This window comes from Aricia agestis, chromosome 5 (genome assembly GCF_905147365.1).
Source record: "Aricia agestis chromosome 5, ilAriAges1.1, whole genome shotgun sequence".
Classification (NCBI taxonomy): domain Eukaryota; kingdom Metazoa; phylum Arthropoda; class Insecta; order Lepidoptera; family Lycaenidae; genus Aricia; species Aricia agestis.
Window position 1 is genome coordinate 8,356,062 of NC_056410.1, and position 144,179 is coordinate 8,500,240.

The window sequence follows — 144,179 nt, forward strand, 5'->3', positions numbered from 1 at the left end:
TTTCGCATGGGGATAGTCCGCGATGTCCCCGTCGAGTGGGCCATGGAGGAATTAGTGGAAAATATAGAAGTCCCTAATAGTTTTGGTAAGGTTGTGAGGGCACGAAGATTGAGCCGGAAATCAGTTGTCAATAATTCTCCGACTTGGATTCCCACACAATCAGTTGTGCTAACTTTTTCTGGACAAAAACTGCCTAATCGAGTATTTTGTTTTTACAATTCGCTGCCGGTTCAAATTTATAGTTTACTAACTATTCAATGCAACAAATGTTGTAGATTCGGGCATATAAAGGCGTTGTGTAGATCCCAGCCCAGATGTTTTAAGTGCTCTGGAACTCATGAAGGTGAAACTTGTTCAGTGCTGTCTGTATCTTGTATTTTTTGTTCTGGTCCCCACCAGGCTAACTCTATATCCTGCACCGAATATTCTAGGCAAAAATCTATAAAATTGTTAATGTCTCAGGAAAGCATTTTTTACATGGAGGCTTCTGCAAGGCTCCCCAAGGTAAGTCGTTCTTTCGCTGATGCCTCGAAAACTTATCAGTCTCCGCCCCCCTCGCTACTTTTGCATCACGCCGATCTGAGTTCCCAAGCATCTACGGTTCTGCGCTCATATCGCAAAACCGTTCTTTCTCCTCGCCGTTCTCCTCCTCCAGCGGCTCCAGGCTATGACCATCTCGCTCATCAGGATTTAATAAGCCCAAATTTTTCCTCACAAAATGGAAGTGCTTTTCCTAGTCAGGGACAGGCATCCCAAGTCTCCACTGAAGGTGTTGTACCTACACAATTGTCACCCAATGACAATATGATCGAGTTTATGTTTGCGTTTATCATCAATTTTGTTTCTCGGTTTAGTGACGGCTTACCGGACAATATCCTAAATCATTTATCTAAGCTTTCATCTTTCATACCTCAAAATGGCACTCAAAATCATCCAGTGGAACTGTCGCAGTTTGAAAAACAAAAACCAGGAGATTAGGACTCTACTTCAAAATTTTGATCCCATAGTCATGGCTGTTCAGGAAACATGGTTGAGTCCTGGCGTTCGTTTTAGAATTCCAGGTTTTTCATGTTTCCGGGACGATCGAAGTGATGCAAAGGCTGGATCGGCTATTTTAGTTCGTAATACTTGTAAATATTCCCTCATTCCATTACCTCCCCCATAGTGATGGGATAAATATTGTTTCTGTTCCAGTCATGGATGTCACATATGTTTCTGTATATATTCCGAATCCTAACGCTTCTTTACTAACTGAGTTTTTTTCAATTATATCCCCTTTACCACCTCCTGTTGTATTTTTGGGAAATTTTAATATTCACAACATGGTGTGGGGTTCCCATTTCAATGATAACCTGTCTAGTTCTTTATTAGATTTTATTGATGACCGTAACTATGTCATTCTTAATGATGGCTCCCCAACTCGAAGGGTTGCACCATCACAGAATCCTAATAGCGCTGTCGATTTGTCATTTGTTTCTTCTGATCTTTCTTTGCAGTGCTCTTGGTCTATTCTTCCTAACTCTTATGGTGTGATCATTTTCCAATTGTTATACATTTTCAAAACTCCAGTGGACCTTGTTCCGTTGACATCCCCCCAAGACAGAAATTTAACCTGGCAAATGCTGATTGGGATCTGTATTCTGTTGCAACGGATGAGGAGTTTCAATCTATTCCTCAGATTACAACGGATAACATTTATGATGTTTACCCGTCCATTAAGTTGGCTTTATTACGAAGCGCTGAAAAATCTTTCCCCGTCAAAAAGCTTGGTCCATTTAGAATTCCGTCTCCTCCTTGATGGGATGCGGAGTGTACCTACAGAGATCTGTAAAAAAAGAAAAGAGGCAGAACGAGCCTACTCATTATCAATGACTATGTCAAACTTTCTTACGTATAAAAAAATTGCTGCTCAGGCTAAGAGACTTTTCTCTAAGAAAAAAAGACTTGGGTGGCAACTTTTTTGTGAAAGTTTATCCCCCCAATCTCACCCTTCTCTGGTATGGCAAAAAGTAAAAAGATATCGAGGGTAATTTTCTTGTGAGATCCGGGATTCTAATAGTGACCCTTCGTGTTGGATTGATTCCTTTGAAAGAAAGAAAGAAAGAAAATGTTTATTTGTGCAGGAAAACATACATAGTTTAGTTACAATAAATAATACATACATCATAAAATGTTTTCGAGCACAAGCCGACGCAGCTCAGCATATGCTGACTGTAAGCAATCAGCGCTGATCTTCCGCTGGGCCGACAGGTGACGTCACGGACATCAATCCGGGTTCACAGATGCAAGTTTATATAACTTATGACACAACAATATAGAAAGCAGCAAGTTACAAAAGTTTATTTTTAAGATGAAAAGAGTAAAGACACAAATATCAGGAATGTACCTAAAAATATTATATCTTCAATATTAATCATAGCATTTTATAATTAGAAATTTAAAACCAGTGTAAATAAAAAGTATAGTTAAAACCATATATTATGTCTATGGTTAAAACAGTAAAAAGGGGAAAAACGACATCTAAATCAATAAACCAACAACTAATCTAAAATAATAATAATAAAATAAAAACTAAAAACAAGAATTTCATTGAATAACGTAACTTCAAAAAATTATTACGTAGTAGGTAAAAATAAATAAATAATGTTAAAAAATAAATAAATAAAAAATATAAAATAAAAAATATAAAATTGGTGTAATATAATAATAATATGTATAATATCATGCAACATTAAACTGTACCTACTAATAAATATTGTGAATAGGTGAACATAATAAATATATAATAAAATAAAAGAAACACATTCTTATTATATTGCACTAGTGTCTATTTTCAAGGACGCTTCAGCCATTTGGTGATCAAGAATAAATCTCCTGAGTTTCTTTTTAAAAGTATTAAAACTCTGCGAGTTCCTTATTGGGGGTGGAATATTATTCCAACATTTGGTCGCGGCATAGCGGAAGCTGCCTTTGAAGGCGGCTGTTCTGTGTCGCTCCAAAGTCAGCTGGGGCACACATTGTCTTGACACATATTGTCGCGTTTTCCATGTAAGTTTCTCAAAAAGATAACTTGGCTCCTTATATTTCATAACGCCAAAAAGAAGACACGCCAAGTGAAGCTTGCGTCTATGTCGCATTTTTAAAATAAAGTTTTCATTGAGATAAGGAGTCACGTGAGCCCTTTTGGGAATATCAAAGCAAAACCTCGCGCAAGCATTTTGCACACGTTGCACTAGCTTCTTAGTTTTAGCGAACAATCGCGGACCGAAGACTGCATCCATATAATTAAATTTAGACAGAACAATCGATTCTACCAACTGGACGCGTAATGGCACACAAAGATAAGGCCTCATCTTGTACAAAATTTTAAGTCTATAAAAACAGTCACGTACACAGTTTGCTACATGACTTTCAAATCTCAGCCCACAGTCCATGTGAAGACCGAGATTTTTGGCCTCGTACACTCTTTCAATTGGTACTCCCATGAGCTCAACATCCGTCTTCATACAAATATTAGACAATTGGAATGTGTTACCCAAAATTAAGTACTTTGTTTTGATTGGGTTCAGTACAAGACAGTTTTTAGATGACCATCCTGCGATGCTGGACAGATCCAGGTTAAGTTTAACGATAGTATCATTTATTTCATTAGGCTTACACGAGATATATATTTGCATATCGTCAGCGTATATATGAAATTTACAATATTTAATAATATTTACTATATCAGCTAGGTATAAAATAAATAGAACTGGTCCTAATATAGAACCTTGTGGCACTCCTCTGTCAATAGTAATAAAATCTGAAAGCACCTCTGTACCATCGTCTCTAGTAATTTTGATGCATTGACAGCGATCACTCAAATAACTCCTAAACCATTTTACAGCTTCTTCGTCGAATCCATAATTTGTTCCTTTGCAGAAAGTTTGGCTCCTCCTTCAGCCCCTCTACAGGAGGAGTTAATGGTATATGAAAATTCTGGTACTATCACTAGTGACCTAGATGCTCCATTTTCATGGGAGGAATTTCAGTTGGTATTGGAAGCCCTGAGGGACTCTGCCCCCGATGTTGATGGGATACCGTACTCATTTATTGTTAATAGCGGAACTACAACGCAAAAAATTCTTCTTGAGGCTCTCAATGTAATATTTCAGACAGGTATTCCTCCACAAGAGTGGAAGTCTCAGGTTATTATCCCAATTCTGAAACCCGGTAAACCTGACGGTATCCCATCGTCATACCGTCCTATTGCCTTGAGAATGTGTAAAGCTACGAGCACGAGCTCGAGACCGAGAGGGTCCGAGACAGGCGAGACGAGGCGAGCGCACCCATTTACACTCTCGCACTCGGGCCGCCTCGCTGTGTCTCGGCGAGAGTGTACAGCCGACATTAGCTTAATGTACACAACACACGAACACAAAAAAAATATGAGTGAATGATACAATTCTCTGGCTCTGGCGTGTGCGTTGCCATGATTGGATACGCGACGCGCATGTGCAGTGAAATTCCTCATAAATTCCTCTTAAATTTTGAGGAAGCGATAGCGGAAGAGGATTTTTTTATTTTTATTTATGAGGGTGCGGTAACGGTTGAGGAACCCGAAATATTGCGGAACTTCCTCATTATGAGGAAACGGAAGGGGAATCCTCAGCAACTCTAGAGTCGAGTAGGAATAAAGGACGTTTTTACGCTGAAATTCAGGATTCAGTACCTAGTCGACCGTGGTTTTTTAAATATTTGAAATCTAATAAGCCTGTTTGCTCTACTATCTGTCGGCTACGTCTGGGTCACTCGTGTAACCCGGTATTTCTAGCTAAAATAAGCGTGAGGGATAGCTCATTGTGTGAATGTGGCTTGGATGAAGGCTCTCCAGACCATATATTTTTTGCTTGCGAAAACAACCTTTCATTGTACGATTATCTTCCTCCTAATATTCCTCGTCCCACTAATCTTAAATCTATTTTATCGTTAGTATATTCTCCATTTATAGACATCTTATGCTCGTTCATTGCTCGTAATCACATTAGGCTCTAGTTGTAATAATATTATGAATTCTCTTCCTTTTATATTTAATATATTTATATTGTATTTATGTTTATGTACTCTGTGTATCTTTAAAGGCTAAGAAACAATATTTTGCTGTACATATTTGCTTGTTCTGGTTTTTTCTGTTTCATTATTATTATATCTTGTATTTGCATGGTCGCATGAAGTCATCACCCGTGCCCACTGCATGCCAAACAGTTTTTGTTATAAGTTATAACTGTTCACATTTTTCGCCTCAACTCTGACGCTGGCAACTCCTAAATGGGGAGGCTTACACCAAAAGAAGAAGAAGGAGTTTTTGGGAGAATGTGAAAGAGTGATGTTGTGTTTTTATATTATTTTCCTAAAATTGTGTTATCTGGATTTTTAATGTGTAATATTGGTAGGATATTAAGCATTAAGTATTCGTTATCGTGCACAAGTGTGGGAAAGTGATGTAGTAACCAGAAACGTGCTCTTTTGTGTTCCCTCCAAAACTCCATCAAAAGTTTCAGTAAAGCGTCCTACCACTTTACTGAATCGACCGACTTGACTTCTTGACTGTATTGACTTTATACTTAGACTTTTACTAGACTTTGGACCTGACTGACCTGACGATAATATAAAAAAAATTGTAATAAAGAATATTGTTTTCCCGCCATAATATTGTACTCGACACTGGCCATGGTTATAGCCGAAGTGCCATTATATGAAAAAAAAAAAAAAAAAGAAGAAGAAGAATGTACTCTGTGGTTGCAATCATAGACATAATATATACTGTCGTAAAGACCACCTGACAACTCGAAAATGCGTGACCATTTTTGATCTGTCAATGTGTGCGTGTGCTAGTGATGTATATTTTACTATCGATAGTATAGTATTTTGCTATCGATAGTTTAGTCCGTTCGAGTTATTTTACCTGAGTTTCTATAAGAAATAAATAATATGCAACTTTGATAGATTTGTATTTCAAATTAGGTATCATAAATTTTAATTGGCAAAAAAAGGTGACGATTGAAAAGTAGATACACATTTTCTTTTGGAATGATTTTTCAATCGTCGGATATGTTATGACATGAGGTTCTTATAGGGGTAAATAATTTACACTAAGTGTAAGTCTTAACACATTATAAAGTTACTTATTTACAGCTAAAATTAGTAAAATTATTATTTTTAAACAAAAAATTAAAACCGACTTCCAAGGCAATGGCAATAGTAATATTATACTTAAATGAACTAAAAAGTATTAAATAATTCTTATTCTGTACTCAGTATTAATTCTGTTCTCAATCTTCATTATTTTGCAATCGGTACCAGCTAACCTAATCGGCAGTTCTCTGACAGAATAGGTATAACAGCAACTTATATACTTAGGACTGGTACCGACTTTAAAATTATGAAGATTGAGTACAGAATAAGGATTATTTAATACTTTTTAGTTCATATAAGTATAATCTTAAAAGAACTAAAAAGCATTAATTGCTTATAATTGCTTATATTTAATAATTGCTTCAGTAACAAGTGCAACAGTATGTCAAACTTACTGGCACAAATAAAAATGGGATAGCTCCTTTAACCAAAATAGTATTTATTCTAATTTTTTTTTTAAATTTTCAATGAAATGTTTGCCTACATATTGTTGAATTTTTCTTGGGATTGCAACCAACACGCTCAATTAATTTCAGCCATTTTCCTCTTATTAGAGGATCTTGAGGGAATCTGTAAAACAAATGATTATGATATATAAATATAAACCTTCCTCTAGTTTTAGAGTCACTCTATATTATAGTAATTATATTATATTAGCTATATTATACTATACTATATTATATTAGTTAAAATAAGATAATATGTCCTTTTTAGTCCGGCCGCACATTTTCCGAATTTCTGATCACAAAAATTCGGAGGCCCCGCCCCGCTCATACATTTGACACGTCAGAAATTCTTTTTGTATGATGGGTCTACAACAAAATGTATGAACAGAGTGCGTTCCGCCAGGCGTCCGAATTTCCTGATCAGAAATTTCGGATAATGTGCGGCCGGGCTTAAGGTGATAAATTTAAAGGTAAATGATTATTATTTTAGATTTATGTTATTGTAAAATATCGATAAGCATATCGATAAATTTGATTCAAGCACTAGCGTATGTGTAAGAAATTTTGATGAAAAATTTTTCTTCAAAATTTGTGTAATATAGGAACAATAGTACCTTTAGTTACGCAAAATATGAAAGTAAAAGGGAGGAGTCACAATATTTTATTTGAAATAGAGAACTAAAGACCAGAATATAGCAAAAATAAACACATCGTAGCAATTAGGACATGAAGATTAATTACGGGTGAAATGTATATTTTTCAGGATTATTCCTATGATTTACACTGCAATCACTCACAGCACAAGTTATTATTGTTATATATAATAGTATTTGTTGAAAATAACATACGATTTAAATAATAAATTGCAAATACCGAAAGGGCATAAAAACGATTGACGACTTTTGACGACCTGTCAAATAAAAGTTGTTACAATTTTCATTAGACTGCCTCTCTCTTTTCATCTTGTTATAATTCCATAAAGGATTTTCTTCTCTCTCGCACTCTTTGTTGGTCTTTATGGTATATATTAAGTCTATGGTTGCAATGGTTTGTTGTGATCTCGCTCAGTGTTGCCAACTTAGTGGAATTTCCACTAGATCTGGTGGTTTAGACGTACCTTTCGGCGGGAAAAATTTGGTTTTAGTGGCTAGTGGATTTCTTAGTGGATTAGATTATTTAAGTTAGTGGTAGCTTCGACGTTAAACCACTAGTTTTTTTATTATGTTCTAACTCTTGAAGACGCACACTGGAAACAATTTAATTATATTATTATTATATTTATTCGTTTTGTCGCATTCTAACGTTGATATAGAGCGATTATTTGGCATGATGAATGTTGTCAAGACTTAACAGAGAAACCGGATGAAGTTTGATCGCCTTTTTTTCGTGCAAGGTTAGCAGGCGAAGGCAAATGCTGTAATAACAACATAATACCAAATACCGTATTACAAAAATCAGAACTAAAGAAATTTATTCTTCACAAACTGAACAAGGAAATGACAATGATTCCTCTAAAGACGTTCATCTTTACTCTTTAGTTAAGTACCTACTTATACATAGGTACATAGGTAAATAAAGTTTTATTTTTTCTAGTAACAAAAATAATTATTTCATAATAATAATAATGATGTTATTATTGTATTATTTTCAAATTATATTCAGATAGGCTGTTGTTGTCTTTACGTTATTTAGTGGAATTCTGGTGGTTTGAGAGGCCATTTAGGTTTTGGCGGTTTCTGGTGGTTTACGCTGCTGAATTTGGTGGGTTAGTACTTAGTAATAAAAAAGTTGGCAACACTGATTCTCGCTATCTCGATCTGTATGTGATCTGTCATCTGTAAATATTTTCAAATTTCTAATAATATTTAAATTATTTAGATGGTTATCAAGATATATTAAACTTTTCAATAATGAAGAAAGTTACAAAATAAGTGATGTCTGCCAGAAATTATATGTTTTCGGCACGTGAAAAAAGTAACAAAGTTATTGACTGCTTGCCTCAGATTTATGAGCAGAAACATTTTCAACGCACATCGAGAAACTTACCAACTCATTCAGCTAACTCCAGGAACTATGTCAATAGAAATATAAACTGTTCATATACGTTAAATAATCTAGTATCGGACAATCTAGATCGAGTAGGGAGTCCATATTCCGACTTCTTTTCAGAAAGCGAAACAGGTACGTGATATTTATAAAGTCTTCCCCCGTTGCTGCTCTTGCTTTATGTATTTTGAAATAACAAAAGAATAATAGTTTCAAATTTCAAGCATATTATTTAAACTATCCATCAGTCTAATCTAATTGTATGCATATACTGAAAAAATCGAGATTCATACAGTACTATGGTCAATAAAATTCGACTATTGTATAATTTCAGGGACTCCAGACTTCCGCAGCGAAGAAAGTGACAGCAGTGCAGGATCAGCTTTGAATCGAAGCACTGCCGAGGCAACTAAAACTTTGGAAGATGAGTGGGAGAGAATAGAAAGGACAATATATGACGAAGATGGTGAAAAGTCCCATCGTCCACAGATTGTTGAGGAGTGTGAGCAATGGAAACAGATTCACCCACAACTCAGGTGAGTTGATAACATTTTTGGTTATCATATAGGGCACTTGGACATACCAATTTATTTTTATAGTAAACAAATGTTTATTTCTTTCTCAAAAAAAAATTTTTGTGACTTATTTAATTCCCGGTTACCTACTTATTACACAGCATGTTCTGAAATAAGATATTGTGTTAGTAGTCATAACTCATAAATATTTACCAACTCAGTTAGTACATCTTCTGTAGTTAATCTAGTAAGGAATCAAATTCACTTCCTATGATTTTAAATATTAGTTTGCCAAAATTATTTCTTTTTTGCCAAATTTTGTGTGTAAACACCCTAAATGTTTGTTAAAACAAAGATAGAATGGACTACCTCATAAATGCTACTGTTAAATTTAAAAAAAGGCAATTAATGTCAGCAACATGGACTAGTTAGTCCTGTCTTAATTTTAAAGAAATTATACAACTAGGATTAATTTATTATAACATAATTGGCCTTATTAAAATTCAAATTTCTATTTTAGAGTTATTGGAAAATCTATACCCATCCCAGATCGAAAAACATTTTACAGATACAATGACCGAGAACATGAGGAAGTTATAGCAATGCACTACAGTGACTATGAACAGTTCAGTGAGAGTGAGGAGAGGCTCTCACAGAGTAGTACTGATGTCACTCCACAAAACTCACCGAGACCTTACATTGCTGATGATTTTTGGGAGTCTCCTGGCATATCTAGATTTCCAAGGGAAAGAAGATGTTACAGAGATGATGAGTCTGATCTGTCTGATACATTTTGCTCACTTCTCCACATCACACCTGTACAAATGCACAGCCCATTTAAAAAACGACAAAACCCATCAATATTGCGATCAGATCTTGCTTCCTCAAAATGGATGAGGAACAGGAGGCCTGATTCCTCTATCAATTATGGGAGAAGCAGTGCTAAATCTTTTATTTCTTTGGATGTGAAAAATTATAAAACCATAAGTGCATCTGATAATAGTAAAATAATAAATGGCAGAGTGCTAACTGCCAGACAGAGAGAGATGGCTAAGCTCGAACCTCTTTATACTCCAGAAGCAATAAATGAATTATCAGGATATAGCAATGAACACCAATCTCACACACGAAAGGTATCACTTCCTCCTTTATTTGTAGAAGATGACAGGAGAAAGATAAACACCAGCTCAGCAAGAAAATCTTCAAAAAGAAAAATTGCTCCAAAAGTAGAAAGACTTCATAGATAGCCTTATGGAATAATTGAGATAAAAGGAAGACTGTAGTGATTTATTAATAGGAGTTTCATCCAAAAAATATGAATTAGCTAGTCAATTTGACAACTTGAATAATACATGCACGGAAGTTGAGTCACATTTAAAATAATTAAAAACTTTTGACAAACATCAGCACACGAAAACACCTAGTTTTCAGGCTTTGAAGCCGTTGGTGGGTTATTTCATGTTTTAATACTTTTAGAACCTTTCTTTACATATCCTCAAGAAGGAAATCCCTCTTACTTATGAAAAATGTTACACAATATTTATTTTCTAACGGTAAGTTAACCATTATTTTTATTAGTATGTATGATTTTTTTATGGAACATTTTCTGACTCAAAAAAATAAAATATTGATTACCTAGTTGCTATAACTAAAGGAATTAATTATTACTTAACACTGTTTCTTAAATTTTAACTAATAGTCCTAAATTAATACTGAATAGGTACTTATTAAGTTCATGTACTTGTGCTCTTAAACATTTTGATTTTTTGGTCACTTACAACTCAGTGTATAGTGTGTTTAAATATTTTTAATGTTTTATTTATACAGTTGTCATTGATAATTATTATTACTAGTCACTAGATATTATTATTTTAAATTTAGTATACAACATAGTTATTTGAGTAATAAAATTGAAGACTTATGGGCACTCTTTTGGTATTTTTTACACAATTTAATATTTCTGATCCATGAAACTTGGCAGGCAAACAATAAGGATAAAGAAGAGGTCACAGTATTTACCCTTTGGAGGCTTTCCTATACTTTCTTTTGGTTAATTTTTCAATGCTTCGCTACTCCTAAAATGTGAGTAAAACTTACTTGAGTATTAATTTTGGCTTCTATTGTGTTCACAAAATAATCGTAAAATCTAATATCAGGCGTATCTAGTATTTTTAAGCGGTATTTTATTTGATATCTCAAAATTCAGCTAAAGTAGTAACATTTTTCCAATCATTAGTAGCTGGTATAATATGTTTTCAGTCCACATGTGATACTTATAAAATATTATTTTGAAAGGCGACGGGATGGCAGGTGATAGGGGATGGAAAATTATTTTTCAAATACAAATACAGAATTTATTTTGATATTTACATTATTTGCATTTTATTAACAATCAACATCAACAATATTAAATAATTTTTGTGGTGTGACATAATATTATATCGAACAGTCGGGGTAACGTTACATTCCCGTGTTGCGCAGTCGATCGCTGACGTGCTGCTAGCAACACTTTCCCTTCTCTAAAACATTCCAAACGTTCGATAGTTGGCAGTATAGAAAGTGTTGCCATAGTACTAAGGCTCGTGTAACGTGAATACAGCAACACATTTCGATTTTAAATATACGATCTTCCATCTAAAGTCGATTAGTCGGCAGCCGATGGTCGACTCTAGTCGTGATTATGTCTAAGCTAGGGCCGGGCGAGCTTCCATTCGAGTACATTTGGCATCCTAGTTCATTCGTCCAGCACTCGACGCGATCGAATGGAACCTCGATTACCCTGCTAAAGCGTAACGATTTTTATCGATTCGTGACGGGTGATTCTTACTTTAAAATGGGTAACTAGAAAGCGGTGACATATTATGGACTATGAAAAATATTGAGCAACTGCGAAGAAAGCTGTGAGCTTATATTTAGGGCTGCCGTCGGCGACGGCTCGCTAGTCACTTCTCTAGTTAAATAAAATTAAATCTAAGACGCCGAAGCGCAATTCGGTAGGAAATCAAACGCCGGAAGGAGCGGCCCTAGGCGAAGTGTAGTGGCCATGTGTCGGATCGTCGTCGGCGTCAACACTGTCGGGCGACAGTTAATAGTAAACGTATTATAGCGAAGATAAATATCTTACTCACTAGAATTTATAAGAAACTATGTATAGGCTTATGTTTATTTAATATAACGACGATTCTAGGCAGTCTAGGCTCTATGTGGACGCCTAAGTGTTCGGCCGCGACAGTGGCGGGCGCCGACGCGTCGAGGGTACACCGTCGGAACTGTGACTCGCGTCGCTAATATCATTACGTAATATAAATTTAAATGTTACAATTATTACCTCACAGCCATCATTATATATTGATACTACGTTAATTAGAAGGGACTATGCGTATAACACACGATAAGATGGCGTCAGCTTACAAAAGGTTCTAGCGTACGTTCGTGTAAGAGAGCGACCGAGATTAGAGTACGTACATAATATATTACATAAAAATTCATTCTGTTCTAAAAACGTTAACAACCTCAAGCTATAGCAATAGTCAACAATGTTGTTAATTCTATAATTTATGCACACAGAGTATGAAACTATCTACATTCGGCGATCAATGTAGCCTGTAGGAGTGAGTTGGAAGTGGATAGAAGATCATGTCTCTTTTGACTCTATCGTACTGATAGCACTCGCGCTAGTTCAACATTTGACGTTGCTCACAAAATTAAGAATGGTAGTATAACAATAATTCTAAAAAATCGCGGATAAAATCTTCGTTTTTTTTATTAGGCTTACCAGCTATCGATTTTCTTCTAAAATGTTACGTTTGTAAAAACTCATCAAAATTTTGTGGTGACCACACTTTTACTTACTTTAGATATTATTGCGATTGTTAAAAGGAACATGATTAATATCCACATCTTTACAAGATGTACCTAAGAGTCGTTCTTAACGAAAAATTAAAATTGTAATATTTATAAATTTAATAATAAAAAACCTATGGATTAGAGATTTTTATATAGAAAAAGTATTAGATATTTAAATAAAAGTTTAAAAAAATTAAAAGAGATGTCCTTTTATTTAAAATCAAATTAATTTGTTTTGATATTAACTTTTTTATTTCTCTCGGGTAACGGATTTTTGTCGGCCTAATGTCATCAGGTGCACATTACAACGCATTCATAAAATACATACAGATAACAATTCACATTTATATTAGATTTCCAGCGAACACGCAAAGTGACTCTATATTTCTCTCGTTAAGGCGATTATAGAATTTAAACACTATTAAATTGCACACCGACTCACCTCTATAAACTTTTAATTGCGTTAAATATTTGTAATGCTGTATAAAAATATTAAAGGAAAAAACGTCATATTACCAATAGATAATAACATTCATAATTAATTCGAAATACCTATGAGTTTGTATTTTACATTTTTACAATAAGACATCCGAACATTACCGAACATTACCGACTAGCATACAGTGACACCGAAGCCTACCACGAACTACACACCTCAGCTTAGAATATAACTTTAAAGCGCTGCAGTTAGAGCTATTTGATCGTAAAGGAAGTGTACTTGAAAATTTTCGTAATACAAAATTTCGTTTAATATTTACAACATTATAATATTAAAAATCGAATTTGTATTAGCTGATCTCGATATACTAAACGCTAGGGTACCTACCCTATGATACATCTATCCCAGCATGCATATCTAATTACTTAATAATTTAAATCAAAATAAATTTATACTACCCCTAACGGCCTAGGACTTGGCAGAGATCTGTCATTTTAAATGTTTTTAAATAAATATTTAATTTATTAACATAATTATAGTAGTATCTTTGGACAGACTGTTTATCTTCTAATATATTTCTATCGTGCACAACCTTCTCGTTTTTAAATTCTCATTTAATGTTTATAAAGGTGTTCCTTTTTCGTAACGTCATGGTTACATCTTAATACAAATAATTTTATTGCATTAAACTAAGTCCAATCCGTTGAATAATATGTTATTTATTTGTAGCGATATGGTTTATTATGTTGCGTCCTAGCAGGTACTTTATTTTCGTTTTTTTTTTCATTTTTTAGTTAAATTTTAAGAAGGTCTAAACGTCAAAAAAGTATGTTCTTATATCACAAAGTCTTTCGTGGAATCAAAATCGTTAAAAAATTAATAAACGTGTGGTTTATTAATTAATTAATGACACCCAGGGTCACCAGGTTAGTAATAGGCGAAACAAATAACAAAAACTGAACGAGAAATAAAGTACAATCAATGATTATAAGTTATACCTTTTATTTTATCAAAAAATAAAAATTTATTTTTATTTTTTGTTTTTAAGCAACTCATGAAATTTTTGTCTTGCAATATTATGATGCCTGGTAACCCTAGCGAAGTTTTATAGGAGCAATGTGATATAAGTAAGAATTTCTATTTTTATAATCTGGTCAATAGGGAGAAAAAAAAAGTTTTTACTTTAAAAAATATGTTAACAGCGGCAAATAGACAAGCACGCAGAGAAGTTAATTCACTTATCTTTTGCCGTTTCCTTTCACCTACTACGTTCAACGTTTATATTGACCGGACTATATTTTTTTATAAGTTTCAGACACTACTCGTTATAGGCGATTGTAAGTCAACAATTATACTATAAATTTTGCGCGGAAGTTTTATTTTTACGGTTACAAAAATATGGCAGTATGTTCGTTCTCAATTCCATACGGAAATAGTTGATGTGTTGTCTTGGACCGAGTTTACATAACATTTCAATTAAACGGTTAACTTTAATCTATCTGTTTTAAGGCCGGTTCGTCTATCCTACTAAATTATATCTAGCTACTGCCCGACTGCGAGGCACCGCACGTCGGGGTCCAAAGAGATATAAGATTATGTAACATCTAGGAGCTCCACGACGGTTCGCTCGAACACATTTTGGAACGTAAGCATGCGTCACACGCGAGATTAATTTAGAGAGATGCGCTCGTTTTCTATTTGAACCCCGTATTCGACTACCTATGTACAGTATGTTCGATAAACGTCGCTATCGCGTGAATGTTCGTTAGGTCAGAGCATAAATTGACGTAGGATCAGTAGTCGCGCGAGATTTTTATCGAACATACTGCAGCAACTGCAATACATGTTGTCACTACGTAGTTCTACGGTGGAATGATTTGCAAATATCTGTGTGGCAATCACGAACTAAACTATGGTCTAGAGAACTACGACCGACTCCTCGTCGTAAATTCTGGAGCCGACCGCAGTTCGGACTTATCTATGTTAAACTATGGAGTCCACAATCGTCAAAGCACCCGAAGTTTACAATACGGGCGTCGAAAGCCCAAAACAACGACGAAAATAATATCACACTTAGCGAATTACACTTTACACTCAGATTCTATCGTGTCTCCAAACTGTGTAGCATCCAGTGTTGCTCAGTTCGTGTGCAGCGCCGTACGTCCACTTCGACAATCCCCGCGCAAGGAACGAACGAAACAAAATAAAAATAAAATAACGTTTCCAAAAATTTATTAAAAAAAATAAATGAAAAATAAAACTATAATGATGTACTAATAAAAAATAATTTATGTGCAGAATTAGCAAGAAGCACGTATTAAACCTAAATAGTATATTAAGCCTAAATAACATACAAATTAAAAAAAATATTACGTGAGCGTTGCGATTATACTGACTACACACATTCCGTGCTAAGAGTATAGAGGAAGAAACTAATAGATAGAGAAAGCGAAGAAAGACAATCGTTTAGAACAATAGTACCAATACAGAAAAAGAAACGAGTAAAAGTGTGTAAGTCGATCAGTCGATGAGATTAAATGCTATAATATCTACTAAATCATTCAAGAGTATAATAACCTACCGAATCCCATAAGGCTACAAGGAATGGACATACTAAAATAAAGATGCACAATTTATAAATAATATTTAACCCTCAAGTGCAATTAAAAGTTTAAAAGGTTCCTTTGTTGAGCATTCAGTTAGTCCATGTTGAAAGGGATCACCCTAAAACTGCCCAATAGCTTTTATCAGTGCCAAATCAAATTTCGTAACTGACAGTAAGCAACAGAAATATTTTTGTCCAGAAAGGAGAATCGACTCGTCGTTCCCATCAACGGATTTAAATCTTGAACGTTCTAACAGTCGTGTAGAAGTGAGTGATAATTTGCAGTGCAGTGTAAAACTAAACAGCTTTAAAAAAATTCGGAATCACTGTTTGGGGATTTGACGGAGGCGGACCGAGGGGTCAATCTTACAAAATTTTGCCCTCCCGTGTTGGTATCTCTTTGGATCTGGCAACTATCAAACCATAATAAACGACAGGTTAAAAACAGGTAAGCGACAATAAAAAAGCCCAAAACGCTGTCCTCAGAATAACGTCAAAATTGATTTGGATTAAATAGACTCAAAACTTTCTTCCCTTTCATAAAAATACTTGCTCGTCTCTTACACTAATCCATGTAGCTGCCATGCAGCAACATGGATAAGCGTAAAGGAGGAGCAGAGAGAGTAAGATATTTATTAATATGGGAAGTTTTTTAGCAGGCACATAATCCGGTGACGCAGTAACAGCAACAATCACAGTAATAGCTGTTACTGGTCACGTAATTATTTTGATTGCTTCTGCCAATTGACAAGTTATGAGGCCATGAAACCGTATGTTCTTGGATATTTTAACGTATAAAAAGTACACGGAACGGATACTATTACTCGTTTTCTTAGCATAATATCCAAAGTTAAACGCTGACAAAAATAGAGGAGCACCCAAGGATAACCAACAACGGATCAACGGAAAGAACTATCGCAAATTTCTAGTTCGATCTAATCAGAACCTTGAAAGTTGTTTGAACCAGTATAAAGTCCAAAACAGCTTATCTAAGTTTAATCAATACTCTGTACAATCAAATGTAAAAGCTCGATATATCGTTGTTTGAGGCAGTATAGATTACATTCAAGTATTACAGACATAAAGAAAGTTTTACACTCAACTGTAAGTTAACATAATATAAGAGGGTACTTAGAAAAAAAACTGTCACAGTGACAATCGAAAGAATGTAAGAGAGTCTGTTAGATCGAATCAGAGTTGCGATATCGGAATTACGATGTTAAAAGTTACCCCTCGGCACGCACTCTTCGTAGGGGGGCGGAGCGGGGCGGGGTATTGTCAGGGGGCGAAGGCCGGGCCCCTAGATGTAGGAGTAGGGCCCGTCCGTGAGGGCGCTGCACAGCAATAGTCAGGAGGCGTCGTCCTTCGGCGTGGCGCCGGCGCGACGGCTCGCGCGGTACTCAACGCCCGGGTCGAACTGCATCAGCACGAACACCTAGGGACGATAACGCATTGTAGCCTAAGAGCCAGTCCACTCGGCGCGTTGTGAACGCCTTGGCTATTTGTATGTAAAACAACGCAACGGCAGCGCCGCGTTGACGCAATACTGACGCAACGCCCCGTGTGGACTGGCTTTAGGGGTCAATTCAAACACGACGCGTAGATGCATTTCTTTTGTATGGATTTGACAGATTTGCAAGACGTCTCACGCTCACGAAATCTATCAATTTATAGTTTGTGCGTTTTATGATGATATGCGTGACACATTATAATTGACAATAGTAGGTAAGTTACCTAACAAAACTTAATCGATAGTTTAAAAATATCGAATCACTTCGTAAAGGAATTGCAATCGAAATTATCGATTTCGTACTGACATTTCAGTGGTGCCGGCGATTTAAGATGGCCGCCCTTTTTTATTGATTTGACAGCGATTCAACAGAGTCGATCTCTATTGACATAAGTTCCGTTTCATGCATATGACATTTTTCAAATGTTTTCGTAACAATAATTTTATACTCTTACTAGCGGCCCGCCCCGGCTTCGCACGGGTGGACATTGATTTTTAAATAATTTATCTTTTCATTTTTATTCATTTACAATTATAGGAAACATTTGTTTTTGTAGATGGAATATAATTTATTACATTTTGATTTTTTATGTTTTCTTGTAAAAAAAATCCCGTAGCAAGGAACATGAAAACTGTCACCCATATCATCTTAGAACGCACAAACTAAAGTACAATTTTGGAAATGCATGAACGTGGTGTTTTGCGGTCTGAATGGACCTTACTCTTTCATATAAATTATAAAGCAATTCTACTGGAGTATGGAATTTGGAAATGTTGTACTCATGTTGTACTACTAAGACTGGAGCTAATGGCCTTAAAAATACTGGCAAATAAGTTTATATAACAATCTTGTTATTAATGTACGGTGTTTCATGGTAAAACTGGTGAATTTCGCATCACTGCATGTCTATGAACGTAGATCAACATTAGCAACCGATCACAAAAACTGCACGAAAAAAGATAAGTAGTCATAATTAGGTGAGTATCTCCACAAGTACAGTTTAATGTGGTAGTAAGTAAGTAGAATGTGGTTTTATATATATATATATATATATATATATATATATATATATATATATATATATATATATATATATATATATATATATATATATATATATATATATATATATATATATATATATATATAGTTTGTCGCTTCTCACCTGATCAGTAGGCAGCAGACAGAAGTCATCTGGCGGGTTGGTGATGACGTATCGCTTGCTGCTGGCGTCACACGAGCTGGAGGTGTCTCGGAAGCGGTACAGGCCGATACACAGCATGCCGTACGTGCGCAGCGCCGCCACGAACAGATCGCCGTACTTGCCCGCCTCGCCGAATTGCGCTAGCGGCCCGTCGTACAGTGATATCTGACCGACGCGACACCGATCCCTGAGAAGGTTGTAAGTGCTTATAAAATAGTAGTAACTCAATGCTTATTATTATCAAAGAGTAATTAGTGCTAACATGCTTCTCATCACGTGATAAGTCACTAAACTTCTTAGTGTTTAGTCTCGTGTTTTGGACCTTGACCACTTTATTGGAAAAAAGATCATACAATACTATTGTTAAATTAATTGTCAAAACTTCTTTAACATTTTTGAACTTAATAAACCTTACCAATTATATTCCAAAAATTTACTAAATTTTGATACGGTAATTCTTCATTATTTTAACAATGATGGACTATCGTGTCAATTGTCGTGTCAAACAACTGTCATAATATGTCACGAAATAGCTTCCTCAAGTCACGATATAATGTCTGTCTGACACGAAAGACCCTGGCCTTCTGCTGCCAAATGATGTATCGAAAACCCTCATTACCTGTTAGCCAAACTTTCAGGTGTGGAGTACCCGCCCCTCAGTCCGGCGCCCTCCGCCAGTATGAGCTCCAACTCCGGCGTCGCGCCGCCCGTGATCAGAGACCGGATTAGCGTCAACGCGTTCTGGTTGAAGTACGTCTGAAATAATTTGAGATAAATTATAGTTTGTGCGTTTTATAAAGATATGCGTGACACATTATAATTGATAATAGTAGGGAAGTTACCTAACAAAAATTAATCGATAATTTAAAAATATCGAATCACTTCGTAAAGGAATTGCAATCGAAATTATCGATTTCGTACTGACATTTCAGTGGTGCCGGCGATTTAAGATAGCCGCCCTTTTTTATCGAATTGATTTCGATTCAACAATCAAAAAGTCAATCTCTATTGACATAAGTTCCCTTTCATGCATCTGACATTTTTCAAACGTTTTCGTAACAATAATTTTATACTCCTATTTCACAGGTAATATTTATCCTACTAATATTACGAGTATAAAGGCGAAAGTTTGTTTGGATGTATGGATGTATAGATGTGTGGATGTATGGATGTTTGTTACTCTTTCACGCAAAAACTACTGAACGGATTTTAATGAAACTTTACAATAATATAGCTTATACATCAGAATAACACATAGGCTACAATTTTAACCGACTTTCAAAATGGAGGAGGTGTTATGTTCGTTTTCTTATGTTCAACGATTACTCCGCCGTTTGTTAATCGATTTTCAAAATTTTTCTTTTGATATGTAGGGTATCATCCCAATTTGGTATTATATTCACAAAAGTGGTGATCTGATGAAGGATCCATACGTAATCTAGGGAAGTCCTCAAAATTTATGGGGAAACATGTGGTGACTTCGGTTTCGTGAGAAGTATTCTAAGCATATGCTACAAACAAGTAAGATTTTGCACCGAGGTATACCTGGTATACCGTGGTTCGGAAGGTGCTGAGAGAACTCCTGATTCTTTATAGATACAAGTTTGGCAGTTTCGGCGTTGTTTTAAGAACGGAAAGCATATGCTACTATGCAAATTACATTCATCATCATCATCATCACTACCATAATATTATACCATGCATCATCCCATGATTATGAGCCTTTTCATAGTCTTTTAGATCGAGGCTCGAGTTTGTCAAGCGATAATTTAAAAAAATCTATACCTAATATTATAAACCTGAAGAGTATGTTTGCTTGAATGCGCTAATCTCAGGAACTACAGGTTCGATTTTAAAACCTATTTCAGTGTTAGATATCTCATTTACCGAGTAAGGCTATAGGCTATTAGTCTTAGCGTGATAATATTATATATATATATATATATGTATATATGTGTGTGTGTGTGTGTGTGTGTGTATATATATATACTTAGTAGAATAGACTATAATATATTATACATATAATAAATAAATATATATTTATTGTTTTATAAATTACATTACATAGAGTAACTGTGTTAAAAATTTTGTCCGCGAGTCTACAAAATGTGACCCCAATACATGCATGTATTCGGTACACAATTTTGTGTGTTTTTATCATAAAGTTAATATACCTAGCGGAATAGAGAAACAAAGGCCTGAGCAAGTAAGATGTCACTATCAGTAACACTGCGTGGTAAAAAGAGACGTGTGATAAATGACAGCAGTACTCTTTTTTTGATGTCCAGTCGGCACGTGCCGCACGTTGACAATTTAATCTCATAGAAATCATGTTCAATCATGCTTGTGTAAGTGTATACGTACACATATTTGGTGAAAACCAATTTTGGTTACGTTTGACAGTTATTTCTATATTATATATATTTTTACTTACAGTGGACATGAGCGAGTCGAGCACGCTGACGGCGAAGGCGGTGCCGCACGCGAACGGCTGCGTGAGATACAGCTCCGTGTCGGGGTCGTCGTCGTCGTCCTGGTCGAGGAACTGGACGTTGCTGTCGTTCACGAGCTCTGAACACACAAGTAAAATAACATTATATTATACTAGCTGTCCCGGCAAATGCCGTATTATAATAGTATTTCGATTTGCGCCCATATTATTTTATTGAAGTGACTAAATGAGGTTTGCGCCAAACCGGAATGGCAGCGGCGAAGCGAGCACTTTCAGTATCATATTATGATTTTAAACTTTATCTTCATTATTGTAATACATAGTATCGCTTGATAAGTCTACGGCCGTTCGTGGCCGCTCGCGCTGCCATTCCGGTGTGGCGCGGCCCTAAGTATCTCGTCGCACAAACAATGGTCGCCGTCAGTCTCGAGTTGTAATAATTTACTATTATTTATACGTGGTTTTATACGTGGGAGAGCCATGCTTCGGCACGAATGGGCCGGCTCGACCAGATAAATACCACGTTCTCACAGAAAACCGGCGTGAAACAGCGCTTGCACTGTGTTTCGCCGAGTGAGTGAGTTTACCGGAGGCCCAATCCCCTAACCCCTACCCTATTCCCTTCCATACCCTCAACTATTCCCTTCCCTTCCCTACCCTCCCCTATTATCCTATTCCCTCTTAAAAGGCCGGCAACGCACTTGCAGCTCTTCTGATGCTGCGAGTGTCCATGGGCGACGGAAGTTGCTTTCCATCAGGTGACCCGTTTGCTCGTTTGCCCCCTTATTTCATAAAAAAAAAAAAAACAAATGCACTTATCAATATGTATAAAAAGTAGATGTTGTCCGATTCTCAACCCTAGCCGATATCGCTAAGATTCACGAAAATCGGTCGAGCCGTTTCAGAGGAGTTCAACCACGCACCCCGCGTGACATGAGAATTTTATATATTAGATAATATAGAGACACACTCTTTCCTTCCCTATTTGAAATGAGACGTCACATCATGCTGTTCCAGGAAGTTGAATAGGCGGTGATAAATTTAAAATAGTGGGACATTTGATTTTCCGCAATTTTGCATTGGATTTATTGATAAAAGCATTGCGTCTCCAATCGATGAGTTTTGACGAACCCACGGATAAGAGGTTAAAATGACCAGTTGCTTTCATCTTCTTTTGTAATAACGTGTGATAGTTGATACGGCAACGCAGCTATCTGCCAATATGTTTACCATTTTTTAGAATGAGGCTGCACTACTTATAGTCTGACACTGACTTAGTCACCACTCATTCTAATCTGAACTTACCGGTTATCATAGGCACGTTGGCGCCATACACCGAGCCGCGCCGCTGCAGCAGCACGGGCGCGGTGGCGGTCGGCGCGGTACCGTTAGCGGCCAGCACTCCGATCGTGTCGTCGAACGTCATAGCCTAGTACAAAGAAATATTAAGTTTGGTAAGTTGGTGTATGTCAAATTGTAAAGGCGTAGTACTTTGAGGTCAATAGGGTTGGTAAGTAATATTAACAATATTATCATAGCCAAGTGGCATAATTGCTCCAAAGTATTAAGTTCGGTAAGAAGGTATGTCAAATTGTATAAATTGGGCGTAGTGCCTCGTTCATCAAACAATTGAAAACTATTGGTTAATTTCGCGATGTCAATTGATTGGCCAACTTAAATTAATAATAAAATTGTAATTAATTTTTCGGCAAGTCTATCTAGACAGCATGGTGATTCAAAATATATTTTCAATGGTAGGCGTGGTACGCTTTTATTGACTCTTTAAAAGTTGTCGAATCTGAGCCGAGTTATACAGGGTGTCAAAAGACCGCTTCCGATAACTTCGTGGGGTTATTATAGGGCATGAGATATATCCATTGGTGCAAGAAATTTTCATGTAATCGCCAGTTTTTTAAATAGTCAAAATTTTCAACACGCAATGTATAATGCGTGCAGTTAATGCGCGATAATATCGCCCGCCGCCGATGAATGAAACCCCGGGCCGAGCCGGCCCCCCCGCGCCGCCCGCGCCGAATACCGCGCGCGCGGCTCTGCGCTAGTCATGAGTTAAAACAAAACAGCTGATCGTGGTGTGCCCTATACCCTAGCCCGTAGGTAGTGAATAAACCACCAATATTGTAATGATTATTAAATTACAATAGTTTTCACGATTTAACAAAATGTTACAATTTATTAATTACCGTTTCTCAGGTTTTTACTCAAAAATACTCAGTTTTTACTTCCGGCCAAAAAGGAAAAGAAATCATAATTCACATCCGATCATCATCCGATTTACACATCTGTAAAAATACATACACAGTTACCTACTGTACCTATCAATACCTATCAATGGAAAACATACGTGATAACATGTTCACTGACCTGTGATCAGCTGTCTGCTTTTATGAAATGCAGTTCGAACTGTGCTCCATGATCCATCTAACTCGATGTAGATTGCAGAGTTATTCAACACTTAACAAAAGTAATTACAGGAGACATTCCAATTCTTTAAACACTTTTTATTGCACTGTTTAAACCACACTATCGTCTATCGACGACGATGTTCACCTGTTCCTTAAAGCATCGCACATTCATCGGACGTATCTTGTCACGGCCCGTTATTAATTACAAACATAAAAAAAATAGTTAACAATACACAAAACAAACAATAATATGACAACATTTAAACGTAAAATTACAAAACTTAAACAAAAACGTCACAGTACCTACACCAGCACGGCGCGTGTTAGACAGCCGACTGAACAAAATTGAAGAAAAAACTTTGTAAAATAATAGAGATGTATCCCTGTGCAATGTGAATATTTTGAGTAATCGATAATTTTTTTATCGATAAATCGTATTAATTGTTTTACATACGAGTACGTATTGATTACTGTCAAACTAAAAATAAACAAATACCTACTCAATATTAAGAAAAGCGACAATAATTAAAAGTTATTTAATTAATTAGGTAAGTATTATTAAAGTATTTTCATTGGTACGTAGACGCTTATACGCGCATACGTAGACGCGCATAACGCGTACCACGGTATAACAATCACTTTATCACGGTAATGTAGGTATCGAATTTAAAAAATGAGATGAGATCTACTAAATAATAGTTATAATTTTTATTATTTAATGGTAATTTAAATATCGACTAAATAGTATTGAATTTATAGGGTACAACACTTAGATTGTCCTTGAAATGGATTAGCGACACGTGCGTCGTGCACCTGCAGAGCGGCTCGCTTTGTCGGCGCCGCGATCAAAGCAAGCCGCCGTTCGGTGTCTTTTGACTACTTCCGAAAGTCGATACACGACGAACATTATTTCAAAAATTAAAATAGATTTTTGAATTTAGTAGCCATTTGAGCATTGAGGTAATAGGTTGTTAGAGTTGTTAGGAGATAAGTTTGATTTTTTAACAATTACTTCAAGTATCAAAACGTGGTAGTATTGTGTAAAGTGTTAATAATTGATTATTATTTCAGTTGTAATAAAATACTTGTGGTGTGATACATTTCGTTAACGAGAAGTGTTTTTGACGTTCTTGGTGGTGACTGGTCTTATTGCTTGGTGTTAAGGACTATTTTCAAAATGCATAAAGAAGTAAGAACACTTGAACTCAACATTTTTCACGTAAGTTAATTGCCAGTTTTATGTATGAGGTTTTTTCGTGTATCATCTGTTATTTCGATTGATAAGTGACGATTGCGGATAAACAGTTCATCCGCATAGGTTTCGTTACTTACGATGAACTTTTTAACTAGTCTAATAATCTTAGAAGTTTGCCATACTGTCGTAAGTTGTTACACATGCACAGACAGTTACTTACAGTTTTCTACATGAGCTACCATTAAACTCTTAACACTGCAAGTAGCTTAGATGAGAGGTCAGAGGTCAGAGTTCTAAGTTCCACGTCATGGTGACCTTCATGGGTTTGAAATTGAAAAGACACCACATAGGTACATTAGGGTTTCTGTGTGTTCTGTCGTAACTCGTAGTGTATCGTCATTCGTCGCATACGACCTTTCGACTTAGCGTGCGTAGGCCGGAGCTAACAGCTGATTAACGCGGTCAACGTTCTCGGGTTTGTACTCGGAACACGAGAACGTTGACCGCGCGCTTGCAAATGCTTATTGGGGTAAAAATAATAAAATTAAAAAAAAAAATTAAAATATTTTTCTTTGTGGTTTATTATCATGTTTAAAGGGTTTTAATTATAAAAAAATAAATAATAAAAAATTAAAAAAAAATTAAAAAAAAATACATATTCGTAATCAGAAAATGTAGTATAATCATACCCCAAAGTTATCGGAAGTGGTCTTATTACACCCTGTATATATTTTGTTAACATGTCTTTAGTTTTTCTATATCCTCCTTACCTTGATGTTCAACGAAGCCAAGATGGCCTCCTTGTCGGCCAGCGTGGGGTCGTCGTTGGACGGCACCTTCGCTGACAGTATACAGCACATATCGCACAGGTTGACGTTCACTGCGCGCAAGTCGGCCCGGCTTAGCGGTGAACCCTAAAAACATTACCACTTTTATTATAAAAAAACTTAATTTATTTAATCCAATGATTATTTATAGTGCCTCCACGTTAATCCTGCACGATGGAACAATAGAAATGATTAAGAACGTGTACGTGAAGTATATTTGTCTACGATTGCTCATGATCAACGCATGCTGTAGATATCTTTACAATCGTGGTTACCATTGTGGCTCATGGGAGCATCGATATACATCGTTTAATAATTGTTGTATGTGTGTTATAGGTAGTGCAAAGGATAGTCGAGTGATTGCTGTTCTGCAGATAAACGTCAAGCCAGATTTTAGATTCTGATCTTTCGTGTGAGTATATTTCAAGGTCAATATGATTCCTTTTTTTGCTTATTTTTAACAATGTAATTTAACAAACCTATATGACTATATAGTAGCTTACTTACATTCAGAACAGATATCTTGGGTAGATTCTGCAACATCTTCCATTCTCTCCTAATATACTCGACGCTGCCGACTATGACGACGTGTTTCAGCTCGTGGTAATGGAAGTTGGAGGCACGTAGTGGCATTACCAGGTTCCTTAATCCTATCAGCGGTGAGTCTGGGTCAGCGAATAGACACACCACCACATGACCGTTCAGAACTGTCATGGCGGCTTGGTTTCTATCCTGCAATGAAAGATAGTTTTTAATGCGATTTTTGCTAAATTTTAACCCCGTACATCTTATCTACACCTCCGAGTTATTTAGTTCTACTTCTTCACTTGGACCACATTTATTCATGGATATTATCCGATTTTAGCGTTAAATAATTCTTACTCAATACTTACTAGTATACAATCTTCAAGGTTTCTAGCGGGACTCCAATGGAACATTCCAGTGGAATCGTATTTCATTTCAGTCTTTTCAAAGTCGAAATCCTTCGACTGATCGTCGGCCAGACCGGCTGGCAGACTTACGCCGTTGCTGTTCTGATTGCCTCCGCTACTCCTACTAGTCGGCCTATACAAAAAGAAACATCATTTTTGCTTACGTCACGAGACTCCAAAGCGTGCTTGTCGTAGCGAGAATCAAAAGGTGCTTTAAAATGTTTCAACTATCATAAGAAATTTACTATTTGCCTAGTATCTACAGTATTCAAAAATTGATTTTTTAATTGTGACTCAGCAAATTTCAAGTAAAATTATGGTAAATTTGAACCAAATGTTCAAATACGAGTGCATTTCATGAAGTATTAGTTGTTAAGATGAACAAGATTCTACAGTAGCATGCTACAAAAGTACAAAACAGTGTCGTGCTGATCAAGTGCATAGAAAAACATAAAACATCGCTAAAACAACTGAACACGCTCTCAATATCTACACTCGTGGGTACTACTCGAACTTTACAACGAACTACTTATCATCTATGTGAATTATTATATGTGGGAATTACATGAGTTTTTTCACTTCGTAGGCAAGATGATAGGCCTGGTAATTCGCGTCTTGATCTTGCGTATTCCTGCGAACAGGTCCAAACAATCGTCTCCAATATATTTTGGAGTAACAGTGCAGTCAACGAAATACATTTAGTGTGCTGTGCTCGTGAACTGTGACACCAATGATGAGGATAGGAGCGACGGTTTCAATTAATATAATATTATCTCGCGCTCTGATGAAAATGTATTTTCGTTTTTATAATTATTTCTTAATAAAATATAATAAAAAAGCTCTAAAATAAAGTCACACAACATCATAATACCACAATATTTAATTTCAATATTTGATGCTCGAAGGACCAACACTTGACACATCACACAGTGTTACTTCTTTCAAGATATATTCCTCAAAAACTATGAAAATCTTAGCAAATAATGTTGTATTCAATAAATATTCAATTTTGGGATTTTAGCTGGTCTTCTAGGTGACAAATGACGACCGTGCATTTAAATATGCATCTTGCAAGTTGCCCAGGATAGATAGATAGATAGATAGATTCTTTATTGCTCACATTAACTAAATAATACAATAATGTTACCAAAACTAAACATAACAAAAAACATAAATGTGGGCTAGGATATCAATGAGTAGACGTATTAATTTGGATGATGACATATTATTATTAAATATTGCTTTATTATCATTAAATGAATAGAGGCATAAGGCAAAAATGCAATTATTATTCCTTTTCTAAACTTCATACCCCATGTTTTAGTGTCATGCGATAAATTAGTTTGCTTAAACATTTATAATTACATTATTGATGTTAGAAATTAAAAACCCAATTAATGTTAGGAGAACTCTTTCAACTTCAAAAACATCGTCAGGTGATATGTTAGTGTTCCGAGTAATGAACATTTATCATCCTACAGTTCATGGATGACTTACGTGTCAGGCGGGGCTCTGTTCACGTTGGGCTTGACTTTGTTCACTTGCCTCGTGGTGGTTGTGTTCATGAGCTGGTTGGCCATGGGCGAGAGCAGGGTCGTCGGCGCGGCGTTCCGATGATTCCGGTTTATCACTGCCCGAGTTTTCATTACTTAGTTTTTGGGTGATTCTCAATAATGGCAAAAACTTTATGGAACTATACAAGCAAAATTTTTTATCAAAACTATAATGTGAAATAAAAAACTTTAGGACAGGAACGTTACACATAAAACTGCAAATACAACATCGTCCATAGTCTCATGTCGAGCTAATTAAAAATATACTTACGGCTTATATCTTCTCCTCGTTCTCTTGCGACTTCACCTGGATAACAATTGACAAAAATAAATTATCATACAGCTTTCAAAGCATGAAATTTAAATAGTAAAACTGTAAGTAACCAGTTTCCTGCATTCGAAAATTATTTATCAAAGATTTATTATATCGGCTCTGTAGATACGACCCACAAATATGTAACATTTGATTAGTATAATTTTAAGTTGCAGTTAAACACTCTCAATACCTACAGTCATACCTAATCATGTAAAGTTCAAGAAACAAGAGAAGACTATTTCTAGTTGCATTTCTCAGTTCGGTTCAAGTGACTTTGCCACTCTAAAATGTAAAAGGGACTACATATCTGCGAGATACAATAGGATTTTATCACAGACTTTATTATTACTGCTGTTAAAGTAAACAATAGTCAACATTTTCCGAGAGCTATCTTTAGATAGGTACTTTAGAGTGGTACCATCATTTGAATCAATAAAAAGTTAAATCCGGTCATGACAGATAATAGCAAGTTTTATCAAATATCATTTCGTTTATCCAATGTAATTTTAACATTTATTTAAATTTTATCTACGACAATAGGAATATCAAAAGTGCATTCAATCACATATAAAATAGATGCAAAGCCATGATATAGGTTTACGCAAGCCTGGCGTCAGGGGTACAAACCACTCATGATGATAGTCCGCGAAGAGTTAACCAAGAAGCAGAGATCGTTGAAACTCTTCATCGATTTAAAAAAAGTATTGATTGCATTTGAACATTATCTTTAAGGGATGTCGGATACCCAAAGAGGGGGTCTTCTAGAAGTTCGCTCAAGCGATAGGCAAGAGATCTACGCCGGGGGCATGCTCGATAGAAGCGACAATTTTTATTCCATTGGCTTTATTCGAATCGCCAATACATCGAGTGCTGGCTATGAAATGCGTGGTGAAGCATCTAAGTGCACATTTTACACCTATAGGTAAGCTTTTGGCTTAATGTGTGGGCCGATGACAAAAATGATAAAAATAAAATACGCAGTCTTTAGCCTGAGATGTACCTCGAACATGGACCTTCTTGGGCAACTCTGGCGGCGTGAAGGTAGGGGGAGGATGGTGGTCATCTGCAAAACATCAGCACAATTTCGCATTCCGATACACCACTCAGTACTAACATCACATCGCCTTGCACAGCGTGTGATCAGCTTCACAATATATATCTTTGTACAATATCAAGAAAACGAATCGATTCCGCCTTGAATTAACAGCAGTCCCATTTTAAAACCTAGTGAAAGTAGTTATAGAGTTCCATAAAAAAATAACTTAAACTTTAATTTAAAATTATCTAAGTAAATGATTAATTACATTTTTAAGACTCTTCATATTATAAGCTACACTTATAAAACGAATGCAACAAAAATGTTGTAAATATTTCAGTCTTGATTTTAAAATAGGACTGAATGAGTTATTTACCATCAATAAAACAACTTAAAAACGAAATACAAATGATGTTATCAAGACGAAATAGATTCCAAAAAATATTAAAAATCAATTAATGAACACTTATTTAAAACTTTAAAATTATTTCATAATTAAACATTTAATTACACATACACACACACATGCAACACACACACTACAACTAAAAAGATAAAGTGTTAGACAAGCTCTGTGTAATTCTAAACTACTTCACCTAAGCTACCAAATATTTAGTTTGTGAGGGTTCATATTATTTAAGATGAATATGACTGATGTTAAGGGAGTTTTATGAATAATCTCTAATTTATGGTTCAAAAGGATAAGGGGCTGAATAATAAAATCTATGTCAACGAAAATAAAGTCGGCTAATAATGATCTGAGGTCTTACGAATGCAGAGTAGAGCATATTCCACGAATCGTTAGACATTGACCAATCACTTGAGTATCCTTACGGTTCTATTGAGGCTGGTACATCTAATTAATATACGTTCCCTATTTAAGATAGTAAATTTAGAAAAAAATCCAATCCTAAACAAATACCAATAAAATTTAAATCTATAACGTTACAATTACAACACCAACAATATAGGGACTATCGATGCAGAGAAACGGGGACAAAATTATATTCCTAGAAATTTTGAAAAATACATTTAATATTAACATCAAGACCAAAACAAAATTACATCACATGTTCGTCTATAATACATCGGCTATCAGAGAGATCGTAAAACTAACTTTATGCACATATATAACGTATGCAAGACAATTACAGGACATAATTTGCTAGAACGTAGTGCGTGTGCACGCACAACATCGGCGCATCGTAACACCACATTACATTGACACAGATGTATGCTGAAATGTGTACGTACTTGCCCTGCCAACCATCTGGACGGCCCGTACACCTTTCCTGAACGTGGCCACTAAATCGAGAAATAATAGGTTTAAATTTAGTACGTTAACATCATATACCTCATAACGGACATAAGGTTAGGTAAACAATATATGCAGACAGAGATGCAAAGCATTCTTTAATGCCTTGTCATTGTTATGTCGTAATATAATTTTCCCCAGTTCCGTTGCCAATCTACTAGTAGCTCATTGCGGTTAAATAAAATTGTTACCAATATATTTTATGAAGCGATGGTGCTCAAAGCGAAACTTAAAGTTTTCTACGATTACACCGCGTCCTAAACGTTATATATTTCACTGTTATTCGTGAGATAGCCTTGCAACTTTGCGTGTATTTGCATTTCGGTGAATTAGCGTACTCTAGCCCAATCTTTCAAATTAGGAGCGAGGGTTAGTTAATGCAAAGAAATTATTTAAGTACGGTAAATGTCATTGGCCCCACGCTCCGTATCTCCGAGGCAACCACGGTAATTAAGACTTTGTTTCACCATCCCCGTCTGCATCATCATCATTCCGACATCTGGAAAAATTTAAACACTGACTCGTATACGAAGGAACGCTCCTGGACGGCTGATCGGGATAATCGATGTGAAATTTAATAGAATCAATCGTGTTCATTAACTTCTACTGATTCAAATGGATCTTCAATTTACTTGATTCTATTAAACTTTATAATGATCATGAGTAGCGAACGGTTTATTGACTCTCCGTTAGTCACAGTCATTAGTAAGGATAAGCCTGGACTGTTCTCAAAAGTCGTTGCGTCGTTCCCAAGCTCCAGAGTAATCGGAGTACCCTCCATCTTGATTTTTCTGAGACATGCTTTCATGGATTCGATCTTTTGCAATTTCAATGCTAAGTGTCAGGGGATTAATGAAAGTGCTGCTTTGCTTTTATCAATCTACTCATTTATATCATGCAATACCAGGATGGGCCTTGAAGTGCATCATATTGCAACAGACTAGATAGTGTAAATATATCCAATCGTGTTTTAGTTCGCTCTATCTTTGTGATCTCATATGATGCACTAAACGCTCTAAAACTCATACAAATCAGACCAGAGCGAGGTATTAGGCATAGAAATGGTGTCAGAGTGCTTTATATCGTGGCGGTTCATTCACGAGCGAGCAGACAAACACAATGATGGCTACTATAGGTGAGATCGAGCACGGAGCCAGCGCTTTTGCACCCGATCCAGTCTGTAAGGTACGGACGCAACACCACTAAAGCAACTCAAAATTATAGTCACGAAAATAAACTTGGAAAACGTATACGAATCTGTATGTTGTGTAGTGCGAGTTACCTATATCGGCTCCGACCTTCCGCTGGTGCGCGGTCACTAAAAGCGTAGCCGAATATAACATTAATGTTTCATTTTATTAACAAAGTGGCATATATTGCTTTCGCCTAAGTTATAAGTGTAATACATTGTGACATTTATATATAAAGTCAAAAGTGTTACGTGAATACCAAGCGTTAAGGGGGTTCCCAGAAAGAATGTCACAGAAGTTTCGTTATTGACTATTTGACTGGAATAGTAATGTCGATTAAAAGTTGTTATTCATTGTCAAAAGAACTGGTTTCTACTTTAGTGATAAATAAAGATCTTACAGTTTTTGCACTTGCACTTCTTGATAAGTGTCTCATCCTTGATGTCTTCGTGGCACGCTTTGCAATAGTACCACGCCCTGAAAATATTTTCCGTGTCTCAATCACCTTTTCAATGTTGTGTCAGTATTTCCTCAGAATTTATTTAGGTTTATGTGACATTTAGTGAGTGTTCAAAAGAATTGGGCAGGAAAAAACCAGAAAGGCTCACATACCTTTTTACTTCATCAGCAGACTGTGCGATAAAAAACCCTTGTGTGTTAGCGTGGATCTTCGCGTTCCTTGGATTAATTGATATCTTGCTGTCGGCTCCTTCCTCGCCCTTGATCTCGATTGCCAGTAGAAGCAGTTTTAATTTAGTGAAACATAATCTGTAACACATGGGGTATTATTCTTCGTAATATATTTTGAAAAGAACAAAACTCAAAGATAGAAAACGCAAAGACTGTAAGAAATGAAATACAAAGACAAATTTGAAAATGAACAACTTTACAATTTACCAATCACGAAATAATGAAAAAGAATAGTTTACAATGACAGAAATGATAGGAAAGAAAACAAAATTAAAAATCAAGGAGAAGAGAATTTCGGTCCCTAAGTAAATCTTACTCGCTCGCTTGTGAAAAACTCATTCCAGTGAAGGATGTCGATAGTGTTTCGGTGTACATCTCGCAGCCAGTACCCTGGAGGTAATCATTCTGCCAAGCTTGTGTGTCGGGGGACTGCAATCAATAAACTATGCTGAAGCCGTGCCGCGTTAGGTACAGCCAAGGTCAAGGGATCTCTAACCTGACATTAGTATCTATCACATTCTATATTAGGATCGGATAATGTCTTTGCGGCGATTCCAGTCGATGTGTTATTTGAAACCAATTCGATTGTATTACGTTCATATTTAGCTTTTAGCAGCACCCACAACATATTGTGGCTAAGATCAACTGTGGTTTCTAAGAAAGGTTGGTATATTAATACCAAACTTGCTTTGGGCCTGTTTCAACACTTCCTGATAAAGTGCCGTATCCGGGACTTTATCAGGAATCCACAACTTACTTGACAGATTTTTCATACTCTATCTGTCAAGTTAAGTGGTGGATAATCCATCCGACATTTATCAGGAAGTGGTGAAACAGGCCCTTAGTAGTGTAAGATGTACTATCAGAGAAGTTGATTTCTATGCAAATCGGGGACCTAAGTAGTTTGGTCGCGTTACGTCAAACCCAGCTGACAGATCACAATTAACATTGAATTGACGTATTCGACCAAATAACGTTGGTCTGTCAATTGCATAGGAATCAACTTCCTCGATGGTACCTAAACTTTCGGGACAATCGTTCTGGTTTCTAATGGTCAGTTAAATGCGCCTTCCGCAGGAGGTCGTGACAGGCCACAGCCGCAAGCCTCTAGCTCACTTACTGCGCCGCGTGGTTGAAGAGAACCCCAACAAAGGAACTACTCAGTGTCTCTGTGTACATCTCCATGCCTGAGCCTTGTTTGTACTCATACGTCCATTTCGCTTTGCGAGTAGACTGTGAAAATGTTCCATGCATATTCTTTTATTACCCAATACTTGATTACTTTAGTTGCTTAAATTCTATATAAGACAGTCCTTTTACTTTGGTCAAACGCACCGTCTAACCAAAGCCAAAGTCTGTTAAAAATACATATTATGGTGATCCTGTCAAAAGGTATATTAAAATTTTATTAACTTTTTATAATATAGTCACTAGGTACTATTTGGAGTTCTAACATCCTTATTGACTTAATATTAAAGTATTCTTGGAAACATTTTTGGACGGTTAAAATAACATTTTTTTAAATATTGCAGAGCAAAAATCTGACCGTTTTGAAGCTTCTCATGGCGAACAGGTTGGCCATCATGGTGGAGAATCCCGGCGCCAGGCAGCTCTGCGCTATGAAGCCCAGCTTTAGCTCGGCCAAGCAAATCACGTCGTCACCCTGTTTCCAGTCCCAGGAGGGAATGTTGAGGAGGTAAGCCTAAAATTTTTAAGAACTTTACAATTTTCTTAAATTTATTGGCCGAATAAAATAAAAATATATAGGAAAAAACTACATTTGAACTGTACTTAATCGTTTTAGAGGAACGCAACTTAGTTTAACTAAGGTGTGTTCATCTAGTTTAACTGCGTAACGTTTATGGTTGGGTTGCACCAACTTACTTTAACTATAACTGTAACTTTAACTATAACTACAATGCAAAATGTCAAATCTTTGGTTAAAGTCAAAAATGGACGCCATGTTTAACCATAACCTTGAGCTCGACAAGGCTTTAGATGCACGTGGCTAAAAAAGGAACCAACGCTGTCATCGTACAAAAACGCCATTCTTGACAGTTCTCCTTTACCAGCAGCGCCCCCGCCCTCGTTACATTTCAAGCCTTGTCGGACCAGCTGTCATTTGTCAAATTCTGTGGTCAAAGTTAGGGTTAAAGTTAGCCTTAACTATTACCATAACTTTAATTTTAACCACGCCTCTGGTGCAACCCACCCTAAGTTAAAAGTCTATTTTCTAACTTGGATGACTCAACATTATAAATGTGTTGAATCGCGCACGTGCTCCCAAGGAATATTTGCAGCGGAAAGTGCGGGACAACTTTTCGTAACGCAAAGCTCCGCATCGCTCCTTAGCCCTTGATTTCTCGGATCTCACGCGCGAAATAAAGGTATGTTGTTACAACAAAAATATTCAGTATGCTGTGGCCTGTGACCCACCTTATTATGATACTGCATCAGCTGTATAATAACTCTAATATCGTCGGAGTAGTTTTTAATGGAGATCACTCTCATGATATTAGCGGCGTCCTCCGCGTCAGGGTCCTGACAGTATTTGTTGGCGAGCACCAAGCACGCGTCAGCCTCGTGTACCTAAACGTTTGGGTTTACTTTAGCATTGTATAGCTTGTTGAATTATTACGCATAGAACTTCTTACACAAATTCCTGAAAGGTTGCGGTCCATACGAGTCGTTGGCTGGTTACTAGATGCTTCTGGCTTTTCAAGTCAAAACGTTCTATGTGTAATAATTCTCTAACTCGATATTCTGTTACATTTTACTTTCTGAGGTCACTCAAGTAGATTCGTACATCTGAGACCTCACACAAAAAAACTAGCGTACAATTGCTATTAAAATTTGGAATGAATAGTGACTTTAATGGAGTCCAAGTCATAGTTGATATGAGCTTCATTCGTCATTGTTATCTAAATAAGATTAAAAACTTGCTAACAATATTAGCAACTTTCACTATAGTAATCTAAGGTAAATCTCAATGCAAATATTATTATCAGTACAGCAATTCATTATTGGAGCTGGGAAGATAATGTATATTTTTCTATTACCATATTATTCAAATTTATATTCCATAATTGGTAAAATTACTTTATTAAAATTCAAAATTGTAAAGAATAAAATAAGTGTTACTTACTCAAATACCTACATAGAATTAGTAGCAAAGACCTTAGTAGGTTGTAAAGATCATGCGAAAATTTAAAGGGAAACTACTGTTCTAAATATAATCCACAATCTACGTACCACAGAAGCGCACAGTGAAAGGATCATTCGTCTCGCAGTCTACAGTGGTAGTAACTACAAGCCGATGAGTACACAGATCTACCAAGCCATGCATCTACACTCACCGTAAACACTCGACAATATCGACAATCGACATCTGTACTTCAATCTACTAAGCCAATTGAAACTCTTTCGTCGGCAGCCATTAATGCCAATTAGTCAGCATTTTCGCTAGTACAAGTGAATATCGATTGTTTAGAGTTGACGCGGGCCGCACGGCGCGGCGGCGCGCGGCGCACACAACACTCAGTCGGTAGACACATACGTCGGGCAAGCGGCGACGTCAGACGTGCGGGACGCCACACACATCTCAACAACAGAGGCACACAAACAGCCTTAAGTCACAGAAGGGTACCCCCCCCCCCCACTCCCACCCGCTCCGCCCGGCAATGACGGGCTCGGCCCTACCGCTATAAGGACAGCTGGCAAACCGACATCACGCCCATTTTACCACATCGTAGTGCTACTTACTTTTACCCTCTGAAGATCGATTGGATTCATAATGGTGCCTTGAAAGAATTCCACAGTAGTAAAGTGTCTCTTGAACAGGCCTTCGAGCTCCAGGTCGGGCGGTTTCCTGTCATCAACGCTCAGTTAGCTCCGGACCGAAATAGTCCGCCGCCTGTCGCAGGCCGACGTAACATGCACTCTAGTCAGTACCAAAATACGCGTACGCGGCGGGACCGCGGCGGCGCGGGGCCACCGCTGTCCCGCCGAAGCGATGATTGCATCAAAATAACCATAATATAAAAATTACCAAAGTGATAAAACCTAGGTGTCTAGATCAGCTTTACAGAAGAAAAAGGTCCGCATTATGCAATAACTAATAAAACGCGTTTGACGCGTCGATGATATGGGGCCGTGCGATAGCTAGTGGTCAGCTCTAATCGCTTTACTCTAACCTTGACGCGCTCAAGGTCGACGGCATTCATCATTGTACCCTGAAAAAACTCGACGGTGGTGTAGTGACGCTTCAGGAGACCTTCCAGCTCTAGGTCGGGCTCTTTTCTGAAAGCGTCGTTCGAGCACATATGTCACCACCACATATTTATTCTCTTATATTATAATATAATATACCTCTAGGCTCTAAACACAAGATAGTAACTAGGTGGTAGCCAGTAGGTGGGTTAAATTTTTTTATAGCAAACGATCATTAGCTGACTGTTAAGAATTTAAAATAGTCTTAAAAAAAATTTAACCACTTCATTTTAAAAGATAAAATTATGAAGATGTTATGGTAAGTTATTGTTAGCAGTTATATTAATTAATTTAGGGCCTGTTTCACCACTTCCTGATAAGGCTATCCACCAATTAACTTGACAGATCAAGTATGGAGAATCTGTCAAAAAAGTTGTGAATAGCCTATTAGGCACTTTATCAGAAAGTGGTGAAACAGGCCCTTAATCTTATAAGTTATGTTAATCGAAACAGGCATTCACTTTATAAACTACATTTTAATGTAGGTTATAAAAATATGTTCATTATTAACCAGGCAATAAGTATAATTGCTGATAATGTTATAATATCTTTGAATATTGCTGTCCACAAAAGCGCTAGATTTTTATATAATTGGCTTCTGTCGGATGATTTTAGGAAAGGAATAAAAATCATGTATGACGTTTGGTAAATAATATGATTACTTATTGAATCTTTAGGCACATTATTTACTGCATTTTTTATGTGGAGAAATGTATTTAGAAAACAAGTAAATTTGAGCTTTTCGAGAAATTTGAAATTAAATTGTGTCTTATTGAATAACTTCACAAACCGTCTTTTTATATAAGTAACAGCTAATAATATCTTTCAAAACATATCAAAAGTCAACAATAATATAAAAACCATCTTTACCTGTGTAAAAAAACAACCTCGACGTCTACATCCTCTCTGTCTTCATGTAGGAAGTCTTTTAAGAAATGGCTTACAGATTCGTATGTTATATGTCCACATACTACTATATGCCTGAAATCATAAAATATATTATAACATACGCACAAAAACACACATAAAAATACTAAAAAGTGACTTTATAAAAAAATCTAACAAGCACTGAAAGCGAGAAGTTTTTTAAACTTTATGCATCTTTAAATTTGCAATTTACTTCTCAAAGCGTGATAGTCTTTATGCTCGAATTTTAAAAATCACTTTAAAAGCGAATCAATTTTGCTTTACTTAGCTTTATAAGGAAAACAGCAGGACCATGTTTCATTTAACATCTGTGTTTCTACGAGGTAGTATGTCAAGTGTCAACTCTAGCGCATTTTCTTACTCGGGCGTTAGCTTTATAACAAGCATTCGGGACAAGATACAGTTCGAAGAAAGACTTCAATTATTCTAACGCTTGTCCTCAAATATTTGTTATAAACCCTATTTATTTTAAAAACACTAGCTGGAAGTGCTGTGCTCGGAATTTCAACAAATATAAATCAATATAGCGAATATCTGACGTACAAACTCGTAGTTTTGTAAATGTTAAAGTAGATATAGTCTATACATAATTTACAAACGATAAAGATGTTAAATAAAACACAAAGAAAAGCGCAATGCAAATCCACACAAAACAAAACCTTTATTGATTAATTACAAGTGGACAGACCGAACATTTAATTGGAAAATAATCAAATAAAGGTGTTGTGATATTGTCGTAACGTGATATTGATTCGTGATTGAAATTATCACTTGACCGGTCTGACGTCAGCTGTTTATGGATTCTGAACTAAAGCTAACTTCTGAGAGGTCGAACATGTAGAATGATCGGTGCAAAACATAAAATAATGATTTCATTCACGAACGATTGAACTCTCTCAGATTCGCTCAGGTATGCGTATCTACTGCTACGTAAGACGGTAACAATATTGTTCCGAATAACTAGCTCAGTCAAAAAGTTCATCGCAATCTATCGAAGGAAACCCTATAGTACTACTCGAAGTGAATGATCGGTATCTAAAGACAGTGGGTAGGCTTTTAGAGGTTTCTTAATTCAACAAAACTATGCACTATTCGAATCGTCCTGTCTTTAGATAAATGAAGTTTTCATGGTATCGAATTTAAAAGCTTGCTTCGTAGTGTGTTTTAAAATAATATAATGTTTGTCTTAATTTTCTCGTTAAAAATCGTCTAGTAATATAATATGCTCAGATAGTAAAGCGCTGCATGATGTTGTGTGGGTAGGTAGAGTCGTGACACATGATGGATGTCGGCGGTCGAACGATGCAATGCACGAAAGACAAGAACACTCATTCACATTAAACTGAAAGGTCGACAGACAGAATAGAAACAGATAAAACGCAAATTGCAGAAAAACATGCATACTATTTATTCATCTAAGGTGTGGCAAAGGAACTGAACGATCTTTTAAAACTTTACGATTTGTTCTACATTAATCAATATTAATCGATAAAATTGCAAATAATCTGTCAAATTAACAAATACAACTTTCGCATGAATGATCTGTGTACGAACGCTGCTAAGATGATGTTTAGTCATGACGAATATCATGTCGAGAACTAAACTAATATTGCATTTAAAATGTCCTCAATGCACACAGCCTTGCCACGCTCTATGAATCATTTATAATAATTAATACATTACACTAAGTATCCGAGGGGTCAATTCAAAAGTACAAATACATATAAAAATATTAAAGAGGATATACATTACGAGTACATTTACATATGACGTGCAGGGAGGGATTCAGAGAAGGAAGCGAGCGATAGCACTCACTAGGTCGGCGGGGCTCGACCGACAGCACGCGGCTGACGCGTGACGCGGCGGCGCGCGGCGGCCGGCGCGCTGTCGGCGCATACACGACAACTCCAACAACACACTACGTTACCACTCAACATTTAGTTCACCGTAACTAAGCTTTACGATTACCATTAACATTCCTTACACGTACGTACAGTACACAGTACACTAACAGAACATAATATTGATACCTATACGATACGAGCGATAACTAGCCACTATCTGCTGGTTCACTATTCAACTGAATTCATACCAATCAAAGATATAATAATTTACAATCAATACCGACTCAAAAACAAAGACAACACGCGGGACTCGCGTCCCACCAAAGATAAAGTGAGAACACAGAAGCGTGCTAAGAGAGGAAAAGGAAGATATAGATATCACAACACGGAACACATTCAACGGAACGGAGTGAAGACAGCGGCTCACCTGCGTCCCCGCTCATTCTTGTGGGTGCCGCCATACTTTGGTCTAGTGCCGATTAAGTCAATTATCTCTGGGATACAACTGGCAAATATCGCCTAAACGCCGACAGACAAAACAAGACATTCACATTCAAGTCGGTTGTATAGCGAGGCGGGCGCCGAAGCGAGCCGCGGCGGGCGGCTCGCTTCCCCGCACGTCTCGCAGCATCGGAGTTGTCGCGCGAAGTCGCGCGGCTGGGGTGTGTCGCGCGGTGGGGCGGGGCGCGACGTCGGATAGCGCGGGTGGCGCGGGTAACGCGGCGGACAGTCGTCGAGCGCGGGAGACGGGCGCGCGGGCGCGGGCACTGGCTGTGTGTGATCGCGGGACTCGTGGCGAGGTGCCGGAGCTAGCGCTACAGCGTGGCGACAGGCATCGTGTGCAAGCGAACAAACCAAACACTACTTCATCGACAGCATTACAAAACTTTACATCGGCTCTCTCCAGATCTAGTCTCGTTAGAAGGATTAAAAAGCTCAATGGTATCTCGAGTGTAATTTACGAAAAAAGGCATGTAGTAGTGCGTCGGTCGACCGCGCGCCTGTCTCTCGTGTACGGGGAGAGGGGCGCGGCCGCCGGGAGCTAACTCTTCGAGCATGCGCCACGGCACCGAGAGACCGATTCTAGTGAAGGATTAATAAATTTCATTAGCAAACTCCGCATTCAATCAACCAAATCAGATCGAAACCGTGAGAGGAAGCCGTGTGGAGCGGGGGCGTGAGAGCAGGGTACCTGCGGCGGACGTCCTTGTTGTACCGGCCGCCGTATTTGTTCCGCTGCGCCGCCAGCTCCGTGATCTCGGGGATCCAGCTGGCGAACACAGCCTACGATACACAGCAAACACCGTGAGGTGAGCGACAGCCCCCCCGCGCGCCCGCCCCCCCGGCCGTGAACCCTCGCGCTCGCACAAGGCTGTGTGGCTTGAGTGTCGTCTGTCTGCGTGTGGCTGTGGCGTGGTGTGGACGGGTGCGGGACTTGGGTGCCGTGCCGAGCTACGCTAGCGGGAGCTACGTGACCGCAAGCCGTGACGGGACTCGTGACCGGGTGCATGCAAAGCCTGGATACATACGCTAACTAATCGATGAACAGAACTTAAAAAAATCGGTTTCGCCGGTAACTAAACTAAAATAATGGGCATTCGATATAGACGCATGGTAGAGCGCGCACACGGGGCTACCGTCGCGGGGGACACCGCGCGCCGCTCGCCCGCGCCGCACGGCGCAGCGCGCGGCGTGCGGCGGGGCGCGGCGGCGCGCGCGGCCCGCCCGGGGACAGCCGGGTGTGAGCGAGTAGATAACACAATACATCTGACGGCACTGAGCAAGCTTTCGTATTGGTGATGATTTTACATCGTCTGCGGGAGATCGAGCGACTCAGCCGACGGTAGCGCGAGGAAAAGGTACCGGGTATACCGCGGAGTGAGTCGCTCCCACTCCCCTTTCAATTATACATCAAACTTATACCTTTTTCCGTGTTCGCGCTTCAGCTCGCCACTGTACTTGGACCTACTTCCTACCAGCTCTATAATTTCAGGAATGCTACTAGCGAACATTGCCTGCAACAGACCATGGTGTCGTTCGTAACGAGTCTGCGCGCGGACACCATCGTGTGGTGCACGACAATGTCCACTTCGAGTCTCGGTAAAACTATGGTGACGTAAAGATGTAGCCGATAGCGGAGCGAAAAAAAAAAAAAAGGAGGGTGTGTGTCTACCGGTGATGTGAGCAACTGAACACAGCCAGGCACAGGTGCGCATGCAGAGATCGCGAGGTGGGAGGGGAGGGACGCGGCAGGGCGGGGCCGAACGCCTCCACTCCGGCGTACGAGGCTCGTACGAGGCTCGTCTCGTACCACTGTCCCCAGTACACATCTCCAATATTTAAGCTCGAGAGAACTTCTGGCAGCAAATTCGTGATCACATAACAAAGCAAAAGAAAAAACAAAACACTCATGCAATTAGATCTGATCGAGGTGAAGCTCGCCGTCGCCGCAGAACTCCCGAAGCGTTAGAGGAAGGCACATCGAGGCCGGGCCCGCCGGCCGGTATCGCTCATGCTCTAGAAGGTGCACTAACAGGCTTACGGTCATTCCACGAGCTGTGCGTTAAACCAGTACATATCTACCAAGTCCCTTGTAAACGTTTAAGACAATTACGGCACGAATCCGTTTTATTTTCCTTTTGCTTTGTTATTTAGTCCGGTATTATGCAAGGAATCGCAAGCGTAGCGCGATCGGTTCGTATGAAACACAGTTAAGACCTTGCATCTCCTTGCGTATTGTGAAACAATCGGGGTTAAGTAGTAATTTAATTAATTTTACATTATATCAGAGTATGGGAATGAAACTTACCAAGCCGACAAGGAGAAAAAAAACCAAAAAGGTCCTGCCAAGTACAGTGTGACAGAAGACGTCTCCGTAACCTACGGTGGACATGGTCACGATGAGGAAATACACGCACGTCCAGTACGACAGCGACTGCGCGTTGTTGAACTCCAGCGGGTCGCCGGAGTTCTCCAACTGGAACGTGACGGCACACATTTATTCCAATTTCAAATTTGACGTTAGATATTTCTTTTATTTTGAAAGTACTGATCGTGGTGCTAAGCCTTAATTTTTAAGTAGTTTTGAGTAGAAAAAAGGTTGAACGGTCTAAGGACTAACGTATTTTTGTTTCAAGATGCCAAATGTCATAATATAATTAGGGATTAGATTTCATAACTTAATATTTAGACTATTATTGGAATATAAATGAAAATCTTACCAAATGAATGATACCGGCTGCCGTAAGCCATACCGAAATAAATATCGACACTAATTGCGCCAAACGAATCGAACTCGATGTCTTTAATATATTGAGGTACTGCAAAATATCAGGCACGGTCATTAAGCGTAGAGCTCTGAGGAACCTTAGCCCTGAAAACAATTTCAAAAATATATTAGAGGACAGAATTTTATATCTCTAACAGACGCATAGTCTAATTCTTTAATTAGTTTCGAAAAATCCCAGTGAACACGGGTAGCCGTTACAAATAAATTTAACTATCCTGGGTTAATCACTGTTCAAAGTTTTTTTTTTAATGAAATAAGGGGGCAAACGAGCAAACGGGTCACCTGATGGAAAGCAACTTCCGTCGCCCATGGACACTCGCAGCATCAGAAGAGCTGCAAGTGCGTTGCCGGCCTTTTAAGAGGGAATAGGGTAATAGGGGAGGGTAGAGAAGGGAAGGGAATAGTTGAGGGTAGGGAAGGGAATAGGGTAGGGGTCAGGGGATTGGGCCTCCGGTAAACTCACTCACTCGGCGAAACACAGCGCAAGCGCTGTTTCACGCCGGTTTTCTGTGAGAACGTGGTATTTATCCGGTCGAGCCGGCCCATTCGTGCTGAAGCATGGCTCTCCCACGTATAAAACGTCTCCCACGTCAGTTTAGTCGAAAATATACTCCTCGTAACCACATTCCTTACATTTTCTATTTAGTCTAATAGCCAGTATTCCGCAGACTTACAGAAAAGTAGCAAACTCCATATTAATGCCAAGTATCCTATTTCATCTGCCGTTGAAGCAATTTATCTGTTGAGTCTGCTATTTTAAGTCAGCGGAACACTCGCTTTCAGCCTAATTTTGGTCAACCAGAAATTTTACTACGTTACTATAATATTGTTGTAATTTAAACATTTGTTCGTTATGCATTACAAAACACAGTCGGATAATAACTAGAGCTCAAACACAATGTCTATTTAGCAGCATATTACATGTTGCCCAAGTAATTTTTTCACCTGGATAACTTTGAATTAACATGTCAGAACTCAGAACCAATGCATTGGAGCGTTGAAGGATAAAAACCGCTGCATTTACAGATAAACGTTGTTATGTAACTTTACTGTGGTTTAATACAGTTTATAATAGCCAAAAGCTTAAGAGCTTAGTTCACAAAACCCTCGTGATTTACTCGACAAAGATGCGGCTCAGGAAACTTCATAATTACTAGCTGTCCCGGCAAACGTTTCTTTGCCATATAAAGTATTTCGGCCGTATTATTTTATTGAAGTGACTAAATAAGCATGTCACCATGGCAACGTCCATCGCTATCCCGTCGCACAAACAATGGTCGCCGTCAGTCTCGAGTTGTAATAGTTTACTATTATTTATTCAACAAATGCACTTATCAATATAATAAGTACCCAGTAGCCGATTCTCAGACCCACTGAATATGCATATAAAATTTGGTTAAAATCAGTAAAGCCGTTTCGGAGGAGTACGCGGCCTAACATTGTGACATTAGAAGATTCAGTAGGTCTGAGAATCGGCTACTGGCTACTTTTTATATTGATAAGTGCATCTGTTGAATAAATAATAGTAAATTATTACAACTCGAGACTGACGGTGACCATTGTTTGTGTGACGGGATAGCGATAGACGTTGCCATACTTATTTAGTCACTTCCATAAAATAATAATATAGGCGAAATACTTTTAATATGGCAAAACAACGTTTGCCGGGACAGCTAGTAAGCTAGGAACCCGGGTTCATATAGGAATTAGATAAAAAAACTCATTGACAAGAATTTCATCATAACCGCTGATCCTACGTTTAATACGAGTTTTAAACATATTTTTGTTTGTTTTTATGGTTTATAGGTAACTTAATGTAAATAAATTATAAAACAACTTACCTATCCACGTTCTATCCAGGTATATTGATACAAAGGATGGGGGTATCGTGAAATAATCTACAAATGAATACATCTCGAGCATGAACCATAGTTTGTCACTAGCTGCTATAAACTGAAAACAAGAGAAAACATTACATTAGTAACAAACACTAATTTCGCATTTAAAATAAAGAGAAATTACATTTTTTATTTTTCTCGTAAGATATACTGGCAAATTAAATAAGGATTATTTTTAGACACACGAATTTAACTATCTTAACTTCTAATTTTATACAGAACCAATATAACACTCCACAAATAAGTACATTGATCAAGAACCAAATAAAAAACAATCATATTAACTTCCGCACTCAGAGTGGAACATTATTTACTTAAATGTAATTAATTCAAAATGTTGACATAAGCCCCATACATTATCTGTCAAACTCTTCATTAAGAGGGCGACTAACCTAAAAATTCAAACATCGTCCTTCTCTCTCCACACTCACGCCCGTCTTTCATATACCAGGTGAAAAAGAACGACGCGGATTCATCGCCAAATTAGTTTTTTCTCAATAACTCGATAAATATACAACACTTTAAAAATCCGCTAGGTTGATCTCTCAATAATAGAATTTTATACACTGTGTATGTATTAACTTAGTTCAATGCACGGTTATGGCAATAAATGAAAAATTCGTGAAAATTAAATGCATCTTTGTGATTTTTTTCTATCGAGAAAATTTTAAGATATCGTGTTTTTGCTCAGATCGAATTCTCGAAAATATAATGTAGTATCTAATTTTAGAAAATGAAACAATTCGGGGCTTATTTTCAAGTATAAAAATGAATTATAAAATCGACACTTTAGGATTAGTCGCCACCTTAAATTAAAGGTTAATCAATAATCATAATTAAAATGTTTTTGAGTACGGCGCGGCGCGGCGGTAAGTTAACTGCTCACATAACATTTCATATAGTCTACCCTTCGTAGGCCGTAGCCTCGCTACGGCGCTCGTAGCACGTAGCGCCGTTGCGATGCGTAGCGCCGCCGTAGAGGCGCCTTCACTTACGCACTAACATCAATCAACCTAGTTTCTAACCGTCTTAAATTACTTCGAACGGGAACTTTACAAAGATTTATAGTACCTGCTCTATACAACATTCATATACTTTTATACAATTAGTAAATAGTAAATAAAATAGTTCCTACTTGCTGTTTTTGTCTCATATTTTGGTATAGCCTTTAGACAATAGTCATTTGACACGTTATGCTACATCACTTACGTGAATTGATTAATCCTTACTTATTCTTTGTTTTCTGATAAGGCATTTAGACATTATATCTAACCGAATAAATAAAATAAAAAAATAACTTACTCGTATAAAAAAGTAGACCATAAAAAATATGTTAAAGGCAAGGTCGATCTGCTGTGTAATATTGTCGCTCCATTTCTGGCACCGCTCGACCTCCTCACTGGAACGAGAGACCCACTGTTACAGCTCACCCACACACTGGGGCACACACCAACGACACGAAGCCTCTAATAGCTCACAAAAGTCTCGGCCGTCTGAGACAAAACAGCCGAAAACAGTCGGTAATATTATAGACATATGTATCAATGTGTCATAAACAATACAAGCAATGCAATACAGACACATAAAAAGCGTATGAACATTGATTCAATAAACGATCACAATGTTCCAAATTAAGACATCATTGTACAGCTCTACAAGGCTCTTTTGAACGCCGTCATCTTATAAAATGCCATTTAAGAGAAGCCGTTTTACACTCAATAGCTTTGTCCACACTATGCCGTTTTCTGTTCGTCAAGGGCACGCGTTATAGCGCAGTCAACAGCGAACGTGAGGCATGCCCGCGACGCATGCCCTCTGACCGTGACCAAAACTTTCGCTTTGTTATTAAAAATGACAGTTGGCGTTGCGTTCGTTGACGCATTCAATTATTGAATGCGCCAAAACGAAAGTTGAATTAAAGAAGATGACGAAAATTGAAGACGAAAGCGCATAGTGTGGACATAGCTAATGTCAACCATGCATCTTTTTGCATGTGACCAAAATGAAAATTCAGCGTGCGTATAATTTTAGTGACATCTGCTTTGACGCCCGCATAACAATGTCATCCAAGTGTCACAAGTCACAACTATTGGCCCACACTATACTTGTAGGTCTGTACATAGTCAAGATAATGTCGCATTTGAACAGAACCCAAACTGTTAACAAAGCTATAGCCTGATCTGTTTTGTCCCAGTGTGTTACAATACCAAGACAAGCTAACATTTATAGTACTAATATATGCAGCAACATTGTCACATTTATTTTTTAACTCACGTATTCCTTATGAAATCAGCATTATAAGATATTCAAAATATTAATAAACAAGCTATGCATTACAATACAATAGCCGATGTAGCGAGCTGTATCTGATGTACGGGTATAAGTTTTTAAATCTTTTTAATTTCTTAGAAAACAGTAGAAGTATAAAATTTGCAACGTGTCAATGAAGTGTAGGTGGGCATCATTTTAATATAGGCTTCAGAAGTATCTTTTGTTTTGTTCCGATCAGTTGAATGACTAAGTACCTACAAGTGCATCGAAATTGAAATAGTCAAAACTTATGATTAAGACTCAAAACTTCACTGTATGCGTCTATACCCTACATTAAATTGTAACGTGAAGTTATTTTGTAGTCTAAAAATTTATTAATAATATGTAGTGCATGCCTTAAGCAGTTACCATCTTATATCTAGTCTAAATCAGGAGAGGTGTCTCAAAACTATATTATAATAAATGTCAAAATGGTTACGAAGTTCTGTGTCGTATCATTTTTCCGACTATATTTGCAGTCACAGCTCGCTACTCAGTATCCGGCTTAGAGAGATGGAATGTGGGTTACCTTGACGCGTCAATAAAGTAGATGATGAGCGATGCTATACTCAGGATGAACACCAACACTACCTGAAATGATCAATAGAACAGTTGAATTGGCAAATCTATGCAACATAATGCGACCACTCTACGTAGGCTCACGATAGAGTATAGACCAATACCATCGATTAATTATGAACGGGTAGAGGGTCATATCTGTTCATGACTGCCCATGATCGAGTCAATTGTGCATGCTCTAGACTTTTTCGCAATCATAGTGATCCATCATGGTCCAACGCGGAAAGGGCACCTAAGCTAATTCATAAATACATACGCATATGTATAAATTTTTTATGCCCGAATCATTACATTTTTAAGGATATTTTACTTGACCATTTATTTATTCAAAATACCAACCCTTCTGTTATTTCTAAACTAATGACCGTTATAAATTATATCATTGCGTTCTAAATCGTTTTCGGTTTGTCATGCGCACAATCAAATGTAATTAATATTCAGTGGTGGTACAAATGCAGATGCGTCAACTGGTGCTTACTAATCAGGTGACATCACCCAATGAAGGTGGTCACGACGAGCGCTTTTAGATCTCTGCACCTCATATTTTATAAACTCCTCGTATCAAATGAATAAATTTTCCGCTAACTGGTTTTAATTAGAGTATTCAAGTATTATTTACACTGACAATTGCGCAGTGCACTTTGCAAAGTTTATACCTAGAAGTTGTGGGTAAATAAACCGTTTTGCTGTTTTGTTTCTGCTTAAGCAGTAGTATAACCTTAAGTATTATAACTACTGTTTCTTTATCGTATTCAGGCCTAATCGTAGACCAAATTAGAAAAATTAATGTCGAAATAAGTCCAAGGACTGGCTGGTAATTATAACTCAGAATCCGAATACTAATGAAAGATAGGCGCTTAACGGAACAATAACAATTAAACTTAAAACAACAGCACTATTAACCGTGATTTTATTGGTATTTTTTCATAGTTAAAAACGAATTTGGCGTAAGATCTAGCTTCACAAACGGGGTCAGCCCACTAACGACGATAAAATCAATTCATCAATGTCAAACGCTTTTGACCGGACGTCGACACATCTTAATTAAAAATTCCGCTAAGAAATTTCCATTATACTCTCTGTTATGTGAAACGTCTGGCGCAGTCTGGACTCTGGCCTGAAGAACTTGCGACAGATAGGATCACAGAGCACGGCCGTAGCTAGAAGAGGGGCAATGGGGGGCAATGCCCTACCTTAAAATCATAATGCCCTACCTTAAAAACACCAAAACCCAAGAAAATCAATCTATTAAGATTTTTTTTACTTCTGCCTTACCTGTAACCAACGCTGCCCTACCTCAAATCTGACTCTAGCTACAGCCCTGTCGCAGAGACGCTATGGTACAAACGCAAGGCACAAAACTTAATACAAATATTATATTACATATGAAGTTTTTTGCCTCACCTCGCTGTTTGGATCAGCAGCATGCAAGTGGTGAGGCTTACTTTAATACCTCGATCGTGGGAATTGCAGACACAATAGATTTTCAATTGTTATGCGACAGCCAGGTGCCGCTTGGGGATTGATGGTTTAATATTGTACTATCAGAGAAGTTGATTCCTAGGCAGATGGGGGACCTACGTAGTTTGGTCGCGTTATGTCAAATCCAGCCATTAACATTGAAAATTGACATGATCCGACCAAATGACTTTGGTCTGTCAACTGCCTAGGCGCAGTATAGCAATATTAGTTCCTACAGTAACGAAACGCCTTTGACGTCGCACGATGCCGCCACCGATGACAGGTACCGAGCAGATATGCCAGGGTTGCCACGAAACGGGAAATAAAATAAAAATAAAATATTGTGCTTGTAATGCAAATGTTATCATTTAATCTGTTTAATCAGCGTGTTATATTTACATATTTATTTATTTTATTTACTTTTAAAACTTTATGCACATATAGTTACAAAGGTGGACTTAATGCCGTATGGCATTATCTACCAGTCAACCTTTTTGCGATACAAGGACAAAGTTGTATAGGTGCCAGTCGAGTTGAACTGCCAACTGTTTCAAGTAAAACTCACGTACCCTGCGCTTAAAAGTATCTCTGGTTTTTGACATCCTGATTTCCGGAGGAAGAGCGTTCCAGAGGAGAATAGCCTGGATATTAAAAGAAGAGTGGACGGAACTTGACTTGTAAGAAGGGCAACTTAAAAGCTGATTTACTGTGGATCGGAGGTTTTTATCGTGCCTGCTGCAACGGTATTGAAAGTGAGGGGCGAGATATTCGGGAGTATGGGGATGATGCAGCAGTGAATATAGCACACACAGTGCCTGCACAGAGCGGCGCTGACGTACTGGTAACCAGTGTAGCTTCGTAAAATGTCGGATCTACTTACTGGCCGCCACACCGACTGGGACCTCACCGTTAAAAACATTAATCTTATTACTATGTAATTTATAAAACAATAAATATATATTTATTTATTATATGTATGTAGTATATATATATATATATATATATATATATATATATATATATATATATATATATATATATATATATATATATATATATGTTACGCTCAAAGACCGAAAACGCTCAGTGAGCGAAAAACTGGCTCACAACGCGTTGTGTTCATAGTCGAATTCACGACGCGAAATTCGCGTTCTGGTAATCACAGAATACCACATAGCGAAATTCGTGTCGTGGCTGACGTGCTATTCGACCACAACGCGTTGTGGTAATCGAGAAAAGCCATGACGCGTTCTGAGCATTTAAAAACAGCCACGACGCGAATCCGTGTAGTGGCCCTAATGAAAACGGCCATGACGCGTTCTGAAACCAGGTTAGTTACTCAGGAGTAATTTTATAGCGCCCAAGTGTGTGCGCAATACACAAGAGCACTCTGGTTTCAATGAAACTAGGCCAGTTACGCAGGAGTAATTTTATAGTGCCCAAGTGTGTGCGCAAATCGCAATACACAAGAGCACGTTATGCAGGAGTAATTTTAAAGTGCCCAAGTGTGTGCGCAATACACAAGAGCACTCTAGTTTCAATGAAACCAGGCCATTTGAGCAGAAGTCATTTCATAGTGCCCAAGTGTGTGTGCAATACACAAGAGCACTCTGGTTTCAGTGAAACCAGGCCAGGTACGCATGAGTTATTTTTATAGTGCCCAAGTGTGTGCGCAATACACATGAGCACTCTGTTTGTTACGCAGGAATTATGTTACAGTGCCCAAGTGTGTGCGCAATATACAAGAGCACTCTGGTTTCAATGAAACCAGGCCAGTTACGCAGGAGTAATTTTATAGTGCCTAAGTGTGTGCGCAATACACAAGAGCACTCTGGTTTCAATGAAACCAAGCCAGTTACGCAGAAGTAATTTTGTAGTGCCCACGTGTGTGCGCGTGTAAAAGTCGGATCTCTCGCCAGCGCTCCATTGGGTTATGAGAGTAAAGAATAGTGCTCTTGTGTATTGCGCACACACTTGGGCACTATTAAATTACTCCTGCTTAACTGGCCTGGTTTCATTAAAACCAGAGTGCTCTTGTGTATTGCGCACACACTTGGGCACTATAAAACTACTCCTGCGTAACTGGCCTAATTTCATTGAAACCAGAGTGCTCTTGTGTATTGCGCACACACCTGGGCACTATAAAATTACTCCTGAGTAACTAACCTGGTTTCAGAACGCGTCGTGGCCGTTTTCATTAAGGCCACAACACGGATTCGCGTCGTGGCTGTTTTTAAATGCCCAGAACGCGTAATGGCTTTTCTCGATTACCACAACGCGTTGTGGTCGAATAGCACGTCAGCCACGACACGAATTTCGCTAATTCGTGTCGTGTTATCTATATCTATCGAAATTCTGAGCGTTTTCGGAGCGAAAAAATGGCTCACAACGCGTTGTGGTCATAGTGAAACGGCCACGACGCGTTCTGGTAATCACAGAATACCACATAGCGAAATTCGTGTCGCGGCTGACGTGCTATTCGACCACAACGCGTTGTGGTAATCGAAAAAAGCCATTACGCGTTCTGGGCATTTAAAAACAGCCACGACGCGAATCCGTGTTGTGGCCTTAATGAAAACGGCCACGACGCGTTCTGAAACCAGGTTAGTTACTCAGGAGTAATTTTATAGCGCCCAGGTGTGTGCGCAATACACAAGAGCACTCTGGTTTCAATGAAATTAGGTCAGGAGTAGTTTTATAGTGCCCAAGTGTGTGCATTTGTGTGTATTTTCTCAATTATCTTTGGTGCGAAAAATCTAAATAATAAAATAACAAAAAAAGGATATGGACGAACAGTCCATAGACGGCCACAATTTTAATAAAAAAAAAAACAGTGTAGCTTGGAGCGATACGAAGAAACATGGTCCTATTTTCGAAGGTTGAATATGAATCGGAGGCAATTATTAAACAATCGGTCGAGTTTATCGAGTTTGTCGGCATTAAGATCTAAACAGCACATGTCACCATAGTTAATTATAGGAAAGATAAGGGAATGGACCAGCAAGGTCCTGACCGGAGTGGAAAGGAAATTTTTGAGCCGGTAGATGAATCGTACATATTATGTCGTACTGCCAGATATTTACGTAAAACTTTATTCTTAGATCATTTTAGTTCTCTATTTAAAAAATTAATTAACCCATCAAGCCCCATAAGCTCACCGGTGAGCGAGACACAATAGAATAACAATAGATTTCCAAGGATCCACGAATCACGATCGAAGGATTAAAATAATGAAGACGCATTCGAAATTTCGAATATATAAAATATCCAATAATTAATCTCACGTCAGGTGTAACAGAAGCACTTCAAAACTCTTATTACGTGCGCGGTAAGGGCGCGGTATGTTACACTTGATATGTGTACCTGGGTAGGTAGGTACTAATTAGTATGTAACAGGGTATTTGACAGATTTTTAATTTATTCTATATTGTTTCTCTCCTTGTTACACTTCTTACAACGCAAACAATAAAACAGAGATGCAAATACATGCCGCCAAGGCCAACACAATATTAGTGTAAACTGTGAGCCGATATTTATGAAAATTTTAATCCATTTTGTTTTTTGAATCAGATTTACATCCGTACACTGAACATTTATTATAATATCCCATTGTTTATAAGATAAGTTATCGTTTTACAACACAAAATTCGTAGACAACGCGCCAACGTCACCCCTGTGAGCGCAGGTACACAAACTCCGCGAGTTTGTGTACGCGGGCCCGCGCCGCCCGCTTCCCCGCGGGTACCCCTCCGTTGCTCTGCGCAAGTACATTCGTTTCACTACTGTAGGGATATGTCATATTGCTATACTGTGGCCTAGGGATCAATTTCCTCGATGGTACCTAAACGGGATTTTCAAGCAAGCATGAGGAGAAAAAACTTTTTTACGTACTTAGTCAAAATACAAAGTAGCGGATGATAATGAGATTATGTTCGTAAAACAAGCTAGTGAACCAGATCTCTGCGGTTCGGGATCCGCGGGAGTAGTTCACGTGCTTTGAAGTTTGGCACTTGACGCAAAACCACAAAATTCCGAACAACTGTTTGGCTCGCTCCACGGTGAAAACATTGAACTGTGATTACTACGAATGGTATTGTGACGTTTTCTAAATACATTCCAAACTATTTTGGTTCAAACTTTGGTACGGTCGTCGGTCAGCTGAAGACTTAAAATTTTAAATGGAGAAAACTTTAAAATATGTTAAATTTTATTAAAATCCTCTGAAATCTCAATCGATTCAGTTTAAAACCGTCTCATTGAAGCATAAAACAGTTTCCAGGTTCTAGCTCGAGTGTTTGAGTAAGTAACGCGGTCTAGTGCTAAGTGGGTAATGCGAGTTCCGCATTTGTATGGTACTTTATACGCTAAAATACTCTCAAGGATTAAATCTTTTTAGAACTATTCAGTGATTAGTACAATTACACTGCTTTCAAACATTTGCTTTTGGCTAGTCGATCTACTTAATACTTACCTAATGTGTATAGCTAGACTGAGGGGTTAAAAAGCTATATGACGTATTGGGAAATAACTCCTTTTTTTAAATAATAAAATACAGATTGTGTTACTATTTATTGCCATTTGCCATAGAGGTATAGTATTTGTTTACAGCAATATTCATTCATTTTGGCTCATGGTTTGTATACACACTAGTTGCAATGTTGTATCTACTATGTTCTTAAGACATTGTTGCCAACTTTTGTTCGTGTGTAAAATTTTGGTTTTATAGTAGGTAATTTGATCAATGTAACCGCCAAAATATTTTTATGTAACGGATCATGACAAAACATTATTCTACTGTCCTTTCCCATGGTCTAGTTTTTGGTGTAGTACTTACTAGTTCCAAAGATTATTTATTTATAGCCCCTTTGTAAAAATAGTATAGAAAAAGTTTTCACTCCTACAGAAATAAAGAGAAAGCTAAGTCTGCATAATATTTATTGACCATTAGCGCAAGAAAAGTCACGAAATGAATTCCGAGAGTACTCCGTAAACTTAAAAAGCCATTTAAAAGATCGCAGACGGTATGCTCGGGACGATATAAAAGGCAGGGGAGAAACTAGCAGCCATAGTGCGAGCACTACTGGAGTGGCTCCACTTGGCAAGCATCCGATATAGGGTAGCTAATGGCCGACAAAAAGTCCAACTCGAGCCTCCGGTGCCCTATAAATCACATTGATGCGACACATTGCCTGGAAACTTATGATAAATCATTGAAAACGCTATTATAAACTTCACATGAAAATTGCTTCATCATCACCTGTCTAATTGCATTACCAGAATTTCTCTTTTTGATCCTGCCCACATAATATGGTAACATTAAATTCATTAGCGAGACCTGATAGCACACCAAATAACATAGTTCACTGTGTCATTCCGTTTCATGGTTCTTATTTATTAGATTATAATGAAAACGTTAAGGGAATCCAATTACAGGCGCCTCATCCAATTATGCAATGTAGCGTATTTTGTGCCGTCTGCTACATCTTGCTAGCCCTTGACTTAAAAGGGTGAAGGAAGTTTATCGTATTCCATTTTAAAGTTTTCTTTTTATTCCTTCCTGATTAATTCCTTTTGATTTCAATATAATCATTTATGTTGATAGCAACGTATGAGAATATTCATCCATTACATTTATTTTTTATTTATTTAAAACACTTTATGCAAATATTTACATAGGCGGGCTTAATGCCGTGTGGCATTCTCTACCAGCCAACCTTAGGGCCATTAACCATTTCAACAATGTTGTAAATATAATTTATAAAATTATGTAAGCGCTCAATTGAAAGCACGAATATGGGCCATTGCATGAAATTTTCTTTCAAAAGTTATTGCAAATGCAGTCCCATTAATAATTTTCTGTACCGCTTTAATGACCCAATTCAGTAGGCGTGCAAATTAACGTACCAATGCCGATGAAAACAGGAATTGATATAAAGCGAATATAAATGGGGATATAATTAAAAAGTCATTCCGTGCTTGTTATAAAGTTTACGATTGCTGCCACGTCCATCTGGCGCCGTGTTATACTAAAACTTCTTTTACCTACTTACATAGTAAGCAAGGTAACATCCATGCTTAATATTATAAATGCGAAAGTGTGTCCATCTGTCTGTCTGTCTGTCTGTCTAACCACTTCACGCCCAAACCGAGAAACAATTTTCCTGAAACTTGTTATGGAGATAATTTAGAGTCCCGGGAAAGGACATGAGACACTTTTTATCCCGGATTTTCTTCAGATAAAATTAGTTATTCGAAAAAACAAATTTTGTCGCAACGGAGTTGCGGGCGTCATCTAGTGTATCTAATAAAATCTGCTAACTGGGAACTTAGTCAATCTCCCTTGAATCATTTCGACAGCGATTCTGTCTATGCCTAGCATTCCTCACACAAATCCCTCATATTTTTGATTTCTTACTGTCGAAATAATCGATATTTTTAGATACCGTTATTCGTTAAAGAATAATTACGGCTCTTTGTATCGACGGCAAAATCGTCACCACACGTACCTACACGGTAGAGGAATTCCTGTCATCCGTGCAAGTGCACATTAGTTACGTCCATGTCGACCTCGCTTGTTCAGGCCTTCGGTGACTCGAGGTCACAAACACACCTCCCATTTGTCAATCTTAACCTGCGCCCTCAGGTTCACCTCAACTCGACCGCTTTAATATTGCAATTTGTACCTGCTACTACCATAGCTTTGCCAGATCAATAGGCGGTCCATTTGGTAAAACTAGATGACATTCTAGTCGATGTAAATCGTCCGACCGAGCTTTGCGTGAAGTAAAAAAATCTTATCCGCGTCTAATATTGTGATATTTACCTATCTCTTTTGTTTCGTGGCCTATTTATGCTCGAAACGAGGAACGCTCCCAGAACTTAGTAGTATACAAATAGGGTCGATTTTTGTTTACCACTCGAGATGTCGCGCACTGTGACAAGCCCACACTAAATATAGATGAGTTAAATTTATCGCACTCACATTCAATGTGGGATACACGTAGTAGTAATTATCAAAAACGTTGGCTTGAATGAATATTTTATGTTAATTTAATATGAGTTCCTCGACTTCTTGTCTACGGCACTATGAATCATTATTATTGTTAAACGTCATCACGATCTACGGATATGCAAACCGGATTCCCTAACACGATATTAGTAAAAATGAGTCTATGTTGCTATTATCCAGGTTCTATGGTATTTTTTGTTCGTTGTTGATTTGTTAATGTTTCGAAGTTAGCCAATAAATATCGATAATGAATAGATAAACTCGTTTCCTGAAATCTGAGATACCGTGCATAAGACATAGTATTTCATAGAATAGGTTGCAAAGGTTGCTTTATTTAAAGTTTCCAGTGGTTAAACTTTTGCTGCATCGGGTAAATATTAAATAAGCGTTGCAAGTCAAAAGCACTCCGGGAGCATTCACCTGCAACATTTCATCCGAATTCTTACATCAGTGCTCGTTTCGATCGATGAGTGCGCGTCCTTTACCTACGTGTTTGCCATGATTAAATTGTACAAACTTGAACTTCCGTATGCCGGAGCCAGGTCTGCATCGTCCATGACAGTAAACTAATAGTGCCCTCAAATATACCTTTCCCACGTGCGATTTGTTCGGTTGAGATTAATGATTGTGTCGCGACTCGCGATGGATTTTTCCATTTCACATCGCAGAGGGTAAAATTAAAAAGCCAAATGTGGCCAAATTTTATGCATCATTTTATTTATTTTCTTGATATGGACACACCCCGCCTTGCAACATTATAAACCAAGTGGAATGTAATAAGCGGCCTCTTCACGTTGACCCATGGGCCATGAAGTCCCAACATAAAAGATGACGAACGTTTCGTCTATGATTGCCCATTATCGACGTCGATTGTGCATGCCATAATTATAAACAGCTATGCTGGCAATCATGGTTATTCATAATGTCCCAGCGCGAAGTTGGGCCGTTAAATAAGACACTGACAGCATAATTTCAGGCATCAATTATAAGGGATTTCAACTGTCCAACATAGTTGATAATATCGCGATCGGCACAAAAGTTTGCTATCGCACGACTGAGTGGATTTAATTGTCGACGTTAAGGCGAGTCGGGCTTACCTACATAAAACGATTATGGACGATCTTATTATCTGAAGTTTTGAAAGACGGAAGAAAATTCTGAAAATTACATAATAATTTTGTTACACAAAATATTCTTATCTTTATTATTCTGTGTTAAATCTCTATTTAAAATCAGAATAAAATTTTACAACTGTTTCACGAATTGGTAAGGAAGAAAAACCACTAAGATATGCTAGAAAATAGATCCGAAAGATGCTAAAATAACATAAAAACTTCGAAGACATTATAAGAAGAACTGTACAAGAAATATAAGGAAGGATATTTTAAGATTCAACGCAGAAATCGGAGTCGTTAGGTGAATGACACGGGATCAATAGACGGTCGACGACAGTCTATTTTACGAAATTAAGAAATTTCTTTAAAGCTATTTAATGTAAAACTTAGGTAACCAAGGTATAAAAAATTGTAAAGGAAAAAACTTGAGAACATACCCAAAAATTTACAAAGTTTAGTTGGCTTAGCTATCAAGCGTACAGCGATTTGTGTGTTTAGATTAAACTTATATTTTCTGCGGAAAGCGTCAAACTACGTCGAGTGAATTGTTCTACGTCGCTCCACGCTGAAATAACGAGCAAACACCTTTTAAATAACGTCAACAAAACACCTCGCAGAAAGACGAGGTTGATTGTTCATTGACAAAAGAATGTCAAGAGGATCCAGCTCTGCTGTTGCCAACTTGCCATACCCAGAAGCCGTCTGCAGTTGACATGGAATAAATAATCCTTTGACACGTCACACAAAAGTAATTCCTTTTTGTGACGACGTCTTTGTGTGCCCCTATGGCAAAAACAGATATGGACTTTGGATGCGGTACGTCACAAAACAAAGCAAATAAAACATCGTGAACGATAGAAATGCTACAAAATTGAGGAGTCTTCTCTGAGCAGAATCGATTTTATGCAGCAGATAGTAAACTCTAAAAGTTGCGACTGTAAACTCAATAAATACCTAGAGAAGTGGAATTGAACAATGCTGGAGATCGGTCTCAATATATATATTTTCTTTACTTAGCTTCGACTTTTGTATTGAACATTTCAAGCGCATTTCTTGAATTTATTTTGTATCAGGTGAATATTTTACTGTTTTGCTAGTTATTTATTTGAGGTCTATTTTGCAGTATAAATTGGAAGTGCATTTTAAGTCCTCTACCGTATCATAAATTTTAGTTACACCATTCAAACGTTTTTTATAGCAATTTGAATTTTAAGCAATGAATCATAAAATTAAAGAAGAAATAACATCAAAGTACAGCATTAATCAGAAAACATTATTTAATCCCAATTACTCCATTGCTTTTATCATTTTAAAAGTGTCAAAAAAACGTCCGGATGTATTTAAAATATAGTCCACGATCGACGAGAAAAACCACATGAATCACTGAGAGAAGCCCAGAAAAAGTCGAGCAAGTGGAATCACGTGCTGTAGATTTTGATTCAAAACAAACCACCATTTTATAATACCTATCAAGTGGATGCCTGGTGACAGCTGACGTGGCACGTGGCCAAAAGAGGGTCGTCTTTGCCGAACGTATCGCTGACGTAGACTGCTAGATTATGGATTCACGCACTACCTTTTATTACACTTACACCGTCGTATTAGAAATAAATTATAACGAAAATCATGACGAATATTTGTACGATCTTGAGTATTATTTATTTTAACAAGCATGAAACTATCATTAGTACCTAATAATAAGGCACATGTACGTTGAAACACGTGGTTCGGTACTAAATTAAACAGAAGGTCATTTTTGTATCGGAAGGTGCAAATCTAGGGCTTCGCGGAACTGAAGGATTTTGAAACGACGTTTGTCATCAATAAAACTCATTCCAAATCGATAAAACTAAGCCAAACCAAATCCATATTTAAGCCCCGAAAGCTTACACCCCTTTGAACTATATTTCTTACCGAAGTGTTCCTGCGAACCTCACAAGTGCCGGCAATCGATACGACTCCACCCCTTGACCTATTTAGGCGGATTAGGAGACTCTTTAGCCTTGTTCAGTTTTTAGGTGGCCATAAGAATACATCACCAGTAAATTACGACTTTTATGGACAATATTCCATCGTTATGTTTTATAACTTCTCATCAGGACGTGACAGGGTAATTAAAAAAAAATACCCAAAAAACCTTAACTATAATATTATGTTCTTAGGATTCTGAAATCGCACTGTTGTCATTGAGACAATTTTTTTAAATTTCTGTAAGAAGAGTAAGACTAGTACCTAATCTTTGTTCTACCTAACTACTTCACTCCCCAACAAAATAAGCAAGTACTCTAATTACAATCCAATTTTCTGCTGTAATAACGTCATTAACGTCATGTTGTAATTTAGACTTAACAATTGAAAATGGAAGTAGAGCCGAGCTTAAAGATTCGTAAAACCTTTGTAAGACATTCGGAGCCTAATGTCTCGTAAAGCTACAATTGTCACAAAGATCCGGCTTGAACTAGTTTCGTATCTTATGAGGGAGTTTTTATCTTTTATACGGCGAAGTATGTAGTGACTGACTTAATTTCAGAGAGATCTCTTTAAAATATGAGGGTATGTTTAATTTTCTGCATTCCAGAGTCTCTTACATAAGAGCAGTGAAGATAAGGTAAATATGGGACTGAGAGCATACTTTATTATAATTTTATGCCAGCTGCTAAGCTGTCTGAAAACATTATTATGCTGTAAGCTCCCTTTGAGTTTTATAATGTAATATTAATGTATTCTGCAAACCGGGAGCTAGTTTCTACAAAAAATATATTTTACCATAGTTACAATTATTTCTTATGTACCATCGAGGAAGTTGATTCCTATGCAATTGACAGACCAACGTTATTTGGTCGAATATGTCAATTCAATATTAATTGTGATCTGTCAGCTGGGTTTGACGTAACGCAACCAAACTACTTAGGTCCCCGATTTGCATAGGAATCAACTTCTCTGATAGTACTTATGCATCAGAGAAGTTGTTCATAGGCAGATGGCGGGCCTCCGTAAATTGGTCGCATTCGTTGTGTCAAAACTCAAGCCCATCCGTCAGATCACAGCCATTGAATTGATATAATGCAACCGATTGACGTAGGTCCGTCAACTGCCTATGAACCAATTTCTTCGATGGTACAAACATGACTTTATTAGGGCGCGATCAGACGTGCGCGTGTTCTGCGCGGGTATGCGCGTGCTGCGCGCGTGTTTTCCCATACGCGGGTCCACACTAAACGAGCTGCTTCACGCGGCAAATGCCTCGCGAGGCTGATCGCTCTGTGTGGACATGCCTATTAGTGAAAATAGAAACCATTTGTGTGGTTCTATATACTTATCCTAAATGACTAACCAAACAATACGCAATATTTATTCAGATTTATCTCGCTTATCGATTACCAAATATTTGCAATTTGGAGTTGCTCGTTTTACTAAACGTTTTACCTAGGTTTCATTTGACATTTGTCTAGATGTAAGGCCACATATTATCCAGTTTACTACTTTTGGATCTTATTACAAAGAGGTATCTTAGGTTAAAATAGTCACCAAATAATCTGTCGTCATATTTCTACCTAATGGGATTTAAAACTTTAAGACTTTGCTAATAGGCGGGTCCACACACAGCGAGCAGCCTCGCGAGGCTACTCCCTCTATGTGGACGCGCCTCACGAACGAGCGTGGCAGCCTCGGAATTATTGCGATGCTGCCTGCAAACGACTGACCAAATCAAAAGACAGACACGTGGCTACCACATTAACCGTGAGTTTCGATATTACAAATAAGTTATAAAACATATGTATTTCATCAAAGTGCAAAGTATCTGTCAGTTGTGAACTTGCATAGTATAATGAATTTGTATAGGTCAAAGACATATCTGGCAAGCATTCATTGAGGTAGTGCCAACTGCCAAGTATGGTATCTTAACAATTCAGTCTAACTTAATAATTGACATCATCATGCTCAAACCTAGCTTATTGGGCTCGGAAAAAAATACTATTTTGTGAATTGACCAACCAACATAGCTCTTTTTATACTTTCACTTTGTTACATGTTTACAAAAATATCAATATCATAATGCTAAATAATAACTTATTTGAAATGTGATCTTTAAAATATTGGAACAGAAATATAAAGTCTGACAGGGTCCTAATATATTGCGTTGGGAAGGCGCAAACCAGCACGCAAACAGGTACCAAACTACCAACTACGCACGCACAGACGCACGCACGCAGAACACATAAACGTACGTGAAATACACTTCCTTATAAAGCCTGTCTGAAAAACAAAATGTATTATGTACCTAATTAGGTATCTTCGTATTTTAACGTATACGTTAAATAAATCAATATTTTTTTAATGTTTAAATCGCTCAAGCGGTATCAAGTTTATTTATAGAATAAAACATTACTGTTGCATTTGCATTCCCTTTGTTTGAAGAGAAACTTCAGATCAAATAAATAAATAAAATAAACATAAAAGTACTCAACAACAGCAGATATAGTCGCGACTCGCGAATAATCCAATACAGTTGTGCAAAAATCCGACGACCGGGTCGGCACAGGCGTCATCTGCACGGAAATAAATAGACCCACTTTTCAAAGGTCATACCTCACTTTGAGCTGTCTGCCGAATACGGTCCCGTTATAAATATTTTATCCTATATTCCATTTGGAACGGTCTGGATGCTGGGGAATATTCGATGAGACTGGTCTAACCAACTTCAAAATGGGACATAATGGATACCACGAAAATTACTTTTAGGACCATTATGTTTTAGCTAAGTATGCCAATAAGGGAAACAAAATTGCGTACCTACATAATACGTGATAACGAAATTAGATGTAAACGTGTTTCCTATTACCTACTAAAAAAAACATATAAAAGAATTAACCGGACAAAAAATACATCTTGTAGAGTTGAAAAATAAAAGAATATTAGAAAATAGAAGATAGCCAATTAAGCAGTAGCGAATTTCCCCCGAGAGAGTGCAAAATTGCAATTAGGTAATCTCGAGATGCGAAGTCGGCAAATTGTAACCTGTAAGGTAACTTAAATAGTATTACCTTTTTCTTTGGATTTTATGAAATAACGAATCAAACCCAAAGTTATTTGGTTTATCTAACAAAATAGAATATACAGTAAACAATAAAAGTACACGGTAACAACAAAATATATAAAACGAGAAAACTGCTCATTCATAAAAGGATTCAACGAACTACAAATATACACCATAAAAAAACGTTTGAACAATCGTGTAAAAAGAGACAATATTTTTAAATGCAGAAGCCGGTGTTTTGCATAATGCTATTTTCACCTAGTTTAAACTTGTCCTCATTATGTTAACACAATAAAAACACAAGTATGTCATTAGAGTCGGACAAGTGCGGCAAAACGTTTCAGTTTGCCACATAAAGGGTTATAACGAACGAATAACGCAGAACGCCGACTTTTCGGATGAACGAATGCTCATTCAGCCGTTCTGAAAGCTCGTGGTCCGAAACAATAATTTTGTATTGCAAACGAGTCACGAGATGTGCCACAAATTATATCACCAACACATACAAAATTGTTTCATGTAGAATCCCTATTTACTTTGGCAACGAAAAGAGGAAATAAAGTAAGAGACTAACTAAGCAGTAGATTGCAAAAGAGAGCATCTTTTTGGCTTCAACTGCAATATTCTTCTTTTTTAAAAATGGCTCCTTAATATTAAATGGCTTCAACTGTTTAGAAGGAAAGCCAAGATCAGATGCTGGCCAGATAGACAAGTGACAACGATAGAACCTATAAAAATTCCGAGACGGAAACTGCGAAGAATTTAAGAGTGCATGGGCATAACCTTAATACGGGACAACTTCAGTTATCCATATAGGTCAATTCAAAGATAATATTAAAGGCTTGACGCGCTGATACTAACTCTGATAAGAAGTTAGGTCATATAATATTATGTGAAAGTGGGACACGGGCGCTAGCCGCATAGGATTATCTGCCTGCACCTCCTACCAATAACGTACTGAACACTAAGTAACCTATCAGGGAACCTCGAGACATATAGATTTTTGGTTATTTGGGTAAAACCTGGGTAAAATATCATGTCATCTCTTTTATTTCTGGCAAATTTGTCTCTCAAGCAGACTGTCAAATACTATACTGATATAGTATAGTTTATGCATGTTTTATGGACCTTTCGAAGGCTTTCGATATGGTGTCCTATGAGATGCTACAGAACAAGTTAGTGGATGAGACGGCTCTGGAAGATTTTTGATTTGATTTGAGATTGAGATAATAAATATTTTTGATTACTGGTACAAGAACCAAGCGAATGTTGTAAAGTGGTTTGGGCGCTCTCTCTAGCGAGTATAAATTAAGGTGTGGAGTTCGACAAGGTGGATTAACATCGCCTCGTCTGTTCAACCTTTACATAAATAAGCAGATCGAGGAGCTGAGCAGCACTAATGTCGGTTGTTCCATTGGCGGAGTAATGCTGAACAACATTAGTTATGCTGATGACATGGTGCTGCTCAGTCCCTCGATCAGTGGCCTCAGAAAACGGCTAGGCAAGTATCGAGCGTATGCCAAGGCCCAAGGACTCAGGTATAACTCTAAGAAAAACTTCTTGTTTTTCAACCCGTAAACACAAATTTAGCACAATACCACCTGTGTTTCTAAATGAAGTTCCACTTGCTAGAGTCAAGAAATTCAAATACCTGGGTCATAGGGTAACTGACACGCTTGCTGACCATGTAGACATTGAGAGGGAGCGAAGGGCGTTGGCCGTACGTGGGAACATGTTAGCTCGTAGATTTGCAAGATGCTCTACAGAGGTGAAAGTGACTTTACTTAAAGCTTAATGTCAGTCCTTGTACACATCCAATCTATGGGCGAGTTACACCCAGCGCGCGATAAATGCTCTTAGGATGGCTTTAACGCCATACTAAGGAAACATTCATCAGTCATTGATGCAGAGTGTCAGAAGTAGTCATAACAGCATTCTAAGACCTGACAATTTTGATGAGGCATTGGATAGAGGTGCATGTTAGATAGAGATTAAGTGTCATTAATAGTTTCAATGCCTTACCACCTGCTAATCAATTTCTCCCATACAAACAAGCTCATAGCTCTTTTATATGGGGTTGGTTCTGTTTAAATTTTTTTTAAATAGGTAAGTGACCGCTAAGAAACAACTTCCTCAGCTCAACGAGTGAGTCGCTCATTTTCTTAAATAAGTTGAAACTTGAAACGACCACTCGGAGCAACTCGCCTTGTTGGCAATTCTTAACTTAAAAAAGCACAACTTTTTATACAAGGAAACAATTTTGTACCCCTACTATTCAGTTCTTACTAACATAGAAACCGTCCCATGATGTAATTTTTTTTTCTTGAACTAAATGTTCGAGAATTAATAACTTCATAGATGATAACTGATTAGCGCCTTACCCAGCTAGTAATTACTAATTATTAACCTAAAACGGGATGTTGGTAACCAAAATCTGATTCTAAATACCAAGGACATATAGATACATAATAATGGCAATAGATAAAATAATAATGATTTATTCAGAACAATTATCAACTCACATTAATGCTCACGTTGTGGTTTAAAATTCATGCCGTGAACTGTGAACATAATACAAATTGTACATGATGTGTGCTGTGTGTGAACATTAATGGCAAATTAGTACCTATTCTATGTTGATAGCTACAGTACTTATCTATAATATGTTAATACGTGAGCCAAAAACTTTGTATCCTTTTTGACGAAAAATGGGGAAACGTAGGTGAATGCAATTTTGCACAGTTATAGTTTATATTGTGAAGGAGTGCATCGAGCAAATATTATTTTATTATGCTTTAATCATACATTTTTTTAACAAATAAAACATTACACACACTACAACACACACACACTAAAAATGACAGATTTTTGAGTGACAAGCCTATAGGTACATACGAATTATACTCTTTTATTTATGGTTGAAGTCTATTGACAACAAGGTGACAAATTGAAAATGGATTATAGTTTTTTTAGATACTATTAGACACTGCTTACACGGCCAGTCTAAGATCAGTTGAGTCCCAGAGACAGAGAGAAGAGTTGAAAAAAATATGATAGTTAATATTTTTTTTACAAAATATAGGGAAGTTGTAGTCCTAATGTCGTTGAAACTAAGGTCGAATTTCGACCATTGGGCGATCTCTGGTTTATAGTATTCTCCATTTAAGTTATTATAATACGAGTTATTATAATATATATTAACTAGCTGTCCCGGCAAACGTTGTTTTGCCATATAAATTTTTTTTGTATAAAAAATAGATGTTGGCCGATTCTCAGACCTACTCAACATGCTCACAAAATTTCATGAGAATCGGTCAAGCCGTTTCGGAGGAGTACGGCAACGAAAACTGTGACACCAGAATTTTATATATTAGATATCCATTATCCAAATATATACTATACGAACCAACGGACTGGCGGACGGACGGATAGTGATCTATCAACGCACAGCAGAAGCAACTGGACGGCTCGGGCTGGGAATACAGGTAGATGTTATGACGTGGCTGGGAAAGGATTTTGATCAATTCTAATTTCTACCCCCAATGGGACAAAATAGAGGATGAAATTTTGTATGAAACTTTGTTAATTTTAAGCCGATCGGGCTGAGCCTTTGATATCTAATTAATAATAAAGACAAACCTAGTAATAATATATTCCCAAACTTATCATGTATCTACTGTAGCCAAGCACCTACCTAGGTGAGGGACCTGTCTAATGTCTATGCCTTTATCATTTTATCAAACGTATGGGAGGCAGTTAAATATTTTAACGTGTAACTTAATTACTTTAACAAACGCCTTTATCAAAGATTTCTATTATTCCTAGCGATCGGCGAATATACCTGTTAATTTATAATTCAATAAAAATTGATGAGGGTCGCACGTTAAATAATAAAGAAATGGCATTTTTAATAAGGTGGTAGAAATCTTAGGGCGCATGCGTGAAAGCGGCTCCAAGGACAGTATTTGCCCTTTTCTTTGCAAACACGAATATTTACTGGACATACAAAAGCCTGCCTATGACATCATCGGTATCATATTGTCTCAATCAAGTCTCTGACTCATGCTAAGTAAGCGTATGTGGCGTCACAATATACAGGCTGATGTGGGATTTAATTTCTAGAAGAATTTATCTGTGATTAGGCTTAGTTTACATACCAATCTTTTATCATTATTATCACAACATTTTTAAATATTATGTTTTAGGTAAACAATATGCTTTTGATAATAATAGCAGTCACGATTTCATAACTTCCATTACAAAGATGACTTGAAGTGGTTTTTAATTTTTTTTAAGGCATGATTATTCGATATTCTGCAGCAGATTCGTATAGCAGATCCGTACTATCTGTAACCTGCAGTGGACGAAATTCCTCCAATCCTCCTATTCCTATGAGCTTTATTAGTCTCCAATTATTCAAAGACTACTTTTCTACCTACCTATCCACTTTTCCCACTATAGTCTTTCTGTACAGTCCACACAAAGATTCACATAAAATATGACAAAACACTTAGGTAATAGGATAGACAGCCTATCCAATATCCTCGGCTCTTATGGCTAGGCTAGACAGCTTGACCCGGATTTTGTAGGGTTGTACAATGTACAGTCAGGCTTAGTAAGGAAAAACTAAAAAGATCCATGAAAAAATCCTAGGGAGCCGAGAAGAATATAACACATGCGTTAGAAATTAGAATGTAAATATATGTTCAGGGCCCTGTTGTATAAATGTTTATGTAAGAAAATCTATAATATAAACACCCTTTGATAGACAAAATCCACGAAGCCCATAAAATTTGGGGTTTATCGACTCTATACTTATGGCTCGTTCAGCCGGCTATAATATGTTGAGGAGATAATAATACTATGTCTACACTGTTACAGCGGAATATCAGCGCTTTTTCATGTGTGATTTTGTAACATCATAGTACATACATATAATTTTACCCCAGTACTATGTCCATAATTAAAACTTATTTAAATTTATGAGCTCCTCCCATTTTTCGCAGTTCGTGGCGGATCGGTTCATTATTGCAATTGTGATTTTGTTCAGGAAGTTCTGGGTCCAGGAAGCTGCAATACAGATTATGTAATTCCATTAAAGTTGTGCCTTTGTTCAGTTCGGTTTTCTGGGTCAGGGGAATCGATTCCGCCTGTATCTAACAGCCTATTTACAGCGTTACTAACCCTGGGGCACCTGTCGTTACACTGACAGACTAACGACTCTCTCCGATCGAAAAATACGGTCCAACTTTAAATAACAATAGCCAATTCTAACAAGGCAGTCTACACGTTAATTGGATTTATCAGTGGGCAAAAAATTCGTGAGAATTGAAATCCATTTGACTTATTTTGATCGCGGCTTCATGATTCATTTTGTTGGTTCAAAGAACTTTGTCGAGGTTTTATTATTATATAATTTTTGCTTCATCAGGATTTAATCATCTAGTGCACAAAGGTATTTGTATATACCTAGTATTATCTTCCTGTGTCAGCATATTCAACCAAACAAACACCACAGTTTTTTTCGCTGTAAGTTACGAGTACCTTGTCGATTTGTTTTTGTGATTGCTTTTTGCTGATTCGGTAAGTATGGATGCACCGAAACGAATGCTAATTGCGTCATCATTTTATACATATACAAGGTGAAATAGCAATTTTCTTATAATCATTCGACATTTCGTTTTTAATATTACAGACTATCAAAAATTCTACATTCATATTACGCTGGCTCCAATAAGACTAAGTGTGCTCCAATAATTTTATAAATAAATAGGCTTTAATCTATAATACCAACTTCAATTAGATCTAACATCTTAAAAAGCTTCTTATGGAAATCACCTTTTTGTTTTAAACAGACATTCATAACGTAGCATAATAATTATTCATGATGCATCATAATATTATTATTATTTTCGAATGCCCGTTGAGTTATTAGATAGACATCCCTTTAGTCGCGGTTAGTAAGCGTAGGCAGACGGGTGAAGTGACTATAAAGTTATTTAGCATACAAACACTGGAGCATAATATTTTGCTAAGCTGTGTTATATTCAGCCTTCTTATCGTGATTCGTGCAGCAACTTACCTATACCTAATTTGTTCATTAAATAAATAATTATACATAGGTAATTAGAAAATGTGTAAAGCTTAAAATCTTCAGACAGGGGTGGACAATTACAGACAACAATAACTGATAAATTGATGATAAGTTACTAAACTTACATATTAATATAATATGTATTCGTACACCCCCTACCCCTAAGCAACGAAATACCAAAAGCGGAGTGCAAAAAATATCAGATAAGCCACGAGAAAACCAATAAACAGTTGTTTTATTGCGAGTAATCCCATTACATGAGAGTGGTTTTGGGCTTTTAGGATAGTGGATCGTTCAATAAAAAGATCTTTGGGCCCAATGTCCTAGAGCGGTACGCTCCGGAACCCTCAATACGAGAAAGCGAAATGATGTTCTTGAACTAGGGATGGGCGCATCGATAACAAAATTAGGTCAGGGTCCGATGCGTCACGTGCTACGGGGTTGAAAGAGTGCGTCGGGCGTCGGAAGATGGAGCCTTTTCAAGAAAACATCGTGACGTCACAACTTGTTATAACACAATCCTTAACAGATGATCAATACATCTTAAAAGCCTAGTTTAGTAACATTTGAGAATTGAAAAAAACAATAATACTTAATAGAATTGACGAAAAAGATGAATATACACATGCGTCCAAAATATCGACCCACCCCGCGCATTTCTATTCAAGTCGCTATATCTTAAAAAGTTATAGTTATTTATTATTTCTTTTTATTAATAATGCGAGTTAATATGATAGGGAATGTGTACGTTTACTCTACATTTTCATTTCCAACATGCTTGACTACAAACGAAACAAATCACTAAGCACCCCCGTCACTCAGTTTTTTAATCGTTAATTGAACGGTTTTGTTCTGTATGAAAAATCGGTCAAATCTTACTGTTTTTGTTTTGTCTCGATTTTTATTGATTTATTGCTCATTTAACTTCATTTTAAACGTAATTTCTTTGTGGCGAAATGGATATTACTCCAAATAAAGCCTCTCAAGCAAGGGCTTTGCTAAGAGCTGAATTTAGACAACGAGTTGTAGCTAGAAGTCTTAATTTAAGTCGAACTTCGGTTACAAGAGTATACCGAAGTATTCTAGAGACTCTAAACTTTACCATGCGACCATGTTTAGGAAGACATTGGGCTACATTTGAACGTGATGACCGTTTTAAGGTGTCAACGTCCTTGCGGAATCGACATCTCATTTCAGTTCAAGTGCAACGACGGCCAAGAGAAGTCGGATGAGTTACAGTAATTGAGTAGACTGTACGACGAAGACTTGCAGGCAGCTGTTTGACTTCACAAAAACTCGCTAACGGTCCAAAATTAGCCCCAGCACACAGTCAAGCGCTGCTTAGTTTCGCACGTTCTCATGTTGATTTTTCATTGGAGCAATGGCGGGTCATGCTCTTTTCTGATGAAAGCTAAATCAGTCTTTATGGTAACGATGGTCGCAGAAAAGCATACCGTTGATAAGGAGAATGATTTGCGCAGGCGTGCATTGACGAAAGGCTTCCATTTGATAGGTGTTCGGGGACTGTGTGGGGCGAGATTTCTTTTGATGCATAAACCAATCTTGAGTTCGTAACCGGGCCACGCCTTGGCACTTTGAGTACCTATCGATACATTCAGGGCGTACTAGGACAACATGCGGTGCCATGTGCTGGTTTTTTTTTTTATGAAAGAAGGGGGCAAACGAGCAAACGGGTCACCTGATGGAAAGCAACTTCCGTCGCCCATGGACACTCGCAGCATCAGAAGAGCTGCAGGTGCGTTGCCGGCCTTTTAAGAGGGAATAGGGTAATAGGGGAGGGTAGGGATGGGAAGGGAAAGGAATAGGGGAGGATATTAAAGGGAATTGGGCCTCCGGTAAACTCACTCACTCAGCGAAACACAGCGCAAGCGCTGTTTCACGCCGGTTTTCTGTGAGAACGTGGTATTTCTCCGGTCGAGCCGGCCCATTCGTGCCGAAGCATGGCTCTCCCACGTTTTGTTGATGAAGGTTTCATATTGATGTAGAACAATGCTCGACCGCACGTTGCTGCGAAAGTTCGTCAATATCTCTCCGACGTCGAAATTTCGGGTTTGGACTGGCCAGCAAGGAGTCCTAACCTTAATCCTATTGAGCACCTATGGGGAGAACTCAAAAGGAGGGTCAGGGCCCGGACTCTTGCCGCAGATACCCTTCAGGACCTCCAGGTGGCTGTACAAGAAGATCGGCATGGTATCGCTCAGGAGTTCATCATAACTTTGATAAGGTCAAGGAAAACCCGGATGGAAACCTAAATTAGGGTAATGGGTGGCACTATGAGCTATTGAAACCAATTTGTTAGTGTTTTTTACAAGAAAGATGTCATTAATCGCCTACTGAAATGTTATGCCAAACTGGCCGGTTTTTGTTTTAAGGCTGTAGAATTAGTAAACAATTTACAATTACAATAACTATAGCAATAATTAAATCCTTATTGTACTACCTTTAAAACGATTCCAACATTTATTTAATACTAATTATATTTCTTGAGTTATTACCGTTTGAATCATAAGGAGAGAGGTGGGTCGATTTTTTTGCACGCAAGTTTATAATAGAATTGACGAAAAAGAAGATAATGAGAGAAAGAAGAAGAAAGAAGTCTAAAAATATCAAATTGTAAGGAAGATAAAAGATAATGGCATAAATATAAATCTTATCTTATATCTTTAAACGAGCAATTCTTGTAATATATAGGTATACTAGAATGAAATATAAAACCCATCACACGACTACAAGTTGCTAACGGCCTTTCATGAACCAGATAAACCCTGGATAAACTTATTTCCATGAAAATATCGATGAAAATTAATTTACTAAACGCCATCTGTTTTCATATATTAGAATTAAAATGTTGATTGCATTGATATGTTTTCTAGATGGAATATAGGCCAACACGGTACACTCGAACTCCATAGAAATGCAAAAGGAGTTCTACATAAGATAAGATAGATTGATTATTATTATACCAAGTGATAATATTATTAAACATAATATTCTAACGTATTAAAAACTTTAAACAAAAACATACTAACTAATAAGTATGATTAGTTCTATGTTACAATAAAGTAAAAAATAAAACGCCATCTGTTGAATCGTATTAGAACTAAAATGTTCATTCCATCGATATATTTCTGGATTTTTTATAATATTATACATAAAATATGTTTAAGATTTTTGAAATTTTATTTTAATACACATCCAAGACCCAGGAACATTGAAAACTTTTTGTTCCGCCTGCGGGACTCGAACCCAGGACCCCCGGGATGAGCGCTGGCCACGCGCAATGCGAATTCATTTTCATCGATATTTTCATGGAAATAAGATATTTTCCCACATCAAAATGTAGCCTATGTCCTTTCTCAGACTCTAGAATAACTGTATACAAAATTTCATTGCAATCGGTTCAGTAGTTTTGGCGTGAAAGCAAGACAGACAGACAGACAGACAGAGATACTTTCGCATTTATAATATTAGTATGGATTATTATTATACCAAGTGATAATATTATTAAACATAATATTCTAACGTATTAAAAACTATAAACAAAAACATACTAACTAATAAGTATGATTAGTTCTATGTTACAATAAAGTAAAAAATAAAACGCCATCTGTTGAATCGTATTAGAACTAAAATGTTCATTCCATCGATATATTTCTGGATTTTTTATAATATTATACATAAAATATGTTTAAGATTTTTGAAATTTTATTTTAATACACATCCAAGACCCAGGAACATTGAAAACTTTTTGTTCCGCCTGCGGGACTCGAACCCAGGACCCCCGGGATGAGCGCTGGCCACGCGCAATGCGAATTCATTTTCATCGATATTTTCATGGAAATAAGATATTTTCCCACATCAAAATGTAGCCTATGTCCTTTCTCAGACTCTAGAATAACTGTATACAAAATTTCATTGCAATCGGTTCAGTAGTTTTGGCGTGAAAGCAAGACAGACAAACAGACAGACAGACAGACAGACAGAGATACTTTCGCATTTATAATATTAGTATGGATATATAATTGTAATCTCGGAATCGGCTCCAACGATTTTCATGAAATTTAGTATATAGGGGGTTTCGGGGGCGATAAATCATCTAGCTAGGAATCATTTTTAAAAAATGTCATTTCATTCGTGTTTTATCGAATACCGAGCAAAGCTCGGTCAAATAGCTAGTATCAGTTAACAAGGGATAGGGTCGGGACTCGGGTTGTAGAACAAATTTGAAGCCTTTTGTGCCACCGGACACACGTTGAGTAACAGGTAAACCTATTTGTCGTGGACGCTAAGCAAATACACTTTATTCTGCATTTTTCAAGGGTGACAATTGACAAAAGATGTTTATGTTCTTATGGCGCTTTATAGAATCGATAAATAATAAAGTTTGCATCGTTTATTTCTAAATAAACTCATTAAAGTAATCACGGTGATCAGAAATTACTTTATTACGACCATAACAAAATTATTTTGAGAATATTGCATCAGAAATAGTTCATTGACAAGGCATAAATAGATCGTGCGGTGTGCGGGAGACACCGCGTTAAATTATAATATATCTATGCTAATAGTATATCATTAAGAGCCCCCGCAGTTCAAACTATCGGCCGAATAAAAGTCTGTAGACTTTTAGTCGGTCGATAGTTTGAACAAATTGCGATTTCAGTACATTATTATCGGCCGATAGGTACAAATCGTTTAGTGTGCGCACCTTCATACATCTTCGTACTGATTAAGCTTTCAACTAAACTATCGGCCGACTAAAAGTCTGGTGCGTGCGGGGGCATCCCATACAAGATACTTAGATGCATCCATATACAAGATACTTTTGGTAGCATCTTCTGTTTGCACCTAAACCGACCCAACGTCACTATGAAATTACGTCACATTGGGATAGCCGATGCCTTTCTACAGTCACCTATCTGGCTAGTATTTTTTAATATTCTTAGGGCCTATTTCACCACTTCCTGATAAGGCTATCCACCAATTAACTTCAAGTATCAAGTGTGGAGAATCTGTCAAAAAAGTTATGAATAGCCTATTAAGCACTTTATCAGAAAGTGGTGAAACAGGCCCTTATTTTCTTTAACCTGGAACCTAAAAGGAGCTGATAAACATAAGTCTCTGTCGCTGACTAAAGGGTGAAATACATCTAAAACACAAGCCATGATGGTCATAGTTAAAACTTTATTGATCCAAGAAGCAATGAGATCACAAGGAACTTTTTAAAAACTGGTTATTAATTCTGTCCTATAAAAAGTTTAGGTTCTCAAAACGATGCACTATTGTTGCAATATTTATCAAAACTATAGAAAAGACATGTTTGGTTAGAGGAAATAAAATCTAAGGCAGAAAGTCATTTATTATTCGAATCATCATTTTTAGGGTTCCGTACCCAAAGGGTAAAAACGGGACCCTATTACTAAGACTTCGTTGTCTGTCCGTCTGTCTGTCTGTCTGTCTATCTGTCTGTCTCCAGGCTGTAACTCAAGAACGGTAATAGCTAGAGAGTTGAAATTTTCACAGATTATGTATATCTGTGAAAATTCCATAAACATTACAAATTTTTTTCGCGGCTTGTGTTGCTTTTTACCTTTTTTGTAATGAAATTTTAAAATGTATCGAATTTCTTTATTAGAATCACTCATGTTAACAATAAGAAAAACAAATTAAAATCGAACATAATTTTAATTTGGAATTGTCTTGTGTTAAATTAAAACTTTTTAATGATATCAAAATCAGCCAGATACAATAAGTATAGCCTAAGTTCATACATACTATAATGCGAAAAGACTTTTTCCCCAACCTATAATTTTGGTCTTATTTTGCTCTATAATGGTACGGAACCCTTCGTGCCCGAGTCCGACTCGCACTTGGCCGATTATTTTACTTAGGTTACGCAAAAAAGACTTGAGTATTGATTGGTAAAAAAAAATAATTGTAATTGTTGGAAAAAGCAATTACATAAGCAGTGATGTTATTAATTGTATTAGGATAACATCAGAAACAATAGCATAATATTACAAAATGTAATGAATTTTTAACAATAAAATCTTGATAGAACATTATATAGGTCAGTCCCGGGTCAAAAGATATGAATGGATGTACGCGTGATAATACATGGCACTCCGGAGATTTGTTACCTTGTGAAGCTACCCGGACGATAATATTACAATAACCCGACGTCAGCTTAGGTATCACATAATTGGATTTACTTTATCGAAAACTAAGCTGGCTAACGGGTAAATAATAAATATTTTAAAGCAAATTGGCAAAATAAGCAAATCGATTTACATTTTACTTTAGATATCCAGAAGGGCTAGAGATATCGCAAAGTACTCACCAGTATTCGACCTGTCGTCGTCTGACCGGAGATCAGTTCGCCGGCCCAGTCCTTGGCTTCGGTCATGAAGGTGCCCTCGAACTCCTGTTTGCCCTGGCGCACCGCTTTCTGCTCCTTCTGCTTGGGGTCGTTCGGCGAGAGCTCCGGCTCCTTGCGGCAGCAGAAGAACGCGCCCGCCCGCCATACCAGCACGACCAGCAGGCCCGCGATGAACGTGAATATCGACGACAGCAGGAAGCACCACCATTTTCGCACACTGAGGCAGTCATCTTCAGGGCTCGACGCGGTTGTCGCCTCTTCCTCGGACGAAGCCATTCCCCGAGGGCACGAGGCATCCAGACAAGCGCGCCATGCACTCGCAAGGATGCGCGCGCTCGCACGCCAGCCCGCGCGCGACTGAGCGAGCGGCGAGTCCTCCTAGCGAATGGGCGCCGCGCCGTTCGATGCCGCGCGATCGATCCGCGCCTGCGCGTCCGCTACCGCCCGCTCATACTGACCCGCGAACCTCCACCTCTTCTCTTATCTTCTGAATCCGTCGTGCTTTGTCCTCTCCCACCTACGTCTGTGACGTGCGAGGTAGCGACCAGCTCGGATGCCCCGACCCCACGTCAGCTAAACTTCTTTGCTCCTTATGCCTTTATCTTCGCATGTAAATAATTTTCTTTCAATTGGGTAATCATCGTTATCTTACCAGGAGAGTCGGATTCGCCCGTTTCTGCTGCACTTTTCGCGATTACTGAGCCGTTTTAACGGGCATAGCGCTCCGTCGGCCGAGCGGTTGTCGACTAGGGCGAGCGGAAAACCTCCCCAGTTTTCGGTCGTCGGAACACTGTGCGGTTTGGTTCGTTTCGTATCTACGGTTGGCGCTTTTCAGATCGATGTTGCCAGTGTTGATAAATATTATGAGCGAGACCGCTGAAATGGTAAGGGTCAATGTTTTGAACACGAAACTAGGCTACGGCACGCCTCGCAACTTGCAAGTGAATATAGATTGTAGATACGCGTCTACAGATATTTGATTGAAATAAGATAGCGACTATAACATTAGACTTTTTACGACCGTATTACAAATAAGTATATAATTGAATACAATGTTATTGTAGTGAAATCATAAAACTACTTATTAGTAGGTACTTCTACAGTATATATAATAATAAAGATATTTTGCAATTCTGTCTGTTTTTATTAGGTATATATTTTCGAGTGATTACATAGTACAATATACTTAAGCTGTTTACACCTAACAACCCTCGTTTTACTATTAAGATGAGTATTTAGGCGACGCATCGGCGCCATACACAGCTACAGAGTACTACACAACCGTATAGCTGCTTTTAATCAACCTAATTCCTAAACTAATACGAGGCTTTTTGTTAGATCTAGTTAAGATACGGTCGAATTAGAAGTTTATTACTTCCGATTACCGAAAAAATGATAAGGTATTTTTGATAGCCTTTATCATTCGCGCTGTACGTTTTTTCTCAAATACTAATTTGCGATTCCAATAATAATTACTGCCGTACATAATAGGAAAGCTTTCGATATTCTAGGTTATTGCTCATTGAAGGACACGATCAAGAGACAGATAAGAATATTATACTGTTTAGCCAATGTTTAACCCAGACTGGCGCGAATTGGCATCAGAATTAAAAGAATGACACGATTTTTAAATGTGGGAGAGCCCCACATTACGTCTCGATTATGGTACGGGAGCCCTAGAACATTTTTTTTTTATTACTATCAAGCAAATTTTTTGTGAGTAGCTTCATTTTCATAAGACGAACAATATTTTTATTTGCGAAAAATCTCGAAAGTGGTAGCTAACAGAGATATCATACTTTGAATTGATGGTCCTAAAATATGGATTGTTCTATTTGTAAGACAATGTTACTCTTAAATTATGTAACTAATAACTAGACATCGGATTATATGCATTTGCATACTTGCATATGCAAATGCATATAATGGCACTTTTCAGGCGATAGTGCATATTTTGGCAATTTTTCGTTGATAGTGCATATTTCGGTAGTTTTATGCCCTCGTTGTCTCCAAACTAGCTATCATGACACACACTGAGGCCACAAAACAGAGGTACGATAGATCAAAATACTTAAAATATGTGGCTCCATCCCCATTTAAAGATTATTAGTATAGCATAATACATCCGATATAGGTACAATATCTTTCTAGAAACAAAATTTTTCTTTGTAGTTGGCATCATGAGTAAAAAATTTGAATAAAGTAGTTACCGATTTATTAAACTTCCATGGGCATTAAGATTGCAATCGGAAAATGTTGGTAGAAAATTATTATTGGTGCTGTATAAAAAATGATAAATCCTGGATTTGATGAAATTATAAAAATTTACGCTTTTATTAACCGGCACCACCGGAAAGCTCTTCAAAAAAATAATAAATTTTAATAAGAAGTGACTTTTGATTGTGCATATTTTGTGCATATTTCGGCCATTTATCGTGCATACTTGCATGCATATTTCAGCACTTTGATCGTGCATATAATCCGATGTCTACTAATAACTATTAACCTACCAATATACAAAAAAAACAGCTGGTTAGGGTTCCGTTTTAGAGTACCTACTGCAGTATAAGTCAACCAAGTTTTGTTTGTTATCTATAATATCTACAGGCGAATATAGAACCTTTTCTATTGACCTTTTTAGATACCAGTAAGAGCCAGTCCACACGGCGCGTTGCGTCGCTGCAGCATTGCCGTTGCGTTGTCGTGACAGCAGCGCGCAACGCACACAATATGACGGACAGCAGCCCCCGAGACGAAGCGGGAGGGGTTGTTGACGTTAAGGCGAGGTGTTATCTCAATCCAAAACGATAACCTTGCACAAAAAAAAAAAATATTTAATATTTTCTAAATAAATATTAAGAAAAATGATTGTTCGGTTCAGACCTTTTAAAAATAGATTCATTAACAATTTATTCAAAGTGCCTGGATGACCGAGCTTTGCTCGGTATAGCGGTATAGCAATATAGCATAATTATTAATACTTATATTTCGATGACAAAGGGTTTTGTCGGAGGTGAGTTTATAAATTAATTACAGCGAAAGTATTATTTCTTATTAAAATGTTTATGGCTTAAATCCTTTTAAATATTGTGCTCTATATCACATATTTTTTTTACATTTCGTTGTTATATTGGAACTAGGTAAATAGGGTGTCAAGAAATAACAAAATGGGGTTTCACCTCGCCTTAAGACTGCTTCGTAATAACGCTGCGATGACGCAGCGCCCGTGTGGCCGGCTATGCGTCAAACGGCAGCGCTGCGTCGACGCAACGCGCCGTGTGGACTTGCTCTAAGACGTGTTTATCTGTTTGTATGATTTGCCAGTTTTAGTCTCACATCCACTCGCACGCAAAATAATACATTGCTATTTACACAAGTACAAATTACGGTATTATGTGGCCCGCAACCATACTATTTAAGTTTTAGTTTTTACAAAAAATAAATATACTTACTATAATTTTGCAACAATTTATTTATTCATAAATACAACTGAATCAAACTTTAACTACTCAGCAAACTAAAATTACTGACTACTAACTTGATTAAATGCATAAAAGTTACATTATTTTTTTATTTATGATAGAGTATACCTACTTATATAACATAGATGGTACAAATATTATTAAAATATGTGAATTTAATTATTAATGAATAATGAGCATTGTTAATACATAATACACAATAATAATAGTACATACTAATGAATGTTTTATAATATGTAATCTACAGATTGAAAGTACATTTTGTATACTTAATAAATTATACAAAATATCAATTTTTAAGTATTAAGTACTAATCAATTTCACAGCTTTGTTGTTAAATTAGCCAATTTAACAAAAAATTAATAAGTATGACTTAAGGGTATTTTTTAAATACCTTATCAGTTACATCTATATTAATTTTGTTCTGGTACATTCTCCCCGATCCATTTCAAATAAGGTGGATTGCCATTTTTAATTGGCAATGAAATAACTTCACAAACCTCATAAGGGTGATTAGAGCGAACATATTCAGTAAGTTTGTCCACTAGAGATGTGCGAGTTTTTATCATCAACAAAGCCTGAAAATGAAAAAAAAAATCAATTAAAAAAACTCCCGATTAAATAATATTACCTCGATCGTGGAAAAACCAGACACAATATCTTATCTATTTTTATCGCGGTCGCCGGTGACCGCTTGGGGCTTGGGGCAATATTTATTAGCTATAGTCTATACTATGCTGGTCAGTTCATACTGATAAAATGACAATGCCTTAGAGCCAGTTCACACGGCTGGACTGGCTCTTAAAGTAAATGTGCTGGTATGCTTAAAAAATACAAAATTGCTCACAGTATTGCATTAGGCAGCATTTAATATTTTTCATAATATTGTACTGTATAATATCTTGGTGTAAGCTGACCTTAAATATTGTAATACTTAAAATTGATTAAACTAGCAATGTAAAATTTAGAATGTGACATTATAATTAACTAGCTATTTGACTGAGCTTTGCTCGGTATTCCATGAAAATGACATTTTCTGAAAATGATTCCTAGCTAGATCGATTTATCGCCCCCGAAACCCCCTATATACTAAATTTCATGAAAATCGTTGGAGCCGATTCCGAGATTCCAATTATATATTTATTTATATACAAGAATTGCTCGTTTAAAGATATAAGATATAGTAGTTCCCAGTTGAATAAATACACACCTCACTATCTTCATTTATTTCATTCTTCCATTCATAAATTGATGTAACTTGTGGAATTATATTGACACAAGCGGCTAACTTATTTTTGACTAAACCATGGCCCAGGGTTTTACCCACATTTGTATCAGGTACAGTGACATAGGCAACTGAATATTTATCTGAAAAACATCAAATATTTAAAGTTAGTTTTATACTTTTTCAATGGTAAGTCTTTGTAGATAGGTACTTGCCAAACAAACTTGGCGAAAGTTACTTTTATAGGCAAAAATACCTACTCAGTTCAATTTAAGTATAATGAAAAAAAAATTGACTATAGGTAATATCTTGAATTAAAAAACAAGTAATTTTGTATCCAGTCCAACTATGACTAACTATGTGAAACTACATTTTTAAGGCAAGCCAAAGTTGTGTGTATGTTTAAAAAACCTGAGATTTTGACTTTTTTAAATGTGAAATATAATGTAATAGTAAGGTATCAATAAATAATTTCGAAAAAGAGATTATCTTACCGGCATCAACACTTCCTGAAGACATATTAGCAGACATTACGCTATAAGCAGGTCTCAATACAGTAAACAGCAATGCTAAAACTTCTTTTCGGTAGAAAGTTTCTAGCATATTTTAATGCTGCAACCCACACCTGAAAATATAGAACCAAATGCTTAGAACATGAATTGAATCATACAAAGTTACTTAATTTATATAATAAATAATAATATTATATATTGTCCTTGTAACTGTTTATTTTATTCATAATATTAAGTTATTTATTCGCTCCCGCATGTACAGTTAATTAGAACTATCACGTCATACTAGTTAAAAACCGGCCAAGTGCGAGTTGGACCCGCCCATGAAGGATTCCGCAGCAGCAATAGGTAAGGTTTATTTTTATGAAATAAAAAAGTTCACAGACTACATCTACTTACCAAGTTTCAATAGTAAGTACCTTATAGTTTTGGAGAAAAGTGGCTGTGACATACGGACGGACAGACAGACAGACATGACGAATCTATAAGGGTTCCGTTTTTGCCATTTGGCTACGGAACCCTAAAAAGGCAAAAGCTGCTATAGGCAGTGGGTCCAATGTGTTCAGTGTAAATGTTCGTTACTTCTTCACCCAAAAACAACTAGACGGATTTCAACCAAATTTGAATAGTAACTTTGGATTCTGGATAAACACAAAACTTAGGTACTTAGGTACTTTTTATCTTGAAAAAAGTAATGTTCCCGTAGGATACTATAGCTAGAGAACATACTCCTACGGGAGATTATAGCACGTACACAGAAAGTTGTATTCTGTAGATATCGCCGATTATATACTACTGCTCGATCAATAATATTTATGTACACCTCATACCTACCGACAATCTTTATAGGTATATAAAATGGACTTTCAACTGTGTTAATAAAGCTAAAACTCGAAAACGGCTGAACGGATTGGTCTAATTTTAGTCTTAAAATATTCGTAGAAGTCCAGGGAAGGTTTTAAAGTAACACGAAGTTCACCGGGACAGCTAGTATTCTAATATAATTGGTATTTTAAAATTAATTGCAAAAATAAAACAATAATTATTATTTCAATGAAAAATGTTTTTTTTGGTTTTCACTTTTCAAAATATTCAAAACATTTGAAATTTTTTAATCCATCCTCTTCTTTTTTTTTTCTTATAATGGCACTTCGGCTATAACCATGGCCAGTGTCGAGTATAATAATATTATACTTAATACTCGACACTGGCCATGGTTAATATGGTATAATATTATTATGGCGGGAAAACAATATTTTTTAATACAATTTTTCTATATTATCGTCAGGTCAGTCAGGTCTAAAGTCTAGTCAAAGTCTAATTAGTATAAAGTCAATTCAGTCAAGAAGTCAAGTCGGTTGATTCAGTAAAGTGGTAGACGCGTTACTAAAACTTTCGATGGAGTTTTGGAGGGAACACAAAAGAACACGTTTCTGGTTATTACATCACTTTCCCACACTTGTGCACGTTAACGAATATCTAATAGTTAATATCCTACCAATAATACACATTAAAAACCCAGATAACACAAGTTTAGGAAAATAATATAAAAACACAACATCACTCTTTCACATTCTCCGCAAAACTCCCCTCTTCTTTTTTATGTCCACTACATAGTGGTTGATCCATAGATAAAGTATTATAATATATATATATCTATATATACATTATAATACTTTATCCCGTAATACTTTTAGGCCGTAGCCTGTACTCCGTAGGCCGTAGCCTTGGTTTCTTATGTCAATGGCCGTATTGCTTACTTTTTTAAAAAAAAGAAAGATCCATAGACTGTCATCTTTCTGTGAAAAAGCTAATGTCAAATTGATCTGTCATTTGTCAGCTGTCACATATTTAAGTTACTCTATGGCTGTCACTGTCAGTTGTCACAGAAGAAGTGTTATGAATGTAACGTTGTAAACTCAGTTTATTTTCAACTGAATGTGAATAATAAGTTTTGATTGAGTGATGCATAACAAAATGTTTTACGGAAAAAATGCAAACTGTAGGTAGATTGTTAAAAAATCTTCAGACTATTTATTATCAATTGTTATACAAACATGTATAACGTAATATATATTTTTCTAAATCTTAGCAGTAAATTATGGATTGAGCTTGATTAACAAAAAACTCGTTATTATGAATAATTATAATATTTCTGTAACTATTTCAAAACACTTTATTGAAAAGTGTTATGAATGTAACGTTGTAAACTCAGTTTATTTTCAACTGAATGTGAATAATAAGTTTTGATTGAGTGATGCATAACAAAATGTTTTACGGAAAAAATGCAAACTGTAGGTAGATTGTTAAAAAATCTTCAGACTATTTATTATCAATTGTTATACAAACATGTATAACGTAATATATATTTTTCTAAATCTTAGCAGTAAATTATGGATTGAGCTTGATTAACAAAAAACCCGTTATTATAAATTTTGTAACTATTTTAAAACACTTGATTGAATAGTGTTATGAATGTAACATTGTAAACTCAGTTTAATTTCAATTGAATGTAAATTAATTAGTTTTGATTGATTGATGCATAACAAAATGTTTTAACTTTTATTTTATGAATTCAATTGTATCTAAAATCAGTGTTTATGATGTAACTATGTATTCTAGCATTGTTTGTTTAAAAAAATAGACTCATCGAGTTTCTTACGCCGGTTCTTCTCGGTGGGTGGGTCAGCGAACCGGTGGCAGGGACTTTATATTGACCAAAAACAATAAATAATCATATTCGTCAAAATTTTGTTTTTATTTGTTTTATAGTGTCGGATTTTTATGTTTCAAAGACTTTGTTTTTGTGAAAATTGTGTATTGTTATGTGAACTTAACTTAACAAACTCAGTTTTTACAAATTCAAGGTAATTGAAACATAAAAATCTGACAAGGATATCCTATCCCCATAATATCCTAATACACACATGCAAACATAAACGCACACATACACACCTGTAGAGTTTTATCGCCCCAATTTAAGATGGCGCTAGCTGTCGCATCAAATGTCAATTCGTGAGCCGTCAAACTCTTCTAAGACGCTTATCTGTCTACAAATATATACTAGTAATCTGTGCAGAAGATTGACAAAAATGCCGCAAACCAGAGCCTGCAGCACAGATTTTCCCGACTGCTAGGAAAGAAATAAATGTCTGCACTCTGCAGATAAAATACCCGTGATCCGCGTTGAATATAAAATCAATACGGTACTTACAGTTGGTGCGAAATAAATTGTTATCAAAGTATTTGCCTACAAATAAGCCAAGATGTCAGAATTAGCGAAAAATGTGAACAAAACTCAGGATGAGGTAATGTTTTATATTTATTTTACTATAATTTTAATATTAATTATTGTAGGTTGCTATTTGTTTTACTTTAATTTATAAATATCTTGCTCAAATTTTTGTTTCCAGTTTTTCTGTAATTTTCTTGTTTTAAGTAATTGTGCTAAATGAAAGATACTTATTCTTAGGGATTTCTATAAACTACTGTTATTTTTAATAATAAAAGGGATGTAACAATAAATGTATGCTCTGTTATGCTCTGTGACTGAAGCTTCTGTATAAAACAGTAGATTTATCCAGTCTGCTTCCTTAAAACAACAATATTTTGCAGTGAATCTTACTGCTGATGTAAATGTTTGTAATAAATAGGTTTTTACCATGTAAACTTGCTGTTGATGAATTTATTTATTTTTTACTTCTTTTCTTAATAACTTGAAAAAAAAACTTTGATTCAAAGTATGGTCCACTTTGAATATATACCACATACACTAAAGTCCTCAGCAAACTCTAGCAGCTTTATGCGAGATCGCAGACGGCACACTTTTTGTGTGATTAAGTCTGCGGAGCACATACAGTTAGCAAGGCCATGCCATGTCTGTCTGCCATCTGCAATCTCCCTATTTATCACTAAAAATAATATGCAACATTTTTACACATAAGTAAATGTGTAATTCTAATTGTTATCTTAAGCCCCAATTTCACCAACAACTGTTAAAGTTAACGCTCAAATTAGTATCATGTTACCTCTTTCGTTTTTCTTATGAATGAAAGAGAAGACTTGACATTTTAACAAGCTGTTAGCACTAACAGACGTTGGTGAAATTGGGGCTAAGTTGTATATTAATACTTATTTTATTTTGTTGTAGAAAATTTTAATGCCATATTATTATATAACACAAGTGCCAGGAAAGCAGATAAGAGGAAAGCTTACCAAAGCTTTCAATTACTGGTTAAAAGTCAGTAACGAGAAGTTGATGGCAGTAGCGGAGATTGTACAGATGCTACACAACTCCAGTTTGTTGTAAGTAATACTTCATAATAATGAAATAAATAAATAAAATATTTCTTCTAAATAAAAAACATGTAGTGATTTATTGTAGTTGGTTTTATACTGCAATAAATTAGTGTACAAATAATATATTTTAGAAGCTAATTAATAAAAAATATACTTTTTGTATGAGTATTAAGCTTATTATTAGCACCCTAAATTAGTATTATCATTTAGTTTTGTTACACCCTGTATATACAGTGTAAACTCCATGTAACGTCACTCTATTTAATGACAAACTCTCTAAAGCGTCGAAATCAATTGACTTTGGTTGGTTTAGCTTGTCTACCATATAATGGTACACTCTACAATCTACATAGCATCACTCCCACTCTCAATAACGTCAGCATTACAACAATTGAACAATAAAAAGTACCTTTTAAAATTACTAAAATTAGTAAAAACTGCACAGCTGTGTACGTTTTTTTGTCGCATTGTTATCCTAGCCCGCAATAAATTCGACTTTCGGCATCATGCATACAGAACTTTCTAAGAAATTAGTCCTTTTGTTTACAAATTGAGATTTATTGCACATGTAGGTTTTTTTTGGACCCTACTCCCTAACTAAAAATAAACTGTCATCTATTTGTTATCATAATATTCTCAGTTATAGTTACATAAACTTTCAAACTGTAAATATGGTTAGTAAAAGAAAATCACTGTATAATGACGAAAAAGTATTGATTTTTCTTCTCTCCATTTAACGACAACTCCATATAACGTCATAAAATGCACGGTCCCTTCAGTGTCGTTATATAGAGTTTACACTGTATGTAGTTGCCACATGGACTATTCCCCTTACTAATAAAAATATATTATGTATGTGGCATAATAATATAACTACTTAAGGTTTGTCATTGTATGTCACATGACTTTTCCTAAGTGCCAGACACAGACGAGCAGACTTTTTATAGTTATATTAAGAATTTTATGTAAGTATTTTAGCAACAAGTAAGTCACAGTGACAGTGTAGTGTAGATGCTGTTTTAGCGACCCAAATCTTAGTTCTCCCGTATTATCTTTAGCTTTAATATATTTAAATAACTTTTGAATCTGTAAATATTGTACATTACACATGAGGCAACATGTGCAACAATCAATTTTATGCTTTACTAGCTGTCCCGGCAAACATTGTTTTGCCATAAATAAAGTATTTCGCCCTTCGCCCATATTATTTTGTTGAAGTGACTAATTGAATGTGGCACCATGGCAACGTTCATCGCTATCCCGTCGCACAAACAATGGTCGCCGTCTGTCTCGAATTGTAATATGCACTTATCAATATAAAAAGTAGCCAGTAGCTGATTCTCAGACCTACTGAATATGCATATAAAATTTGGTAAAAATACGGCAACTAACATTGTATTTAGAAGTAATATACATTCGCTAAAAAGCTTGGCTGGGGCACTGCCAAGCCCCCAAATTTTGAGAAATAAAGTCTTTAACTATAAATATGCTAATTTTGGTTAATTACATATTTTTAATTTAAATTCACATTATAAGGTTATCAGATAATATGACTAATTTTGGTAATGTTCAACATTTGAAATATAACTTTTGACGTCATAATTATTTATTATTATTCATTTAAATTTAATTTAATAACATGCTAAACTTACTTATTTAAATTAGGTATTAAAATATTTATTAAAATTTCCATAATTATTTTTAACAATTTTGCTATATGAAGGTTGGCAGCAATAGCAATATTTTATATTACATAGTTGATAGTGTCTAAACACACCATGCCGAAGATACGCGGCCGAAGTTCGGCATGATTACACCTGCAATGTATTTTAAATTGCTGATGACTGATGACACACCATTCTGAAATTACGTCGCGTTATAGCGTACAGCCGAACTTCGGTCGAGCGTAAGTTCGGCAGCGATTCGGTGCTTAAGTTTTTTTTCGGCGTCAATTCGGCGGCGTTCGAGACACTGATTACTCAGACAATGTTACGCAACTGAATTTCTGCCGCGTAATTTCGGCTCTTATCGTGTGTCATAGTCAGACTCTACGGTCTTACCACAAAATATTTAAACTTTGGGAACAGGTTCTTACGATATTCTATACTATACAATATACATGACTGCATACATAATTTCCTATAGGTATTATATTCCTATAAAGGTAGAGTGAAGCCACATTGCTACCTTGGCCCTTGCACTGCGAACGGTGCGGCAGCGGTGCAACCCGCTGAGGTTTTACGATACTTATTAGATAATTATTTTATGATTTCAGCGTTGCGTTCGTCAAACGCAGTGTGATTTATATGTATAACTAGCTGTTGCCCGCGACTTCGTCCGCGTGGACTTCAGTTTATAGCGCGCGATGTCAACAAAATTGGTGTCAAAAGATTTTATTAGAAAAAACCCTGATCAACAAAACCTTAAATCAAAACAGCTGCGTGCACATAATATTTCATTTATTTATTTAAATTTAACTTCATATTGTATGCAGATACGCATTGTTGACACAGATGAACGTTACAAATATGCACTCTAAAAACATAACCCTCCTGATACAGTCGGTTTAAAAATGCCTAGTCAACCAATTTGTATTACACAATAGAAGCAGTTTAATAAGCAATCCATTTAGTTCGTGAACGTCTTTAACTCACCCTCGGTTAAATTGAGATTAATTTGGTGCGTCATTGTTTCATCACAGACAACTGCACTGGATACGATTGTAGCCATCTAGTTCATTAGTCAGTTAATTGAACGAATGTGTTCAACACACGCCTCTTTAAAATTTTGTTCCAGGCACTACAGCATTACAGTCTTCAGTATTTGAACCGTGGTTATTCGTTTTGAAAATACCGTATAAATAAATCGGATGCAAAGCCTTTTTTTATCTACGATTAGGGTCGTCATGTTTAAAAAAAAAACAGGAAAACAATAACCCAGTACGAACGCTTGAAAACCACGGATAGGCCTGGAGATACTGACACAAAATTCTTGGTCATTTGTACCAGTATGGCGGTTTTACAGGGGTATAATTACGTAAAGGCAAAAAGGAAAATGATGGTCATAGCGCTCGCACAAGCAGCCCAAACGCGTGTGCGTTAATCGAACGTGTCGGATAAATAACGAGTGTCGAACGATTTGTTCCACAAAAATGCTTGTATTTTCAGATAGTCGAAAAAAAATATTAGTAGGCGAAAGCGTAATGCCATACTTGTCGGGTGCGGCTTACAGCCCGCCATACCGACGCGAATACGTTAATTTTAATAAAAAAATTGAACCATTAGTACCAGGCTAATTTTTGCATAGCTAATCATCGTCGAGTTGCCATGAAAATCACCTTGCCATACTTTTCCGACAGGCCGCCATACCACTTGCAAAGGTGAATTTTTTTTTCACCAAACAATGTGTACCACCCTGAAACTTTCTTTAACAGTTCCCTGTATGATCAATGATCATAATTAATAGGAGCCTGATAATGAATGATCAAGAATTTTGTCTCAGTATCTCCAGGCCTAGTAGGCCTATGTCCTAATCGTGTCAGACTGCTGTCATATGACACGATATAGCTGTCATTATCATGTCGATAATATACCTAGGTACCTATTTGACGCCATAGACGGCTACATAGCGGCACCTGCAAGCTTAGAATGGCCACAGACCACAGTAGAGATACGAAAGTCATAATATTTCCTTTGTTTATACATCACTTTGTCTACTTTGCAGTAAGAATAAACCTTTCTATGGCGACCATGCTAAGCCTGCAGGTGGCAAATAGAATATCAAACACCCTCATTCGAATGTGTGTCGTGACAGGGTGGACGACATCCAGGACAACTCGATCCTACGGCGTGGCATCCCGGTGGCGCACTCCATCTACGGCATCGCCAGCACCATCAACGCCGCCAACTACGCCATGATCATTGCGCTCGAGAAGACGCTGCAGCTGGGACATCCGCTGGTGAGTTTTTTCTCTATCATACATTGGTCCACCACACATTCCCTGCTGCTGCTGTAAGCTGGGACCGATAGCGGTAACCAATCACGAAAAACCCTACGATGTGATCTCAGGGGTGCCAGAGGGACGTGCTCAATTGCTTTGGGACCCGCAACAAAATTAATCATAAGAAAGATAAGATAATCTCGGAATCGGCTCCAACGATTTTCATGAAATTTAGTATATACTGGGTTTCGGGGGCGATAAATCGATCTAGCTAGGAATCATTCAATCATGAAAATGTCATTTTATTCGTGTTTTATCGAATACCGAGCAAAGCTCGGTCAAATAGCTAGTTCTTTATAATATGCCAATTACAAGCTCTTATCATAAGGGCCTTATATCTGACTTAACTGTGATGTTACCCAGTAACCTATAACAGACTAAACTACCTCCTTGGCATGTCTTGCTGCTATCAAATTGCAGTACAGTTTAACCCTGTATCATTTAAAATACTATGTTACTTTACACATTCGGGACGTCACAGACTGATTCTGCACCTGATTCTTGTGGCGCATTTTATCTAGAATTTTATGTCATGAGTTCATGACCTATGAGGAAAACTGTCCAGTCCTGTGGTCCAGCCACTTTTAAGAATGTTTGAATTGACGAATTATGAAAATACCAAACGCAGCAGTACATGATTTGTAGCGATTTTCCTGTAAATTTTTCCATACAAAATTCTTGTAGGTAATTTTTTTCCCCTAAAATAGCATGTAAATAAGTTATTATAAATTAAGTAAAATTCCTACGAACGGTATCTTCGTGACAGAGTAATGCTTGCTTCGTTTAAATTATCGTTATAGCTCCTAATTTTCAGGCGACGACGGTGTACACCGAGCAACTACTAGAGCTGCATCGCGGGCAGGGCATTGAGATCTACTGGCGGGACAACTTCCAATGCCCTTCCGAGGAGGAGTACAAAGAGATGACTATGAAAAGTAAATATTTTGATCCCCTTAGGGCCCCACACATAACTGCGAATTCGCATCGCATCGAAAATATCTGTGAGAAAATCCCTACTAATATTATAAATGCGAAAGTGTGTCTGTCTGTCTGTCTGACTGTCTGTTACCTCTTCACGCCTAAACGGCTGAACCGATTGGGCTGAAATTTGGTACAGAGATACTTTGAGTCCCGGGAAAGGACATAGGATACTTTTTATCCTCGAAAAATGTACGGTTCCCACGCGATAAACTAATTTTGGCGCAACGGAGTTGCGGGCGTCATCTAGTTCATAATAAAAATGACATTACGATGCGATGCGATGCGAATTCGCAGTTTTGTGTGGGAGCCCTTAGACCAGGGATGGCGAACCTATCCTTATCAACGTGCCACTTTTCTAAATAATTCTTTAGTGATGTCATAGACGTGCCATCAAATATTTTTTGCTTTGTAATCCTGACGCGTATTTCTAAATATAATGCCTCAAGCCTTGGCACTTTTGTAGAATAATCACTTTAATAACTTTGTTATCAGTAGCGTGTTCATATTATGTCTTTTATGTGCCATTGGTTCGCCATCCCTGCCTTTGACCCATTACACTTCACTTCACAATTCAATTCATCGTAATTCGTAACTGAATACCTACTTGCATCAGCGTGAATAAAGTTGGATATTACCCTCGTTCTATGTATGTATGAAGAAGGAAACATAGTTTATGTGTGTGCCTTCACTTTGGAAGGGATAAGCATAGGATTGGCGCGACAGCATAGCACAGCAAGCTATATGACTAATATAGCTTGTATATACATGACTAATAGCTTGAAGCAGGTTCTAACGATACCATGCAAAACTACATACATAATTCCTAGCTAATATACAGGGTGTAACAAAACTAAGTGATAATACTTAAGGCTGTGTATGTGTTCCTTATAGAGAGTTTACTGTGAAAGTAGCAGTGCTGAAAGAGAAAAAAATCACTTTTGAATGGGCACGCGCCCCAGCGACACGAGTTTCCCCAAACAAAAGTGAAAAAGAAATTTTGGTCTTTCAGCGCTGCTACTTTCACAGTGAACTCACTACTATATATCTCTATACTCAATACACAGAGGAACACGTACACACCTTAAAGTATTATCACTTAGTTTTGTTACACCTTGTATAAAATACTCGTGTCACAGTGTTTGTACGCGAACTCCTCCAAAATGGCTCAACCGATTTTAATGAAAGCTTATACATTCGTTAGGCCTGAGAATAAGATTTTATCTACTTTTTATTCGACCTATTCGACCTTAGTTTCAACGACATTAGGAGTATTAGGACTACTACCTATATTTTGTAAAAAAATATTGACTTTATCATATTTTTTTCAACTCTTGTCTCTGGGACTCAGCTGATCTCAGACTGGCCGTGTAAGCATTGCCTAATAGTATCTAAGATTCAATAAAAAAAAAAACTATAATCCATTTTCAATTTGTCACCTTGTTGTCAACAGACTTCAACCATAAATAAAAGAGTATAATTCGTATGTATAGGCTTGTCACTCAAAAATCTGTCATTTTTCCTAGTGTGTGTGTTGTAGTGTGTGTAATGTTTTATTTGTTAAAAAAATTTATGATAAAAGCTACGAATAATAAAAACTAAGGAAAAGTAACTCCGTCAAAAAACATGCTCCACAATTATACTTGTCAAAAAAGTGTACCTTAGGTACATATTTCAATATATTTGCAATATTTAGGTGGCCTTGAGCGGTATAAAGGCTGACGTGACATGACAGTTCGAAAGAAACCAAATTTAAAACGGTAATAGTATGGGCGTTACGTTTCCTTAGTTTTTATTGTTCGTAGGATAAAAGCATAATTTCAAAATAATATTAGCTCTATGCACTCCTTCACCATATAAACTATAACTGTTCAAAATTTCATTCACCTACGTTTCCTCATTTTTCGTCAAAAAGGAAACAAAGTTTTTGGCTCACGTATTAATATATAGATAGATATTGATACTAGAAATAATTTACATGTCAAAACAACTTTTGCCGGATCAACTAGTCAATATATGAAACGTTTTCAGAGACCGGTGGTCTCTTCATGCTGGCTATCCGACTGATGCAGTTGTTCAGCGAGAACAAGTCTGACTTCACCAAGCTGTCCTCCATCCTCGGCCTGTACTTTCAGATGAGAGACGACTACTGCAACCTCTACTCCCAGGAGGTAAGTCACTTGTTACGTCACATCACAAGGGCGAGAAGTCAGTCCCTGTTTTCGAATGAGGGTTTTCGATATACCATTGTCCATTTGCCACCAGCTGCCTTAGCATAGCGTTGCCCAGTCGATTCTTCGAAGAAAAATAATGGCAGTTTCTTTCCATGTCCAAATTTCTTTTTCCCGAGCATAGCGCTACTCATCGGCTCGGGTTTCAAGAAAACTTTCTTATTTTGAATGCCATGCTGAGAAAGGTAGAAAACTGACAGTTTTTCCGGTAAATCTGTCAAAGTTTAGATTGTTTCGTATGTCTACTGACGACATGCTCGGCAGCAGACGGACGGTAGGGTTTTTCGTGTCAAATGTCGTATCAGACATATTATGACAGCTATATCGTGACATAATATGACAACTGTTTAGATAGACCGATAGACCTCGGATAGATGTATTCCCTTTTAAAAGGCCGGCAACACACCTGCAGCTCTTCTGATGCTGCGAGTGTCCATGGGTGACGGAAGTTGCTTTCCATCAGGTGACCCGTTTGCTCGTTTGCCTCCTTATTTCATAAAAAAAAACAATAAATAAAAACTGATTATTATTTCATTACATCGTGATGTGATGTATAAGTCTTTCAGTCAGCTGGAAAGGCTTTTGGTGGACCGCGTACGAGTTATCCGCTTTGCAATTATCAAAATCTGGTTGTCAGAAAGCAAAAAAAAATGAACAAGGACTTACGGTACCTGTCTCTTTCACTAACATTGCTATCTCGGTCTTGACGCAGACATGTGACAAAAATCCTTAAAAAGGTTTGTGACTGAAAGCGACAAGTAGCTTTAAGGGTTGATTCAGACCACAACGCGACGCGTAGATGCATTTCTAAATTAGTATGGATTTGACAGATTCGCAAGACGTCTGACGCAATTGAAATCTGTCAAATCCATACAAATTTAGAAATGCATCTACGCGTCGCGTTGCGGTCTGAATTGACCCTAAGCCGTTATTGACTCGCTGTTCGGTGACTTTAGTAAGGATGTAAATGTTTTTATTACACGTTACAGTACTCAGAGAACAAGAGCTTCTGCGAAGATCTGACGGAGGGCAAGTTCAACTTCCCCATCATACACGCCATTAAAAACAACAAGGAGGACAACCAAGTTATTCGTATCCTTTAAAATAATAGAGTAAAACGTTTCTAGCCAAACACAACATGAATTTCAAGTGCGCGGTCCAAAAGGATTGACGCGATCAAAAATTATTAAGTAACTACATTATACTAGAAAATGCCTGCAATGCTCTTATCATATTCATTATTATATTTAATTGACGAAAAATATTTAGCCGACTAATAAGTTTGCTGATAATTTTTGCATACAAGATGTTATGATATTAACATTTAAGTAACTACATTATACTAGAAAATGCCCGCAATCCTCTTATCATATTCATTATTATATTTAATTGACGAAAAATATTTAGCCGACTAATAAGTTTGCTGATAATTTTTGCATACAAGATGTTATGATATTAACATTTTTTCGTGTTTCCTTACCCCTTAATTTACATTGTTTTTGCAACTCGTGTATCTATCGCCCGTAACGTTAAAAAAATATTTACTTTATACAGGCTGTAACAAAATTATAGTTTGTGCGTTTTATGATGATATGCGTGACACATTATAATTGACAATAGTAGGGAAGTTACCTAACAAAAATTAATCGATAGTTTAAAAATATCGAATCACTTCGTAAAGGAATTGCAATCAATCAAATTATCGATTTCGTACTGACATTTCAGTGGTGCCGGCGATTTAAGATGGCCGCCCTTTTTATCGATTTGATTTCGATTCAACAGTGTCAATCTCTATTGACATAAGTTCATTTTCATGCATCTGACATTTTTCAAATGTTTTCGTAACAATAATTTTATACTCCTATTTCACAGTTAGTATTTATAATTTTATATTAATAAGTTAGCATTTAGCAGCATTTCATTTTTATTCATTTATAATTATAGGAAACATTTGTTTTTGTATGACGGAATATAATTTATTACATTTTGATTTTTTTTGTTTTCTTGTAAAAAAACCCGTAGCAAGGAATATGAAAACTGTCACCCATATCATCTTTTAACGCACAAACTATAAGTGATAATATTTTAGGGTGTGTATGTATCCCCTATATAGAAATAATAATAACTGCCACACCGGTTTCGGTGACGGTGGCTGGTTTCATTGAAAGCAGGCTAGTTACGCAGGAGTAATTTTATAGTGCCCAAGTATGTGCGCAGTACACAAGAGCTTTTCTATTCCTTTACTCTCATAACCCAGTGGGACGGAAGACCGACACGACTGGCGGGAGATCAGGCGCAGGACCGACTTTTTACATGCCCATCCGACGCATGGATCATCTTACTTGTCAGACAAGCAGGTGATCTGCCTGCATTGTCCTAACCAAACTTGGAAATAACATGTTTCCAACGTGGGAATCGAACCCACGACCTCCGAGTCAAGAGCCGCGCTCTAAACCACTGGACCACGGAGGCGGATCTTATATAGAGTTGACTGAAAAAGCAACTTTTTTTTGTGATTTTTATCACACACGTATCACACACCCTAAAGTATGTATTATCACTTAGTTTTGTTACATCCTGTATATATTTTACGCAAGCCAGCAGCTGTTATGTTCTTAATCTATGGTCAAAGAACAAAGGGATAGTAATAGTATTGTTATCAACGAGATTAGGCTCAACTAACACTGGCGCGGTGTCGAAGCGACGCGACACGTTATAATAATTTTCCGCCTACAACATATTCATGTCTCATCATCATCATCATCATATCAGCCTATAGTCGTCCACTGCTGGACATATTCATGTCTATTGTTATATTATTAAAGAAACAAAACAAACTTAATCTGCTATGCCATAATGTACTATCGAGGAAATTGATTTCTAGGCAGTTGATAGACCAACGTCATTTGGTCGGATCGTGTCAGTTCAATGTTAATTGTGATCTGTCGGCTGGGTTTGACGTAACGTGACCAAACTACGTAGGTCCCCCATCTGCCTAGGAATCAACTTCTCAACAAGTCTTCTCAGTACAAGTTTCTGATATGCCAGTGTGAGTTGAGCCTAACTTTTGATTACCTATGCTTTTTTTTTTCTTAATGAAATAAGGGGGCAAACGAGCAAACGAGTCACCTGATGGAAAGCAACTTCCGTTGCCCATGGACACTAGCAGCATCAGAAGAGCTGCAGGTGCGTTGCCGGCCTTTTAAGAGGGAATAGGGTAATAGGGGAGGGTAGGGAAGGGAATAGGGGAGGGTAGGGAAGGGAAAAGGGTAGGGGATTGGGCCTCCGGTAAACTCACTCACTCGGCGAAACACAGCGTAAGCGCTGTTTCACGCCGGTTTTCTGTGAGCCCGTGGTATTTATCCGGTCGAACCGGCCCATTCGTCCCGAAGCATGGCTCTCCCACGTCACATACTCGTATAAACTTCATATTATGCGATCATCAGATAATATTCTGAGCGGCACCAGACATTCTCCGTCAGCGCACGCGCGACGTGGAGGTGAAGAAGTACTGCATCAGCCTGCTGGAGCGGTACGGCAGCTTCCAGTACACGCGCGACAGACTGCAGGAGCTCGACGATGACGCCAGAGCTGAGGTACTAAGATACTGATACTAATACCCGTTATCATACCAGCGGTTGGCGAACGGTTTCGCCAAGATAAACGCCGCGGTTGCGCACCGAGGACGTGGCGGATACGTATCGTACTCAACGTTTTTAACGCGTGTTTGCACCGAATTTACAAAGCACAGAACGATGCTATCTCGTTGCGCGTCCGCGACGTATTCGAGACGCATGCGTGGCGAGTTCGTTGAACGCCCGAAGAAAAACGCCGCGGTTGCGCACCAAGGACGTGGCGGATACGTATCGTACTCAACATTTTTAACGCGTGTTTGCACCGAGTTTACATAGCACAGAACGATGCTATCTCGCTTCGCGTCCGCGATGTATTCGAGACGCATGCGCGGCGGCTTCGGTGAACGCCCGCGACGTATTCGCTGCGTGCCCGTATCGTCTCGAAGCCGCTCGCCAACCGCTAGTATGATAAGGCCCTAAAGGCTCTTAAGAAAAATTTAATGGAGATGTCCTACCACCGATTACATTACGAACGTCGGAAATTCGGGCCGATTATTATGGGCCGTGCACAACTTTAATATCGCTTGGTGAAATTAGGTTTGGAGTAACTTTTTGTTAACAGAAAGAGGTAAAGGCCCATAGCAGTAAAGTTGTTTTTTTTTTAAGAAATAAGGGGGCAAACGAGCAAACGGGTCACCTGATGGAAAGCAACTTCCGTCGCCCATGGACACTCGCAGCATCAGAAGAGCTGCAAGTGCGTTGCCGGCCATTTAAGAGGGAATAGGGTAATAGGAGAGGGTAGGGAAGGGAAGGGAAGGGAATAGGGGAGGGTAGGGAAAGGAATAGGGTAGGGGATTGGGCCTCCGGCAAACTCACTCACTCGGCGAAACCCAGCGCAAACGCTGTTTCACGCCGGCTTTCTGTGAGAATGTGGTAGTTGTCCGGTCGAGCCGGCCCATTCGTGCCGAAGCATGGCTCTCCCACGTATGAAATATAATAAACGAGCTTTTGCCCGCGGCTTCGCTAGCGTTAAGAAGTATTATTGTATACAAACTTTCATCTTCTATTTGAACCCCTTGGGGTTGGAATTTATCAAAATCTTTCTTAGCGGATGCCTACCTGCATGCCAAATTTCAGCCCGATCCGTCCAGTGGTTTGGGCTGTGCGTTGATAGATCACTGTGTCAATCAGTCAGTCAGTCACCTTTGAGTTTTATATATATAGATATGATTCATAGGTAAATGGCTGATGGCATGGCCTTTTACCTTACTAATAAAAAAGTTACACAACCATAAGGACGAAGCCAAACGAGCGTAATTTGTAAGTTGTGAGTCGCAGAATTTCGGTCCGGCAGAATTCTGCTGCATTCAGTTTCATACAAAAGCCCTGTTTTATTTACACGGCGACTCAAAATTGGACAGCAACAGAATAAAATGCACTCGTCTGGCAGCCCAACAAATTTCTGCGACAGAAATTCCCCGACTCACAACTCACAAAATTACGCTCGTGTGGCAGTCCAACAGAATTTCTGCTGGGCAGAATTCTGCCCAGCAGCAATTCTGCGACTCACAACTCACAAATTACGCTCGTTTGGCTTCACCCTTACTAATAAAAAAGTTACACAACCATAACCCTTACACTTGATCCGAATTTCTGCGGTTCGTAATGTAACTGGTCGAGGTCTGTCTCGCTTTCACGCCAAAACTATCGAACCGATTGTAATGAAATTTTGTATACATATAGTCTAAAGCCTGAGAAAGGACATAGGCTACTTTTTTACTGGAAAAAAGCGTTGTAAGGAGGTGAAAATGCGTAAATTTGTTCAAATTAAGTTAGTTCTAAAAATTCATAATAGATGGCGCCGTGCGTCTCCTACATCGCGCTAACGCTTGCCCAAAAGTCTTTCTATAAGAAGTGGTATTATCTTACATTCGATTTTCGGTTTTTTTTTTCAATTGTTATTTCTTTTTTACGTTATTTAATAAATCAATACTTTATCTATGCAGTGACGTAACCTTAAATCTATCAATGATAAATAGTTTATGGGTAAAGTTGTGTAATTGGGGGGCTAAATAAGCCTAAAAATTTGGCATAAAATATAAAGTTTTATTAAACAAATTGAAATATTATGTGCACACTGCACAGCTGTTTTGATTTAAGGGATACTTACCAGGGTTTTTTTTATAAAAGCTTTTGACACCAATATTGTTGATATCGCGCGCTATAATGAAGTCCACGCGGACGAAGTCGCAAGCAACAGCTAGTAATTAATAAAAACATTTCGTTATGAACGTAATATTAATGCAATATTTAATTTCGTTTTCAATGTAGTATACCTTGTATCTTTTGTTATACCAATTTTTTGTTAATTTAAAATAATTGCTAAATAATATACAAGAAAAACAACCAACATTAATTAAATTTTTAGACATACATACAAAATTCACCCCATTGACCTCTGTTGAGTCGTTGAACTTCGTTGACCTTCAAATTGATTTAATGCACAGGTTGGATCATCTCAATTCATCATTTTGTAAAGTTTTTCTAATGTTGTTATGTTATTGAGCTTGAAGCAAATGCTAATTTGTTTCGATAAGAAATAAATAATCGCTTATTTTATGATATAAAAAATATATGAAATAAATGATTTTTATTATTTAGGGACCTATTAGACAGCTCATAATTCGACTATATACCAGAGTTTTTTATGAAACAATACTATTAAAACAAACTCCTGTATTAAAAATAAATATTAGTAGGTATATTATCTGAATGTGAAAGGATTGAGGCCTTTTGTCAAATATTTATCTTACCTTATATCTTTAAACGAGCAATTCTTGTATATATATATATATATATATATATAATTGGAATCTCGGAATCGGCTCCAACGATTTTCATGAAATTTAGTATATAGGGGGTTTCGGGGGCGATAGGCGATAAATCGATCGAGCTAGGAATTATTTTTAGAAAATGTCATTTTATTCGTGTTTTATTGAATACCTAGCGAAGCTCGGTCAAACAGCTAGTTAGTGTACGATTTTTAATGCACAAATTTGAAATGGCATCGATATCAAATCATCGGCGTACAAGAGGCAGTTACAGCATAACATTTTAATCAAGTCATTGATAAATATTACAATATATAGGTATACCGTATAGTAATTAGAAAATGCTGTCTTATTCTTTCAGATCAAACGTCTCGGCGGTAATCCACATTTAGAAGAACTACTAGACGAGCTGCTGACCTGGAGACGGCCCAACACCAACAACAATTGAAGCGATTTGATAATTCCTTCGCGTTAACTTATTATTTAACTGTCAACGTTGCTAATAATTGCTCTCGGCAGTCTTCGTTGCCGCAAATGATAGACATGACATACCTTCGGTAAGGCAGGGGCGGACGATGTTTTTTATTTATTTATTATGGCAGCAAACAGTCATACACTTAAACATGACATAAAAAGAACAACAAAAAATTAAAGACCTACAATAAATTGATTATTATAAAATACATTAGGGAGTTACAAAGTGATTGGTATGCACTGAAATAACAGTAATAATAATAATAATCATCATCAAAGATGAGTAAAGATTACTTAAACATAGGAAATAAGAATAATTATTTAAGGGAATGTCTAGCATTTGTGACCCCGTCTTACCGAAGATGCAATTATTGCGACTTCGATTGCCGAATGCTGTTTTGATTTTGGTTATACAGTTAGTTATTGTATTACTTTACAAACATTTATTAGTCAGATTGTGTTACGGCGTTCTATATTACATCTGCAAGATGAGTCGTGTAGGGACCCTTAAAGTCTAAGACAAGGACAAGATATTATTATGGTGCTCGTATGTGAGGTCTTAACTGAGCGTTTGCTGTATGTAGTCTTCGCTCATCTTCAGAGCCTTCGCGCATCTTCATCTGAGCCGCAAAAATAGGGGCGGCATAGCCATCCACTACCCAAGTTAGAGAATTTTACCTTCCAATCCTCAGATTGAATAGTGGAAATAAATATGGGCGGCGAAAATGATATTTGCTATAGTGAGATCGGGCCCTGCTTATCTTAGTCCCTAGCGCCAACCCGTTTTAAAGTATCTGTCTGAATGAAGTATCTGTCTCGTTCTTTGTAGTTCTGAAAGAGATGATATTATATTTCAGCAAACATACAAACGGTTTATCAACCAAACCATTTATTTATTGATTAGAAAAACCCCAAACTGGCGCAAGTGGGCAAATTCAATTTTTTTAGGGCTTTACAATAAGTTTGTCAATCTTTATAATTTAATTCAAAGGTGATCTTTTACTGGGCAATTTTAACTAATGTGTTAAAAGCGTGATTGTTGCATTTATGTTAATATTTCTATTGTCGTTCATTGTTTTTTCAGAGCGCCATTCGAAACCTGTAAAAGTGATATTTCCCGTTAAAAAAGTTTCTTAATCATGGTTAAGAAATCACGTTTAAACTCTTAGCCCGGGCGCGCACTAGCGGTCAAACCGCAGCGGCCAGGTCGTGACGGCCATCGAGATAATCACTTTAGTATGAAATCGCCATAGACCACGCGTACCTGGCCGCACGGCGGCCAGCGGCCACACCATACTTTCGATGGCCGCCGCGACCTGCCCGCTGCGGCCTGGCCGCTAGTGCGCGTCTGGGCTAAAGGTATCGTTCCGGTCAACGCGGCAAGCAACCGTGGAAGACAAAAATTAAAATAAAATGCCCCTTTATGACATAGGCTATAAGTTTCATTTTCTATCGACATTGGTCTAGCGATCCGTGCCGCCGCTGCTTTATAGAGCACAATGCGATGGCGAATAGCCTATGTCATAAAGTGGCATTTTATTTGAATATTTGTCGGTCGCAGCCGCGTGCCGCATTGATCGAAAAGCCTCTCTAATCATTGTGGCATTTATAAATGTAAAAACAATGCAATTGTATGTTACTGTCATATCGTAATAATTATTTTAAGGCTTAAAGCCGTTGCGACTGTTATGCTTAATTATTTTATTTACAGTTTATCAATTATTAAGATATTTAGTATTTACTGTTAAATATTGTAAAGCAGACCATACACGACCTGTCCATTTGGAATGGCAGTCCATGCCCTTTTTGTCATTTATTTTATCCAACATTAATTATTAAAAATTATTTTATGTAACATTAATGCAGCCTCGTTCAATAGGAAATATTACGCAAAAGTCAGAGCAGAGGGCGCCACGTGCATATACTGTGAATAATCAGATCAAAATCCGACATGTTCCACCCGTCATATTTGAATATTGACAGAAAAATTGTCAAACGTCGCACAAAACTTTTTGTTCATTGTCTATGCTGGTGCTGCCTCTAGCATGAAAACATTGCAGTTACATAGTATATTTCCTATTAAGCCCGTTTCCCATCGCAGCAAAATAGTATTCTTCTATACATTTAACAAACGTTTAAAATTCTATGCTGGTATAATATTTCATGAGAATGCAATTTGTAGTTTTCACATGAAAGGTAAACGTGGGACTCCATTTTGAAGGCAGTCTCATATTAAAGGACGACGTTTTTACCATTTACAAAATAATATTGGACTGCGAACATTCCATTTGGATTGACGGGCTGCTCGTGTACCCTTCTTTAGTAATATATTTTCATTAGGGCGGTCTGATTTTAAACGCTATACATATTTTAATTTCTATTTTATTAGGTACCAAAGGAATTTGTCGAAGAGTAAAATGGGTAATTTCAAAATGTTTTGTTTTTAAATTTAAATAAAATTCGGATGTAAAACTTCCATATGTGGTAGACTATAAAGTTAAAATTATAATTGTGTTGTTAAATTGTTGTAGGATGCCCATTAAAATTGTAAGATGTTTTGAGTTTTCTGACGTCTCGTTTTTGTTTCCTATTATTTTATAACATAGGACGCTAGTGGTTAGGGATTTTTTGCTACCAGTACTTCGCTTTTTACGCTTGTATTATGAGTTATGACTAATAATAGTTATATTATTTAACTATTATTCGTACTGTTATTTATATTGTCATTTTTATTAACATACTCGCTTTGTACTTAAAATTATTTAAGTCGGCGTATACTTAAGTAGGAACAAAAATACGAAAACTAGAAACCAAATTGAAAATTATGTTCTCGTTTTTTTATATGATTTATTAATAAATTTTTATTTTGTTCGTATTTTTTGTTTTCTTTTTATTTTGTAGTATTAAATACGGCACAGTGCCATAATTTATCGTGTGAAAGGTAAAATTTTATTTGACACAATAAAGGAACACGTAAATATTATAATTATTAGGTATATAACTCTATAAAACCTGCAAAGTTATTTAAAACGTGTTATATCTTATATGTTTGGAGTACCTACGCTTATGCAAGTTTTTAGTGATTTTAATTATGCAACTTCAGTTTATATTTAAAGTTTTGTTCATCGCAAACATGATATTTATATAGATTATTATCTGTAAAGAAAAACTATAATTTATGTTTTCATAGATACAAAATATGGATATCTACTGAATTTATAAAATGTCTTCCAACCATGACAATAATGTACTTAGTTTAAAATACCAAATAGACAGCATTTTATAACTCTTGGCGTGTTAATGGTAGAAGTAGGGCATAGGTTGTTTTTGCTTGTAGGGACTAGAAAATGATATTATATTAGTTCTAATAGTTGCCATTTCAATTTTGCCAGCTTACTATAGTCGCTGTTTGTCTATAGCTTCACAATTTATCATTCAACTAAGCTTACAATAATGATTCTTATACATATTATAGGCGAATCGTAATAGTAATAAACAATATAATATACGTACACATTTAAACAAAGTGCCTCTAAGAAAAACCAAACACTGCCAGTGATATCACTGCTCGATTAAAATTAATCAGATATAAGGACTCTATACACGGGAAGGCCAATCGAATCCCGTCGAACTTACCGACTGACCTGACCTGTGCACACAGTGGCAGCCCTAGAGGGTGGCGAACAGCCCTACTAGACAAGTGGCAAGCGATTATCGTAAACGCCAGTTCAGAATGTATGCGATTTGACATTGTAAGTCATCGCTTCGATAGCGAATACTAATGCCAAATCCCATACATTTTATTGGCGTGTACGATAATCGCTTGACACTTGTCTCTAGGCCCAGGGCAGAGGCCCGGGGACTCGCACTTGCAGGCGCTCGTAAGATATTTTTCGTAAGACAAAGGGCCTCGCAAAGACCTGCCGCCCAGGGCCTCGCAATGGGAAAGGCCGCCACTGCACATGAGAATGCGCAAAATGAGTCTACTCGGGTCGGCCTGTGACCGTTCAACTGGATTCGATCGACCCCTCCGTATATGGGGTCTTTTTAAATACATAATATTATCTATTATAGCGTACGAAACTACTCTAAATATCAACGAAACACTTAAAAAAATTGCCTAGTAGTAGCAGTAGTAACTATACTAAGTCTAAAAAGTAAAAACTTTTCATATTTACCTTAAGTACATATCTGGAAATTACATCAAATATTTTACTGAAGTAGGAGAAGATTTTAGTGTTGATTAGAGGTGCAAGTGTAAGCCACGTTGTAAGTATTTATAGTATATATAGGCCCAACCTTAATAAAATTTTTCTATTTCTTAATTTAATTTCACAAAATATGAGAAAAGTAAAAAGGCAACTTTTCCGAACGATTATATTGGGCCCGCCATGGCTAAGCGTATTTATTCTTTTGGTAAGCAGTGGTAGATAATATGGTACCTACGAAAAAACTAATTTACTAAGCGGCCCTTAGATGATCAATTATTGTGACACGCAATCTGAAATGATCTTGGTATTACGTTTGTATGAGAATTGCGATGGCACCCGGACTCTTAAACAACTTTTTTGACAACTAGATTGAAAGGCGGGTACGTTCAATAATAACCCTAGACGGTCAATAAAATTGCACAATAAAACTGATCGTCTAGGGGCCCGCTAACACCTATAGTTTTAAGGGTCAGGTCACATCGTACCGATACGAATAACGTAATGACAATACGATGAATATAAAAGGGGAACCACATTGGTGTCACGCTATTTCATTTTTTTTATTCCTTTTAAATAAATTCTTGCATAGCATATTGTTCCGTATCGTTGTTATGTGATCGAACTCTGGCTCAATTTATACCGCCGGGAATGGAATGGAAGCGACTTTCAACGAAACTGTACAATGTATATAGCACAATTAACTCTATATCAACCGTAAAAAATTAGACGCGCATCTTCCGCGGAATTCTCGAAATTCTCCGGTGCCGATTTCCTCGCATGAGGCGAAATTGACGCTCTCATTCCGTTCCGTTCCGCGGCGGTATAAATTGAGCCTAATCCAAGCTGAATCGTATTCACCTAAATATTAATTTACACTACCTTCACAATTTTATTGAAATAAGGAGATTGTTAAACATTGTACGTCACATTTAAAAACCAATCAGCTTTTACTTAAGTAATAAAAGCTTAGCTGCACGTAACTGATCTTTTATTTCACCTTCGTACTAAGACTTAATTAAAAATACGAATTTTATTTCTTTTAATAAATTTTAATTAACATACTTATTTTATATATACTTATTGCCAATATGGGCTCTTGTGGCTGAATTTACGCGAAAAGGGTCCAAGGCAAAAAAAACTACGAAAAAACTTACATTAGATCGTTCTTAGAGCTTCGTAGCGTGCGCTACGAGGGTGCTACGAAGCGGAGCTACGGCCTACTAGTCCATGGAAATCGACTCGAATCGAACTCGAATCGATACAATATAAGGGGTCTTCGCTTGCATCAAATGGGGTAGTTCTGATTTTTTTATATGTCGTATGTAATGAGGTGGTAATGACAAATATAATTTTTCCACCTCGAAATCCTTCCGGAACATTGTAAAATTCATGAGAAACCATTATATTCTTGATCGGTTTTCATTTTTTGCCATTTTTTTACCACCTGTTTAATGGTAGAAGTCACTATAAATTATTTTAAAGTAGACAAAATTTGCAACAAAATGAGAATAGTTGCGTCTCGATAAACTGAACAGTTTCAAAGATGCAGCTGTTAAAATGATTGCAAATTTTCCAAAAATACTTTTTTTCTAGTTTTTACAAGTTCTCGTCAATGTGGTTTGATCTATTTGACGGCATAAATTCATAAACGTTAATAATAAACAAATTTTGACACCGACCGTGGCGGACGTCGGTGTCTCCCGCACTAGTCATCGCCTCTGTGTCTTCGATCGCGACACCCGAGAACGTTTCCTCGTGGACACAGGCGCCGACATCTCCGTGCTCGCCGCCACTCAACTTAGAAAAAAGAAGCGCACCGAGGAGACATACAAATTGTATGCAGCGAACAACACGCCGATCAAAACCTACGGAGAAGAAACTATAAAGCTCAACCTTGGACTCCGTCGAAGTTTTCGATGGACGTTTGTAGTGGCCGACATCAAAACATCGATTCTGGGCGCCGATTTTCTACACCACTACAAACTACTCGTCGATCTTCACACGAAGAGACTCGTCGACAAAGTAACCGACTTATCCGTCAACGCCGTGAAAGTCGTTACCGATATCGAGTCCGTGCACGTCGTGAGCAGCGACCAAGCTTACCACGACATCCTCAAGTTGTTCCCGAACGTCCTCCGGCCAATGTCACTGAAGCAGCCGAGCAAACACGATGTCGTTCATCATATTGAAACAACTGGGCCACCGCTTTTCGCTCGAGCACGACCTCTACCACCGGACAAATACAAGACCGCGCAGCTAGAGTTCGAGCGTATGATGGAGATGGGAATCTGCAAGCCGTCTAAGAGTCCGTGGGCAAGCCCTCTACACGTCGTGAAGAAAAAGGACGGAACATTACGCGTATGTGGAGACTACAGGCGACTTAATGCGGTCACTCTACCCGATCGCTATCCCATACCGCGTATACAAGACTTCACTTACAAGCTGCACGGCAAGAAGTTATTCTCGAAGCTCGACTTAAAAATGGCCTACTTTTGGATACCCATTTCCAAGGAAGACGCAGAGAAAACAGCCATTATTACCCCCTTTGGCTTGTTCGAATTTAAGTGCATGACGTTTGGACTCCGGAATGCAAGTCAAACTTTCCAGCGTTTCATGCATCAAATACTCAGAGGTATAGACGGATGCTTCTCTTTCGTTGATGACCTCTTGATCTTCGCAGAAGATGAAGACAGCCACAAGAAGCTTCTCCGCCAAGTCCTAGAGCGCCTAGATCAAAACGGCGTCACACTGAACATCGAGAAGTGCGAGTTCGGGAAAAACAAAATAAATTTCCTGGGCTACGAAGTTTCCGCAGATGGTATTAAACCCAGCGAAGATCGCATCAAGGCAATAGCTTCTTATCCGAAGCCGAAGACCATCATCGAGCTACGTCGTTTCCTCGGCATGATAAACTTTTATCGCAGCTGCTTACCTCTACAAGCCGAGTTGCAAGTAGAGCTAAACAAATACTTGCACAACAAGAAGCGAAACGACAAAACACCGATCAACTGGAATCCGCAAGCAGAAGAGGCCTTTGAAAAATGCCGACAAAGCGTTTCAGAAGCCGCCGTCCTCAGTCATCCAGTTGCCGACAGTCCCCTCGCCATCATGACCGACGCTTCAGATTACAGCCTTGGCGCTGTTTTACAACAGAAAGTCGACGGAGTTTGGAAGCCGCTCTCCTTTTTCTCGAAGTCGATGAGCGAGACGCAGAGACGCTACAGCGTGTATGACCGCGAGTTACTCGCTATCTACGCAGCTGTAAAGCACTTTCGAAACTTAATCGAAGGTTGCGAAGTCGTAGTGTACACCGACCACAAACCGCTCGCCTACGCCTTAACAAAATCTCCGAGCAACAGTGACACACCGAAACGTGAGAGACAGCTGCACTTTATCAGTCAGTTTTGTACGAGGATCGTGTACGTCAAGGGAGAGGAGAACACTGTCGCCGACGCACTCTCTCGCATCGAGGAGATAGAGTGCCCTACTATAATAGACTACGCGCAACTGAGCAACGACCAGAATAGAGACGAGGAGTTAAAAAAGCTGCAGGCGCAAAATAATCTAAAGTTCGGCGAAATTACCTTGCCTGGCTTGACTCGCTCAATAACGTGCGAGTTATCAACATCGACGCCGCGACCCTATCTACCGAAGACATACCGATTTGCTGCCTTCAAAGCGCAACACGAGCTGTGTCACCCAGGTGTCAGGACGACAAGAAAACTTATGTCGAGCAAGTTCTTCTGGCCGTCGATGAACAAAGAAGTCGGACAGTGGGCCAGAGCGTGTTTAAGTTGTCAGCGCGCTAAAGTACATCGACACGTCGCGACGCCACTAGAAAAGTTCCCGCCGTCACGGCGCTTCGAACATATCCATATTGACATAGTCAGCCCTCTCCGACTGTCAAACGACTGTCGCTACTGTGTCACTATCATCGATCGCTGTACTAAGTGGCCAGAAGCGATCCCAGTACGCGACATAACAGCCGAGATCGTCGCTCAAGCGCTCTACAACAATTGGATTGTACGGTTCGGCTGTCCACTGCGCATCACGACGGACCAAGGACGACAATTTGAGTCCTCTCTGTTTAATGCGCTCATGAAGAGGTTCGGCATTACTAGACTGCGCACAACAGCTTACCATCCGCAGTCAAATGGGCAAGTAGAGCGATGGCACCGCACCATGAAAGCCGCGCTCATGGCAAGAGGCGCGACCACAAGCTGGACCGAAGACCTGCCGACAGTGCTGCTTGGCCTCCGTACAGCAATACGGCAGGACAATAACCTCAGCCCGGCACTCATGACCTACGGATCAACTCTCCGTGTTCCCGCCGACTTTGTAGTGCCAGACAAGGATACAACCATCAGCGACGCAGAGTTGGTGCGCCGTCTCACTCGCACCATGGCCTCTCTTTCGCCGGCAACGCAGCGCACGCCCGCAACTAACCTGCGGCCGTTCGTTTACGAGGACCTGGCCACCTGCACACACGTCTTCGTGCGCAACGACGCGGTGAGGGCACCGCTATCACCGCCTTACGACGGGCCGTTTGAGGTACTTAAGCGCTACGACAAGTACTTCAAAATTCAACTGCCCCTACGTACAACTGTCGTGTCCTTAGACCGACTCAAACCGGCCTACATCGTCAGCGAAGAAACCAGCACCTGCGACCAGACGAAGACAACGGCAACACCTGCACCTGCGCATCCATATATAACGAGAAGCGGTCGTGTCGTCAAACGAAACGTACGCTTCTCTTGAGGGGGGGTGATATGGAGGCGTCCCACATGACCAGCGCGCCGGCCTGCGAGCGCTACACTGAGCGCCGCGCGCGCGCTACCATTCTTATAAGAACGCAGAGCCGCGCATAGCGCTATCTCGTTCCCGCATGGCGAAGCGACGCGCCGCATGACCACTCCGCTACCCAGCGAGCGCTGCACTGAGGCTCCGCGCGTGCGTCGCCGCATATTCATATTATGTGGGGACCGCGCATGCGCGTTGAGTATCGTGCTGTCCTACTCTACGGAGCAGCCGTGACGTAGAACCCGTCCGTCGACCTGCCAGCATCGAACTGAGGTGCAGCGCGTGCGCCGGGAATATTTATATCCTCGGTCGGCGCATGCGCAAACCGGACGACGACTGCAGCGCTCCCTGACGTTCGCCGTTGGAAACAATATTTGTGATTTTGTATATAAGCCGTGAGAATCGCTAATAAAATCGTTCATTGTCATTACCACCTTCACCGTGTGTTTTACTCTGAGCTCTACCCAAGGCCGCTACATAATGAAATAATCTACCTATACTAATATTGTAAAGCTGAAGAGTTTGTTTGTTTGTTTGATTGTTTGCTTGTTTGAATGCGCATTAGCGCGGTTTTAGAATTTTTCAAATCAGACCAGTAGTTCCTGAGATTACTTTATTACTTAAGAGCGTTTACGTCGTTCGCATAAATTCAAGTTTCATGTAATTCAGTGCACTTTTATTCACACAGAAGCAAGTGCGACTGTGTGCGTGAGTTGGTTCATTATAGTCAAATCAAAAGATTTTGATCCGTGCGGAATGCGGATGCAATGTCGATGCGAGTCGATTTATTATTATTGATTATGATTTACTATTACATTTTAGCATACTATTACTACCATAGACTTAATAGGTATATACTGTCGTATAGACCACCTGATAACCCGAAAATGCGTGACCATTTTCGATCTGTCAATGTGTGCGTGTGCTAGTGATGTATATTTTACTATCGATAGTATAGTATTTTGCTATCGATAGTATAGTCCGTTCGAGTTATTTTACCTGAGTTTCTATAAGAAATAAATAATATGCAACTTTGACAGTTTTTATATTTCAAATTAGGTATCATAAATTTTAATTGGCAAAAAAAGGTGACGATTGAAAAGTAGATACACATTTTCGTTTGGAATTATTTTTCAATCGTCGGATATGTTATGACATGAGGTTCTTATAGGGGTAAATAATATACACATAACACATTATAAAGTTACTTATTTATTACTCAGGTAAAATCTATCTGGTAAATCAGCCCTTACATTGAAAGTAAACAACACACATAGTATACTTATTATATTTTATTCTTAAATTAAATACATATCATAAAATATCATAATATTTTTTTTACAATTATTTTTAACCGACTTCCAAAAACGAGGAGGTTAGACGTTCGGCTGTGGATATATTTTTTATGTATGTTCAACGATGACTCCGCCGTTTGTGATCCGATTTTCAAATTTTTTCTTTTGTTGCACATTGTATTGTTCCGAGTAGGTACCATGTTCACAAAAGTGGTGGTCTGGTGATGGAAACCATGAGAAATCGAGGTGACTCCTTGATATTCAAATAGGAACATATGGTTATTTTGAATTTATATGATGTATTTTGACAACATTTTTTTGTAAACATTTTTTTAAGCTTTTTGCATTAAATATCAATATAATTAATAATAAGGTTTTAAAATACATTAAAAAAATCAATAATTATTTTTTTCTGAAATACTCAATTACGGGACCAGACTGATGTGTCGTGAAGCATTCATAAATAGCTAGCGACAGCCAGACTTTTGTCATTTAATAAAAGCTGAAAGTTTGCCTGTTTCTGACCACTACAGAGGTAAGAATGACCAGCAACTATGGAGTTTCGGTCGCGACTCGCGGTTACTTAAGGAGGTATCCAGTTCTGAAGGTCTACCTGACCTTCGAGAAAGAGTAAAGCTCAATATTATAGTTTGTATTCTTCGCAGTTAGTTGAGAAATCTCGTCTTCCAGAGCTGGACATCTTTGACAGTTGTTTCCCACTGCCAGACACCCTCATGACTCAAAGTCTAATACTTTAAGAAGGTTTAAGGGTGCCTGGCAGTGGGAAACAACTGTTAATTATTATTTTTAACAAAAAATTAAAACCGACTTCCAAAGTAAAAACAATAATAACATCCATATTATATGAACTAAAAAGTATAAAATAGTTTTTCCTATCTAATAGTGCCTTTTTCCAGATTCGGCTAAAAATCAACTATTTCTGTACTCAATCTTCATTTTGAAGTCGGCATTCATCAGCATCATCATTACTACGACAGCGTAGTAATGATGATGCTGATGATGAATGTAATTTGCATAGTAGCATATGCTTTCAGTTCTTAAAACAACGCCTAAACCCCCAAACTTGTATCTATAAGGGATCCGGAGTTCTCTTTGTATCCTCGGAACCATAGTATACCTCGGTGCAAAATCTTGCGTTTTAGTAGCATATGCTTAGGATGCTTCTTATAAAACCAAAATCACTGTATGTTTTCATATACATTTCGAGGAGTTCCCTTGATTACTCATGGTTTCCATCATCAGGTCACCACTTTTGTGAAAATGGAACCAAATTGGAGTGAAACCTCATACAACAAAACAAAAATTTCAAAAATCGGTTCACAAACGGCGGAGTAATCGTTGAACATACACAAATAAAAATTAAAAAAATATATATATCCACACCCGAACATATAACATCCTCCTTGGAAGTCGGTTAAAAATGTCCGGCACTGAAAGAAGTGATTGCTACACTTACTGTAAATAATATAAGCTATGAAATTCAGCTTTACTCTTCCTCGAAGGTCAGGTAGACCATCAGAACTGGATACCTCCTTAAGTAATCGCGGCCAAAACTCCATAGTTGTTGGTCGTTCTTTTCTCTGTAGAGGTCACAAACAGGCAAACTTTCAGGTTTTCTTATAGCTTTCAGCTTTGCAGATAGATATGATTTAGGCATGAAACTAGCACATATTATTCTATTAACTGTACTAAACTTCGGAAGTCGGTCAAAATACTGCTATTCAAATACGAAAGGTACCTTTTCTGCGTGTTGGTTTTCACATTCATCTTTTTCCGTTATTGTTTCTTCAGTTGATTTACTTTTATATTGCCTGAAATACAAACAGAAAGCACACAAAACATGTTATTTGTAAGACTAAGTAAGTAATTAAATGAAAAAATAAGTTGAAGTAAGGATAACAGTGATAATTATAGCAACATTTTGGCCTCTCTTGCCTTTTCCAAACTTTCCAAATTTTCTACATTTTTGCGTTTTCTTTTCTTTGCTAAAAACATCTTCATTTTGTTTCCCATTAGTTCTGTAATGTAATGTATTTTAATAGTAAAATTATTTTCCGCCATAAAAAATACATACATAAAATATAATATATTACTTACCAACAAAATAAAATATTTTTCTTACCAAAGAACCAAGATTTTTCGATCGCACTATAAATGTTCACCAGTCTGGTATGCGCGACAAGGGTCAACAAAGGTCATGCGCAGCACGGAGCGATACGTCCTTCCTTCAGCAAGCCTCGCGGCGGACTAATTTGAATTCTTCGTGGTGGGATGTCTCTCACTTCCCCCATGGGGAGAAATGGGAAGTCGGTTCCGGGGCTAGGCCCCCTGCCCGAGGGATCTGCCGCACCTCATAAAGATGAGGCGGTATTTGGGGCGGGACGAGTCCCTAGGTTGGGTGACCGGTAGAGTCACCTCTACTGTCAGCGTTGCCAGCCCTTCTTGACCCACCCGAAGCACCCCTGGCGGTCCACCCCACCAGGTGAGATCCCCGGTTACCCGGGGAAGGCCCAGCGGAGGCTGCCAGCGACATGGGGCGACGTTTCAGGCAGGTAGAGTCAGGGGGGCACGCTTGCTGTTCTGCTGGATGTAGAGTGCGGCGTGTTCTGCGTCTGCAGCGGCTGCTTTCTGGCGGTTAAAATTTATTATGAAGTTAATTTAGTAGGCGGAAGAAATTAAAATAAAATAAGAATAAAATGAAATAAAATAGAATAAAATAAAATACCATTTAGGGGGATATCACGAGGAGCTAAGGCCCTACAGCTAAGAACCTAGCGAATTGGATTGGTGAGGTGGGAGAGTTTGCGACGTGGGTCGCAAGCTCTCCCACACCCACGTTCTACATTTGAAGTTATCTGTTCGAGTGGCGAGGTGGGGGAGACCGCGACATTGCATCGCGGGCTCCCTCACGCTCGTTTGGCCGAAAATGGAGAGTAGGGAGGAGTGAGTGCTCTAGCGAGGCGGATGGATTGAGTGAGGGAGTTTGCGATGGGATCGCAAGCTCCCCCATGCTCATTTGCCCGGAGTTGGGGTAACTTACCCCAGTTCCGGCCCTAGCGACAGATGGATTGAGTGAGGGAGTTTGCGATGGGATCGCAAGCTCCCCCATGCTCACTTGCCCGGAGTTGGGGTAACTTACCCCAGTTCCGGCCCTAGCGAGATTAGGTTGTGAGGGAGCATGCGATATGATCGCATTCTCCCCCACATACATTGAGCCGAACAATCTAGGAGAAGCAGAGTGTAATGAAATTATGCAAAGCAGGAAATGAAAAAGAGAGTTCATGGATACGATAGTTACGCCCTACTCTGTGACACTATCGACGCTGGAGTTAGAGTCCGGCGACTCTGGGGGAATGTTTTCTCTGGGGAATTTTTTCCGATCGGGGGGGCGGGCATGCCATGGGGCCAGGCTGTGGAGAGAGTCCAGATTGGAGGCGTCTGCCTTCGAGAAAAGTTTTAGGGCCAGTCGGCCAACGAAGTCCTTAAGGCTCTCTATCTTTAGGTCGCGGGCTATTACGTCGTTCCGAACGTAGCGCGGGGCCCCGGCGGCGAGGCGGATGCTTTTGTTTTGTATAATTTGGAGTTTATCCTTGTTGGTGTTGGAAATTAGTTGGTACCAAGCCGGGGCAGCGTATGTGAGCCGCGACCGGATGAAAGTCTTGTAGAGGGAGAGCCTGGTGGAGGTGGGTAACGATGGGGACGCCAGGACCGGGCGAAGGAATAGAAGGGCCGAGTTTGCGGACGATATGACCTCCTCCGCGTGCTTGTGTAGGTGCAGGCCGCTGTCGAGGGTAACGCCCAGGTACTTGGCCCTATTGGACCACGTGATTGGTACCCCGTCGAGCGTGAGCGGGGGGGGGAAAGGCACCTGAACGTTCAGGGGAAAGATTATGGCCTGGGTCTTTGCTGGGTTGGCGGACAGTCGCCATTTCTGCAGCCAGCCGGGGAGGAGGTCTAGGGATCTCTGGATTTTAACGGCCGCGTGCTTGCGGTTCAGAGAGGTGGCGATGTAGGCGGTATCGTCCGCATACATGGCGAGTAAGGTGTCTTTGTGACACGGGATGTCCGCCCCGTAGAAATTGTAGAGGCTTGGAGAGACGCAGCTGCCCTGTGGGACGCCAGCTAGGATACAGAGGATCTCAGATAGAGCGTTCTCTACCCGGACCGTGAAAGTGCGGCCCGTCAGGAACGAAAGAAGCACTTTGACGAGGTGGAGCGGGACGCCTGCGTCTAATAGCTTCGCTATTAGTCCGTCGTGCCAGACACGGTCAAAGGCCTTTTCCATGTCTAGGAAAACGGCGCACGCTGCCTCTTTTTTGTTCAGGGCGGCGGTGAGGACATGGATGACACGTGCCAGTTGGTGGGTGGTAGCGAGCTCTGAGCGGAAGCCGAACTGTTCGGTACGTTGGGGGAGGTGAGGGAGGAGTAGTGAGAGGAACAATCTCTCGAAGACCTTAGAAATCGACGGGAGGAGAGTGATGGGTCGGTAGCTTTCGGCCTTTCTCACGTCCTTTCTGGGTTTCGGGATCATGGTGACCAGGCCTGTTTTCCATTTGGTAGGGAAGTGCCCGGAGCGGATGATGCCGTTGAAGAGGCGAGTTATGGCTGCCACAGTCTTGTGGGGAAGATGACGGAGGTGCGCATTTGTAGAGGCATCCACTCCGGGGGCCTTTTTGATGGGGAGATGTGCCAGCTCTTTCCGAACCGAGGTTGGAGAAAAGGCCGTGAAGGCCGGTGGTGGGATGGTAGTGTTCCTAAACTCCCTCACCTTGTCCTCGATCAGTTTGGTGTGTTGGGCGTCTACCGAGGGAAAGGGCGTAAATTGCCGCTCTAGGTGCCTAGCGAAGATATCGGCGCGGTCTTGGGCTCTGTATCTGAGATTGCCGTCCTCGTGGAAAAGGGGTCTGGTTGGAGTAGGGGCATTTTGTAGACTCCGACAGAGTCGGTAGAGAGAGGGCCAGCTGTCGGCGGCGTCGTCGATGACACGGTTCCAGCGCTCGGTGTTGATGAGGGCGAGCTCGGTTTTGATTTTGGTAGCGAGATTGTTTAGCTCTCTTTTGAGGGTGGGGCACCTGTTGTTTTGCCAGGTCTTCCTCAGGGCTCTCTTGCGGGAAATGAGTGCCCTGAGTTGCGGCGGGAGGGGCTGGCTGCCATGGGATCTTATAATTTGAATTGCTTTGCGCGCAGCGATTTATAGTAGTTTTAAAATATTTATAGAAAAAAAATGACAAAATATTTGTTGATTTTTAAAATGTATGTTTTTAATTAAAGTGTTCTTCTATCATATGAAGCTATTATTATATTGAAATAAGTAAGCTCAATAGGTAAAAATAAGGTTTTAAATTCTTGATATTTCTCATTCTTTGAATTGAAATTTCTTATAGTAATATAACAAAATGAAAAAAATTTTTCTCCTAACTATTTGCTTAAAGATCTTGTCAATACGTTATTATTTTTTTCTTATTAGATCTGTCGCTGGTTTCGTAAATTAAAAGCTTCGAAACTGATACTAAAACGGAATTTAAGAAAACCTCTGTTAAGGTATCGAGATTTAATGTACAAATACTCTAAAAATCGTATTTTTTTCTCTACTTACTGTAAGGACAGTGAAATTTCCTATAAAAATAAGTAATCAACATTTTTATAAAGATAAGTGGTTGATGACTTATTCAAGTTTTAAAAGTACAGTTTTAAGCCAAATTGAGCGTGAACGGCGTAAACGCTCTTAACTAGTTCTTGAGGAACTACTGGTACAATTTGAAAAAGTATTTCAGTGTTAGATAGCCCAATTTATTGAGGAAGGCTGTAGGCTATAATAACCTCACGCTGTAACTTTTAGGAGTGAAGAAACAGAGGAATGTGGATAAAAGCGGGGAAAGTTATTCATCTTTGAGAGCTTCCGTTGCGTGCGCTGCCAAAACGGTCCAAGATGCCCAAAAAATATGTATGGAAGAATTATTCCTCTTTAATGATCTAAAACCTGTCCGTGATAGTATGTGTCTATCTTTTAAGATTAACTCAAAATAATCGTTTTTCTATGGTCTAAGAATCTTTGGTCGAAATTAATGCATTAAAATGAAATAGACGCAGACGAACTTTTAACTATTAACTTTGCATGTGGCGGTTGAAGTTGAGGTCGTCACAGGAGTTTTATTATAGTGGACATCTGCTCCACAAAGTTGTGTGGCCTCGGTATGTGTCTTTTGGAGAAATTGGTGCTAGGTATGTCCAATACTTGAAAAGTCACTACGGCTCCAATATAATCGTGGTTTTCGACGGGTATCCATATGACGCTTCACAAAAAACACCAAAAGCTCTGAACGACTCCGTAGAGTTGGAGCAAAGTCCTCACCTGATGTTATCTTTGACGAGACAACCACTGCTCCAGTTGCTCAGGATAAGTTCCTATTGAATGTCAGGAACTAGGTTAGATTCATCAACATGCTGAAGGTGCAACTGGAGAAGAACAATATTCTTACACTACAAGCAGTGGTTGATGCTGATGCTTCCATGTCTTCTACATACGATAGTAGTGAATTTTGATTTTTTTTGGAAATTTTGCAAGCTGTATCTTTGAAACTATTGAGTTTATCGAGACCCAATTACTATTCTCATTTTGTCGCAAATTTAGTCTACTTTAAAATATTTCCTAGTGATTTCTACCATTAAACAGGTCATTAGTGGTAAAAAATGGCAAAAACTGAAAACTGATCAAAAATTTAATGGTTTTTCATACATTTTACAATGTTCCGGAAGGATTTCGAGGTGGAAAAATTATATTTGTCATTACCACCTCATCACATAGTTACAACATATAAAAAAAAATTAGAACTACCCCATTTGAAGCCGCCATTCCACCGCGACGCACGCTGTGCACGGCCACGTGGCGCATGGATTAATTACTTTGATTACGTGGGTCAACGTTTCCACTGCAGCACACGCTATACACGGCCACGACTATGTACATTGTACAACTCTAGCGCAGCACAGTTTTGAATACTACGTACAACGCTTCCGTGTATCCCGTGCACAGCATGCGTAGCGTGGCCAGCGTTGAGCTACGTGTGCACCATATTCGAGCAAGCTACGTGAGTCAATTCGTGCGTAGCGTGTCTGTGGGTTGCAGTGGACATAGTCACATAATACATATATTTTCTTACAAAGCGAAGCTTGACGCACGTGCGTAGTCTTTCCGTGCGCTGCGGTGGATTGGCCGCTTTATGCAAACCAAAATGTACCAATTCCACGGGTCGTTCAAGGACTCGTAAACACTTATAAGGTTAATGATTTATTTAAATTTGGAATATAAAATTTTAATTCTTTAATTATTGTATACTCTAATGAATAATCAACATAACGATATGTAATTTAATACAGGTAAGGACGTACCTATAGTACTTAATACGGAATAAGCCATAGAATAAATAAACAGAATTTTCTGAAATAATTTTATTTTAAAATATAAAATACGAGATTGTACCGATACTCCATTTTTTAATTATTTTGATAATACCCACGTGTTTTTCTTTTTCTTTTAAATATCAGCGTACTTCAACTTACATAGTACGTTCATCCCAAGTTTGTAGATCACGAATTAAATCCACTAACATCGGGTTGCCGCCGAGACGCTCAATCTGTAAAAACACATTACATCAAGACGTTTTCCCTCAAGTATTGTATGAAACCTTACTTAGGAAACCAATGACTGGTTGACTACTAAGCAATGAATAAGTTTTAAAGTTCACAGTCGAAATGTTTTAATCTCTAAAGTCCAGTTACCAAAAAGGGAGGAATTTGGAAAATAGTTTAGTTCTTTTCTTAGGAGCTTTTGAAGAAACAGCTACAGTTGAAAACTTTTACGCCTGGTTGCCCATAAAAATTACAAATTTACTATGACAGACACAAAGACGCCCAAATACAAGAACATCAAACCGTCGCGACATCCCTCGCGCAAGGACCTTTGCAGAGATAATCTAATGCGGAGCTAAGAAACGACCAACAGGTCTTTTTAGGACCAGAAAGACATCAAATATCATAGTATCTCGCACCTCAGTGAACATTTCAGTTTCCAGCTGGTGCAGCAGCTCCCTGGACTTCTGTATACCGCCGCCCTCCTCCACTAACGACAGCAGGTACTCCTTGGTCTTGATGTCGCGGGTCCGCATTTTCAAGATACCTGGTGATATTAAAATACGTACTTTATTAACAAGATCTCTGTGCAATATTTTCGTTTTTCTTTTTCGAATTGATTGTCTGAATCGTGTTATCATAATGTAAACTTTTCTTAAAATAACTTACCCAAAATGACATCGCGATGTCGGCTGTTCAGCGCCTGTAGGACGGGCGTACTTATCTTGCCCTCAGAGAAATCTTCGCAAAACGATACTTTGGGGAGATCCTATAACAGTTACAAGAATTGTTGTATTTAAGGACCTATTTAACACTTCTGTACTGAAAATCGTTTATTCAATAACTAAAGTTAGCACATTTAACGTTAACAATGAAAAGAAACAATAATAGACCAGCGGGAACATAATTAACGTCGCTGGTATGTCCGTTGTGTGAGGCGCGGAGGATCGCGTGATCGGAGAAGCGCGAATTTCACAGCGCGCCGCTTGCTTGTCCAAATCGCACTGGCCAGGGGGCCCGCGCGGGCGTCGGAGCGGTCCGCGGCGCTCGAGGCGCGGGAGGGGAGGTGTTATAGGGATGGCGAACATAGATCCTAGTGACGCAATAGGGATGTACCCGATTTTTTAAAACCCCGCGTTACACCTATTATTTACTATGCACGTAGCGAACTATTTCTTACCAACTTCCGAAAAAGGAGGAGGTTCAATTTTCGATATTTTAATATTATTGAAATTATAATATTTTTGCTAAGCTGTTAATTTAAAATACATTCAAATTGTGAGATATTTTGCAGTATAAATTTCATACCTTCCACTCTGTAATACGCTCTCCCTCTTCTACAGCCTAAAATAGGAAATATGATTTCAGAACAAATCGAAAATAATAAAGTAATGTAAGTAATGTAAAAAATATTTCCAAATTACCTCCGGTTTCTTGAGGTTAACATACTCGTCACGAATTTGATAGTAGATCGAGAAAGTTTTCAAAAAATTGTTGAAATCGACCTTGCTATCGCTAAATAACATCATAAGATTCACCATCAATGAGATAAAGGCCCCGGTTTCTGAAAAAGAATCATTCTAATATTGCACTCAGAGACGAATATTCATTACTTAATTGTAATTAAATGAAGATTAACCCATATATTATCTGTCAAACTCTTCATTAAATTGAAGTTTAATCATTATTAAATGTCTCTGAGTGCGGTCGATACAATTGGAGCAGGGGCGTCTTTCCCTTAGGTGCGGTGCACACGGGCGCCGCGGTCCTAGGGGCGCCGAGCGCCGCTCGCACACGGCGCGCGCCCGCGCTGGCCGGCCGCCACGGCCCACGCTTTATTGACCAACATAAAAAGAACTCCAGTTTGCAAACATTTTTGTGTAATATCCGAAGCTCTTCTTATATTTGTATAATTACAGCAAAGCAAGGCGCGCCATGAGCGGCTCGGCATTTGCAATATAAATATTATAATCTTTATTTTTCAACGTGAAATGAACTTTAAAACTTTATTGGAGAAATTTGACAGTACCTATGTGGTAACTTGATGTGCTGTTATAGTTCGTCTGGTGGAATGAAAGAAGCCACCGCTTAGAGTCCTCACCCTTAAGCGGCCGGACAAACTGTACAGCTTTTACTTTGTACCCATTTCATTTTGACCGCGCGCGCGCTTGTTAAGGGGCGCTACGGTAATGTTTGCACACGGGCGCCACATGGGCTAGAGACGGCCCTGAATTGGAGCCTCGGATTTCATTAGTAAAAATAGTTTAGTTGCGCCTATGAAATAATTTAAACATTGTTACATTAAGTTGAACTTACGTTTAAGGGTCATTTGATTGTACTCCTCCTGAGTGACGCGATATTGCGTATTTCTCCAGTGTATATTCGTTCCAATACCTCTTAGGCATGTCAAGATATATTTGCAGTAGACCTCAGCGGCCTGAAATGTATGCATATAAATAGTTTAAATGTATAGTATAATATTTTTTAATCTATTCCAGCCTTGAAAAATTCAGATAACCGCTTGGCTTTTTTAACTGACATCGTTTTATAAATCGTTTTATAAAGGGGTCATTCTTAATTTTATCTTCTTTAATAATATTATTACCTTTGGATGACCCAATTCTAAAACCTCTTCAAGTGCAAGAAACTGCGCTAGCCAAGTCGTATTGAGGGTCATCGCTAGGCCGAACACGTTATGAGTCACAGGTTGATTGCGCCGGAAAAGTGAATCATCTACGACATCATCAAACCTGAAAATGGATTGAAACATCTCCTAAAATTTCCTTCCATTGTATCAATACCATATACGTGGGAGAGCTATGCTTCGGCACGAGTGGGCCGGCTCGACCGGAGAAATACCACGTTCTCACAGAAAACCGGCGTGAAACAGCGCTTGCGCTGTGTTTCGCCGAGTGAGTGAGTTTACCGGAGGCCTAAACCCCTACCCTATTCCCTTCCCTACCCTACCCTATTCCCTTCCCTTCCCATTCCTACCCTCCCCGATTACTCTATTCCCTCTTTAATGGGCGGCAACGCACCTGCAGCTCTTCTGATGCTGCTAGTGTCCATGGGCGACGGAAGTTGCTTTCCATCAGGTGATTTCAGGTTCCGTTTGCTCGTTTGCCCCCTTATATCATAAAAAAATGTAGGCAATAGGTGTACAATTTTGTAAACTAAACAATGAAATCTTTTATTACCTAATAGGTTTAGTATAAACATCTAAGTTTAATAAGTATAATTATATACGAGTATTGTGGTAGAATGAAGTAGTAGTATCAGCTTTAAAATTTAATTTGTTATTATTTTTAGCAATATTCCGCGAAATAAACTTCCACCTTTAAGTAAGTAAGAGACTTAACGGACGTTGTTCGTAGAGTCCACATCCTGAGGATACTCCGGTGTTGGGGTGAAACGCGCGTCGAGGTTTTCAACCTGCATGGTGGTGAGGCGCCCTTGCACGGATTTGCCAACATTATTGCTTGTGTGGTGGTGGCGTTTGCAGGTTCTTGCATGCGAGTGTACGCATAGGCAGTGTGGGAGGAGGGAGGTGCTGTACGCATGCCTATGCGTACACTCACTCATTTACTTAAAGGTGGAAATTAATTTCGCGGAATATTGCTAAAATTTTAACAAATTAAATTTTAAGCTATGGATTTCCGCAAAGTAACGCCTGATTCCATTAACTAGTATCAGCTTTGTAAAATGAAATTGAGTACTTACATGGCAAAGGAGTGGTTGATCTTTCTCATAATTTTCTTTATTTTTTCCAGCTTTTCCCTCGGTACATGTAGCCAATTGTTCAAGCATTCACTTAACTTCGTCGGCACAAAATCATACGCAAGTATTTGGAGTATGTAATCGTATGGTTTGAGCAAAATCTATAAAAATGCATAGAAAATATTATAATAGATTGGCAACGGCAATAAATACATGGGATAGTATTATTTGCTGATGATACATCTCTTACATTCAATATCAAACGGCTTAATGCGTGTTATGACGAAGTAAATAATGCTCTCTCAAAGATTGTACATTGGTTTAGTGTTAATAATCTTTTACTTAATAGTAAAAAAAACAAAATGTATTAAATTCAAATTGCCCAATGTAAGGCAAACGGAAACCAATGTGCTTTTAAATGGTGATGTTATGGAGCTAGTGGATACAGCTGTATTTTTAGGTATTACACTAGACTCCAAGCTTCAGTGGGGCCCTCATATTGCTGGGTTGGCCGACAGACCCAGTTCAGCAGCATATGCAGTAAGTAAGATTAGACAATTTTCAGATGAAACAACAGCACGTCTAGTGTATTTTAGTTACTTTCATAGTATTATGTCCTACGGCATTTTGCTGTGGGGCAATGCTGCAGATATAGATACAATTTTTGTGCTGCCGAAGCGAGCTGTGCGGGCAATCTACAAGTTGGCCCGTAATACTTCACTTAGAGAAAAATTTAAGGAAACTGGAATCTTAACTGTTGCTTCTCAATATGTCCTATCAAATGTATTATATGTTAAAAAGAATATATATCAATTCACGAAAAAATGTGATACCCATGGGAGAAATACTCGTAATAAACATAAGCTTGAAATTCCGGTGACTAGACTTACTAAAGTCAAAAATTCTTTTACTCGTAAAGGTCAATGTATACGCCTTTATAATAAGATCCCAGAAATCGTTCAAAATCTCTGAATTAATAGATTTAAAAAAGTTGTTAAAGAACGTTTGTGTACCAAAGCGTACTATAAAGAACGTTTGTGTACCAAAGCGTACTATTTGCCAAAAAGAAATACTTGACACCAGTATTTAAGATAATATTATATTATATTATATATGCTATAGAAGTTGTAACAAAACTAAGTGGTAATACTTTAGGATGTGAAAGTGTTCCTTATAGTGAGTTTACTGTGAAAGTAGCAGCGCTGAATGAGCAAAATTTTTTTTTTACTTTTGTATGGGAATTGGACAAGCGCCGCAGTGTAACGGGTCTCTTAGATTTAAAAATAATATAATATAATAAATAATAATAGTCTAAAATTACAAAAGAACAATCAGATAAATTAATTTCTAGGCAGATGGCGGACCTATGTTATTTGGTCGCGTTTAAAGTTAAATCCAACCGACAGATTACAATTAACATTGAATTGACATGATCCGACTACATGACGTTGTTCTGTCAACTACCTAGGACTTAGGATTCAATTTCCTCGATGGTACATACTAGCTATTTTAGTCACGACTGTAGTTCTGAAAATTGTAATCGAACACCAAGTATAGTAAATGATCACCAAGCTTGACAGCTTCACCAAAATTCAAAATGTTGATGTTGAATATAATTACAAGCAAATAACGATTCTTATTCTTCTTATTAGCACTATTCATACTGCGCCTGAAGAAAAAAGAAAGCAATAAAATAACATGTGAGCCACTGATATTGAATATAAAAATAACATATCTTAGATACCCATAATACGAGTATGACGAAAAAAATGGGATACCTTTCATTCGTGTCGGGCCTAGGTAAATTTTGTATGGGCCGTGACCAGTCTCCTTTCAAACATAGCAAAACGTACAAGCGTAGATTAGATTCTGCTGAAAAGATTGATACCAAAAAATATTAGTTTAAGTACAGTGTAGGGGATGCAAAACGTTATGCCCCGAAACGCGATTTTTGTCTAAAAATACCCAGAATCACAGCCGAACTGCAACTCTCTCTATCGCACGTTTGCGCAGGGGCCGAGCGCTGTGGCGACAGAGAATGGTTTTCCAAATACCTATTTTCTACGCTCGCGGCACTACACAATAGTCTTAAATGGCGAGAAAAAAAATTCGTATGACGTTTCTCTCGTCGAAATTGATTACGTGACAAAACTTTAGACCCCCTCCCCCCTGTTGTGACCGAGCGTAGTATTTTGATTTATGTTTAAAAAAACATTAAAATTGTAATAAAATAGTTGAATAAAGTAAAGAATAAGTGCATAAAAAGTGTAAATTTATTACTGTGAAAAAATCGTTTATCGCGCAGGAATCGTACATTTTTCCGGTATAAAAAGTATGTCCTTTCCCGGGACTAAAAGTATCTCCGTGTTTGGCCGTGAAGAGGTAACAAACAGACAGACAGACACACTTTCGCATTTATAATATTAGTATGGATGTCTCATCTCAGTGAACATGTCAGTTTCGAGTTGCTGCAGTAGCCGCCGCCCTTCTCCACCAGGCCCTTCATTTTGTCATCGCGAGACCGCATTCTCAAAATACCTCAAAAGATACAATAAGATATAAAACACTTTATTATCAAGCAAGTAGTAATAATAATAAAAAATCAATAAAGTACAATATTGTATTTCAGTTTTAAGTTTTTTGCGTATTTACAGTATTTTCTTGCTTCATTTAAGAATTGATTGATTGATTATTAAATAAGGTAAGTATTAGTAAAAAACATACCATACCTTTTTTACTAAAACTTAACTCATTTAACAATATTCAATCGATCAATTCTTAAATGTTTAGACTCAATATCACCAACGATTGTTAAAGCGCTCGAATTTGTATCACGTTATCTCTTTCGTTTTTCATATGAATGAAAGACATGACATTTGAACAAGCTGTCAACACTAACAGACGTTGGTGATTAAACATTTCTAAGGATTTGTACCTAAGATGACATCGCGATGTTGGCTCATGGCTGTTCAGCGCCTGCAGGACGGGCGTACTTATCCTGCCCTTAGAGAAATCTTCGCAAATCGATACTTTTAGAAGATCCTGCAGCTACAACAATGAAAGTTATATTAAATATATTATTACCAAGGGCGTCGCCAGCCGATGGCGCAGGGGGGGGGGGGGGGGGGGCAAGTTGACTTTACCTACTACAATTCATACTTTTCTCATTCTTTATAAATGAGAAAAGTAGATAATTAATTTTAATTAACATACTTATTTTAATAATATTGCCAATATGGACTCTTGTGGCTCAATTTACGCGAAAAGGGTCCAAGGCAAAAAAACTAAGAAAAAACTTACATTAGATCGTTCTTAGAGCTTCGTAGCGTGCGCTACGAGGGTGCTACGAAGCGGAGCTACGGCCTACTAGTCCATGGAAATCGACTCGAATCGATATTATTATTTTTAACAAAAAATTAAAACCGACTTCCAGGGTAAAAGCAATAATAATTTATAATGAACAAAAAAGTGTTAAATAATTCTTACTCTTTAATGTGCCTTATGCATAACTCTCCTAAACCTCATTATTTTGAAGACGGTACCATCTAAGAATGCTGAGTTCTATAACAAAATATTTTTAATATTTAAGACTGGTACCGACTTCAAAATAATGACGATTGTGTACATAGAAATAGTTGAGGTTTAGGAGAGTTATGCATAAGGCACATTCAATAGTAAGAATTATTTAACACTTTTTTGTTCATTATAAATTATTATTGTTTTTACCCTGGAAGTCGGTTTTAATTTTTTGTTAAAAATAACAATTTCACTCTTTTTAGTCATATTTAAGCTGGTTTTTTGTACAGACTAATGTGTTATGCTTAGTGACTTTCGATCCGACATCTCGCTCTTAATCAAGCAATGATAAAATTAATGTTCATTAAAAGTACCAATAATAAGGGTTATAATTAGATAATTCATGGTGACTGGTGGTAGTGATAATGATGATGATAAATGTAACTTGCATTGTAGAATTATGCTTTCAGTTCTTAAACCAACTCCGAAACCCCCAAACTTGTATTTATAAGGAATCCAGAGTTCTCTTAGCACCTTCGGAACCATGGTATATCTTATTGCCAAATCTTGCTTTTTGGTAGCATATGCTTAGGGTACTTTTAAAAAAAATTAAATCACTATATGTTTCCATATAAATTTTGAGGAGTTTCCTCGATTACTCATGGATGGAATGGTGGTGATGATGATGATGGTTAATGAAATTTGCATAGTAGTATATGTTTTCAGTTCTTAAGACAACGCCGAAACCCCCAAACATGTATCTATAAGGAGTAAGGAGTTCTGTTCACCACCTTCGAACCATGGTATATCCCGGTGCAAACTCTTACTTTTTGGTAACATATGCCTGGGATACTTCATATGAAACCAAAAAATCATATGTTTTCATTTGAATTTTGAGGAGTTCCCTCGATTACTCGTAGATCCCATCATAAGGTCACCACTTTTCTGAACATGGTACCAAATTGGAGTAATACCCTATACAACAAAACAAAAATTTTGAAAATCGCTTCACAAACGGTGGAGTAATCGTTGAACATACATAAAAAAAAAAAACATATCCACAGCCGAACGTATAACCTCCTCGTTTTTGGAAGTCGGTTAACAATATAAGAGGTCTTCACTTGCATCAAATGGGGTAGTTCTGATTTTTTTATATGTTGTATGTACTCGTAATGAGGTGGTAATGACAAATATAATTTTTCCACCTCGAAATCCTTCCGGAATATTGTAAAATTCATGAGAAACCATTAAATTTTTGATCGGTTTTCAGTTTTTGCCAACTTTTACCATTTAGGACCTGTTTAATGGTAAAAGTTACTATAAATTATTTTAAAGTAGACAAAATTTGCAACAAAATGAGAATAGTTGGGTTGGATAAACTGAACAGTTTCAAAGATACTGTACAAAAGATTGCTTTTCCAAAAATATTTTTTTTCTAGTTTTTACAAGTTCTCGTCAATGTGGTTTGATCTATTTGACGGCATAAATTCCATGATATTCTATTATAAAATAAAACATCATTGCATAAATTTCATAATAAACGTTATTAAAAGACAAATTTTTCAACAAAACGAGACCAATTTGATCTATTGAAATCTGATAGTTCCCTAGCTACAGCTGTTCAAAGTTGCTGAGGTGAGTAAACAAGATGAAATACGACTTATGAAATAAGCATTATTATATTTTATATAATGAAATAATCTATACTAATCAATACTAATATTTTAAAGCTGAAGAGTTTGTTTGTTTGTTTGATTGTTTGCTTGTTTGGACGCGCATTAGCGCGGTTTTAGAATTTTTCAAATCAGACCAGTAGTTCCTGAGATTACTTTATTACTTAACTAGTTCTTGAGGAACTATTGGTACGATTTGAAAAAGTATTTCAGTGTTAGATAGCCCAATTTATCGAGGAAGGCTAATAACCTCACGCTGTAACTTTTAGGAGTGAAGAAACAGAGGAATGTGGATAAAAGCGGGGAAAGTTATTCATCTTTGAGAGCTTCCGTTGCGTGCGCTGCAAAAACGGTCCAAGATGCCCAAAAAATATGTATGGAAGAATTATTCCTCTTTAATGATCTAAAACCTGTCCGTGATAGTACGTGTCTATCTTTTAAGATTAACTCAAAATAATCGTTTTTCTATGGTCTAAGAATCTTTGGTCGAAATTAATGCATTAATGAAACTTTTAACTATTAACTTTGCATGTGGCGGTTGAAGTTGAGGTCGTCACAGGAGTTTTATTATAGTGGACATCTGCTCCACAAAGCTGTTGTGTGGCCTCGGAATGTGTCTTTTGGAGAAATTGGTGCCAGGTATGTCCAATACTTGAAAAGTCACTACGGCTCCAATATAATCGTGGTTTTCGACGGGTATCCATATGGCGCTTCAGAAAAAACACCAAAAGCTCTGAACGACTCCGTAAAGTTGGAGCAAAGTCCTCACCTGATGTTATCTTTGACGAGACAACCACTGCTCCAGTTGCTCGGGATAAGTTCCTATTGAATGTCAATGTCAGGAACAAAGTTAGATTCATCAACATGCTGAAGGTGCAACTGGAGAAGAACAATATTCTAACACTACAAGCAGTGGTTGATGCTGACCAGCTAATAGTAACCACAGCCATTTCCATGTCTTCTACATACGATAGTAGTGAATTTTGATTTTTTTTGGAAATTTTGCAAAAATTTGAACAGCTGTATCTTTAAAACTATTGAGTTTGTCGAGACCCAATTACTATCCTCATTTTGTCGCAAATTTAGTCTACTTTAAAATATTTCCTAGTGACTTCTACCATTAAACAGGTCATTGTTGGTAAAAAATGGCAAAAACTGAAAACTGATCAAAAATTTAATGGTTTTTCATGAATTTTACAATGTTCCGGAAGGATTTCGAGGTGGAAAAATTATATTTGTCATTACCACCTCATTACATAGTTACAACATATAAAAAAATCAGAACTACCCCATTTGAAGCCGCCATTCCACCGCGGCGCACGCTGTGCACAGTATAGTACTTAACACCGAATAAGCCATAGAATAAATAAACAGAATTTTCTGAAATAATTTTATTTTAAAATATAAAATACGAGATTGTACCGATACCCCATTTTTTAACGATGTTGATAATACCCACGTGTTTTTCTTTTTCTTTTAAATATCAGCATACTTCAACCTACATAGTACGTTCATCCCAAGTTTGTAGATCACGAATTAAATCCACTAACATCGGGTTGCCGCCGAGACGCTCAATCTGTAAAAACACATTACATCAAGACGTTTTCCCTCAAGTATTGTATGAAACCTTACTTAGGAAACCAATGACTGGTTGACTGTTAACTGTTAAGCAATGAATAAGTTTTAAAGTTCACAGTCTAAATGTTTTAATCTCTAATGTCCAGTTACCAAAAAGGGAGTAATTTGGAAAAGACTTTAGTTCTTTTCTTAGGAGCTTTTGAAGGGACAGCTACAGTTGAAAACTTTGAGCTAAAAAACGACAACAGGTCTTTTTAGGACCAGAAAGACATCAAATATCATTTGTTTTTTACCTCAGTGAACATTTCAGTTTCCCACTGGTGCAGCAGCTCCCTGGTCTTCTGTATACCGCCGCCCTTCTCCAGCAACGACAGCAGATACTTCTTGGTATTAATGTCGCGGGTCCGCATTTTCAATATACCTGGTAATATTAAAATACGTACGTACTTTATTAACAAGATCTCTGTGCAATATTTTCGTTTTTCTTTTTAGAATTGATTGTCTGAATGGTGTTATCATAATGTAAACTTTTCTTAAAATAACTTACCCAAAATGACATCGCGATGTCGGCTGTTCAGCGCCTGCAGGACGGGCGTACTTATCTTGCCCTCAGAGAAATCTTCGCAAAACGTTACTTTGGGGAGATCCTGCAACAGTTACAAAAATAGTATTTAAGGATCTATAATTATACTATGCACGTACCGAACTATTTCTTACCAACGTCCAAGAAAGGAGGAGGTTCAATTTTCGATAGTGGATATTTTATTGAAATCATAATTTTTTGCTAAGATGTTAATTATAAAATACATCCCAACCAGCAAAAAGTGGTTTTTATACTATCTCCAGGAGTAAATTCCATAGCATAGTACTATAAGAGACTTTTATCCACACATAAGTCCGGAAAAGGGCCCACTTTGTAAGTAAAATTTTACTTATATCGTGTTTATAAATTTTATAATGGACCGCCTCAATGCCGTTTACGCCTATATTTCTCCTATAATAGAATAACGTGAGTGCAATTAATCCTGCAAAAGCCAATATAAGTAAATTATAGAAAAAAGTGAGATGAATACAAGCCTCGCAATGCTTCTATAAGCTCACATTTTGAGAACAGTTGAATTGTGTTCTGTCAGTCCAGGAATTGTCAAAACTTAACTTTTAATTTTAATTTTATATAATAATATAAAATTAAAATTAAAAGTTAAGTTTTGACAAAATCAATAGCTTTTTGTTGTTAATCTGTTGTATTTTCGAAGGGGAATGTGAATTTTCTGAAAATTATATCATGGTTTTAATAAAAATTTTAAAGCGCCTCGTGTAATTTACTTCTTTACATTTTAATATTTAATATTTTGTTATACAAATATCATGGACAGTCGCCATTTTCTCGGTGAGCATTGCCAAGTACGACTTAGGGCCATTATAAGTAATATTGGTTCTATATTGGCAAACGTTAAAACCGAAGATTCGCCATATTCTTACCAATTAGGGTTCCACATTGCCCAGATAAAAACAAACTCTGTTGATATCAACAGAGTTTGTTTTGTGCCTACATATTGTATATTTTATATAAAGTTATAATATAGTTAACAAATTATTATTTGTCACTCATGGTTGCATCATCTAGGTCTCTAGGATTTTAGGCCGTGGCACCATTCCCATTTTGTACAGGAATAACTAAACATCAACTTTATATAAATAGTCATCTTTTTGTAATTAGGGAGACACTTCGCTTTAAGCTCGCAAAATTGTAACTCACCTACAATAAACGGTCACGGTAAATCAGTCTTTAAATAATTCCTATTACCTCCACACTGGTAGGTAAATTGGTGACCCCGACGTGATCCTCCGAGGACAAAAATCCGACGTGATCCTCCGAGGACAAAAATTCGACGTGATCAAACATCCGACGTGATTTGTAAACCGGCGCTATTTAAATGGCACATCTAAATCGGCTTTCCACAAGCGGATTCCACCGATTTTAGATTTCAAAAGGCGACATAATTTTTGTGCCGGCGCGACGTGTCAGTGACCGAAGAGAAGTCCAAGATGAGCAACCCCGAGCATTTAAAATTTCCTCCAGCCACTCCCGCTTCAACGAGCAGCGCTACGCCAGAGCTAGCAGCAGTCACCGTATCCTCAAGGCTTCCAGATTTTTGGTGTGACCAAGCACGTCTATGGTTCGTCCAATGCGAGGCAATTTTAACACCACAGAAGCTGTCCGATGAAGCAAAATACAACCTGGTCGTCACCGAACTGGGCAAAGGCGTCATTCAACAGGTCAGCGATATTCTACTTTTGTCCACCAACGACAAACAAGTACCAGGCGCTTAAGGACAGGCTTCTGGCGGTCTACGAGGAATCAGAAAACCGCCAATTACAGAAATTGTTGAGTGAAATCGAATTGGGAGACCAAAAGCCTTCTCAATTACTACGGTACATGCGAGATTTGGCCCGAAACAAAATCCCAGACGATACTTTAAATATTATGTGGCAAGGTCATCTACCGTCATCCACCCGTGCCGTACTCGCCGTAAGCGATGTCAAGGAGCTAGAGAAATTGGCGGCTATCGCAGACAAAGTCCTGGAAAATGCAAGACCTCTCAACTTATCGGAAATCGCCAACAAATCATCAACGTCCGAAGACTACGCTAGTTTACAGGCACAGATTGCCCAGTTAAGCCTACAAGTAATGGAATTACGAAGATCAAGATCGACACGGAGGAATTACAATCCAAATAATAGCAATTATAATCGTCACATGTATAGATATTATAACAGATCATTATCGCGCGGGCGCAGCCGTAACACGACGCCGCACGAGCCCCGTACGGAAGGATTATGTTACTATCACAACCGATTTAGACATAGAGCTTAGAAATGTACAGAGCCGTGTACCTGGAAAAATAACATGGCAATAAATTCGGAAAACTAGTTTCGGTGCAGCCAGCGGCGGATGTCTGCACCATCTCGCCAGCCCACCGCCTATGCGTGACTGACTTCAACAGTGGCCTACGCTTTTTGGTGGACACTGGGGCTAACGTTTCCGTTCTACCTGCAACCAAAAGACCCTATACCAGCAAAAACGATAAGGAATATAATTTATATGCAGCCAACGGGACCGCGATCAAAACCTTTGGAACCAACAATCTAGTACTGAATCTCAAACTTCGAAGACCGTACTCCTGGACTTTTATTCTTGCAGACGTAAAACAGCCCATTTTAGGCGCCGACTTCTTAAGCCATCACAAGCTATTAGTCGACGTTAGCAACAGGAAATTAATAGACGCTGTGACAAGTCTCAACATTATCGGGTCTATGGTGACAAATGATGGAGCGACAATCAAAACAATCGATGTAAAAATAAAATAAATAAAATTTTTTTTTGTTTGCTACAAAGATACACCGAAACATCCAGTTATGCACCACATCGAGACTAAGGGTCCACCCGTCTTCGCTCGCGCACGCCCACTTCTATCAGAAATATATGTCAAGATTAAAAAGGAGTTTGACTACATGCAACAGTTAGGCATTTGTCGTCCTTCGAAAAGCTGTTGGACAAGTCCATTACATGTGGTAACCAAAAAGAACGGGGAGTTGCGTCCATGCGGGGATTATCGCGCTCTGAATGCAATAACGAAGCCAGACCGATACCCGATTCCAAGAATTCACGATTTTACAAACCTTCTAGCCGGAAAGAATTTTTTTTTCAAAAATTGATACTTTTCGAGCTTATCATTTTATTCCCATCGCCCCGGAGGATATAGAAAAGACGGCTATTATAACTCCCTCCGAACTCTTTGTATTTCCCAGGATGACTTTCGGACTCAGGAACGCAGCACAGACATTTCAACGCTTTATGAATAATGTCGTTTTTCAAGGCCTGGATTTCATATTCAATTTCGTTGACGATACAATAATATTTTCAAATTCAGAATCAGAACATCGCAAACATCTCGAAATAGTATTTCAACGACTAAATCAACACGGAGTAACAATTAATTTAGCGAAGAGTGAATTTGGCAAGCAAGAATTAAGTTTTCTTGGATATCAAGTTTCAACCGATGGCATAAGCCCTCTAGAAGATCGTGTAAAAGCCATATGCGAGTATCCGAAGCCAGAAACAGTAGATCAACTACGGAGATTCCTGGGCGTGATCAATTTTTATCGAAACCATCTTCCACACGCCGCTTCGTACCAATCCATACTTAATTCATATATTCACAGTTCTAGGCGTAAGGACAAGACTATAATAACCTGGAACAAGGAATCAGAAGAGGCTTTTGAACAATGCAAATCTCACTTACGGGATGCAACTCTTCTATTTCATCCCATAAGCACAGCACCTCTAGCGATAATGACGAACGCCTCCAACACATGCGCAGGAGCAGTTTTGCAGCAGAGAGTTGGCAACCAATGGCAACCTCTCGGATTTTTTTCACGGAAATTTAACGAAACTCAACAGCGCTACAGTGCCTATAGAGAGATTGCTAGGAATTTACATGGCAGTCAAGCATTTCAGATATTTAATTGAAGGTCAACAAATTACGATATATACGGATCACAAGCCATTGATTTTCGCATTGCACAAGAAGGCAAGCACTAGTGATACCCCTCGTAGAATACGTCAGCTCGATTTTATAAGTCAATTCTGCACTACGATCGAACACATAGAAGGATCGAAAAACGTCGTAGCAGACACGCTGTCTAGACTAGAACAAATAGACATGCCTTCTCCCTTCGACTACAACGAGATATCAAGAGCGCAACACAATGACGAGGAACTGCAAAAACTGATCGTCTCAAAATCTTCAATTTTAAAAAAAATACTATCTCAACTGCGACATGCCTTTATTCTGCGAAACCTCAAAACAATCAGCAAGACCATATTTGCCGCGACAGTTTCGTGTTGCCGCTTTCAACGCTATTCACGGAATTAGTCATCCCGGCATACGCGCTACAAGAAAAATGATCGCAAATAGATATTTTTGGACCAACATGAACAAAGACATAAACCATTGCACTAAGAATTGCATAGAATGTCAGAAGTCAAAAACTCAGCGTCATACAATTTCGCCACTCGGTACATTTTCTAAAAGTGACCGATTTCAACATATTCATACGGACATTGTGGGACCTCTAACCTATTGTCAAGGCTATAGATATTTACTGACTATCATCGACAGAGCCACAGGATGGCCAGAAGCTATACCACTCAAGGACATAACGGCCGAAAGTGTATCAGAATCTCTTTAGGTACAAGGATTGGATCACACGTTTTGGTTGTCCTGCAAGAATTAGTACAGATCAAGGTCGACAATTTGAATCACATTTATTCACAAACTTGACGAAACGGCTCGGAATCAAGAGAATTCACACTACCGCATACCACCCTCAAGCAAATGGCAAAATTGAACGTTGGCATAGGACTTTGAAAGCAGCCTTGATGGCTCGTGGAAACACAGAAAACTGGATTAAGGAGTTACCCACAGTTCTACTAGGGCTCAGGGCCAGTTTACGAGATGACACAGAAATTTCTCCAGCGGAATTAACATACGGAACTACAATCAAACTGCCCGGAGAATTTTTCGAGCCGACAAAACCATCTACGCTCGAACGCATGGCTAACGACGAAAGAGTAATTTCTATTGACCGGTTGAAACCCGCCTTCCTAGCTAACGATGATGAATTGGTTACGAACACCCAACCGCATAAGGAAAAAGAATGCACAACAAAGCCCGATCTCCTAATACACACCGGAACAAAGAGCATCTCATCTGACCCAAATATCCATAGAACGCGATCCGGGCGACTCGTTAAGGCGACGGTTCGTTTTAGGCCGTAACCTTCCTCAATTCATCCGTGATCGCAAGTGATATTTTAGTTTTAAAAAGTGGTGAATAAATAATAGCACAGTGCAGTGGTAAAATAAAAGACAATTATTCAGTGTTTATGGACATTAGTTTAGATAATTTAGTATGTATTTATTTCAAAAATATTATTAAGTTAAACTTATTTATTTTAATCATAATAATTATTATATTTGTCATGTAAATTAACTTTTACTTTTGTAATGGATTTTCTTTTCTTTCATGGGGGGGGGGAATGATGTGCCTACATATTGTATATTTTATATTAAGTTATAATATAGTTAACAAATTATTATTTGTCACTCATGGTTGCATCATCTAGGTCTCTAGGATTTTAGGCCGTGGCACCATTCCCAATTTGTACAGGAATGACTAAACATCAACTTTATATAAATAGTCATATTTTTGTAATTAGGGAGACACTTCGCTTTAAGCTCGCAAAATTGTAACTCACCTACAATAAACGGTCACGGTAAATCAGTCTTTAAATAATTCCTATTACCTCCACACTGGTAGGTAAAGTTTTTACTTGCAAATATATAAATATTTATATATTTGCAAGTTAAGGAATATTATAAGGTTTTGTTATGCGTCCTAGGTTAAAGATAAAATAAAAGCTGTAATAATTCCTATAATAGAATTAACAAATCCATATAAAGCATGTTTTCGCCTATAAGAATTTTGACCAGGATTGTTTGAGATTACTTAGTCTATAACACTACTATGAAATGCCATTATAAGTGTATCTAAGCTTATAACTACTGCGTGCTGTTATAATCTAAGTGATGTTATAATAATTAGTAAATATAATTATAGTAAAATAATATAAAATCACTTCTAAAGTAATGTAAAATCGAGTACTCGGGCTATTGGACCCTAAAAAATTTGACCCATTGGATCCAATGACTAGATATAAATTTTTAGCATATTTTCATCTAGCGATTGGACCCACTTTCATGATCCATTGTTTTCTGGCAAGAAATTTTGAAGTAGTGTTGGCACAAAAATAATAATCAGTTATATCACTTATAACCATATTATTTTGTATACAGGGTGCAATTAAACCTACCTGCCAATTTTTTTTGGGGCTTAGGTATCATTAGGTGAGTCCATTAAACCAAAAACAATAGGGTGTTAATTTTTTTACAATAACATATTTTATCCCAAAAAAAATCGATGCACAATGGTCACTTCATACGTTAATAATAATTACGATATTGCGACCGAGCTAGTACATCGCGCCGCACAGATATCCAGTCGAGACCGGTTATGCGTAGGGGTAAAGCGGGGGTGACGCGCGGGGTGGGAGGCGGGAGGCCCGCTGCCCGCCGCGCCGGTCGCCGGCGACCGTTTAGTACCACGCGCGTAGTTGTATAGCTAACACGTAATTATTTTTTTTGTCACGGCCCCCCCGGCCCCCGCGCTTTAATTAGTGTCTGTTACAATGTACCCTAACCACGATCGAGTGTTATGAAATGTGGAGGCATAGGTGGAGGTGCTACATTTTGAGTGGAGAAAGTTTACGCGGAATCCAGAGACTGTACGAGCAAGAAAGCGTTCCTCGTCTTCGTAACAGCTGATTGATGATTCTCGAATGCAGCAGCTGTACCCTGAATCTGAATCGCGAGACAATCAAAGACTCGGATTATGGACAGTTCGCACTTCGCAAGTCGCAACACCTGCACACGCCTAGCCAGCCTCGAAGACATGCCTCTGACGAGGTTAAAAGTGACAAAGTTGTGCTTAACAAACTTTTAAAGTCTTAAAGACAATGTGCAAAACGCGCTAGACTCTGCTTAGAGCAAAACGGATTGCAGTTTGAACTCGTTTTAACTATGCTAAGTGTAGACAAGATGGAAGTAAATAAGATTTAGAGGTGGGTTGTTTTGATTTTTATTTTTTAATTATGTAGTTGTACTGTGTACATAAGTTAATTGAATTTTTAAATACGCCTGAATGCAAAGGATGTGGTTTAGATTTATTATAAATTTCTAAAGTGTTTATTTTTCGTAATTAAAAAGTTGTAATTTTCGACTCTTTTGATGTGTATCAATTAATTTTATTCTAAACATACCTGTCTACGTCTTTTACATTTGACGGTCCTAAGTTCGTCAAGGTATGAAGGGAAAATTCGCAACTTATGATAATAACAAGAATGCAGTGACGGATTAGCCCTTAATCAAATTAAGCAATTGCCTAGGGCATCACGTCTGAGGGGGCACCAGAAGAGTAAAGGTTCAAAGACCGATTCTAGTTGAGATACGGATAGGGGGGCCCACAGGCATGGATTGCTTAAGGCATCAAGTAGTCTTAATACGTCACTGCAAGAATGTCAATGGAAGCGCGGGGCGGGCCCGGGCCGCGCATGTGTCCATATTTTGTGGTGTTTGGTAGGATAACTTTCGGAGGCTATTTCTCAAAATTTTAGTACTGAGTGATTATAAAATAAGAAATACGTGTATTTTTATTTTTAACAAGGATCAATATATCCAAATTTGGCAGGAAGGTTAAATTGCACCCTGTATTTAAAACTTAGAACACTCCCATTTTTTTTTATTTTTTTTTATTTTTATGAAATAAGGGGGCAAACGAGCAAACGGGTCACCTGATGGAAAGCAACTTCCATCGCCCATGGACACTCGCAGTATCTGAAGAGCTGCGTTGCCGATCTTTTAAGAGGGAATAGGGTAATAGGGGAGGGTAGGGAAGGGAAGGGAAGGGAATAGTTGAGGGTAGGGAAGGGAATAGGGTAGGGGTTAGGGGATTGGGCCTCCGGTAAACTCACTCACTCGGCGAAACACAGCGCAAGCGCTGTTTCACGCCGGTTTTCTGTGAGAACGTGGTATTTATCCGGTCGAGCCGACCCATTCGTGCCGAAGCATTGCTCTCCCACGTATATTATAATTATTACTATTAAGTAAGTACCTAAATCTACTGCGTCGAATTATGTTTTAAAAAAATATCTTTAATATTATAATAATATTAAAAATTCATATTTAATGTTATTAATTTTGTATTTAAACGAACGTTAATTATTACTGTTAAAGTCTTAACTAGTCGATCGGCGCGGGCGCCCGCGTTATGCGCATTGTACAGTGTACTTGTTTTTTGCCTTACATAAAAAGTACATTTTGCACAATAGGCATAATAAGTGCGACAGAGATGGCATTAATTTAACAAGTTTTCCCAGCTCAGTGATAAATTATGACGTCGGCTAAGAAGCACGTGTTTGTAGATCAATGCGTAAAATATAGATTTGCATTTTACGCATAAAGACGCCTTGTAATTGTGAACTAATTCACAATTACAAGGTACACCTAACAAGTTATTTTGTAATAAAACATGTGATTTTATTTGATAGAAAAAAAAAATACCTACTTTAGTTTTATTTCAATGTTTTTAAACAAAAGAAAAACAAAGTATCTTATGTTATTAGTTTAAAAATAATTTATATATATATATATATATATATATATATGTATATATATATATATATATACATATATATATATATATATATATATATATATATATATATATATATATATATATATATATATATATATATATATATATATATATATATATATATATATATATATATATATATATATATATATATATATATATATATATATATATATATATATATATATATATATATATATATATATTATTGGCCAAATATTGATTTATTTTCTATTATTTTAATTGTTTGAAGTTTTAATTTGTCTTGAGCCTTAACCGATCTCAGTAAATATTTTCATACAAAGTAATTATTTTGTTTTTTATTCTAATCTACAACTTTTTTGCTGGCCCTACGGACATATACCCGACAGTCATAAAAAATAATTACTTGGGTCCAATCGCTAGATGAAAAAATGTTCAAAATTCAAATTTAGTCATTGGACCTCTTTATTGGGGTCCAATTTTTATGGGTCCAATAGCCCGAGCACTCAAAATAAGACAAGAAATATAAATGTTTTTCAGTACTTTAACTTTAATTTACTTATAATGGCCATAAATTAATAATATTAGCTTATATGAGGTTATAAATATAAATAACAAGAGTGATTGCGCCCTCAGTGTATATATTCCTGGTAGATGCTCCTCGAGGAGTCTTAGGATTTAAATGTTCCTAAGATGTTATCCTATAGGCGGATATAAGTATGAGTTACTAGATTAATTACTCCTGCTGAGTATATTAAGTTTTGTTATTAGTTATTATAGGAGTCTTAATCCAGTCGTGGCCACGAAATATGATCCTATATACCGATATAAGCTCAAATTATAGGATGAAACGTACTGAAGTAAAAACGGCATTCATTTATGCTGATAAAAGTGCAGTAGCAAATACCAAAACCATCATCGGAACTATATAAGTCCAAATAACATTATAAAATCGCATTCCAGGATTACTTTGCTGGTTGGGATACAAATTTCACTATTTTGCAAATTTCATACCTTCCACTCTGTGATGCGCTCTCCCTCTTCTACAGCCTAAAATAGTAAACATGTTTTAAAACAAATCGAAACTAATAAAGTTTCACGATGTAGTAGTAGTGTAGTAGTTAATGTAAAAAATATTTTCAAATTACCTCTGGTTTCTTGAGGTTCACGTATTCGTCACGAATTTGGTAATAAATCGAGAAAGTTTTCAAAAATTCGTTCAAATCAATCTTGCTGTCACTAAATAACTTCATAAGATTCACCATCAGTGAGACATAGCCCCCGGTTTCTGAAAAAGAATCATTATTAATGCTGCACTTAGAGACGAATATTCATTACCCATATATTATCCGTCAAACTCTTCATTAAATTGAAGTTTAATCATTATGTCACTGACCGCCGTACTCAAAGACATTTAACTACGATTAACCTTCGATTTAATGAAGAGTTTGACAGATAATGTATAGGGCTTGTGTAAAAATTTTTAATTATTAATTACATTTAACTTATTAATGTACCACTCTGAGTGCGGCAGTGATTGCGGTCGTTAGAATTGGAGCTTTGGTTTTCATTAGTAAAAATAGTTAAGTTGCGCCTATGAAATAATTTAAACATTAAATTGAACTTACGTTTAAGGGTCATTTGATTGTACTCCTCCTGAGTGACGCGATATTGCGTATTTCTCCAGTGTATATTCGTTCCAATACCTCTTAGGCATGTCAAGATACATTTGCAGTAGACCTCAGCGGCCTGAAATGTATGCATATAAATAGTTAAAAGTAGTATAATAATATTTTCATATCAGTATCTATTCCAGCCACGAAAAATTCAGATAATCGCTTGGCTTTTTAACTGACATGGTAAACAGCGTTTCATAAAGGGGTCATTCTAAATTTTATCTTCTATAACTTGTATTACCTTTGGATGACCCAATTCTAAAACCTCTTCAAGTGCAAGAAACTGCGCTAGCCAAGTCGTATTGAGGGTCATCGCTAGGCCGAACACGTTATGAGTCACAGGTTGATTGCGCCGGAAAAGTGAATCGTCTAAGACATCGTCAAACCTGAAAATGAATTTAAACATCTCCTAAAATTAACTTCCATTGTATAAATGTAAGCAATAGGTATACAATTTTATAAACTAAACAATGAAATCTTTTCTAGGTTTAGTATAAACGTAGTAGGTATAATAAGTATAATTATATACGAGTATTGTGGTAGAATGAAGTAGTAGTATCAATTTTGTGAAATGAAATTGAGTACTTACATGGCAAAGGAGTGGTTGATCTTTCTCATAATTTTCTTTATTTTTTCCAGCTTTTCCCTCGGTACATGTAGCCAATTGTTCAAGCATTCACTTAACTTCGTCGGCACAAAATCATACGCAAGTACTTGGAATGTGTAATCGTATGGTTTGAGCAAAATCTATAAAATATGCATAGATAATATAATAGTTTGGCATGTGATGGCAACCTATATGATGGCAACGAATTCTAGGTAAGTACTTTTTCGGAGGAAAAAACTTACCTTCTCCATCTCCGCTTCGTCGTAAGCGGGCTTAACGCAGGTCGAGACATTCATTGTTTAAGTTCCTGAAAAACTAGAAAACTGAACTTTTATTAGCTTATAACTGGGCGCTATTAAGCATTTGCAAGTGCACTATCCCACCAAAAAATTTCGTATTGAGTTATGAATGCAGTCATGTTCTTAATGGCGGCTCTCGACATAGGCGAACGCGTTGGCCAACGCGTCTGCAGACGCGTTGGCCCAATGTGTAGAACGGGCGTTCGCGCGTTGGCCAACGTCTAAATACCTACGGCCAACGCGCGAACGTCCGTTCTACACATTGGGCCTAAGATGATTTAGAAGAAGACTACATTCATAACTCAACAAAAAGAAATGTGGGTTATAAAATAAAAAAAAATATTACCTATTACAGCGACCAACTAAGTTGACTTTTTTGGGAAATATTTTTAAGAATATAGATACTCGTCCCGCGCCGGATGTACTTGAACTTACTGTAATAAGACAGTCCCTTACTTGTTGCAATTTATATACAACAATCTTAAGCAATTTACTTGATTTTTTATAATATATAAAGCACTTAATTATTATGATTACCTAAATATTTGAACTTGAACATATTTAGCCAGGAATCAGGAGTAATGAACGCTACACACGTCATCTTCGAAATTCGAAAGCATAAAAACGTATCATGCTACGGACATTCTTTTCATGCAATTTGTATATTTGTGTAATACTTACTTATTTATTTTTGCCTTATTTTTGTAGTGTACTAATATGTATAATAAACTCCTATGCAATCCTTAAATTTATGTTAGAGGTAGATACTAACACTAAACACAGAACAGAACAGGTAAAAATAAGAATAGGCGCAGAATTAATAAATACATTTTTATTCAGGATATACTTAAGGTAATTCCACTTCCACATTATTGAACCCTTTCACTTATTAATGTACGATGAAATAAATTTTTCACAGGCCGATGGTGGACCTACGTCTTTTAGTCGGATTATATCATTTCAATGTCAATCGTGATCTGTCGGCAGTCGGCACGTTGGTTAAATTTATATTAAATTTGACGTGTCACGTAACGCGATCAAATTATGTTGGTTTAACAGATTATGTCAATCCCAACGGTCACATCACGGCTAACATTGAATTGACATAGCCCGACCAAATGACGTTGGTCCGCTATGTCCTGTAAAACAATTTCTCTGATGGTACATATCCCACAGGTCAGGTGCTCATTTCTTTTCTATACTCATTCATCCCAAGTTTGTAGATCACGAATCAACTCCACCAACATCGGGTTACCGCCGACACGCTCGATCTGTGAAAAACACATTGTGGCTAAGGGACTTTGCCATAAAGTACGTCACACGATTTTCATGATTTTTAGACCCCGTCACAGCTGGTCCGCCCTAGTGTGACGTCACAAATTTGCAGTTTTACATCTAAAAATTAAAAACACCTCACACCTTTGAATTTCGCTATCTATATTCTATATAATATTATGTATATAAAACTCAAAGGTGACTGACTGACATAGTGATCTATCAACGCACAGCCCAAACCACTGGACGGATCGGACTGAAATTTGGCATGCAGGTAGATGTTATGACGTAGGCATCCGCTAAGAAAGGATTTTGATAAATTCCAACCCCAAGGGATTAAAATAGGGGATGAAAGTTTGTATATAATAATACTTCTTAACGCGAGCGAAGCCGCGGGCAAAAACTCGTTTTTATTAAATTTTAAATGTGATGTCACATAACTTAGGAATTAGGATCCTCCCCCTCCTTGTCACACCATGTCACACTTCGTCGATTTCCTTTAGGTGTGACCTACTTTATAGAATGACGTCTAATCTGATTTTATTTTACGTTTCAAACAAACAAATCATTATTTTTAACTTAAATTTTACAGGATTATCTTAAACAATCACTGATCTCCACACTAGGATTCCCTGTGTCGTGGAGTCTCTTCCATCATGCAGAAAATACATTAGATATAAGATAATCTTAATATATATATTTCTTGTGTGCGTGTGTATGTGACTGAACTCCTCCTAAACGACTGGACCAATTTTGATGAAATTTTTTGTGTGTGTTCGTGGAGATTCGAGAATGGTTTAGATTTACAGTTTGGTCTACTGGAAAATGTTTTTTCAATTAATTTCTTATTTATAAGGAGTTGTTGATTTTGGAATGTTTTACATTAGATCCGGCGGACGGCGCTATCATCGCATTCAATATTATTCTATTTCAATTTAGAATAATATTGAATGCGATTTACTCCGCCGTTTGTGAACCGATTTTCAAAATTTTTCTTTTGGTATATGTGGTATCATCCCAATTTGGTATTATATTCACAAAAGTGGTGATCTGATGAAGGGTGAGTAATCGAGGGAACTTCTCAAAATTTATATGGAAACATGTGGTGACTTCGGTTTCGTGAGAAGTATTCTAAGCATGATTTTGCAGCGAGGTATACCTGGTATACCGTGGTTCGGAAGGTGCTGAGAGAACTCCTGATTCTTTATAGATACAAGTTTGGGAAATTCGGCGTTGTTTTAAGAACGGAAAGCATATGCTACTACGCAAATTATATTCATCATCATCATCATCATCACTACCATTTTATACCATACATCGTCCCATGGTTATGACTTATGAGCCTATAATGACCCTGTTATTGGTACTTTGCATAGTCTTTTAGATCGAGACTCGAGTTTGTCAAGCGATAATTTAAAAAAATCGATACTTAATATTGCTTGAGAGTATATTTGCTTGAACTGAGAGTATGTAAGATAGTTAATTTATCGAATAAGGCTATAGGCTATTTATTATCACGCTAAAACTAATACGACCGAAGAAACTCAGGAAAATGTGGGAAAAACGGGGGAAATATTAGAAATTACGAACTACTGGAGCAATTTTTATGGCAATATTTGGCACAGATATAGAGTAAACCAAGTGAAGGGAGTAGGGACATAAGAGCTATTTTTATGGGAAAATATCCGGTTTCCGTAAAATTCCTAATTTACGCGGGCGAAGCCGCGCGGGACATCTAGTAATATAATAATTATTATACACTGATGAGTCATGAGAGTCATTTATTTTTAAAGTCAACATTATGTTAAAAAAATACGTTGCGTTGCGGTCTGAATTGACCCTAAGGCTGCGTCCTCATCAGACACGGCGCGGCGCCGGCACCGTGTTACGGCACGACGCCGCCACCGTGATACGGTACGGTCGATATTTGCGCTCGAACGAGAGTGTTTGTCTGGACAAACACTATCGTTCGAGCGCAAATATCGACTGAATAGGGACGCACCGTACGCGGCGCCGTGACACGGTGCGGCGCCGTACCGTATCACGGTGGCGGCGTCGTGCCGTAAGGGCCGGGACACAAAAACACGGCACGACGTCGTACGGTGCCGTACGGCGCCGTGTCGGACGCGCGTCGTAAAAAACCACGGCACGGCGCCGTACGGCGTCGTACGACGTCGTGCCGAAGAAACTCATCTTGAATTTCTACGTGAGTTTCTACGGCTCGACGTCGTACGACGCCGTACGGCGCCGTGCCGTGGTTTTTTACGACGCGCGTCCGACACGGCGCCGTACGGCACCGTACGACGCCGTACGACGTCGTGCCGTGTTTTTGTGTCCCGGCCCTTAGGCTGGCCTCACACAGCCGGAATTTCATAATCGGAAATTCATATTATTAATTCAGAAAGACCGGAATACCATACAATATCAGACATATCAGTACGCTCCACACACATTCTGATTTTTTCAGATTATGAATTTCATAGATCGATCTGTAAGAATATGAATTTCCGGCTGTGTGAGGTCAGCCTATTTGATTTGTTCACTCAAATTTGACGCTATCTTGTTGTCATGAATGAGACAGCGTCTTTTCAAAGTAAGTAATTTGAAAAATAAATGGACATCGCAATTAACTGACTTTCTTAGAATGCGGATAACAAGCTAATATTTTATATTATAGCTCTGTTAACTTCTGAATATGATATGGGCCAAGATGCCTGATTTAAAAAAAAATAAAAAATAATAACATCTTATATATTATACAATTCTCGTGTCACAATGTTCGTTCCCGTACTCCTCCGAAACGGCTTGACCGATTCTCATGAAATTTTGTGAGCATATTGAGTAGGTCTGAGAATCGGCCAACATCATTTTTCATACCCCTAAGTAATAAGGGTTGTTCACCCTTAATTTTTTTTTTTAATTTTTGGACGAAATTTTTTGTTTTTATTTTTTTATAATGTGGCATTAAAAAATACATACTTGAACCCTAAATTTTTACTTTTTTATCACCAACCCCTATTGTTTTATAGCCATTTTAGTAATTTAATCATTGTTCATCCCTGGTTTATATGGCAAAACAACGTTTGCTGGGTCAGCTAGTATATTATTATACAGCACATTCATACAGCATGAATGTGCTGTATAATAATATACTTCTTGGTGGAAATTCATGTTTCACATTCATGTTATGTTTAAAAAAACTTAAAATTATAATAAAATAAATGAATAAAGTGAAGAATAAGTGCATAAAAAGTGTAAATTTATTACTGTGAAAAAATCGTTTATCGCGCAGGAATCGTACATTTTTCCGGTATAAAAAGTATTATAAGTGTCTTTTCCCGGGACGAAAAGTATCTCCATACCAAATTTCGTGTTTGGCCGTGAAGAGGTAACAAACAGACAGACAGACACACTTTCGCATTTTTAAACACCGGCCTTGATTACGCCGGCCCAATTATTATAGCTGATCGAAAGGGTCGCGGTTGTAAATTGCAGAAATCCTATATTTGTGTGTTTGTCTGTTTTGCAGTTAAGGCTGTATCTAGAACTCGTAACAGACCTCAATAAGGAGGCTTTTCTGGCTGCCTTTAGCCGTTTCATTTCAAGAAGAGGTAAACCTAAAAACATGTACTCTGACAATGGTACAACTTTCGTTGGAGCATGTAACGAACTTAAACGTTTTTTAAAACTTAACAATTCTTATATTCAAGCTAATTTAGCCGAACTACAGATACATTTTCATTTTATACCTCCATATTCTCCTCATTTTGGAGGTATTTGGGAGGCTGCAGTCAAATCAGTTTAAACTCTTTTGCGTCGTGTCTTAAATTTAACACACTTAGTTTATGAAGAGCTTTCAACATGCTTGTATCAGATAGAGGCAATCTTGAATTCAAGACCTCTTACCCCTTTGTCTACCGACCCGACAGACCTATCCTTTTTAATTCCATCTCATTTTTTAATTGGACGACCACTTCTGTCTGTACCATATTCCCAACTTGAAAATA

General features: G+C 37.7%; 3 protein-coding genes and 1 long non-coding RNA gene across 35 annotated transcripts; 2 read left to right on the plus strand and 2 right to left on the minus strand.

Annotated features, from left to right (window-relative positions):
• Nucleotides 1-8,485: 8,485 nt before the first annotated feature.
• On the plus strand, nucleotides 8,486-10,702 carry LOC121727278. Of its 2 annotated transcripts, none has more exons than XM_042115006.1 (3): nucleotides 8,486-8,801; nucleotides 9,001-9,202; nucleotides 9,702-10,702. In XM_042115006.1, the coding sequence occupies exons 1-3, from the start codon at nucleotides 8,555-8,557 to the stop codon at nucleotides 10,426-10,428; spliced, it is 1,176 nt and encodes a 391-aa protein (XP_041970940.1). In that variant the 5' UTR covers nucleotides 8,486-8,554; the 3' UTR covers nucleotides 10,429-10,702. The 2 variants fall into 2 exon arrangements, with proteins under 2 accessions (XP_041970940.1, XP_041970941.1); XM_042115007.1 differs by having other exon boundaries at nucleotides 9,750-10,702.
• Nucleotides 10,703-16,294: 5,592 nt separating this feature from the next.
• Nucleotides 16,295-75,747, minus strand: LOC121726842 (calcium-activated potassium channel slowpoke). Of its 31 annotated transcripts, none has more exons than XM_042114418.1 (29): nucleotides 74,910-75,747; nucleotides 47,782-47,843; nucleotides 46,245-46,341; nucleotides 44,886-44,997; nucleotides 42,977-43,128; nucleotides 42,565-42,732; nucleotides 41,679-41,770; nucleotides 37,855-37,965; nucleotides 36,478-36,583; nucleotides 35,152-35,304; nucleotides 34,262-34,417; nucleotides 33,836-33,948; nucleotides 32,638-32,793; nucleotides 32,426-32,502; nucleotides 32,118-32,153; nucleotides 31,236-31,334; nucleotides 30,775-30,825; nucleotides 29,485-29,547; nucleotides 28,440-28,475; nucleotides 28,113-28,245; nucleotides 27,181-27,246; nucleotides 26,577-26,748; nucleotides 26,191-26,415; nucleotides 25,627-25,770; nucleotides 22,544-22,667; nucleotides 21,221-21,357; nucleotides 19,406-19,542; nucleotides 18,748-18,973; nucleotides 16,295-17,506 (listed from the first exon to the last, which is right to left on the minus strand). In XM_042114418.1, the coding sequence occupies exons 1-29, from the start codon at nucleotides 75,222-75,224 to the stop codon at nucleotides 17,420-17,422; spliced, it is 3,606 nt and encodes a 1,201-aa protein (XP_041970352.1). In that variant the 5' UTR covers nucleotides 75,225-75,747; the 3' UTR covers nucleotides 16,295-17,419. The 31 variants fall into 31 exon arrangements, with proteins under 31 accessions (XP_041970352.1, XP_041970350.1, XP_041970349.1 ...); XM_042114416.1 differs by lacking the exons at nucleotides 33,836-33,948; nucleotides 41,679-41,770 and adding exons at nucleotides 33,032-33,144; nucleotides 40,183-40,274 and having other exon boundaries at nucleotides 74,910-75,746; XM_042114415.1 differs by lacking the exons at nucleotides 33,836-33,948; nucleotides 41,679-41,770 and adding exons at nucleotides 33,032-33,144; nucleotides 40,948-41,039 and having other exon boundaries at nucleotides 74,910-75,746.
• Nucleotides 75,748-83,255: 7,508 nt separating this feature from the next.
• Nucleotides 83,256-98,737, plus strand: LOC121726847 (geranylgeranyl pyrophosphate synthase). Its single transcript, XM_042114448.1, has 8 exons — nucleotides 83,256-83,475; nucleotides 84,318-84,472; nucleotides 88,280-88,424; nucleotides 89,281-89,401; nucleotides 91,476-91,615; nucleotides 92,665-92,767; nucleotides 95,144-95,271; nucleotides 98,443-98,737. Exons 1-8 carry the CDS (start codon nucleotides 83,434-83,436, stop codon nucleotides 98,527-98,529), a joined length of 921 nt encoding a protein of 306 aa, XP_041970382.1. The 5' UTR covers nucleotides 83,256-83,433; the 3' UTR covers nucleotides 98,530-98,737.
• A 28,165-nt stretch (nucleotides 98,738-126,902) lies between these two features.
• Nucleotides 126,903-127,636, minus strand: LOC121726849. The gene is made up of 3 exons (XR_006035584.1): nucleotides 127,543-127,636; nucleotides 127,289-127,416; nucleotides 126,903-126,993 (listed from the first exon to the last, which is right to left on the minus strand). It is a non-coding gene; the product is annotated as an uncharacterized LOC121726849 (long non-coding RNA).
• Nucleotides 127,637-144,179: the final 16,543 nt, after the last annotated feature.

Excerpts from the sequence above, each read along its gene's own strand:
- LOC121727278 (XM_042115006.1), top strand. The coding sequence starts at position 8,555 with ATGTCTGCCAGAAATTATATGTTTTCGGCACGTGAAAAAAGTAACAAA. Across the intron at positions 8,802-9,000 it reads CTTTTCAGAAAGCGAAACAG|GGACTCCAGACTTCCGCAGC; the intron begins GTACGTGATATT and ends GTATAATTTCAG. Across the intron at positions 9,203-9,701 it reads CAGATTCACCCACAACTCAG|AGTTATTGGAAAATCTATAC; the intron begins GTGAGTTGATAA and ends TTTCTATTTTAG.
- LOC121726842 (XM_042114418.1), bottom strand. The coding sequence starts at position 75,224 with ATGGCTTCGTCCGAGGAAGAGGCGACAACCGCGTCGAGCCCTGAAGAT. Across the intron at positions 34,418-35,151 it reads TGATGCAGTATCATAATAAG|GCTTACCTCCTCAACATTCC; the intron begins GTGGGTCACAGG and ends TAAAAATTTTAG. Across the intron at positions 27,247-28,112 it reads AACAGAGCCCCGCCTGACAC|GAATACGCAAGATCAAGACG; the intron begins GTAAGTCATCCA and ends ACCTGTTCGCAG.
- LOC121726847 (XM_042114448.1), top strand. The coding sequence starts at position 83,434 with ATGTCAGAATTAGCGAAAAATGTGAACAAAACTCAGGATGAG. Across the intron at positions 91,616-92,664 it reads GCAACCTCTACTCCCAGGAG|TACTCAGAGAACAAGAGCTT; the intron begins GTAAGTCACTTG and ends TACACGTTACAG. Across the intron at positions 95,272-98,442 it reads ACGATGACGCCAGAGCTGAG|ATCAAACGTCTCGGCGGTAA; the intron begins GTACTAAGATAC and ends TTATTCTTTCAG.